General features: G+C 48.1%; 1 protein-coding gene across 1 annotated transcript; it reads right to left on the reverse strand.

Moving 5' to 3' along the window:
- Positions 1-7286: 7286 nt before the first annotated feature.
- On the reverse strand, positions 7287-112848 carry LGR6 (leucine rich repeat containing G protein-coupled receptor 6; the record flags this gene model as incomplete). Its single annotated transcript, XM_083878661.1, has 18 exons — positions 112123-112848; positions 83202-83273; positions 71803-71874; positions 63460-63531; positions 45584-45799; positions 36447-36518; positions 26021-26089; positions 24249-24320; positions 21884-21955; positions 20821-20889; positions 19968-20039; positions 17014-17079; positions 16259-16372; positions 15458-15529; positions 14925-15050; positions 11928-12088; positions 9219-9299; positions 7287-8527 (listed from the first exon to the last, which is right to left on the reverse strand). The coding sequence occupies exons 1-18, from the start codon at positions 112530-112532 to the stop codon at positions 7287-7289; spliced, it is 3129 nt and encodes a 1042-aa protein (XP_083734787.1). The 5' UTR covers positions 112533-112848.
- Between the last annotated feature and the right edge of the window lie 2343 nt (positions 112849-115191).

Below are 115191 nucleotides of genomic sequence, written 5' to 3' on the forward strand. Positions count from 1 at the left end.
GATGAGAATTCAGTGTTTTCAGCACGGAGGGCAGTTTACCACTGGCAGATGCTCTGCCACGGGGGATTTTTAAGTCGGCAGCACCTCATTTTCTGGATCCAACTGAAGCAGAAATGATTGTGCTGGAGGCAGGCACCAGGATGTGTGTCAGGCTGCATCAGCATCTGCTCCTCTGGGAGCTTGGAGTGGGGAGGGATGTGTGACCAGAGTGTCAAAGCAGAGTCAGTGCATGAGACACAGGCTGGAAGAGAGAGGAGAGGCAGCATATGCCTGTTTAATGCTCTCTGTGCTCCTCATTCCCAACACTCAGCCTCTGGATCCACCTGATGTGCCCACGAGACAGCAAGGAGAGCTTTAGCCTAAGTACAAGCAGGATCATTACAAACAATTCTAATTGATGAAAAAAAAATTATTATTTGAAATACTTTAGTTACAGATTTTTTTTTTTTAGATTCATGTACTTCTAGACACAAGACTGATGTGTTTTATTGTTCATTCACAGAGAAAATGTTTTCTGTTATTAGAAATTTCCTTTTTTCCCAGGATTTTCATTCCTTTGGTCCCACACTAGGCACATTCTCAGAGCTTACAGGGCATGCAGAATTGTGGTGCTGTGGGAGAAAGATGCTTTGGGGAAAGCAGAGGAAGAAATGTTGGAACTGAGTTGACTGTAAGTCTCTCATGTCAAAACTAACAAAAGCCACCACCGGATTTGGGAATATCCTCTTGAGAACATTCATCCTCTGGAGGATAATCCTTTACCAGCCACTGCCAGCTGCCTTTGGCTTCAGCTCCTGCTGAAGCTGCTCATCTGAGGAGTCTCAGTCTGTTCTCAGTTCCTCTGCTGCAGTTTCCAGGAGAAAAATTCAGTTGCTGCATTTCAGCTCCTGTAGCAAGCCCTGGGTTAAGAATTTTTTATTCTTTTCCAATCCAGCTTCCCAAATAGATGTTCTTCAGCTGAAAATAAGGAAGAGGTGATTTCTTATATCAGAGAAACTGATATTCCTGGAAAAACAGGCCAATGTGCACCCAAGCTCTCCTTCAAGTCTGAGCAGCACAGGGAGCTCCAGATTCTCCCTCAGCAGTGGTTTGTCAGTTTGGGATGGGCAAGGCTGTTGTGGCTGTGATCATGGAAGAAGCCAAACTCTTTGATCCCTGAAGGCTGTTCCACCTTTCCCTGAGATCAGGATAACTCTGATTGTCTCCACTTTGCTCTTCATGGCTTGTAGTGGGTCCAGTGAATGTAACTTAGATGGAAAAATAGAAATACAACATCCCTCAGACCTTTAAATCATATCTTTGATCCTTCCCAAAGACACCCTTACATAACCATTATGTAAACTGTCTCCAAAAAATCTAAGAAATGCCTCTTGTAAAAATACCCCACCTCCATCATGGAGCTATTGTGAAAACACACAGAGGAGACCAAAAATATTGCCAAGGAGCTATCAAGAGTAAGCCCCAATTCCCACAGAGGAGCCATTGTAAATATAACCATAAAAAATGGAGGGATCATTGTACAAATCCCTTCAAAAGGCCCCCGCGAGAATAATTCCAAATATCACACAAAAGATTTTTAATACTGGATGCTTTGTGGGATTTTTTGGTTGGTTTTCTTTTTTATGGGCTCTTTAATGAGGTGTTTATTGCTACGCTTTGACATTATAGATCACTTCCAAAATGGCTTCTATGTGATGTTATTGGGGCAATTTTAGACTCACCAAGATGTTCCCAGTAAATCCATATGGTTTTGACTCTAGGGCTGCTTTTCAATTGCCTTGATGATTTTCACAATTGTTTCATCAGTGATTGCCCTGAGGACATTTTCTAAATGTCCCTTCAATGGGATCTCTGAGACTTTTGATAAATTTCTTTGCTGGGACCTTAGATCTATGTATTTTCATAACTGCCTTTGGCTGTGGTTTCTGGTGTGCTCTGCCTGTAGATCAGAATTTTTTTCCAGCTTTTAGAGGAGTCACAGATGGTTGGTTCCTGGGCTGGGACTTCAGATAATTTTTCAAATTGTTCTGTTCTTTAGGTGAGAGCTTTGAGCCGATTTAAAATGACTTCGGGATATCGAGGCTCTGGAATTGGGGGATGCCTTCAGGAATACTCTGAGAGAAGTCTCACAAGGGTGGTCTGAGAAGTGCTTTTAAAACCTCCTGTGATAAACTCAGGTTCTTTTGGGGGCTTTGGGTGCATCTGTCATATGGGATCTGTCAGGGACGGTCTGTGAGTCCTGTGTGAACAGCACAGCCCCTTGTCCTGGGTGTGGGGACCCATGGGGACCCCGGGGCTGTGTCTGTGTGTCTGTCTGTGTCTGTGTGTTTGTGTGTGTCTGTGTGTGTGTCTGTGTCTTTGTGTTTCGGTGTTTGTGTCTGTGTGTGTGTCTGTGTCTATCTGTCTGTGTCTGTGTGTCTATGTGTCTGTCTATGTGTCTGTTTGTGTCTCTGTGTGTGTCTGTGTATCTGTGTGTCTGTGCATGTCTGTCTGTATCTCTGTGTGTCTGTCTGTATATCTGTCTGTCTGTCTGTCTGTGTGTGTCTCTCTGTGTCTGTGTGTCTGTGTGTGTCTCTGTGTCTGTGTATCTGTGTGTCTCTGTGTCTGTCTGTGTGTCTATCTGTCTGTCTGTGTCTGGCCGAGCCGCAGCAGTCCCTGCACACCGCTCAAGGGCAGGGGGAGCTCTGAGCCCGCCCGGGAGCGGCTCCTGCCGGCTCCTGCCAGCGCTGGGAGAGCTCCACCAGCTCTGCCTGTGTGTGCGTGTGTATGTGTGTGTGTGTGTGTGTGTGTGTGTGTGTGTGTGTGTGTGTGTGTGTGTCTGCCTCTGTGTGTGTGTGTGTGTGTGTGTGTGTGTGTGTGTGCCTGTGTGTGTGTCTGTGTCTGTGTCTGTGTGTGTGTGTGACAGCGGCTGGAAACCCTGCGATTCCTTCTGACACCCCCGAGCAGGAGATAAGGGTCCCTCTAAGCTTCCCAGGGCAATATTTGAGTGTTAGAGAACCACTGAATGCTTTGAGCTGGGATGGACCTTAAAGCTCGTCTTGTTCCAGCCCCTGCCATGGCCAGGGGCACCTTCCACTAGATGAGTTTGTTCCAAGTCCTGTCCAACCTGCCCTTGGACACTTCCAGGGATCCAGGGGCAGCCACAGCTTCTCTGGGCGACTTGTGGCAGAGCCTCCTCACCTCACAGCCAAGAATTCCTTCCCAATATCCCATCCATCCCTTCTCTCTGCCATTAGGAAGCCATTCCCCCTTGTCCTACTACTTCAGATCCTTGTCCAAATTCCCTCTCCAGCTCTCTTAGATTTCCTTAAGGTACTGGAAGGGGCTCCAAGAAGAGCCTTCTCCTCTCCAGGCTGAATATGCCCAGCTCTCCCAGCCTGTCTTCAGAGCAGAGGAGCTCCAGTCCTTGGAGCATCTCCATGGCCTCCTCTGGACTCTCTCCAGGAGCTCCATGTCCTTCCTGTGCTGGGGCCCTCAGAGCTGGAAGCAGCACTGCAGGTGGGCTCTCACCTGGGTGGAGCAGAATCCCCTCATTTTCTGCCCACCCCTCTTTTGATGCAGCCCAGGACACGGAGGGGTTTCCAGGCTGAAATGTGAATATTGCTGTGTGTTACATTAGGGCTCAGTGGCTGGAGACAGAAAGGACACAATCTCACTGAGCATCTTCAACAAACAGCCAAGAGTTTATTACTGCCGCTCTTTTCATAGAGGGTTTGAATCTCCTGGGTTTAGGCAGCTGATTGGTTGGAATCTCCTCCCAGATCTCTGGCCAGTGGTGTTTGTGCATCTAGGCTTGAACAGGGTGGGCTGAGGGTCCCTGTTTGAGTTCAAATCTGTCTTATCATTGTTCACCTAGGGCCTTTATATTCTGCTGTTGTTTGAAGACTGGAATTTTCAGATAAACCTGCAAGAGAAGGGGCTTTCCAAAAAAAAAATCCTAACCTGGGTGCACTCATTCCATGGAGATCTGGAGGACAGGTGGGGACTCTGCTGCCCACTGTGAGGTGGGAGTAGAATCCAAAGGAACCAGTGCTGCAGTTGAGCCTCAGGAGCAGCTGTGACAGGATGGGGCTGGTGGAGAATCCATTGTGCCCAGGGGGCAGCCACAGTGGAGCTGCAGGTTGAGCTCTGGGGGCCAGAGGTAAGAAGCTGTGAACTGCTGACCTTCTGCACAACAAAGGGCCCAGGGTCCTGTGGGCAGGCCAAGGACTTGGACACTCACAGGAAAAATATCTGTTTTCCTTTGACCTCCAAGGAGGCCAGTCCCAGACATTGCCATGCCCTGCACAGTTTGTTCCTCATCACTTACATCCCCATGGCCACAGCCGTGCTGCCACCCCAAGCATCCCCAACCATGGCTTGGTATTACAGAAATCACAATGTTGGTGGAAAAAAACAATGAGATTGAAAAAACAATACCGTAGGGTGCTTTGCTCTGCTGGCTTTGTTTCAGAGGAGCTGCACATCTCCAGCCAGGAGGGCTGGACGAGGGGAAAACTGACATCTGAGCGTGCCTACAAAACTGCCTCCACATTGTCCTGCTAGACAATGCTTCCGGGTCCCTCAGGGCCAAAATCCTCCTCAAACATGCCTTGTCTGCCCTTCAGGGTGTCCTGGCAGTGCCTTGCTGACGTGCAGGGGAAACCTCAAAGGTGCCCAGCCCTGACAATGGTTTCCAGAGCAGCTGTGCCTGTCACCCTGCCACCCCTGGGTCTCTGCCTCCAGTGCTGCTCCTCAGCCAAAATCAGCCCACAATGGCCTCAACCTCCTCCCTTTCAACTTGTCCCTCCACCTCGGTGCTCTCCTGCCCACTCAGGCTGTTGCAGTGTGTCCCCATCAGCTCAGAACTCACATTTGGGACAGTCCAGCTCCACTTAAAATCATTTAATCTGAATGATTTGGGTCAGAAAGTACTTTAAACCTCAACTTGTTCCACCCCCTGCCATGGGCAGGGACACCTTCCAGTATCTCAGGTTGCTCCAAGCCCCATCCAGCCTGGCCTTGGACACTTCCAGGGATCCAGGGGCAGCCACAGCTTCTCTGGGTACCCTGTGCTGGGGCCTCAACACCCTCACAGCCAAGAATTCCTTCCCAAAATCCCATCTAACTGCAGGGAGCCATTTCCCCCTTGTCCTGCTACTCCAGATCCTTGTCCAAAATCCCTCTCCAGCTCTCCTGAAGCCCCTTTATGCACTGGAAGGGGCTCTGAGCTCTCCCTGGAGCCTTCTCCTCTCCAGGCTGAACAATCTGAACCCTCTAAACCTTCCCCCATACTTCATCTCTATAATCATCTTTGTATCCCTCCTCTGGACTGGCTCCAGGAGGTTGGTACCACTTCCAAAGGGGCATTTTGTTTCTGGAAATTGGCCTAGAATGGGTCTTTCCCAGTCCTGTGCACTTGAGCAGCCCTAAGGACACGGAAGAAAATGGCTCTGTGTTTTTAATGAAAACAGATTTTGAGCATGTGTAGGATATCAGAAATCTGGATCAGGGTTCAAGTCTCACAACAGGTCATGTTTTCCACAGCTCCCACCTGAAGACTGTAGCAAAGCTTTGGACTTTGTCACTAAATTTGGGAGTCCCACCCTTTTCTCTAATCCTTGGATCTCGTTCCTCTGATTTCTTGCTATCTCTCAAGTTTTTCATCTTGAGATAAGACCAGAGGAGGGAAGCAAAGACTGGTGAGTCTGGGTTTGCATGGGAGACTCTGTTATATGAAGTCCTTTTACACTTTTATGCCACAGACTCTGTCCTGTTCACAAACTCACATCCCTGAGCAGCAGATCACTGGTACAGCTCACAAGAGTCTGGTCCCTGGGACCTGGAGAGGCAGCTGGTGCTAAATTCTCCTGCATAAAGGTGGGTGATTTGGCTTTTCCCTCCTGAGAGCAGAGGTGGGGAGGATGGTCCAGCTCACACAATTTCCCAGCTCTTACCTGGGCAGTGCAGACAACACCCAAGGCACAGCAGGTGCCAAGAAAATCACCAAGGTGCTCCTTGCACGAAAGAGGACAGAAACCAGCCACTGGTCAGCAATGGGGCTCATTTATTATCTCATGAAAATGAGTGACAAACAGCTGCAGTAACATCAGCAGAACCAAAGCTTTGCCCAGGGCTGAGCTCTGAGCACAGGGCTCCCTGCTGCACTGGGAGGGTTTGTGATGGAGTCAATGGATTTGGGAGATCCCTGAGCTGCAGGGAGTGGATTTGAGGCTGTTCCCAGTGTGTCCTCCTGATGCCACCATCCCACAATGCTGATTTTTTTTTTCTCCTTCGACACCAGCTGCCTTAAAATAGGAGAAGGCACATACAGTCCCCAAAACACTGTGTGGGACACGTACCCAAGAACCAAGAGCCTCTTCCAGGAGTGAGGTTTGGGGACAATGGGGCAGGAGCCAGACCCCATTTCCAGCATATCTGGTGACTACAGACAGGAGTGCCCCAGGTGTGCTGTGCTGCTTGAAGGGGGCTCATGGCAAAGGTGGAGGGGTCCCAGTGTGCCCTTGGGTGCCTTGGCCTGGTGCTGTGGGGTGAACTCACATGTGGGTTTTTCTGGGAACTCTTTGGGTTTGGCTGCTGTGGGTTTCAGAGGCCTCTTGTGAGACACTGAGGGTCAGATTGGAGGACTGAGCATCCCCAGCTCCTGGTCCTGGCTGGAAATGAGAGTTGTGTCCAACCAATGAATGAATGAACAACGAGAGGGGATTCCCAAAGCAGAGGTGGTCCAAAACTCAGGTGTACACACGGAGACGCTGCTTTTGGTGACATAAAACAGGCACCAGCCCATTTCCAGGGGTGTGTGGGACCTGCAGAGAGCCCTAGAGGACAAGGGTTCCTGTGGGTGGCCACGTCATTGCAGTTGGCCATTTCCAGGGGTTGGCTTTGGCCAAGAGGTCTCTGCCTTGAGAAGACGAGCTTGGCTTTGCTGCAGGCTCCTCCTGGCTGGTGATGCTGCAGGGTGAGCAGGAGGAAGGTTTCCCTGACCCACTTCCTGAGTCGGTGGGGCTCTCTTCCAGGCAGTTCCCAGCAGGAAGCAAGACTCACACAGGGATTGTCTCCTCCCATGGCCAGCCCTGAGTGTCTGGAGCTCAGTCAGAGCCCTCCTGGGCCAGTGGCAGCTGGCAGAGCAGTGCCTGTCGCCCAGGCAGGCACGATGGGGATGAGGGTAGACAGGTTGTACTGGTGCTTTTCAGGGAGCAGTTTGTGTCACCTTGCTGGCCCCTCGGCACTGGCACTGGCCCTCGGTGTGTGCTGTGGGGCCGTTCCTGTGGCTGCTCCCAGGAGGTTTATAAGTGAGACGTGTAGGGTGGTGTGGCTGGGGAGGGGAAGAAGGTTATCCGGAGGCTGCTGCCAGACAGATCTCTGCTCTCTGAAGTTATCAGCGCCTCGCTGTCAGTGAGACAGGGACAATGCTCAGAACAGCCCCTCTCCTTCCTCCCCCTGGTGCCCACCCTCTGCTGGCAGGGGATGAGGGTCATGGAGGGGAAGCTGTAGCTGTCAAGGATGGGCTGCACTGCCAGGGAATCGGGGCTGTCACACATGTGGTCGATGTCAGAGAAGTTCACCAGAGCTTGGGTGGAGTCGTAGGAGCTTTTCTCCATGTCGTCAGCCCTGCAGGACTGGGGGAGGCTGCCCTTGTCCTGCCCCTTCTGCCTCAGCAGGCGGAAGTCATCTCTGAAGTGGGGGTTGAAGAGCAGGTACAGCAAGGGGTTGAGGCAGGCGGGCAGGGGCAGCACCACAAGAAAAACAGATTTGATGACCTCCGGGGTGATGAGGAAGAGATTGAGGGTAGAGGAGAAGGTGAGGAAGGCCACTGGGCAGTAGAGGAGGCAGTTGGTGAAGATCAGCCAGGCGACGTGCTTGACCATGGCGCAGTCCCAGACAGCACTGAACTCCCCCTTCAGCAAATTGCAGTAGAGTCTGATGTAGGTGCCGGTGATAGTCAGGAAGCACAGCATGTTTGTCATCACCAAGGCCACAGTGAAGCCCAGGGTGGTGGGTTTCCCCTCTGGGATGGGGTATGGCAGGCAGAGAGGCGACGCTCCGTATTCCCCAATGGAGAAGAGAGGCAGAACTGCAGCCACAGCCGACAGCAACAGGCAGACACAGGCAGCAGCCTTCACCTTGCCTAGAGATGGGGACTTTCCATAGCCCCTGACGCAGGAGGCAGAGAGGCTGCACTGCACAGCAGCCAGGGTCAGCAGGAAGATGGCAGCCTGGGAGGCCAGCACGGACAGGAACCCTGTCACCCTGCAGCCAGCACCCGTCTCCCACCTGGCACCAAAGCGGGCAAAGTGGCCGTAGGTGAGGGTGTCCACGAGGGCCAACATGCTGCAGGAGATGCCCGTCAGCAGGTTGGCCCCAGCGATGGAGCCCACGAGGAACTTCACTGGGGACAGGTAACTGGGGGAGGCAAAGACTGCCAGGATGACCAGCCCGTTGCAGAGCACCGAGACCAGCACGATGAGCCAGACTCCCAGGCGGATGATCCAGCTCTCAAAGAGGTGATCGCAGGGCTTGAAGGGACCTGGAAGACAAACCCCAAAGTTACACCCAGCAGATGCTGCTTCTCTCCAGTGGGGCTGCTCAGAGTGGTGGTCAAGTCCCAGCCCTCTCATGGCCCCACCAGCCATGTAGGTGCTGGAAAGAAAAATATGACATTGTCCACCCTCTTCTGCATCTGCCTCTTGGCTCTCCCCTGTGCTCCTGTCCCCACACTGGAGTGCCTCTGGCATCCTCTCACATCTCATCTAGGCCAGAAAAAAGGTGCAGGGAGAGGTCAAAATGAAATGTAAGAAACAACAAACTGGTCAGTGCTCCTAAAATGTAAAAAAGGTTGTGATTCCAGACCAACCAACACTCCTGGTGTCAGCCTGGCATTTGTGTCCCTCTACCATTACTTGTTCCTTCTCATGTTCCCTCTGGGAACTGGTGGTGTGGGAGATCTGTCAGGATGTTGCATCCTGCTCTGGCATTTCCAGCCTCTCTCTGTACACCCAGGACCTTGGCTCAGAGGTGTCTGTTCCTGTATGAATGGCCTCTGCACAGAGGGGATTAGCACCATGAGGTGAAGTGTCTGGGTGTGAGGGAGAGAGGGAGGGAGGGGGCTGGTGTGGCAGGGAAGGGACAGAGGGGTCTGGGCAGACAGGACATGGAATGGTATCAGGAGAAGCTCAAAGGATCCCAACTCTGTTCCAAGGGTCTCCCTGGCTGCTCACCAGGGCTTGGTGTGCACTGGATACTGGGGTGCAGCTTCGACTCCTCCAGGTCCAGCTGAAGATCATCTGCATCCAGGTCATCTGGGGAGGAGAGAACAAGAAATGGTTCAGAGAAGAACAAGCAGAATCATCAGAGCTGACTGGGCCAGGAGCTTTTCCTGCTGCCTGTCCTCCACACAGACCTTCCCAGCCTGCAAGTTCAAAGCAGCTGCTGGTGTCCAGTTTATCCCCTGCAGTCACTGCTGTGGAGGGGAGAAGATCTTGTAAACGTTTGGTGGATTGCAGTGGAGCCAACCCCTCTGTTTTTAGGTTACTCCCAACATCTGAAGTGTGAGAGCCCCAGATCCCAGAGCTGAGTGACTGCGGTTCCCTCCTCCCAGCACTCTTTATTAAAAGTAAAGAAATTCTCCAGCCTGTGTGGTTACAGAACAACAAAGCCTTCAAATGCATCTTCTCCATGGGAGCTTTCTGGGCAGGCCTTGTCCAATGTTTGTTCATCAACAGGGATTTTGGGCCTTTGTTCAGAGGGAGCCATCAGCCTCTTCTTGCAGCACAAATTTTTCGTCAGCAGCCACCACCACCAAACAGCTCAGCAGCAAAGAGACGAGGGAACGCAACATTTATTGCTTTATTTTATGCCCTGTAAAATCTTTATGCCCTGTTTTCCATTGTGGATGTTCCCAGGGTTTTGCTGAGGGCAGACTGGTTGCCTGTGGCTGCAGATTCTGCATCCATGGAGTTTGTGCAGCCAGAGTCTCTGTCAGGCTGGGAGCTGCACCCTGAGCCAGGCTGGGGTTTGCTGAGGGTCAGGCAGAGACCTCCTGGATGAAGAAGAAGCTGCTGGAAGAGAACAGAGCCAAGCCCTCAGCTGTGTTTTCAGTGTAGGTCGTCACCAGGGTGGATGGCATCCTCTCAGCCTAATCCATGATGTGATTTCTTGCTTTGTTCCCTGTTCCTGCTCCCAAAGCCCTGCTGGAACTCAGTGAGAACAGCTGCTCTCCTGCTGCCCTGTCCCCACCCATGGCACCAGCACAGCTCCCACTGGAGATCCTGGGAGGGTTTTCTGCCAGCAGGAGGAAAGGGAAAGGATGTGGTTTTGTTCTTGCTACAGCCTGGTAGCCAGAGAGCTGCATCTGTGGCTGTGGGATGAACTCTTTTTTGGATGAATGGAGTAGTGCTGGAGCCCAGGTGTGCACCTGGCAGCTCAGACACTGCCCAGGAAGGCAAATTCCCACAGTGCTGAAGATAAAGCTGATCTGAGTGGGATTTCCATGTCTAATCTGTTTAGAAGTGCTGCCTCCTCATGAAGCCATGCTCCCTGCCTGTGTTTGAAAATGTGCCTGGGATTATTTGATTAAAGGATGATGACAAATAACGTGCTATCTTTAGTGCCTCCTGACAAGCTCCATGGCTTTCTCAGCTTCAGGGAGCTTTGGAAAAAAAGGTCATTTTTGAATTGAAAATCTGTCCGCGTAAGAATTGAAATATTACTGCTGCTTTGGAGGCTGGCAAGGAAACACTCGCAGTGGGATGGAAAAATATTTCATCTTTGTGTTTTATAGTCTTATAAATCTCCAGTGTCTTTTCCAGGCACAGTGGATTCACAGGCTGTGATGTGCAGTCACGATACCCAAATAAAACAGACACAGGCTCACTCTGCTGAGACCCAGCCCTTGGGAAAGTCCAACCTGTGCCATCCATTTTCTCCTCAAAGCCCAGTTTTAAGCCCAGGTTAAACATTTTCACCAAGTGATGGATGATCTTTTGTTTTGCCTGGACTACTGAGCCTGCTGGGAATTACAGAGCAATCCTTTGTCAGCACAGTGGGATTCAAAGTGAAAAATGTACCTCTCTCTGCTAGAAACCAGCCCCTCTTCAGCCTGGGAACTGTGGAGAAAGGAAAATGGCTGTTGTGTCCATTGGGCTGCATTGATTTTGAGGAAGCTGTTATTTATTTGAATTTTGCTGAGGTGCCTCCACTTTCTGAGCTCTTACAGGAAAAATCTCACTTTGCCAGTAGTGCCTTTTCCATGAGAAAGGAGCTACCAAAAGTCAAGTGGGAGGAACAGGAGCAGAAGAACAGAAAACACTGGGCTGGATGTTTTTTCCCCTCTGCTCGTTCCCTCAGTCCTGTCCCAGCCAGGGCAGTCCCTGGGGTTTGCAGGGACCTGTCCTCTCCCTGGTGTTTGGGCACAGGGGGCTGCAGGGGGCCTGGCAGCTCCTGGTTGGGGTCTTGAGTACCTTTCTTGAATGACAGAAGTAGAAGTGCATCTGTCAGGACCCAGCAGGGTTTGCCAGGTGGTTGCAGAAGTTCATCAATAACTTTACAAGCTGCTGGAGGTGCTGGGCTGGGCTGGGCAGTGTCCCAGCACCCAGGATAGCAGGACATGAGTGCTCCCCTCTCACCTGCCACAGCCCTGTTCCATCATTGCAAACACCTGTTTGTAGGTGAACACATCCCTTTCCACCCTCAAAGCAGAGTTCCCAAAGTGTGAAGGTTTGGATGTGCCAGATCTTCTTTCTCCCCCACAGTGTCACCAAATGAAGGCTGTTTAAATCAATGGGCCACCTGTGCTGGAGGAGGCCCAGCCTGCCCTCCCTGTGGCAGGTGTCACCTCTGGCAGTGTCACCACCCCTGCAAAGGCAGGATTGCACCCAAACTCACAGCCCTGCCCAGGCACCCAGCACCACCCAGCCCTGTTTACTCACAGTGGTTATCAGAGTGACCTGGGAACAATTCCAGGGTCCTCTTGTGGGGATCCTCCTCCTCAGGGCTCAAATCTTCTGCCTTCCACTGGCTGGACACCCTGAAGAAGCTGCTGCAGCTCCCATAGGCACAGCACTGGTAGGCATAGGGCACCTCCAGGACTCTGCAGAGAGGAAAACAGAATTTAAACTGTGTCCTCTCCATGACCTGACCCTCCATTGCTTTGCACTTTTTGCTCAGTGCCTTCAGTTGTTCAAAAATGAAGCTTATCTTATACAGAGTCACAAAATATTCTGAATTGGAAGGGACCCACAAGGATCAATGCCCAGTTTTGAAGTGAATGGCCCCTACAATGTACTTTAACCAGCTGAGGTAACCTCAGAGTCAAAAAAAACCCCATGAAACACTCCACAGTTTCCGTGATGTCCCTGCAGAAGCCACGCTGATCTTCTCTGTATCATTGTGGTTTTGGTATCCAGGGCAGCCCATGGTGTCTCTGCACTGATCCATTTTTGCTGCTTAAGACACTCTGTCAATAGAATAATGTCAAAAAACCAGGTTTGGAAACCACTCTAAAGTTCCCTTGTGCTGGTTCCAGCCAGAAGAGGGTTAATTTTTGCAGTAGGTGTGAGGGAGCATGGCCAGGACCCAGAGGTTATTCTGTACCAACTTACTCATTGCTGGGGGGAAAGGACAAAATGTGATGGGGGAACCATCTGGTATTCATTTCTTGTTGGGGGCTTTCCATGTAAATAACTTTCTTTTCTTATACTTTTTGTCATTAATATTGTTGCTGTTACTGTTTGTGTCGTATCTCGTCGCTGTTTCCAGTAAATTGTTCTTATCTCAGCCCATGAACTTGGCCTTTTTGTGCCTCCAGTTGGGGAGGAGTGAGTGGTGCATGGTTTTAGCAGGAATATTAAACTGGAGAATATAATTCCTAAACCACCACACTCCTAAAAACCCTTCTGCTGTTCTCCTGAGAATAAACTAGCCCTTCCCTCCAATTTTCAGTAGAGTCTTCAATTTTTTGCCTCAAAACCATGTTTTTCCAGCCATCCTTTTTTCCCTTCAAGGGGAGAAGCCACCCTAGAGCAAGGCTCCCCTTGCTTGTTGTTGAAAACACCTTCAAAACTCCAATTCCAGCAGTCCCAGCTCAGGCAGGGAATTCTCAGGCCTCCCAAGCAAAGCAAGTTATTTAAATATGTCTGAATTCTGCTTGAAAAGTTGAATTGCAAGTTGCTAATTACAGCGTGTATTACAAGGTTAATTCCACAGCATCATCTGGATGCAATACCAGGCTGTCTGTCAGCAGCTGCATTTTTTGGCTTTGCTGGGAGTCAGGGACACTGCTGATTGAAGGCAAAGGAACCCCAGGTTTTCCAGACAATTAAGGTCCTCTGACGAGATCAGTAAATATGGTAAAACTCTATATTCTAAAAATATGCTTTTTGTTTTATGTTCCCAAACATTTCTGGCCGAGCCCCGGGAGGGTCTGGAAAGTTGTATACAAGCTGGTTTCCTGTTAAAGGCTCCAAATTAGATCTTATTATTGAAAGGTGGTCGGGAGGTGCAGAAATCCCACAAGGCTGAGAGCTGCTCCCAGATGATTTCTCCAGACATTCCCCCAAAACTGAGGCTACTTAATGGCAGTACCCCAAAATTCAGGGAATCCTGATGGGTCCATTGCCCATTTGTGGTTCACTGCAGCACTGCAGGCTCAGTTTCTCTGGTACAAATCCAAACCAGTTCAATGGGACTGATTTAGAGGAGAAAACACCCTGGAGGTGCTGGACTTGACCCACCCTGCACAGGGGACTGACATTTTCCAACAGGGATGATTCTCTGATTCTGTGGTTCTGTGAAAAAAGCTGGAGAGGACCCTTGGACAAGGCTCTGGAGGGAGAGGACAAGGAATCCTCATTTGCTACTGGAAAGGGCAGGGTTTGATGGGATATTGGGGAGGAATTCTGCCCTGTGAGCCTGGGAGTGCCCAGAGAAGCTGCCCCTGGATCCCTGGGAGTGTCCAAGGCCAGGCTGGATGGAGCTTGGAGCACCCTGGGCTAGTGGAAGGTGTCCCTGCCCATGGCAGGGGCTGGCATGGGATGAGCTTTAATGTTTCTTCCCAATCCACACCATTCTATTGTTCTGTGATCTCGAGTGTAGAAAAAACTCTCCAAACACTTCTGGAATCCCCTCCCATCTGGAAACCAGTCATGCAGCAGATCCCAGCTATGAGTTAAAACAGCCAGAAGAGTTTTAAGAGCCCTGCAGGCCCCACTGCTGGGGCAGCCTGCAGGGAGAGCCCCACACTTTTCCTGAGCTCTGTGTTGGTGCAGTGACCTGTGACCCTGCCCTGGTGTAAACTGGAGGAGCTCCAGCTTTGGGACCCCATCCTGGATGAGTGGGAGCATCAGCTCAGGCATTCTTGGCTTCAAGGGACACCCAAGCAAGATGTGACTTCATCTGAGAGGAATTTGTGTTTTCTGGACTGTGGAGCCCCAGGGCAGGTGCCACTCTGAGCCCCAGGAGCCAAGGAGGGGCAGGAAAGTGTGAGCCTGCAGCACAGCACTCTGCTCTGAGCCTTTTGCAGCCTCTTCTTCATCACTGTGACCCCTTGAGGCTCCTCATTAATCCATAACAGACAAGACATGGCCACACAAGCAGAGTTTATGGAAGAAAACCTGGATGTCATTAGGTGGGATTGCTTCTGGGAATGTTTTCCATGGAGAGGAGCCCTGAGCTGGGCCTGCTCCACACTTTCCACTTGTGTGTTGTGTGTGTGTGTTTGGGGTGGGAGTGGTGGCCTGGGAGCACGTCACTGCTCTCCTGTGGAACATATTAAAGATGAGATGTGTCAGCAGCAGATGAATCTTCCTCTACTCATGGGGCTGGAAGGGTGGAGAAAACACGAGCTGGGCAAGGGGAGGCTGAGAGTGCTGTGAGCAAATCCAGGCTGTGCTCAACACCAGAGGTTAAAGAGCCAACAATCCCAGTACCTCATTTTGGGGAAGCTCTCCTTGGTGAAGGGCTCAGAGAGAGCTGGGTTGCCTTGGAGCTTCAGGTGGGTCAGTCCAGCCAGACCATCCAGGGGCAGAGTGACCAGCTGGTTGTCAGTCAAGTCCCTGGTGAGGGGAGAGCAGAGAGGGACACCACGGTCAGGGCTGTGCTGCCAGTGCAGTGCCAGAGAGGGAACTGCCTCAACTGACCCCTTGGTGAGGTGCTGAAATGGGGCTGGGGGCTGCACTGGGGCCAGGAGACTCTGGAGAGAAGGAGAGCAGTCCCTGGGAAATTGAGGTTTAAGTGTTCAGGGTGAGAGTGTCTTGAAGCTGGGCCCCTCCTGCCCTTCATCATCCCTTTTTTAATAGTATTAATTGGGATTTGTTCTGTCCACATCAGTCCTGAGGGACCTCAACACATCAGTCTCTCAACATCTCAATCCCAGGTGTCCTGACAGCCCAGGGGTCAGTCTGAGGTCCTCAGATAACTCCTACCCATGGTCCTCTGTGAAAAAAATATCCCTGCCACTTACAGCTTGGTGAGGGAGTGCAGGGTCACAAAGGCTTCTGGGTGAATAAACTGGATGTAATTCCAACTCAGGTCTCTGCAAGACAAGGACACAGCAGTGAGAGGAGAGCAGAGTGTGGCTATTCCATGGCACTCACATTGCTGTGCCATGGGAAAAAAAAGATTTGGTGTGATTTAATTCACTTTTTAACAGCAAATAAAGACTGTCAGGGCTCTCTCCAGGTGTCACAGAGCCAATGGTGCCCTCCAGGGCCTTGTCAGCTCTCCAAGGTGCCAAACACTTAGGAGGTCACTCTGTGTGTGTGGGAAGTGCATTTTTGGGTGCACTTGGTGACAGTGGAGCACTTTTGAGTTGTGGGGAGGAATTTTCAGACCAAGCAGGATGCTCTGCATGGGTGTTGCAGGAGTGCATGGCCCAGGAGGAGTCTTTGTGAGGACAGGGGCTGCTGGGGCTCAGGTAAATCCCTGCCCTGAGCTCCTGCTGCCCTTCAGGGCTGTCTGTGATGGGGCTCTGCCTTGGCACAGGGTGTGGGTGTGAGGGGGCAGGTAAAGAGGGGGTCTGGGGGCACAGGGGAACCCAAAAGAATCACAGAATGTGTAGGTTGGAAGACCTTCAAAATCATCAAGTCCAACCCAGCCCTGACACCTCAACTGGGTCATGGAACCAAGTGCCACATCCAGGGACGGTGACTCCACCACCTCCCCGGGCAGACCATCCCAGCGTGGCTTGTGCCTTTTCTACAGTGGAATGGAAGAGGGACTGAGCAGAAAACCCTGGGAACCCCCCCAGCCCACCTGGGCTCACAGTGCCCCCTCCCCAGCTGCTCCCCTGGCAGGCAATACTTGCATGGAGCGCAGGGCCATGAGCTGCACAAAGGTGTCTGCTCTGATCTCCTGGATCTTGTTGTGCTGGAGACCCCTGGGAAAAACAGAACCTGGTCTGAGAAGAGAGAGCTGGAAGCAGTGTTCCTGTGTTATGGAGATCTTTGTCCCAGTGCAGCAGACTGTCATAGTAGAAGTTGCTCTGCTCTTATTTTAAGAGTTAAAGAAGAGTTTGAGCAGCCAAACCTGCCAAAGCCATTTTCTCCTCTCAAAGCCATTTTCTCCTACAGGCAGCTCCAGGGCTCAGACATTTCCATGTAGTTTCACAGTGTTCTAATGTCCAGTTTGCCAAGGCTGGATGAGCTGCTCTGACTATCCAGGCTGGGCTGCTACAGATGGCAGGGACAGACTCTCCTGTGGGTTTTGTTGTTTTTTTTTTTTAATGCTCCCAGATATCTGTTCTTCCAGGCAGCAGAATTCCGTAAAAATACAATCATGGAGTTCTATCTTAATTTTTAAAAAAAGAGTTTTTCTTTTAAGTCTTTCTTTTCTTTAAAAAAGGGAATATATTTTTATTCTGTATGTGCACAGAGGCAGAGTGGAGCTCATTGCACTCCAAACAGTGAGTTATAATGCCCAATTTTCCCAGTGCTTTGGGAGTTCTGTGTGTGGTCCCTCTCCCCAAAACAGCCCTTTTCCCCCAGAGCAGAGCTCAGACAGGGACCTCTCCATACTCACAGCTCCTCCAGCTGCTGGCACCGATGGAAGCTGGGCAGCTCCTCGATTTGGTTGTGTGACAGCTCCCTGCAGGGAAAGGAAGGGACAGGAATGTTGGGACAGCAAAAACCAGAGCTCCTGAGCCTTCCCTTGGAGCTGCTGGAGAGTGAGGGGACCTCACTTCATCCTGCACAGCTCCACTTTTGGTGAGTGGGATGTGCATTGTGCACCTGATGGTGGCTCTGGGTGTCCCTGGGCAAGGCAAGGGTTGTCCCATGATTTATCTACCCCCAGAACAGGCTGTGGGTGATGGAGCTGCTCATCCAGCTGGGCTGGGATTGTCCTCCCCCTGTGAAACCCTCCTGTGCCACTTCTGCCCTGATTTCTGTGGGCACAGCACTGAGATATTCCTGCCAGGGCTCACAGAGCTGCAGATGTGCCTGCAGAGCCTGGGGAGGTTCTGACCAGCCAAATTCTCTCCTCCCTCCTGGCACAGCAACCCCACTGCCCATGGCCTGCTCCCCATTTAACCTTTCCTGCCTTTCCCCCAAGGTTAGGGAAGGGATTTGGTTCAGGACATGACAGACTTTGAAAACTTCTGGTCCTTGTTGTTTCAAGTGCTGTCACTGGAAAGCAGCTTGCAGCAAACTCCTTTTCCCACTGGTTCATGGCCCAGTGTCATGTCAGTATCTAGAGTAGAGTGGCTTGATAGTCAGAGGAAAACCCACCCTGGCACAGCTTAATGAGAATTTATTGAAGCTGAAACAGGCTGGGTAAGGAGCAACGTTTAAACCCAGCTCTTTCCCCCACCAGCAGAGACTGGATTTGTGGTTGTTCAAGGGAAATTTGCCCCAGGGTGAAGTTTTGTATGTGGTTTCTTTGCCGACTTTCCAAACTCGGTTTCCATCTTTCTGCCAATAGATTGCTCCTAAAATATTTCAATTATTTTTATTATTATTTTTTTTTGTTGTTGCCAACCCACTCACCACCAGTTTTCCATGGCGGGGAGGAGGAGGAGGAGGGAAAAGCAAGCAGGAGGTTTGTGCTTGGCTCTGGAGGTTGTCACCCAGGATGGAGAAAGAGCCTTATCAGTCACTTTTCCCTGGTCCCTGTGTCAATCCATTGACAAGGCTGCAGCTCAGATAACAGTGATGGGGCAGAACCAGCCCCAGGAGTTGTTTCTGGTCCCAGCCCAGAATCTACAAACGGAGTCACTCAAGCTCTGTTGGCACATACAGGATGAAGGTGCTGATGGCACCAAGGGACTTCAGCTCTGCTCAGCAGAATGTCACTATTTCTGCTTGAGAGGAAAGACAAACCTTCCAGAGCTCCAAGAGCACTTGGAAAGCTCTCTCAGGCCCAGGGTGGGATTGTGGGGTGTCTGTGCAGAGCCAGGAGCTGGACTCGATGCTCCTTGTGGGTCTCTTCCACCTCAGGGAAATGAAATCTGTGCCCTGGACAGGAGCTCTGGGTGGAAGCAACAGGATGATGCCCAAGGCTGCCCTGCCTGTGTGTGCTGGGTTCAGCACTGGGGGCACCCCAGGGTGGCCAGGACCCTCTGCCCCTGCAGTGGCTCTGCAGTCCCTGTGCAGGATCCTTGCAGAGAATCTATGAGGCCAGAAATGCAGCTTGGACTGTGTCATCTCTGGTCATCTGTGTCACAGTCACAGCTCCTCTGGCTGCCAGAGAACAACCCCTGGCTCTGTGGGGACAGGGGACCAAAGCATTTCAAAGGGAAGAGAGATGTAAACAGGCACAAACATTGGCCCACACACCCTGACAGCAATGCAATTAATGTCAGGAAAGGTCATTAAGGAAGAGGAGCGAGGAACAAGGTGGTGAGTCCCAATAAAACTCCACCACATGGAGAGGGGTGGGCACAAAGAACAGGCTCTGCTGGGAGGGTTTGCAAACTCTGATAACTTGCAAACATAAACAGAGGTTTGGGACCCAACAGCCTGGGCCAATCCAAAGGCTGCACTCCCATAGCAAGTCATCCATTGAATTGGTCCAGATGTCTGAAGATGAGAGATGTTCCCTACAGGGACATCTGGAACCAAAAGCCTGTAATCTCCTAAGTTACAAATTGTCTTATTTTATTTTTATGTTTTACTCTTGTTTCCAATTTCCGTGATCAAGAATTCACTCCTGTTGCTTTCCTGGAACAAACTTGTTTTCTTTTTCAGCTTGCTTGTATAAAGACTGATGAGAGGCAAGCCTGCTGTTGCCCTAAGGCTGCAAACTTGTATAAATCTGGCTCATGACTCATTTCCTGAGGATGTCTTTGACTGCAAACATAGTTGGGGATCTCAGGAACCATGGGTGTAATTCCTGAGATGATGCAAAACCTTCCTGAGATGTTGATGCACCGAGCTAAAGGAGTAAATGTGACCCCACCAGCATCACTGAGGGCCTGGCTAAAGGCAGAGCCAAAGAAATGCAGAAACTGAGTAAAATCCTGATCTGGCTGTGCTGCCCCATGAGGAAATGTGTCTCCATCAGGTCAGACCTGATCCCTCCTGGGATGTGAACAGGATCCTTCCTCCAGATGTTAGAACTTGCTGGAGCTCCAGCTGCAATAAGCCAAGGCTGGGGCAGAGAGTGAAGGTGATTTCCCGGTTAGTTTTGGGCTAAGAGCTCCAGCACAGCTGGAAGCTGTGAAATGCTTCTCACTCATCTCCTTTTGTACCCTCTCTACTCTCCTTTCCTGGGGGGTAGGGATATTTCCTACTGATGCAGAGCCAGGAGGATGTGCCTGAGTGCAGCCCTGAGACCAGAGCACCGTGCTGGGATGAAGCAGCCAGTTGAAGAACAAGCAAGAGCTCAAAGCAGTGATTAAGAAATTGGTGATTTCTGCATGGAAAAGAGGATGGAAACAAAAACCACAGGATGGTCTCCCACAGCTGGCCCTTTCCCTGAGCTGGACAAAAGGCAGGCCCTGTTCCTGAGGGCAGTTTTTTACACAGGTTACTCACAGGACTCGGAGGCTGGGCAGCTGCTGGCACATCCTTCTGGGGAGGAAATGGATTCCTGCCCGGGTCAAGGTCCTAGAGAGGTGGAGGAGAGAGAAGAAATGGTGTTGCTGACAGCCAGAACCCAGACTGTGACCCAAAAGCCCAGCTGCCCAGTCCCGGATAGCGGCAGGAGAGAAAATATCAGCAGGACAATAAAATACCATAGAGAGGATGAAAAACTGCCCAGGAGTTTTGGAAACAGGTAGAATGGATGGAGGGATGGATGGATGGATGGATGGATGGATGGATGGAAGGAGGGATGGATGGAGGGATGGAGGGATGGTGTGTCCCTGTGTCCCCGAGCATGGCGTGGCCAGGGGCTACTCCCACTTTGGGCTCAGCATGGGGACTGGAGAGAGGAGAGCTGTGTGTGCCCAGAGGCAGCGTGTCCTCCAAGGGCCTGGGGGGTGAGGAGGGGACCAGAGTGGATGCAGGAGCCTCAGTTCAGATATTCTTGAGCTGCACCACGGTGCTGGCCCCAGTATGGGCAAAAGCTCTGCACTCAGAGCTTCACTCCTTCACAGCAACAGAGAGAAGGAAGAAAAAAACCAACCAACCAAGAAAAAAAAAAAAAAAAAAAAAAAAAAAAAAAGACTGGAGCACACTCAAGACTACCCAGAGAGCCACTCACAGGGAAGAAAGCTGCGTTCAGGAGCCACAGGGGTGAAACGAAGCAGAAGGGTGAGCGACCAGGGAGAGGCAGAGCTGAACACTGCACAGCACTGGGAAAGTTGTCCTCACTGAAACAGCCTGGAGCGCCTTGCAGGAGGAAGAGCACAGCTAGCAGGGTAAAAGGGACAGAGGTGCCACTCACAAAACTTCAAGGCTGGTGGTGCCTTTGAGGTCTGGGAATTCCCTGATGTCTGTTGCCCCATTGAGTGACCTGCAGGAGAAATGAGGGTGAAGTGAGGTGGAGCTGGAGGCAGACCCAGAGCCATCAGCTGTGGTGGAAAATCTGCTTCCTGACACCCAGAATTGATCAAGGCCCAGCTCCAGCCTGTCCCTGTGGCTGGAGCAGACACCTCACACCGTGTGGATACAGAGAGATGGAGCTGGGCATTTCTGTGTATGGAGACCTGGCAAGCTCAAAGCCTCTCCCAGGCACTGACATTCTTGGCACAATCTCTACCCAAATTAAATAATAATAAAAAAAACCCAACCAAACAATTACCATGGGGAATGTAAGCAGGGCATCCCACCCAAGCCTCCCTGGGTCTATGCATTTGGATCTAAAGAATGCAGAGTTATTTGAATGATTTATTTTATGTGCTTGGGTGAGGCTTATAAATAGAGATTTACGAGGTTGCCTCATGCCTCAGTATTTTTAGTTCTGTGCCACAACAGGTTGGCTGAAAAGCCAAAGTGGGGCAGCTGTTGTGGTCCAGGTGGTGCCTGGGCCAAACCTGTGAGGGAAGCACTGCCACTGCTGCCTGCCCTGTAATATCATTTGTGCCGTGGTGCTGGGACATTTTCCTCCACTTCTCCAGCTTGAGGAGGAAGGGAAATGCCTCCAGTGTTCTCCTGTTTGGGCATTTACACAACAACAGCAAAAACTGTGGCACTTGTGTGTGAGGTCTTTGCTGCTCCTGGCACAGCTGTGGAGACCCTGGAAGGCTCAGTGCCTGTCTGGTGTGTGAGGAGGAGGAATTAGTGGTGCCTCCAAAATGCCCTTGTCAGAATTGTCTTTCTTCAGAAGAAAATATCTGCAGTGCCCACTCTTGGAGTGGCCGTTGGGGTTGGACAACAAAGAGACTTCATGGTCCTCTGTTGGCACAGGGATTGTTGAAAAAAGGGAGGGAGGAGGCCACAAAGGTGCCCAGCACACAGGGCTTGGAGCTTGGATGTTACCTCTGTAGGGATGTGCTTGGTGAACTTACAGAGTGTGGAGCTTTGGCAGGTACTGGAAGGCAGACTGTCCAACAAACTGGATGGGATTGTCATAAAAGTGGCTGCAATGGGAAAGAGGGACAGGTCAGAGTGTGCTGCACACGAAGAGGAGATGCTGGTTTAGGTCAGGAGCCTCAGAGCTCCCAGCCATGAGGAAGGTGCTCCTGTGCTGTGAGGGACTCTTGTTCCCAGACAAACACAGACTCTCCCATGGCCTGTTTTGGCTGGACATTGGCACAACTGAGGTCTCCTGCTGCTCTCAATGGGCCCCTTGGGGTCCTGCTGAACCAGAGGGGCCAGAAAGGTGTAAAGCCTGTCCTGGGCTGTGGTGTAGGATGTGCACACAGTATTTATTCCATCCCCATCCCCATGAGCTGTTGGAACCAGGTGGGGCAGTGTTTTCCCAGGCCCCTCCTTTGGGCTCTTCTGCTCATGGCCCATCAATGCCTTGCCCAGGACTCACAGGGAACTCCCTCCAGGAGCTCTCTCTGTTTAATGGGCCATCAAGGAGCCACTGCACGACTCCTCATCCCATTGGGAGATGCTGCCAATGCCCAGGGGGAGGAGCCAAGCATTCCCACCTGGAGAGAATCTGGGATTTGGGACAGGACAAGCAGCCCTGAGCCACTGGATTCCCAGAGGAGCAGAGCTGCCAGACCTTTCTGTGGGATCACTGCTTCAGGAAGAGCCCCTCACCTGGACTGCTCCCAGCACCCTGCTCAGGGTGTGTTCTGACTCTGTCAGTGCTCCTTTGTGTTATCGCATTTATTTTATTTTATTTTATTTTATTTTATTTTATTTTATTTTATTTTATTTATTTTATTTTACTTTATTTATTTTATTTTATTTTATTTTATTTTATTTTATTTTACTTTTTTACCTGTCTTTTTATTAAATTGTATTTCTGACTCAGAGCCTCTCACTCATTTTTCTTTCAAACCACGACAGTCACTTTCCAGCATTTTCAATATCTGTGTGGTTCAGAGGAATATCCAAAAAATCCCAGCTGTGCCTGGCTCAGAGCTGACAGCTCTGCCAGCTGGGTGTGTTTATCTGCAGAGCTTTGTGTCCCCAGGTCTGGGGCAGACACACAGAGATCAGGAATCCCAATTTCCTGACACGTTTATTCCTCGTGTTCAGAAAAGCTGCTGGAGCTGGTGGTTCCTTCTCTGAACACGAGGAATAAACATCAGCAGATGTCAGCCAGGGCTTGGGCTGTTTCCATGCAAACCACCTGTATTTTTGTTCCTTCTTTGTGTTATAAATGTATATTATAAAATTGGCTTTTGGCAAGATGTGTGCTGTGTGATTAATAACGTTGTGGTAAGGATATAGGATATAAGATTTTTATTTCTGCTGTTAGTAAAGAAAATGAGGCATAGTTGATATAAGTGTGCTTAAACTGTCTGTTTGGTCAGAATAACATCCAATGAACATATAAAAAAACCTCTACTACTGATACACCAACTGTCAGCATCTTCCATTTAAAAAAAAGTATGGACCAAAACCCAAATTAAAAGTAATAATAAAGACACAGTAACAAAACACACATACTCTAAAAAGGCAGACCCAAAATAATTATATATAATTATAATATATATAATAATATATAGAATATATAGAATATATAGAATAATATATATAATATAATTATATAATTATAAATATATATAAAAATACAATAATATTATATTTAATAATATATTTAATATATAATATATTATTATTATATATTTAATATATAATAATATATAATATAAAGCAAAATAGTTCCTAAAATATAAAAACTAATTTATGAAAAAATATGAATATTCATAAACTTATGCAATAAAAAATGTATTTAACAAATGTCTCTGAAATAGCAAAGTGTGGACTTAGCTGAGTGCCAAGTCACCTGGCTGGCCATACTTTGCTTTTTTATCTCCTAATTTTCTTATTTTTTTATTAAATTTAATTTTTTAAATCTTAAATTTATTTTTAATTTTTATAATTTTAATAATAATTATTTAATTATTATTTAATATATTTAATATTATTTAATTATTATTATTTAATTAATAATTATTTAATTGAAAATTATTATTTTTAATTTTTAAATTTTAAATTTATTAAATTTTAATTTTTTTATTGAACATATTTCTTAAAATTTACCAAAATGTGAACCTCGTTTTTCACAAACTCAGCTGCAGGGAAAGGAGAACCCACAGCAATTCTGAGAAGCAATTTCAGCCTCCTTTGGCACGTGGATAACAAATATCAGATTCTTATTTGTTCAGAAATCCCAACTAAAGACATCAGGAAATGCCCCTTTCTGGGCGATATAAATATAAATAAACATTATTTAATTTTCCTTACATTGTTTGCAGGAGGGGATTCCCAACGAACGCGTTCTCTGGAATAGCTTTGATGTTGTTGTTATGAAAACCGCTGTTGGGAAAAAAACAACTATCTCGATATTAATTAAATTAACCTTCTTTCCTTCAACGCTTTTAAAGCCAGAGAACCTTCCAAATATACATCAAATAAAGGAGATCCAGGCTCCTTCCAGGTGCAGCATCATCCCAGCAGGTGAACAAGGCCTGTGGTTTGGCAGGACAAAAATCTGCTGCATTTATTCTGCTCCATCTGTGACTCCACCAACCCCACCCAGGAAAATACAGAGAGTTATGGTTTAACGCTTTACAGGTCAGGAAACAGAAAAGAAGCCAAAATACAAAATTTTCTATCCTCCAGGAACGAGAATTTTTTTATGGATGGTTTTCCTTTACAGCTCCACAGCTGCCAACCAGAGTTTAATAACCAGAGTTTAATAATTCCTGCACCAGGAATTTATTGAATTAAACCCATGAATTAAAGGGTTTGTAGCTGTAGCTGGGATATTTTTGGTAGCTCTAGCTGGGATATTTTTGGTTTGAGAAATTATATATATATATATATAAAATTATATATATATATAATATTATATAATATATACATAATATATAATATATATAATATATATTATATATATATTATATATAATATATAATATTACATATTATGTATTATATTATATAAAATATATATAATTATATATATATTTGGGTTGAGAAATTATATATATTATATATATATATTTGGGTTGAGAAATTTTATATATATATATATAATTGGTTTGAGATTATGTAAAATTATATATATATATTTGGGTTGAAAAATTATTGAGAAAATTCCTATCAGCCAATTTTTGCAGCAGGAGAGATCTCTGTGGCCACAGTGTGTCCTCCTGCACAGCCAAATCAGCCACAGGTTCCCGTGTCCAGGAAAACAAGCTCTGGGTGATGCCCAAGTTCTTTATCCCAGAGAAGTCTGAGATGGTGATTAGTTGATGATTGTTTGGAATTTGCCTCTTTTTTAGTGACAAGCATTTCAAAAACCATCTCAAAGAGGAATTAAAGCTCTTATTCTCATTTCGAAGGTGAGAACAATGATGATATCTGGGCTGAACAAAGAAATTTCCTGAGGATTGTTCCAGTAAAGAAAAAAAATAGTGTCAGATTTTTTTCCTCCCAAGGCTGCCAGAAACAGAAACATGTTTTTGTGCCACCCCAGGCTGGCAGCAGCTGGAACTGTGGATCCACATCAACCCACCTCACCCTGGGGCTTCCACCTTCATGGGTGATAAATGGATTTTTTTTCTTATTTTTAGTGTCTCCCAGGCTGACCAGATAAGAGGAAGGAGGGGTCATCAACTTTGGGAATTCCCTATTATAAATTTCTATTATAAATTCCCTATTATAAATTTCTATTATAAATTCCCTATTATAAATTTATCCTCAGGGAGATATAAAACACTTTCTTCACATTAGAAGAGGTGGGCACAGGGCTCACAGCAACAAGGACAAGTCCAGGTTGTGGAATGGACATCAGATGGAATATTCCAGAGAACAGATGGAATTTGAGCCCCTGAGATGCCAGAGGAGAGTGAGGCTGGCAGAGACTCCCATGCCACCATGGGATGGGATAAAAACTGCTTTGATGCAGTGGATGGGAAGGAGAAGAAAGGCTTGGGTTGAGCACACGAGATGCTTTATAGGTCACTCTCCCACAGGCAGCAGTTTGGAAAAGGGAGAAATGGAAAATCTCACAGCTCCTGCAGCCGGCCCAGTGTCCTGATAGCCCCGGGGAATTCCAGCAGCTCGTTGTAGTTCAGATCCCTGAAAAGACAGAGAAGGGAAAAAAACATTCCATTAACATTTCTGTAGGAACCCAACCGTGTTTATCTGTGCTTTGAAGCCGCTGGAAACTTGGTTGTTAACATGGGACGCGGGTTTTTCCTACCACTGCCTGGAAATAGAATTTCACACAAATTCCTGCAGCAGGAATATTCCCTGTCACTCTCAGGTGAGAGTCAGCCCAAGCCATGGCTGTGGGGGCCCTGGTCCCTTCTCCCAGGAGCTCAGCCCTGGGGTTTTGGCTTTGAGTAATTTTTTCTGGCCTTTCCAAGTCAAAATGGGATTATTTGAAGGACAAGAAACATCTATGAGCCAAAGCTGGGAGTGATGTGCAAGAGGTACCGACATTATTGAGCATTAAGTCTAATTTGCTGTGTAGTAAAATAAATAAAATATACTGTGTTGGTTGTAATTACAAGTACAGAATTTACCCACCTCGACTTGGCAACTAAAAGAGACATCTGAGTCTGAACGAAATCTCAACAGTTGTGTTTGTTCTCCAAGGATGGGCTTAGGAAAAGGATTTATTTGACTTTTGGGGCACTGATGGAAACCTGGGAGGAGCAGCCCTTCAAAGGCACCAATCCTGCTGTTTGCTGGGGACACCCATTGGAGACTTGCTGGGTTTGGGGTGTGCAGCACTTCTCTGCCCAATTTTCTCCTTGCAAGGCAATTTCAGCTGTCACAGTAACATTGGCCATCCCACTTCTCCATCCACCAAAGCCTGAACACCATCCACTCCTTCCTACCTGCAGGACACTCCCCAAGGTGTGAGTGGTGGATCCTTTGGAACACCATTGCTGCCTCCTGGAGATTGCTGCATAATTGCACTTAATGAACCTCAAAGTAATTACCGTGTAACCTGGGTTGTGGTTTATGGAACAGAAATAACTGAGCATTTACACAGCCATGGGCTGCTGCCCAGTTACCCGGTAATTCTCATCCCCTGGTCATTATTTTATGATTTTTCTTGGCCTCATTGTCTGTTACATCTTCTCTCACTACCTGTGCCCCTGCTTGGGAACGACTCCACGGCACCACCTCAGCTTTGCCCTGAAGGTGTTTACATGGGAAATCAACCCAGAGTTTCTCTCCAAATCAGCCCTTCCAGGACTTCCAGCTTGTATGATTTATGGCTTGAGGAACGCTTATCACAGAATTACAAGACAGGGCACAAACCCAAGAGAAAAAAATATGGGATGAGGTTGTCGTGGGCGGATTTTGTCTCGTGGAGCTCTGACAGGGTCCACACCAGACGTTGTTGGTGGATTCCCTGAGGAGCCCAGGTGCTGTGACAGGTTCAGGGCACTTTTCCCTCCTCCAGTGACACCAGGATGTGGATGCTGGTGCTTTGTGCAGGGATTTGAACAAACAAATCCTGCACCTGTAGGACCCAGAGATGGTTCGTGTTGTCTCATTGCAGTGCTGGCAACCAGCAGGGAAGGAGCTCAGGGCTGGCAGTGGGACCATGAGCTCTGCCTGGTCAGATCCCAGCACACCTGAAGCTGCTGTGCCTGTCCCAGGAGTGGAACAGGAATGATGTGTCCCCTCCAAACTTGCCCTGACACACTCTGTTCTCATCTGGCTCCGAGCAGATCAGTGGTTTTCCTCACTCTTCTCTTCTCGAGCCCAAATCGAGCTGTTCAAGGGTAAATAGCCCAACACAGCCTCACTCTTTGCTTGTAGCTCCCTTTCAGCTGCCTGGATAATCTTGGCCAGTGTCTTGATTCCATAGAGGGCTCTCACTGTGCAGGCTTGGTTACCCACCATGGGCACAACTGTTCATGGCACATCCCTCCTCTGCTGCTCAGGAAGATGCAGGAGTGGATTTCCCAAGTGAACGAGCAATGGGAAGTGCAGGCAGGACCCCACTGGGCATTTTCAAAGCATCAGTCAATTCTGATTAGATTTTGAAATTAGAGGCATTAGCAGCCCAAGTCAACTGCCAGCCCCAAATTATGCACATAAGGTGTGTAATACCTTTAAAAATTTCACCCTGCAATGACTCCCTGAAGTTAAAGGAAGATTCCCTGGGGAGCAGGAGGCTGCAGAGGTCGTTCAAGGCTGTCTGTCTGTCTGTGCCACTTCCCTCTGCTGCACCACAAACTGGGGCTGGGATGAGCCTGTGTGGTGCCAAGGGACAGTCCCTGGGGTGAGGTGACATTCAGCCCATCACTGCCACTGTGGAGGCTTCCAGGGATGGCACAGGGCTGTTTCTGTGAGCTGCTGACAGATGGGAAATATTGCCCAACAACAGAGAGAGGAGGCTTGGCTCACCTCTGATTCACTAACGAGGGATCTCAGATCTCCAACCACTATTATTTACAAGAAATAATTCATTGTGCTGTAATATTTGCTCCTGCCTTTAAAAATGCATTTCCTTTCCAGCCTGCACCTCTTCCAGGCAAAGCTGGTCTTTCATCAGCAGATGAAGGTTCTGTTTGTACCTCCCCATGTGTGCAAGTATGTACAGGACCAGCTCTTCCTGAGAGAACACACACCGTTCCCAGCCCTGGCAGCGTCCTGGGGCCTCCCTCCCCTCTGCACTGGGATACAAAGAGCATTCATTGTGTTCAGCAGCAGCTCCCGCTGGGTAAAAGCCCATCTGGGAATCCTGGCTGACTCTGGGCTCGTTGGGGAGTGGAAATGCCACCAGGTGTAGTCACAGAATCACAGAATGTGTAGGTTGGAAGAGAACTTCAGGATCATCCAGTCCAACCCAGCCCTGACACCTCAACTGGATCATGATATAAGTTTTCTTTTAAACACACCCAGGGATGGTGACTCCACCACCTCCCTGGGCAGACCATTCCAGTATTTAATCACTCTTTCAGTGAAAAACTTCTTCCTGATATCCAACCTGTATTTCCCTTGGTGCAGCTCAAGGCTGTGTCCTGTCCTTCTGTCAGTGCTGCTGGAGAAAGAGACCAACCCCAGGTGTCCACAACAACCCTTCAGGGAGTTATAGAGTGATCAGGTCACCTCTGAGTCTCCTTTTCTCCGGGCTAAACACCCCCAGCTCCCTCAGTCGTTCTTCATCTGGTTTGTTTTCCAATTCCTTCACCAGATTTGTTGCCTCCTCTGGACACGTTCAAGTGTCTCAACGTCCTTCCTAAACTGAGGGGCCAGAGCTGGACACAGCACTCAATGTCCATCCCAAACTGGACACAGCACTCAATGTCCATCCTGTCCAAGAAGACTTTGAGACCCTTCCCAAAGTCCAGACCCAAACCACGATGTGAAATACAATTCCCTGTCCCTTCTGCTTTTCCCCCAGACCTGGAGCAGGGCTCTGGTCCAGGCAATGACCCAGCACTCAACCTCCACCAGGTGTTCCTGTCAGTGGGGAAACTTCTGCTCATTTAGTGAAATTCAGCCTCAGGTATTTCCAGAGGTGCTGCCAGGCTCCATCTGTCCCAGACACCTCCTCTCTGCCTGCTGTCCATGGAGAATTTGGCCCAGGCCATGTCCCTGCTGGTTCCTCTCTGGAGCTTTTCCTCCAGCACAGGGTCCAGGCAGATTGGAAATCAGCTGTTCTGCAGATATTCCCCATTTCCTCCTTCCTGCCTTCATTGCCCAAGGTGCACTTTATATTAATTTTCTTTTATTATTTTCTTTTTTTTTCGCTCGTAGAAAAATCATGGCTCAAGGATGATTTTGTTTTTTTGATTCCAGTGGCAAGAAAATTTCCTCTCCTGAGCGTGTCAGTGAACTGCCCATCAATCACAAACCCTCTCCAGGAGCTGGTGGATGTAGGGAAAACAATAGGGAAGCCTCACAACAACAACAACAAAATAATTAAAAATAATGAACATTATCAAGAGCTTTCGAAACCAAAATCAGTCAGGAAAAAGGTTCAGAACTGATGTGCAAGAGCAATGATCATGAATAATTCCTTATCTGGCTCAAAGTTCCCAGCTCTAACACGGCACTGGAGCATTGTCTGCTCCTCTACTTGAAATTAAAACCTCTGAAAGGTCACCCAGTGTGCCCAAGACACGGTGAACTGGCTGCTTTTCCATTGTTTTTATTGCTAGAGGGAGCCTATAGCTTCATATTTGGAAGATCCTAAACCAAGCCTGTTGTTTATTTAGAAATAAAAGTGAGTTGACATCAAAGGCCCAGTTATTTTGGGCTTTAACTGCCAGGGTGATTTGAAGCTGACAGCAAGCAGCCTGTAACTATTAATATCTTCAGTCAAAAAGGAGAGAAGGAGGGGAAAGAGTCTCAGGTCAATTTTCTGCCTGTTAGGGGCTATTAGTGGTTCCACACAGGAAGCCAAAAAAAATAAAATTATATAGTGCTATAAATTCTTCCATAAGCCACAAAACACCACAAATTTGCAGCTAATAAACCTGAAGATGAGGTGAGATTAGAAGTTGTGAGATGGGACCTTTGCTGAGTGTTTCAGGCCCAGTGGAGTTGCAGATGTCACCGTGGAGGGGACTTTGTGCAGCCTCCTCTGGGGACCTGCATTTCCACCTGTCCCTGTGCTGGCACCTCATCAAGCTGCCTGTAAATGTAATTATTACCTCTGTTAGTTGTGCTGGCTACTGTGGGCAAATCGAGCACTGGGAATGATTTAATTTGCAGTCTGGGAGCCCAAGGGGGGCCATGGTGACCATGGAGTTTGACTTTCTTGCCCAGCTTTACCCACACTCCATATATCCACTCATGGCTCATGGCTGAGATTAGTTCAAATATGAAAAATAAAAGCACAATCAGGTGCCACATTTAATGGGATCACAGATTTGGAGAAGCCAAGTGGGATGGCAAGAGGAGCATTGTCATGGCTCATGGCTGAGCTGCCAGATTGGCTCAAACATGGAAAAATAAAAGCACAATCAGGTGCTGTATTTAATGGGATCACAGATTCATTGAGGTTGGAGAAGCCAAGATCATTAATTCCATACCAAACCATGTCCCTAAAGCACCCTGAGGGTTTTTTGAATACACCAAGGTGGGATTCATCTGCACAGATTTGGGATGAACATCAAGAGGCTGCGCAAAAAGGCTTCAAAAATGAAACACTGAATTGATGCATTTGAAATGATGTTTCATTTGAATTGATTCATTGGGAATAATGTTTCATTTGAATTGTTTCATTTGAAATGATGTTTCATTTGAACTGATTCATTGGGAATGATGTTTCATTTGAATTGATTAATTTGGAATGATATTCCATTTGAATTGATGCATTTGGAATGATGTTTCATTTGAATTGATTAATTGGAAATTATGTTTTCCTCCCTGCTGGAGGGAAATCTACTTGAGGAGCACTTGCCAGAGAGAGTTTTTTGGAGAACAGCAAAGCCTTGCTGGCCCTTAAAGCGTTAAACAACCCTTGCATGAGCTGTCCTGCAGATATTCCCCATTTCCTCCTTCCTGCCTTCATTGCCCAAGGTGCACTTTATATTAATTTTCTTTTATTATTATTATTTTTTTTTTTTTTTTTTTTTTTTTTTTTTTTTTTCGCTCGTAGAAAAATCCAACTCTCCGGAGAGTTTGGAAGGTTCCAGCTCTGCTCTGCATTTACAGACTCGACTAATTACCCAGATAATGGGCCGGGTGCTGTGGTGAGGGCATTTCCTGTGAGGCAAGGTTAGGCAGATAAAAATGCCTGCAGCCAGAGGGGATTTGGATTTCTAATTTATTAGTGCTATTTTTTAAAAATGAATTAAAAGTGGTTTTTTTTTTTTTTTTTTTTTTTTTTTTTTTTTTTTTTTTTTTAATGAATGGAGATTTGCTGTTTCCAAGTGATTTATCTCCTTTGTGTGAAGGGTGGAGGAGCTGGCAGGGATGTGGATGGGGAGGGAATGCAGGGAGATAGGAAACAGCAGGGTCATCTCAGGTGGAGGGGATGGGCGAGGGCTCTGTGGCCTCTCTGAGCACCAGGGACAGGCTGGAGATTTCCCAGAGGAAAAAACTTCTGGGGCAGATTGTTGTTATTTTGGCTGCAGCCCCCAGGCCTCCTGCATTTTGATCCAGTCCTGGGGAGCAGCAATTCATTTCCCTGTGCCCCACCTGGGTCCTGCTGGGGCTGGGGAGGCAGGACATGGCCAGGACATTGCCAGGACATTGCCAGGACATTGCCAGGACATTGCCAGGACACTGGACACAGCAGGACACTGCCAGGACATTGCCAGGACACTGCCAGGACACTGCCAGGACATTGCCAGGACACTGCCAGGACACTGCCAGGACACTGCCAGGACACTGGACACTGCCAAGGCACTGCCAGGGCACTGGACACTGCCAGGACACTGGACACTGCCAGGACACTGGACACTGCCAGGACACTGCCAGGACACTGGACACTGCCAAGGCACTGCCAGGACACTGGACACTACCAGGACACCACCTGGTGTCCGTGCTGCTGTGAACATCTTGGTGTTCACACAGAGAATTGTAAGATAAGAATTAATAAACACGCGAGAAACCAGAGAAAAAACAAGACCTTGAGGCTCCAATTCATTCTCATGCCACACTCAAAGCCTTCAGAGGGCAGAGGGCAAAAAAGACTCTCCTTTTGCCAAAAAACCTTTTTTGCCAAAAAACCACCAGAACCACAACCTGACTCTGGTGTGAAGAGAAACCAAACCCAAGACTGCAGGAAGGATGTGTCACATCAGGATATTCACACTCCTATTTTACTCCATGACTTTGGGAAAGGGCTGAACAACACCAACCTTCTCCCACTCTGACAATCCAATCCCTGGTTTCACAGCTCAGCTTGGGGCTTCTCCCACTCTGACAATCCAATCCCTGGTTTCACAGCTCAGTTTTGGGGCCCTGGTGGGTTGTTCTGATGGGAACTGCAGAGGGAACCTCACTGGGCTGTTTCGAAAGCCCTTTGGGAACCTGGCCCAGGCTGCTCTGACTTGCTCCCAGCCTACCTGCCAGCTTTCCTTCCCAGCAAGGGAGCCCTTGGGGGTGGCTGGGGAGCAGCCAGATCCTGCCCTGACAGAGAAAATTTCTCTTGGAGCTGCTTTCTCCAGTTTCGTGCTGGTGTTTGGCTCGTTGAGAGCTGGTGGGTGCTGCACATCTGCCTGTCCCCCTTCAGTGGGGAGAACACAGAGCTCTGCTCTTGCTGTGCCCTTGGCAGAACTGATTTGTGCAGAGGAGCTGCAGGTCAGTGCAAGGGAAATGTGGAATCATTCATCTGGCTTCACCTCTCTCCAGATTTGCTGCCCTCCTGAAATATCAGGGCCAAGCCCCTCTCCAAGAACAAGGGATCTGTTTGTGCAGAACAAACAGACTTGGGGCAGGTGAGCAGGGTGGTTGTACTCATGTACCTCACACCTCCACAGGGCAGTGCCTGCTGCTTCTCTTGGGGTTTTGGCATCTAATAAAAATAGAAAGTTTTCCTGTCTAGCCAAATATAAGAAGAAATATTTTCCTTAAGGAGACAGAGGTTTTTGCACCTCAAACTTCCCAAGCTCTTCTGAAAAACCCCAAAATGATGTTTTCCTCTCGAGTTTTACAGCCCTTCAACTACTGTGCCTGGTTTATAATCAGCATCTGGCCACAAATACTCATTTTTAGGAACCCTGGAGAAATTTCTGTCTTCACCAACCTTTACCGTGGTGCTGCCTTCCAGGAGGTAACGCCCACGGGTAACTGAGAGCATGGCCTGGGCCTCCACAAGCCAAAAAAAAAAAATAAAAAATGTGCTAAGTGCTGTCAACAGAATGCAATCATCATTTGAGTTAAAAGGGTGAATGTGGAGACTGTGAAATCGTCTCCACCTGCACAGGAGCTGAGAGGTGCAGGTCTAGCAGCTTGGCTGGGATGGTGCAACCAAAATCTTGGCGGATTTTTTGCCCCAGAGCTTGGGGTGGGTGCTGGGGATTAACAGGAAGGGTGGCTCCACTTGAGGACACACGTTCCTCAAGGATCACTGGGATAGAGCGCTTGGATTGAGAAGGTGAGGATTGGATGTTCGGGATGAGAGGAGTGGAAGGTCTCTCATTGCTCTGGAGGATGTTCCTGCAGAGCAATTCAGATGTGGAGGAGAGTGTGGAGCTCTCTCCTTGCTGCAGGAGCTGTGGGAGCCTCACACCAGCCCATCCTGCAGGGCCTGCACACAGCCCTGCTTCAACAGCACCACCCTGGATCCTCCCAGGGCTGCCTGATCAGCCCCAGCAGAGACAGAACTTGCTGCAGAGTCCCCCCATTGCTGCACAGCCCTGTCCCTGCACTGGGAGCAAGGGCAGGGAACGTGGAGCTCCCCAGGTGCTGGTGCCACCTTGGATGAGCAGCAAAAGGCAAAGGAAGTGTGAGAGCAGGAGCAGAGTGGGAGAAGAAAAAATGAGCATTCAGCACAAATGGCTGTGGAAACAGAATTATCTCCCAGGGCTTGGAAAGCCTTTAGTCTTTCCCACAGCAAACAAGGGGAAATGTTTTCCTCTGCAGCTCCATCCTGCCTGGGATGGGCAGCAGCACCTCCAGCCACCCTGGCTGCAGAGAAGGGATGTCCAGACCTGGCTGGGATGTTGCTCCGTGTCTGCTACAGCTGGAGCCCAAACAAGGTTTTCCTCCATCAGCGACTTCTCTGCTTCCTCCTGCACTCCCTGCCTTTGTGCCTTTGCCTTTTCCACTGGGGAGGGAGCCAAGCTGGACCCTGGATCAGCAGAGGGGACCATCCATCAGCCTCTCACCCCTGGCACAGCTCAGCTCTCCCCAGCTGAGCCCTTCTGGGTGGCCCCAGGATCTGCCAGTCTGCCAGGGAGAGACAATGTGTGTCATGGTCCTGCCCTGGGGAGGGTGTCTGGGGACCAGGGCTCTGCCTGCTGCTGCCACTCTTGTCCTGTAGCTGCTGTTGGCACCACGCTGGGCACAGAGGGGCCCTGTCTCCTTGAGTGGCACTTGAATACTGGGAAGCAGCATCTCCTCCTGCCATGACCTGCACCCCCTGGTTGTCTTGGCAGGGAGAGAGGGCCAGACTCTGACCCCCCAAGCCAGTATTTGCAGGGACATGTTTTTTCTGCACAATTGAAGGCATCAAGCACCTCTTCCAGTCTTTCAGAGCCTCAATTTATTTGTTTGCTTGTTTGTGTTTCCTCCTGGGCCAGTGCAGAGGACACGAGGCACAGGCCATTCATGCAGCTGGCACTGCACAGGGAATGTGTGGCTGGGCTGTGGGATGAAATTCCCTGGGCTCAGGGTGAGCCCCCTGATGCTATTCACAGAATCACAGAATGGTTCAGACTGGAAGGGACCTCCAAGCCCATCTTGTTCCATCTCTTCCCTGGGCAGGGACACCTTCCATTATCCCATGTTGGTCCAACCTGGCCTTGTACATCTCCAGGGATGGGGCAGCCACAGCTTCTCTAGGGACCCTGTGCCAAGGTTCCATCACCCTCACAACCAAGAATTCCTTCCTGATGTGATCTCAATCTAACTTTCCTGAAGATGTGTCCTAGAGATGAGTTCATTGCTTTTCCCCATCCTCCCTGCAGTGTTCTCATGGGTTGTTTCCCAGCCACGCCAAGCACAAGGTGCACAGTGAAATCAGCTGCTAACAGACCTGAGATCAGGAAAGCCCAGGTTCTCCCTCCCCATTTAACATCCTGCCCTGGGAGGATCCACCCCTCCTGCTGCCCTCAGTGACACCTGTGGGGTGATGTTGGGAAAGATGGGACAGGAAGGGCTTGTGGATATGATTGTCTGGTAAGAAATACTGGAGATGTAAAAGCTGTGAGTGAAATAGAAATGAAATCCAGCTCTGAGATGTGATCATGGCAGGCAGGAAGACGGGGATGAGCTGGAGATGGGTGGAAGGACAGAAAACAAAAGGAGCCAAGGGTGCAGCCCCTCTCCACCCTGCCAAGGCATCAGGGAAAAGGGGGATAAGAAAAGTCTCTTTAGAGTTTAGAATACATGATGATGTGGTGATAGAGCAGTTCTCATGGGCTGCAGGCAAAGGCTGTAGGGTTTGTATCTCGTGCTGGTTGGTCACTGTAAATTAGAATATTCAACACAAAAGGAGATGGAATGGATTGGAACAAGGTCCTCACTCTCTTGCTCCTACCTCTTACTCTGACCTCTCTCTTACCCCTCTCAGCTCTTTTACCTCCCTCACCTCACACTCTCTCCCTCTCTCTTTGGGGTTCCCTCCAGCCCAGGCTGGTGGCTGAAGGCAAAGCCCTTTTTACCCACCACCCTTGCAATAAACCCATGTATTTCTAAAATATCTCAGCTCTGCAGAGTTCCCTCTCCCTGCCCTCCATGGATATTCCTACAGGGCTGACCCCCTTTCCTGCCTGCAGTGCTGGGGGATGATCACAGCCCGTGTCTTTAGGCCAGAACAAAAACAGCTCCATAAAATAAAACTCACAGGGTTTCCAGGCTGTGCAGCCCATCGAAGCCGTTGGCTCCCAGGCTTTGGATCCGGTTGTTGTGCAGGTGCCTGTGGGCAAAACACAAAGAGATGCTCAGTGGGGTGTGAGCTGACCTTTTCCTTTGGTCTGAACACCCTGTGAGCTGATTTCATCCCATTCCTGGGCTGGGCTGGGATGCCAGGGGCACTAATGGGGTTCCCTCTCTTACCCCATAAGACACACGTTGGGTGCAGAGATTTACAGAAATCCCATCCCTCCCAGGAATTCCAGGCTGATGTAGGAGTTCCCCTGAGCTCTCCACCCTCACAGCTGCCAGGGGGCTGTGGATGAACGTGCTGAAGCAAGAAGCTTCAAGAAACAACCCAGAGCTCCCTGCAGCCTGGGCTCAGCCCCCTGTGTGGCTGCACCAGCTGTTCACGGGCTGCTGTCTGAGGACACAATTCACATTTGGAGCTTTAATAGCAGCAAGAAGACTTTGAGTGCAAAAAAATCATCCTGTTAGTCACAGTTTATTATCTTTACATAAAGAAAAAAAAATCCAAATAAACCCCCCCAAACCCCATAAACACTGCCAGTTTCCTGGATCAGCTCCAGTTTGATCGCAATGAGAGTTTTCTTCAGCTCTTCAGAGTGCCTGGCTGAAGTGCTGGGGCCATGCCACAGGCTGATGCACATTCTCTGCACCACAGGAACAGTTTTTTTTTTTTTCCTGTTTCACTTCATCTTGCTGCTACATGCCATGAACACCCAGTGCTTACAGGCCTGGGAGCTCCCAGCATTAATGTTGGCACTGGGGGGGCCCTGCAAAGCCACCTGGGGTGATTTTGCCTTGGAAGCTCTGCAGGTGATGAGTTTCTGGAGTTCTGTGTCCTGTGTTTCCTCACTCCCCCGTCTCAGTTTTTTGGCAAACTCAAGGATTTAATCCCTGGATCCTCGTCTTGGATTATCAGAGACTCTTGTGGCTGTGGGCACATTTCAGTGTTTCCATGTCATTTCCTTTATAGCTGTGAGCTTGTGGCTAATTGTGCATCTCCCTCTGAAATTCCACTTAAAGGCACCTTTGAATCCATGGAGAGAGTTTTTGTGAGAAAAGTCTGTTGAAAACCAGGAGAAAACAACCCACTCCTGCCCAGCCTGCACTTCCAGCAGCCTGCACTCCACCTGTGTGATAAATGCCCACCAAGGAGGGGCAGCTGATCTCAGGGCAGGTTCTCCCATCAATTCAAATCCTCTTTTAATATTCCCACATTCACAAGTGGTGAATTGTTGCCACATCTCTCCCCTTGAGGGTCCTTCTGTTCCATCCCCATGATAACACCAACAAGGGGTTCACCAGCCTTTGTCCAACTCTGCTCCCTCCTGGCAGGTGGATCAATGATTTTTTTAAATTATTATTATTATTTTCTGCTTGATCTAAATGTGTCTCAGCTTGAAAAAAAAAAAAAAAATCTCTCACTCCACCTGGATCGGAGTGTGAGCTCTTTGGCTGAGCACAGGCAGCTCCCACTGCCAAATATTCCAGGGGAAAACAGGAGGGAGGTGGGAGTGGAGGAAGAGGAAGGCTCTGGGGCAGTTTGGTAGGGGCCTGAAAAATAAAAACCAGCCTGAGATGGATGTTTGTCACGGGGATGAGAACACACAAACATCTCAGAGGAAGAGGAAGGGAAGGATATCTGATAAAATATGTTATCAGATGAAAAAAGGATGTTGCTTGCGAGAAAACTTGGATTGTGACTTCTAGAGGAGAAAAAAAACCAACTGAGAATCTTGTGGGAGAAATTTCTCTTTGTCACAAGAAAAGAAATTTGTGCCCAGATGGTTTTTCCCATCAAACGTTGACAACTCCTGGTCGTGCTGATTCCCTTCAGCTGGTGGTGCCAACCCCTTTGAGCTCCTTTGGATCTTAAATTTGGCAAAGAGAGGAACTGGGCTCTGGAATTCCCATGGGATCCATGAAAAGGTATCACAAGAAACCCAAAGCCCTGTGTGCTGTGAGGGACAAAAAATTCCGAATTCCAGGGAAGATGTGAGTTCCCTGAGCTTTGTCAGGAACACCTTTGTCCAAGCTGGGAAAAGCAATCACCTGCTGCTGTGTTTATATTTGGCCCTGGAATGAAAATCATCTGAAGGAAGTTCTTTGTTGGTGAGAAAATTACGAACGTCCCAAAAAAACCAAAAAAACCAAAAAAACCCAAAAAAAACCAAAAAAAAAAAAAAAAGGGAGTTATAAAAAATTTTTTGCTGTCCAAGCTGAACTCTAGAGCCACCCAACCACATGGCAATAATAGAAACAAAGGTAAACACTTGAAAAGATGTTTCTGTCTCCCATCCTGCCTTTTTTATTTCTATTTATTTATTTTTTTTTTTTACTTCTATCCTGGTAAACAAATTTTAACAAGTTGGAATTGCAACATCTCCAGTGGTTGTCAATTTGAGCTCGGCCCACACAATGTTATATTTTACCCTGTAAATTACAGCTCAGGTGGTTTGAGAGCAGCTCGAGATTCTTAATTCTGGGCTGTAAACAACCCCGACAAGGCAAAAATATGAGAAATCTTTAAGCTTTTGCTGTTGGAGGGTAAAACACACCAGGTCTCCTTGGTCAGGGAAAAGGGCTCTGTCTAAGTTGTTCAGTTTTCATTTGATTTCCTTTTCCATTTCGTTTTTCGGTGAATTAAAAGAAAATTAATTTTTTTAATTAATAAAAGATTATTACACAGGATGGGGACAGAGGCTGCTGGTGCCTCAGGTGGTGAGGATTTAGAAACAAAGCACAAAAATAAAAAAATCAAACCCTACAAAATTCATCCTGACCCACAATAAGAAAGATTTTAGATTTTAGAAAGGTTTTCTCTCCTCGCCAACAATTTGTTATTGGAAATTAAGAATAAATGTGATTTTTTCCCCCATCAATCATGGAGCATCCTCAGAATAATTTCTTCAGTTTTCATTTGATTTCTTTTTCCATTTAGTTTTTCAGTGAATTAAAAAAATCCTGGGGAACAGGCCCCACACAGGATGGGGACAGAGGCTGCTGGTGCCTCAGGTGGTGAGAATTTAGAAACAAAGCAGAAAAAAAAAATAAATCAAACCCTCCAAGATTCATTTTTGTAGACCCACAATAAGAAATGTGCAATGTATTTTAGAAAGATTTTCTCTCCTTGTCAACAATTTCTTATTGGAAATTGAGAATGAATGCAATTTCCCCCCATCAATCATGGAGCATCCTCAGAATAATTTTTTCAGTTTTCATTTGATTTCCTTTTCCATTTAGTTTTTTCAATGAATTAAAAAATCCTGGGGAACAGCCTGAGAGGAAAATCCAGAGGCTGCAGCTTCAACTCTGGCAATGGCACCTCCAAGGGAACTGCACATTTGTGTTACACAGAAGGGAATCAGGTTAAACTGGAGCCTAAAAACTGCTTTAATTATTCATTAAAAAATTAATTAATGCTTGTCTATATGGGCAAGGAAAGGGAAAAGGACCAACGTGGTGCTGGATGTGGATGAATTGAAATGGGTGCAGAGAAAAGCAATAAAATGATCCAAAGATTGAAAAAAAAAATAATAAAATTAGGATGGAGACCTAGAGAGAACTCGTTCTGTTTAGTTTATTAAATAAAAGATCAAGGGGATGAGTGCATTGTAACGTATAGGAGCCTTCCTGGTTAGAAACTGGGTACTAAAAATGGTTCTGTGATTTAGGAGAGGAAAGAATAATAAAAATAAATGTCTGAAGTCAAAGCCAAAGAAAATTCAAATGGGAAATATGAGTGTTTTTATTTTTTTTTTTTAACACTAAGGATGATTAACCACTGGAACAGACTACAAAGAGAAGTGGTGGATTTGCCATTGCTTTCATTTTTAATGACTTCATTTTTTTTTTTTCTTCTTCTTCTTCTCAAAAAAGGACAAATGCAAACGTTTTCCATCAATTATTTGCATTAGATGATTTGAACTGAGCTCAAACCTGACGTCATCTGAATTCACCCCTGACCAGCCATTGCCACCGTGAGTTTCCATCTTTATTGTGGCAAAACTCTCCTTTTCCTCAACTTGGCCACAGGATAAATAGAGGAATCTAAACAAAAAATGGTGCAAATTCCATGGATTGTTTCCACCAGTGAAGGACCAGCATGAGACTTGTCTGGTGAAGAATAAAACTCGATCAGAAATGACATTCTCAGGGTACATTGGAGCACAATTTACTTCTTCCTCAAGTGCTGGAGAAGTAAATCCACTTTTTTTTGGGTCCTCTGAGAGAGAAAAGACATTTTTGCCAATTAAAAGGCTCATGGATGAGACCCAGATGTTCCTGGTGATAATGAACTGCACATTCCTGGCACTCCCTGCCAACACCAAAATTGCCAAGAGTTTCTCAGAGAGAAATTGGTGACTCCTTTGTGCAGGTGAGGGAAGGGATTTACAGGCTCATCCTGCACCAGGCTGGGATTTGTGGGGCTGGGAAACTCCAAAATCTCACAGATCTCAGCTGGAATGGCTGGTGATCACCTTCCCTGGAAAGCAGGGATGTGCTGACACTAAAAATCACTGATCCCTTCTGAAAATCTCAGCCAGAGTTACACCAGAACAAGGAAAAAAAATGGGAATTTTGCAAACAAACTTTGTCTTGTAGTCACTAAATTATTCCATTAGAGAGAAAGAGCTGCATCGTGTCCTTTAATGACAAAAACTCTAAGAAAGAGAAATTCTACTGAAGATTCAGCTGGAAGGTGCTGCTGAGCGACCACAAAAATAAATTATGAGCTGATATTCAGGTTGTGTGAATGTCAAGTGTACCAGAGTGGAAAACCAGTCTTTATATGAGCATTCACATTATCAAGCTTTTATTTATCTCCAGGAAAGAGGTTTTGGTGTTTAGTTGCTATGAAAAAAAAAAAAAAAAAGCAAATTAAATTATAGGGATAGCTAGAAGAGGAAAAATGGGCACAGAACAGCATTGTTATATAAAAATACATATATATTTATATATAACCATGATATAAACCAGAATTAATTTTTGTCTTTGATACACTGTACAGAGTTGGTTTTTCCATCTGAAGGTGTGAAGGAAAAAAGAAAAAAGTGATATATGAGAACTAACTTCTGATTTTAAATAGGACAAGGGGAAAAGAAGGTAGATTTTTTTTTTTTTTAGTGAGAGACGATAGATTTTGATCAAATGTTGGGAGAAAATTCTTCTTTGAGAGGGTTGAGGCCCTGGCACTGGTGCCCAGAGAAGCTGCGGCTGCCCCTGGATCCCTGGAAGTGTTTGAGGCCACTGGATGGGGCTTGGAGCAGCCTGGGACAGTGAAAGGTGTCCCTGCCCATGGCAGGGGTGGAACTGGAGTTTTGAATTCCCTTCCCACCCAAAACCATCCTGGGATTCCATATTGCAAACCAGGAAACTGGATGGGGACTGGAAGAGCTGAGACAGTAACAAACACAGGGGAGATGGACACAGAGAACAAGAATTAAAGGGTGTTCAGCAAAACTAACTGGAAATGGCACGAGAACAACTTTTCCCAGAGTCCATTTTCTCAACCAGGCAGGGCTGAGGGTCAGGTTAGAGGAATGGAGCTTCTCTTTTTGCTCCCATTTTGTGGCCAAATTGGCTCCTGGAGGTTTCCAGGCTCCCTGTGGACCCAAACAAGGAAGGACCTGGGTTTTGACTTTGTTTTCTCTAACTTAAGGGGTTCTCTGCCGTGTGATGAAAATAAAACTGCTTGAAGATTTTCTCCATCCAGGTTCCTCATTAAAAGGGATGCAGCACGAGGGATTTCTTGGCATTGTAAGATTTTATTTCAGTGGGACTGAAAGAGGTGCTGTGATTCCTGCCTTGAGATTTCTTGCTGAAGGGATGATACTGGGAACTGCTGTCGTGCACTTTGTTGGGCTGTCAGCACAGCAGCATCACGGGGGTTTCAGATGCTGAATGAAAAAATCTCTTATGCTCAAGAAAAATGATGATTTTTGTAAAATAACCTTTTAATTCATACAAACCATCAGCTGAAAAAGGATTCAGGATTATAAATATATTTGATCCTGAATAGCTCAGACTAGAAAGCAACCACTTATTGCCATGAACTATCCTGATCAAACATCCTCCTCTCCTCTGCCATCAAAGCACAGTGCCAGCACTTTGTTATTAAAGCTGGGAAAAGGACGGTGCCAACTGTGGGGATTGATGGATTTCATGATGAGTGATGTACACAAGGCTCTGCTCACTGAACAGCCTGCAGCCCTTAGCTGGGAGCCTGCAGCAGCAATAGATGGGAATAAGATCAGGGAATTCCTCAACAAAGGTGTAATTTATTAGCAGACACTGAGGCTTTGAAGTGTTGCAGGATTGAGGTTGGGATACTCTGATGTCAGTGCCTGTGGCAGTGCAGGGTGGTGAAAGGGTTCTGCTCGAGGTGTGGGGAGGAGGAACAGCACAGCTCTGCACCTGGGAGGGTGCTGGTCTCAGCTGGGGTCAGTCATGGTCAGTCATGGGGTCAGTTATGGTCAGCCATGGTCAGTCATGGTCAGCCATGGTCAGTGGTGGTCAGTCATGGTCAGCCATGGTCAGTCATGGTCAGTCATGGTCAGCCATGGTCAGTCATGGTCAGTAATGGTCAGCCATGGTCAGTCATGTCCTGAGTACTGACCAGGCTGTACAGGAGGAATTCCCTGTGCTCAGAAATGTCCCTGAGTAGTGACCAGGCTGTACAGGAGAGATTCCCTGTGCTCAGCCATGGTCAGTCATGGTCAGCCGTGGTCAGTGATGGTCAGTCACGTCCCTGAGTGCTGACCAGGCTGTACAGGAGGGTTTCCCTTGTGCTCAGCCATGGTCAGTCATGGTCAGTCATGTTCCTGGGTACTGACCAGGCTGTATAGGAGGAATTCCCCTGTGCTCAGCCATGTCCCCAGGCTGTACAGGAGAGATTCCCTGTGCTCAGAAATGTCTCTGAGCACTGACCAGGCTGTACAGGAGAGATTCTGTGTGCTCAGCCATGGTCAGTGGTGGTCAGCCATGGTCAGTCATGGTCAGTAATGGTCAGTCATGGTCAGCCATGGTCAGCCATGGTCAGTCATGGTCAGTCATGTCCTGAGCACTGACCAGGCTGTACAGGAGGGATTCCCTGTTCCCAGCCATGGTCAGTCATGGTCAGCCATGGTCAGTCATGGTCAGCCATGGTCAGTAATGGTCAGTCATGTCCTTGAGTGCTGACCAGGCTGTACAGGAGGGATTCCCTTGTGCTCAGCCATGTCCCCAGGCTGTACAGGAGAGATTCCCTGTGCTCAGAAATGTCCCTGAGCACTGACCAGGCTGTACAGGAGGGATTCCCTGTGCTCAGCCATGGTCAGCCATGGTCAGTGGTGGTCAGTCATGGTCAATAATGGTCAGTCATGTCCTGAGCACTGACCAGGCTGTGCAGGAGGGATCCCCTGTGCTCAGCCATGGTCAGCCATGGTCAGCCATGGTCAGTCATGGTCAGTCATGTCCCTGAGCACTGACCAGGCTGTACAGGAGGGATTTCCTGTGCTCAGCCATGTCTGCCCTTGCCTTTCTCCCCCTGGGGCTCATTTTAACCCCCTATATCTGTGAGTTCCCAAATGTTTATAGCATCAGCCAGATCCTCCATCCACCTGCAAACCCAAACATTTGCAGCTGAAGGCACAGGTATCCTCTGCACCCTGGTAGGGAATGCTTTATTTGGGAGCATTTTCCTGTCAGCTCAGTGGGTGAGTCTGGAGCAGGACATTCCCCTGCCTGGGACACGGGAGGGACAACTGGGTGAATTTCCACTGGTGATGTGTTGACAAGGCCTTGCATGGAAGCACGGCAGAGATTTATGGGGCCAGCCCTGCCAAACACTTGTGATCCCACAAAAATGCAGCATCGTGTCCCACAGAGCCTGGCAGGATCACACATGTGTTCCCTTCCAACTGTGTGTGGTGGGACACTATTCTCTCCCTTGTGACCCCACGGTCAATGACTTTTATTTCTCAAGCTCGCCTGCTTAATTAAGGAGTCGCTTCTTGCCCACAGTGTGGGATGAGCTGGATTGAAAGCAGCAGGCTCTGGGGGCTGGAATGAAACCCCAAATGTCAGCTCACCCGCTGAGGGAACTATTAAAGCTTCACTGAAGTGGTTGCGTTATGGTGGCCAGGGGTTGCCTTGCAGAACGAGCCCCATTGTGGGTGAAAACTGCTTTTTTTTTGATTTTTCTCAAGTTGCTTTTTTTGCTTTTTCTCCCTAAATAAGCCTTTATGCTTTGTCTAAACAGATGAATTTGATGCTTAATAAAACTCCGAGCTGTGCTTTGTCCAGGCACTTTCTACGCTGGACGGTCTCAGTAAACACTTTAAATTTTGAAAGGGAAAATAATTGCTGAACTTTCACTAAGGCACTACATGCTGAGGTTATTTAACACCCTGGTATCAGCACAAATTACCACACTGGAGATGGCATTTCATGCAGATGGAGGAGCTCTACAGCAGCTGGAATCAAACCCGAGCTTGCTAATCAACACCAAAGAAATAATCAGGATCTAATTTGCACATCTGAAATTCCTTTTAAAGAGAAGATAATCTGCAAGACTCTGTTGATATCAAGAATGCTCCTCCTGAGCAGCTGCTGGAGGGATCACTTTCCTTTCTGAGAGCGAGTTGTTATGTTTTCCAAGAAGAAAAAATATTACTTTTTTGACCTGACTGCAAATTGCTGCAATATCATTATTTTTTTTTCACATCGCTAGAAATTCCTGTAGTTTTAACACAGGGGGATTGGAGGGAGGGAAAGAAATGAGAAGGTTTTTGTTGCTTGAGTCTTTACGGAAAATAATCCGAGTTTTGTTTCTGAATAATTTTTTTTTTTTTAAATACAAGACATTTCTTGAATTATATCAGGGGAGCTTTGCAGCTCTTCACTGAAAAGTGGGGGAAATCTAATGACAAAAATCAAATGAAATCAATGAACAAAAATCAAAAGAGGTAATTTTAGCATTTCCTATCAAATAAAAGGGGGAATTCCTTGACCCTTTCAACAAAACCCAGGGGAGTGACCAGCAAGGATTCTCTCAGGAGGAGGAGCCCATGGACACCACCTTGTCCCAACTTGAGGAATAATAAACAGAGAAGTTCTTACAGCACCACGAGGCTGCTGAGGTTCTGGAAGGCGAAATCGGGGATGTGCCAGATCTGGTTGAGGGCCAAGGTCATGGCCTGGAGCGCCGGGAGGTGGTTCAGGGCTCGCACCGGGATCTCCGTCAGGGCGTTGTCATCCAGCCACAGGTGCCGCAGGGAGAGCAGCCCCTCGAAGCTCCTGTCGGGCACCACGGAGATGAGATTGGCATCCAGGCGTCTGTGGGGGGCACAAACAGGGTGGGGATCAGTGGGAGATGCCCGTGGGAGCGTGTAGATGCATCCGTGACTTACAGGGACAAGGGACTCTGCAGAGCTGAGATATTCTAGAATATGTGGGTTTATTGCAAGGGCCGTGGGTAGAAAGGGCTTTGCCTTCAGGCACCAGCCTGGGCTGGAGGGAAGTGCCAGAGAGAGAAGGAGAGAGAGCAAGAGGGTTTGGGCTGAGGAGAGGGGAGAGAGAGAGCAAGGGGCAGGGTCAGAGTGCAGGGGGAAGAGAGAAGAGGTGAGAGCAGGGAAAGGAGAGCGAGGTCCAGAGAGAGCGAGGTCCTGGTTCCAATCCATTCTATCTCCTTTTATGATGAATATTCTAATTTACAGTGACCAACCAACACAAGACACAAAATCCTATAGAATCTCCATACAGCCTATAAGAACTACTACATCACCATGTGTTATATTTTAAACTCTAAAAACTCCTCTTTAGACTTTTCTGTTTTGCTCCATTGACCTTTGGATCCCTCAGGCAGCAGAAGGGGATTGTTCAATCCAAAGGGATTCTCCTCCAGCTGCCCAGGCTCTTGTCTTCAGGTTATAGAGTGACTAAGACTTGGTGTCCTACAACTCAAATTAAGCTTCCATTTCTATCTCGACTACAGGTTTCACATTTTCAGAATCTTTTGCCAAGCAATCATATTTATAAGGTTTCCCTGATTCATCTTTCCCAACAGGAGCGGTATGGATTGATGGCCAGGGAGATTGGACTGGGATGTAAATAGTCATTAAGGTGTCGGTGAGGCTCCTGCCTGTGCTGGGAGATGTCCTGCAATCCCTTCAAACTGGGCTGGGATAGGGACAAGGCAGTGAGGTGGAGCCCGTGGCTGTCCAGCTTTGTGTTCCATCTTGCTCATGAACTGCTGGTTGAAACCTCAGAAGTGACCCATGAGGTTTGAGTGGGATGATGCCCCAGGAGTTTGGGGACCATCGATGGTCATTTGGTGCCCCAGGAGTTTGGGAAAGTGTCAGTGGTGATTTGGTGCCCCAGGAGTTTGGGAAACCTTTGATGGGCATTTGGTGCCCCAGGAGTTTGGGAATCATCAATGGTTATTTGGTGCCCCAGGAGTTTGGGGAACTGTCAATGGGCATTTGGTGCCCCAGGAGTTTGGGAAACCATCAATGAGCATTGATGGCAACTCCTGCAGCACCGTGGTTGGGCTGAGTGTGTTCCCCAGGAACTTGGAGCACCCGAAGCTGTATCTCCTGGGCTGGACCTGCCATGGATCTGCCCAAGGGATCCCTGTCACTATTAGGGACATGAAGAATCACACTCACCCATCAGGCTGAAGTGAGGAAAAGAAGGGGCAGTTCATTATGATTTAGGGTTTACATAGGATTTGGAATTTGGTCAAAGATTGATAGACGAGAGGAACACCTCTCTGACCTCAATGGTCAATTTGGAAGTCCATCACTGAGAGTAATGAAAACATTCTACATTATTTTGAGAGATTCCAAAGGAAATATGTAAACAATTATCAGAAGGCTGAGGATCAGGGCGACATTCCCAGCCTGGGCTGGACCTGCCATGGATCTGCCCTGGTGATCCCAGCCCAGGCTGGACCTGCCATGGATCTGCCCTGGTGATCCCAGCCCAGGCTGGACCTGCCATGGATCTGCCCCTGCCATGGATCTGCCCCACAGCGTGTGCAGAACAGCCAAACTGGGAACCACAGCCCCATCCCACAAGTAAAAGATCTGTCTGGAAATGGGAAATGTGTCCCAGCCCTGCCCAGGGTCCTGGGTGTGACCCCAGGGGTTCCTGGGCAGGAGTCCCAGGGCAGGAACTGCTCTTGGATCCCCCTTTGGCGTTTCCTCCCACTCCATCTGCCAATTGCTTCTTTTTAATCATCATTTAGAGCTTAAGGCGGTTGAATTGGAGGTTTAATTTGGTGAGAAACTTTAATTTTGAGCGCCGTGTTTTTGTTTCGAAATAGAACGACACGCCAAAAAAATAATAATGTTGTTATGAAAAAAAAAAGTTTAAAACTTAGATTTGGGAATCATCTCTCTAAAGAGCTTTTGTTGCAATGATGGTGAGCAGGATACAATGTGTTATCTGTAGATTTCGAAACCAAATTATAAGAGGAAAAATACTTCAGATTTGGATGAAATACCAGGAACCAATTATACAAAATTTTAATTTCCATCCGCAGCCAACAGAGCTTATTTTATTTTTCCAAGCTATCTCAGGCAGAGATCTCAGAATTCAAATTGCAAAGAGGAAGCACTTTGTCTCTTATCAAAGCACGAGAGGAGGAAGTTAACAGAGCCCAGCCCTCAAATCAGTGACCCTCCAGAAAGGAATGTGGAAAAGAAATCACTATTCTTGACTATATAAAGTAATATTTTTGCTGAAAGTTAAACACTTTCCCCTAGGCACAACCCTCCTGTAAAGAGAAGTGATGTTTCTGAATTCACAGGACGCTGCAATGGGCTGCAGGAGGAGGAGAACAAATGTCCCATCACAAATGGAGCAGGGAAGAGGCTGGGGGCAGGTCCTCTCTCTGCTGGGGAGTGTGGGAGGTGTTTCCTGAGTGAAATCCTCAGATAATCCTGGAAAACAGACCTTCCCTACATCACAGAAAGAGGCATTTCCTGCCCTGGATGGAGGATCTGGAGGTTTGTACCTGGTGAAGAAGTGCAGCCAAACCTTCCTGAGATCTCCTTCAGAAAAATGTCCTTTAAATGCAGAGTCCAAGCTCTGGTAGAGCATTGCCTTGGACTGGAATGATGACCCAGGGTGGGTTAAATCCCTATTCCATTACTCCCATTTTCCCCCAGTAATTTATTAATTAAATCAGAGGGTGATGAGATTCTGGAAAAGGGTTCCCCAAAGGAGACACTTCCCATCCCTGGGAATATCCAAGGCCAGGTTGGAGCACCCTGGGACAGTGGAAGGTGTCCCTGCCCAAGGAAGAGGTGGAAGATGATGGACTTCCAGTCCAAACCATCCTGGAATTCTGTGATTGATCCTGTAATTCTATTTTCCCCAAATTTCAATACTCTTGCCTTGCTGCAAAGGGACAGAACTTGGAGCACCCTGGGCTGGTGGAAGGTGTCCCTGTCCAGGGAAAGGGTGGAACAGGATGAGCTTTAAGGTCCCTTCCAGTCCAAACCATTCTGAGGTTCTGTGATTGATCCTGTAATTCTATTTCCCCCCGCAATTTCAATACCCTTGCATTGCTGCAAAGGGACATTTTCTGTTCAGCTGAGACGAGCCCAAAAAGCACATCCCACCCAAAGCTCTATTCCCACAGGTTTTGTGTTTTTGTTCAGAGCACAAGACAATGGATTTCCATTTTTTTTCCTGTTCAGAGAGTGGGCACCGCAAGTTCTGCCTCGATTGACTTGCTGCCCCCCAAACTACAAAAAAAAAAAATCAGAGAATAACATCATTCATCTTCTTGAGAATAAACATCAGAAAAGCAAACCCTGCAGCAGCTCAGAGTAAAGCTCAGGATTCTATTTGAAAATTTTGTCAAAACGTTTTGAGACAAACAAGAACTTTTTTTGAGCAAAATTAAAACTTCTGTGCAAAATGTTAATTTTTGCTTTTTTTTTTTTTCATTCCTTCCTCAACATAAGAATTCTGTTAGCTTTTGGCATCATAAACTGTTAAAATAAAATAAAAAAAAGCAGCATTGCTTATTTTTCCCAGAGATATTCTTTCATCCAAATCCCTGTAAATTTACTGAAAATAATTTTAAAGCTGCTGGATTTGCCCTGTGGCTGTTCAGCAGCTCAAAAAAGGCCCTTTTTATCCCTGGGGATGTCCATGGGGGTGAGAAATGCAGCACAAGTGGAGATTTGTCACAGTTAAAGACACAAAAACAACTAAACTCACCCATCAGGTAGAAGCAGGGAAAATAATAAAAAAAAAGTTTATTATTATTTAAGATTTATATAGTATTTAGGATTTAGTTAAAAATTAATTATTGGAAAGAACACCTCTCTAACTCCGGTGGTTAATACAAAAGTTTATCACTAAGAAAAATCAAAACAAAACAAAAAAAAAATCAAAACAATTGTTTTGAGAGATTTTGTAGGAAAGTATGTGAACTATCATCAGAAGGATTAGCATTATAGAAACAGAGGTTTTTGAGGTACTTTGGCTTTGTGGATCCCTGAGTGCAGGGGCAGGAATTTGGGGTTTGGGGACACTCCTGGGTGGTTTCTGGCTGGGGATTTCCACACCTTGGTGCCAGTGAAAAGTCCCCTCTGCAGGATTTGGATGAACCCCAACCCTCCTGCTCCTCAATTCTGCAGGAGGAAACAGGGCAAGGTGTGGATGTGTCCATCAAACACCCTCTGGGAGGTGTTGGGAAGCTCCAGCCACGTAATTATTGTCAGAGTGTGGAGATCAGAGCTCAGACAGGTCCCTCAGTGCAGCAAAAAATGAGATTTTTCTCCTGGTTGCAATGAGAAGCCTCAGAACCAGCACCACAGAATCAGCACCACAGCAAGATGCATCAATCTGGAGCCAAGATAAATTAAAATTAGGAAGAAAGAAGTGCCCAGTGAATTATTGTCGCTCTGCTCCTGTGGAGATCAGAGCTCAGACAGGTCCCTCAGTGCAGCAAAAAATGAGATTTTTCTGCTGGTTCCAATGAGAAACCTCAGAATCAGCAAGATGCATCAATCTGGAGCCAAGATAAATTAAAATTAGGAAGAAAGAAGTGCCCAGTGAAGGTATTTCACATTCAGCATGATGGGGAAGAATCCTTAGGTGCACCGATGAGGGGACAGGGGACATGGGCTCACTCCTGGCACCAAGGGAGGGTTAATTCCTCCCCAGGGAGCTGCTGGCTCTTTCTGGAATAGACTTACATTCTTTCTAATAAAAGCTGTGCATGTGGGGATTGCTAATTGCTATGGCTTTCAGACAGCTCTCTGCTCCCTTCTGGAAGCAGAAAAAGCTGAAGTTCTTGGCACGGAGTTGTCAGTAATTATATCAATTATACTAAACAAAAACCAACCCAACAGTTCTCTCCTTTCTTCAGTGTGTGACTCTGGCTCGCCGAGTGTTTTGTGTTATGATTTATACCTGAGGTAATTGGGCTGATTAGTGGGTAAATGAGACAGCACAGGCCAGGGCTGGCTCTCCTCACCTTCCACGGAGATGTTTTAATCTTTATTTCACCAAATCGCTCCGTTGGTTTTCCCTTGCAAGTTTAACCCTTTGCTTGCTGCCTCTCTCACAGAATTTTGGACAGGGGCTCATCCCATTCCTGCTGCCAGGGACTCCAGGTGTCACCAGGTGACTTCACAGGCTCAAGCAAAGCTCTGCAGAGCCTTGGCCTGGCTGTTGCATGCAGAGGGAGGTGATTTAAAGTGAGATATTCAAGAACAGCTCATGAAAACCAGCCACTGCTGAAAGTCTCAGCTTCTGGCTCCAGAGCTGCTGAGAGTTACAGGCTGTTTATGAGACTTCAACATGACCAATGGCTCAAAAAAGTCCTAAAAGTGCCTGCAGTCACCTCAGAGTTCACTCCATGTCCCCTTTTAGGGACTCCAGGGGTGGTGAGAGAGGGAAGAACACCCAAAGTCCACTGCTCTGAGGCAGCTTTTCCCCTGAGCAGATGTTCACATCTGTGCAGAGCCAAATGTGAGTGTGCCTGAACTGGCCAGTTCCTTCCTCTGCTGCTGCTGGGGGGTGGCAGCTCTGGGGAGGCAGGAGAACCTGGCTGGGAAAGGGAAGGGTTTGTTTCCTTGGGCAGGACATTTTCAGGTTGGCTTCACATAGGGCCTAACATGCCTTGGGAGAGCCCCTTCATTGCTTTGAATTGTCTGTGTTTGAGAAATGCTTGAGGAGAAATCAACTGCCCTCCTGCCAGGAGGAGCAGTCCAGAGAGGATGGTGGGGTCAGGAACAATTCTAGAAGGAACCAGGCATAGGGAAGTCCTTTTCTAAGGCCAAAAAAGTCAAGGCTGGGAAATTCCTCCTTTCCAATGAGCAGAGGACAAGCCAATGGCACCAGTGCAGCCACTGGGGAGCTCTGGGGTGTGTGCAGTGCTCGGTGCAGTCAGTGTGTCCTGAGGTTTGTGTTAATTTTGTATTTTCTGTGTCACAGGCCCAGCAGTTTCTAAGAACTGTTTTTTTTTTCCCAATAAATGCTTCCAGAGTGTTTCAGAGGATGTACAAGTGTGTTCCCGAGCTGGCAGAATAACCAGAATAACCAGGGGATAACCAGAACCAGTCTCTCTGTTCCCCAAGAGATGTGGTGCCAATCTCAGTCTGTGACTGGCAGAAGCAAATTCACCCTATGAAGGTTTTACAAGGGGAGCTGCAGCCTGGAAACGAACAGAACTGTTCAGTACCATGCTGGCAGGAGATATCCAAATTTCTGCTGCTGGTTTGTTTTTTTTCTATTCTCACACACATCAGAGCCAGTAAGATCTGTCTGCCTGCACATTTTACCCCACTCATGTGCAGTAACTGTCCTGCAGCACAGACTGGGATGGTCCCCACAGCTCAGACACCACTGGGACCTCAAACTGCAGCCCATCCTCACAGTAATTTTTTGCAACATATTTTTTTAATTTTTTTTATTATTTTATATTTTTATTTATTTTTATTTTACGCCTGTTGATAAAGCTGGAGGAGACTTGCCCCTGAAGATGACATGCAGCAGTGAGTGGGGCAGGGCTGGGTTTATTCTCTCTCCAGACCAGGGAGCTCCTCTGTGGTTCTCTGTCCACAGCAGAGCACAAGGACACAAAGAAAAGTCATTTTTTGCAGGGAGAGCTGTGGCCACTGAAGCTGTGAGTGCTGCTTTGCCCACTGAGACACAGAGAGGAGCTGTTTTCTCCCTGGCCCCAGTGTTAGTTGTGTGTCAGATGAACAGGGCTGAGCTCACCAGAAATGTCTAATTGGTGCCTCCAGGCAAACCGTGTCTCTCTCTTCCTGTCTGAGTTTATCTTGAAAGGCTCGATTGAGTTACCCATAACAGGATCTGAGTTCCTTGTAGTAACACAAGGAGGAGGTGATGTCACTGCAGCTCAGCTCCTCAGATAAGGCTCCAATGACTGGGGCCAACACCTCGGCTCCTTTCTCAGGCAAAGCTCCCAGGCTGAGTAAGAACCTGGCTGGGGAAGTGCTGTGTGAGGAGCTGAGGACACAGACAGGGAGGACAGGGGTTGGATGCTTTGGAGGAAAGTTGGAGGAGGACAGCTCCAGGGTCACCCTGTCCCCCCAAACCAGCTCCACACTTGGTGCTCTGTGTGTCCTGCTCAGCCCTTGCTGACACACAGGAGGTTCTGAGCCTGCAAAAAACCCAGGAGAGGAGCAGAGTTCTACCAGCTGGGATAGGACTGCAGGACTCAGCTGGAAAGGGGAAAACTGGGTTAAACTTCTGCCTGCCTGTGATGAGTTTGGTGCCATAATGTATTGGAGATTTGGAGGGAGAGTGGAGCTGTTGGAGGGGTCCCAGAGGAGACTGTGCTGAGGGCTGGAGTCTTTCTGCTCTGGGGACAGCCTGAGGGAGCTGGGGCACAGGGGAAGTGCTGTGTGAGGAGCTGAGGACACAGACAGGGAGGACAGGGGTTGGATGCTTTGGAGGAAAGTTGGAGGAGGACAGCTCCAGGGTCACCCTGTCCCCCCAAACCAGCTCCACACTTGTGTCCTGCTCAGCCCTTGCTGACACACAAAACCAGGAGGTTCTGGGTCCCTGAGGCTGCCCAAAAAACCCAGGAGAGGAGCAGAGTTCTTCTATCAGCTGAGATAGGACAAAGCACTGCAGGATACACCTGGAGAGGGGAAAACTGGGTTAAACTCCTGCCTGCCTGTGGTGTCTTTGGTGCCATAATGTATTGGAGATTTGGAGGGAGAGTGGAGCTGTTGGAGTGGTCCCAGAGGAGACCAGAGGGCTGGAGTCTTTCTGCTCTGGGGACAGCCTGAGGGAGCTGGGGCTGCTCAGTCTGGGGAAAAGATCTGGGGAAACCTCAGAGCTCCTTCTCCTGCCTAAAGGGGGCCTAGAAGAAAGATGGGGACAGAGTTTGCAGTGGGGTCTGTAGCAATAGGACGAGGGGTGGAGATGGGGAAGACAAGTGTAGTGGGGTCTGTAGCCATAGGACGAGGGGTGGAGATGGGGAAGACAAGTGTAGTGGGGTCTGTAGCCATAGGACGAGGGGTGGAGATGGGGAAGACAAGTGTAGTGGGGTCTGTAGCAATAGGACGAGGGGTGACGGAGGGAGGAGATCCAGATTTGATAAAAAGGAGGAATTTTTTACAGTAAGATAATGAAACACTAACAAGGCTGCTCAGAGAAGTGGTGGATGTCCCTTCCCTGGAAACATCCAGGGTTGGATGGGACTCTGGAGTAGTTGAAGGTGTCCCTGCTATTGGACTGGATGACCTTTAAAGGTCACCTCCAACCCAAAGCATCCTGTGGTTCTGTAAATGACACATTATTGCCCTGTAGACCAGCTCCCACACCTGGGCCCCTGCCGTGCCACAGGAAGGCTCCCAGCCCTCAAATAAAGCTCACAAATTCTACCTGGCTCCATTTCCAGCTGGAAACTTGTGCAAACCATCCCAGGCAGTGAATGGAGGCTGGAGACACAAACATGTTTGCAGTTGGCTGCGGAACAGGACCCGGTGAGAAAGTTTGGACTGCAATGAGTCCTCCCTCCTGACTCAATGGGGCAGGTTTCTGTGGGAAGCTCTCCACCAGGGATGCTCAGGAAATGAAATCAGAGCAATCCCCAGACTCGACACAAAGTGCCTTTGGTGCAGACAAGAGGGCTTTGTTATCCCTGCCCGCAAACACCTCCAAAACCCCTCGGGTCAGAACGGTACAAGGATTATTGCCAAAATCTCTGTGCAGCCATAGAAACTGCTGAAAGCTGGGCAGATGAGCCAGATCCCCGAGCAGCCTCTCCTGGCATTGCCCCCCTGGGCCTGGGGCCAGGCTCAGGGGAAAATTCAGAGTCACACACTAATGCAGTACAGTGATGCTTTAGGTTTTAGTTTCATATTTTTCAGATTCTGTGCTTCTTTTTGCACACTGTGAGCACATGAGGCATCTGCTGCAGTTGGGGCAGTTTCTCTATCTTGTATCATCCTTGGAGGAGATACCAATTCATGCATTTTCTGTATTATTTTCCATTTTTTGGCTGAAGTTTGCTGGACTTTTAGCCACTGGACACAACACTCTTGCCTTCTTGGGGGGTGAATCCTGGGATCCTTCACAGAATGACACTTACAGGCATTAAATACATGAGCCTTGCCTTTACATCAACTTCACAGCAACTCATTGCTGAAAAAACAGCAAGTAATGAATGAAAAACAAATGCAGCGAAGATTTGTTGTGGCACTGCTGAAGCCAATTGCTCCTTGTGTGTGGCCATTAAATCTTTTCTCAAAAATGCAATTGAGACCATTGTGCTGGGATAACCACAATACATTTAATTTTTTTTTTTTAATTTTTACTGCTGAGCAGAAAAGACTCTAATCTGAGCAGCTGAATTCCTCCTCCTGGCAGGAAAAAATCCACATTTGTGATGTACACACTATCCATGTCTCTTTTCTGACTTGCTCCTAGAACAACAAATTCAAATCCACTCCAGCTCTGGAGTTTAATAGAGAAATTCCTCCCTGTTTAGAGGGTGAGCTGCTCCTTGCATTTGTATTTTTGGGCAAGATGATAGAAAATCTGATAAATTTCCCTGAGGGCTGCACAAATGTGTGCAGGGGAGCAGAGATGCTCAGCCCCACTTTGGTTCCCCTGCTCTGCTTGGTTTTATCAGCTCATTTTGCTGGATAAAAAAGTGAGGGATGGGGACAGGGAAATTTTTTATTTTGCCTTCCAAAAGTAGGAAAAACCTCATCTCACCCAGTTGTATCCACACAGAACTTGAAAGCAGATATAGGGTCTTTCTGTAGCCAGAAGGGAAAAAGCAGATTCCTCCAGAGAGTGATTCATCCCCCAGAGAGGGCTCAGAGATAACAGAGATGATTCACCCTGTGCAGATGCTGAGCATTTTCCATGCTCCCTTTTGCTGCTGGGGTGAGGTAAAATCTACCCAGGCACTGTCAGAGCAGACAAACCCACCTGGGCTGCCTGGGGGGGACGTGGGCACAGCAGAAACTTCACCCAGAGTGAGGGAATGTGGTGTAAGTGAGGCCATGGGGGTGACTCAGAACAATTTGATTTCCTTCCTGGCAGCTTTTTAGGATCCAGCACCCCAATCACAGCAGAGGGATAAAGACACCAGGTCCCTGGTCCCAACCACAAACCCAGCCCAGTGTTTTTTGTAGCTGTTCCAAACCCCACCATGGCTGATCCCTCTGCTGTTACCTGTGGGGCTGTTCTTGGCTCCTGGCAAGAAAACAGTGACCAAGAGATTGTTTTTGCCCCAGTAAAAGATAGTTCTGCCAAGTGGATTTACCAATGGCTTTTGAAAAGATATTGTTGCTTTTCATTTTAGTAAAAATGGTTTTCAGAGGTACTGGGGACACTCTGAAGAGCACAGGGACATGAGCTGGATGGCAAAGAAAGCTGCTGGAATGGGAAATAAAATCCAGCCATGCACTTTGTGTCCCAGCCAGGGATGCTCTTGACCCCAGACCTGGGATTTGGATCAGGCTCATATGGACAGAGGAATGAGCCTCAAATCTGAACTGCATTTGTATTCCAATGCACCTTTTCCTCCTGAAACCTGCTCTGATCTTGCTGAGCTATTTTTGCCAGTCCTGGTGGCAAACATGGATCTCCAGTGGCAGCTCAGACTGGGTGGAGGGAAGAGCCAGGGCTTGGCAGGATGAATGACAGCCCTTGGCACACAGAACCAGAAAAATCTTCTTATCTATTCAAAGTCTGTGCAGAACAGCAGCAATTCCTCTAAATTTGCTTTATAACCGATGAACCAAATGATGAGAAGTGGCCTCAGGAGAAGACATCAGTCCCTTCCAGGGCCATCAGCCCACCTGAATTAGAATTTATCATCTTTTCCCTGTCTGTGCCCTGGCTCAGGATCCACTGTGCCATTTTTAGGTGATTCCCAGGCTGTGCAAACTGCACCTGGGAGGAAGGATGGTGGCAGAGCAGCCAAACTTCAGCAAAGGCTCACCCCACCTGAAAATTAAATTCAGTACATCTAGATGTGTGGCACATCTGCCTGCAGCATCCACTGGAGTGTGGTAAATGTCTGCTCTTGGACCCTCCCAGACTATGTTTTTTGTAGAAATACTATTAAAGCCTGGAGTGCCAAAATGGAGATGAGACTTCTGAAAACAGGAGTGGGGACAAAACTCCACTGACTCTGTTGTGCTGCTGGGAGGAGACTCAGGAAAAAGGGGAATTCAGAGGTGGGACTGGAAGGTTTGGGCAGCTTGTGTCCTCTCAAATGGAATGACAACATTCTGTTGACACTGTGATAGGGCTCCTATCTGTCCCTGGGCTCCTTTTCCTGCTGCAGGAATTCTTTCTGCTGTAGAAATATCCACAGAGGACAAATCCAAGGTCCTGTGTGCTCAGTAGCAGCATCAATCACCAGGGAAATATTTGCAGCTCCTTTGCTTCAGTCCATCTCCATATTCTCCATCTCACTGCTCTGCCCTGAGCCCCCTCTCCTTGTGCTCCAGGAAGATTCTGTAGCCAATAAATCAGAGCTGAGGTGGTCCTGCCACCAGAGCTCCTCTGCCAACAGACTGAGCTGTACTGACTTTATGGATATCTGGTTTATTGATAGCTTTTATCCTCTAAACAAGCAATGGAAACAACACCTTCCCAAACCCCCGTGTGTGATTTAGTGAGGAGAATATTGCTGTGAACAGCCAACTGTCAAATCTCAAAACAGATCAAAAGAAATGAAATGAGGAATGAACTGACTGAGCTCTTCAGGCCATGTCGATTCCAAAGGAATTTTTATTTTTTCTTCTTCCTTCTGTCATAAGAATTTATATGCTTGTGAGGATCTGATCTGGTGGGAAGAGCCCTTCCTCCTTTGCCTACATCAAAGTCCACGTTCTCAAATTGCTATAAGTCATTTTTATTTTTTTGCATTTTAATCTCTGGCCACATGTATGAAAATAATTACCTGCCTTAAGGGACAGGGGATGAAGCAGCTTTTATTGCACCTCCACAGGAGCCCAAATGGTGGTAAAACTAATGGGCTGGAGGGAGTGGATTGTTTTAGTTAAAGGCACAATTAACCTGAGCACAGGGAGTTACATCTCAGGCTGATTTAGCACTTATTGACCATGAGTTCTACAGCACTTCGAGCTAACAAACTAAAAATGGCCCCTATTTCTGTCTCTACGAGGCCTTTTAAGGATAAACTGTCCAATTAAGAAATGACACCTAAATTATTTTTACTTTTAACCCAATAACCAGCCACCCCTGGCCTGCAATGAGGACTTTTCTACTCAATTACAAAATAAGTAATTTTGTATTTACTTATACCCAGACCCATGAAGAAGAAGGTGAAAAAGAAGGACTCAACCTCCACTCTAAAATTTCCATCTTACTTTATATCTATATTACTATATTCTAAAACCTTAAACTCTAAATTTTCCACCCTGTAATATCACAGACTTCTATCCAAACTCCACCCCCACAATCCCAGTGTTGTCACTCAATTTTGGAATCCTTTTCCAAGACCTCAGGTCAGAAAAAATACAGGGTTTTCTTGGGGGTCAGTGCCTGTGAGCACAGAAAGCCTAAAATTCTCAGTGCCCAGAGTTCCAACAGCAGGAGAATTCTGCAAATATTCCAGAGGGATGCAGAGCCTGGGTGGCTGTAGGGGACTGACCACGCTGGCACAGAGGGAAGGAATTACTTTCTGCTCACAGGAGGAGTTGCCAAAAGACAGAAACTGGATGGACACACAGTCACAGGTTGTTTTCCTGGATACCATCAAGTCCAACAAGTAAAGAGTCAATCTTTGTGGGATACAGAGATGAGGAATGACACACAAGGCTTGCACCAAGTGTTTTCCAAGAGACAAGAGGATGGAGAAACAATCACAGGTTGTTTTCCCATATAACATCAAACCCAACAACTAAAGAGTCAATCTTTGTGGGACGCAGAGCTGGGGAATGACCCACAAGGCTTGAACCCAAGTGTTTTCCAAGAGACAGAAGGTGGATGGACACACAGTCGCTGGTTGTTTTCCCGGATGCCATCAAGGCCAACAGCAAGAGAGTCAATCCTTGTGGAATACAGAGTGAGGAAATGACCCACAAGGCTTGAACCCAAGTGTTTTCTAAGAGACAAGAGGATGGAGACACAGTCACTGGTTGTTTTCCTGAATGCTATCAAGCCCAACAAGTAAAGAGTCAATCTTTGTGGGATTCGGAGCCAGGGAATGACCCACAAGGCTTGTACCAAGTGTTTTCCAAGAGACAAGGGGATGGAGACACAGTTATAGATTGTTTTCCTGGATACCATCAAACCCAACAACTAAAGAGTCAATCCTTGTGGGCTACAGAGTGAGGGAATGACCCCAAGGCTTCCACCCAAGTATCCTGGAGCATCCTGCCTGGAACACGAGAGAAAACCCAAAGTGCAGTGTGGAAAAGGGGAAAGGAGAGTTTGATCTCATGGTGCAGGATCTTGACGCTTTAATTCTTCTGCCTGGCACTAAATCCTCCCTTCCTCCACTGAGATAGACAACACTCACCCTGAAGAGCCAGACACATGCTAAGCACCTTCCCAAAATGCTGACCTGCAAGAAACTCCCCCCCAGAAAAAACCCTTTCCACAGGCATTTCAAAAAAGAAAAACCAGGAGTTTATCTTGATCTCTTAATCCACCAGCTTTCTTTTCTCTCTGCCTTTCCCTACCTCGACAAAGCTTGGTAATTATAATTTATAGCACCTGCTCACTTTGAAATCCCTTGGACTCTTTTCTGCCTGGCAGAGGAACAGACACAGTGCCCATCTGCTTTAGGTGAGCGCTCACAAACCGCAAAGTCGTTAATTAGCCTGACACACGACTCTTTCCGTCCAGAATGCACACGGAGTGTTGTTAGTGCACCTCTAAAGCACCAGCAAGGCAGAGCCCGTGCCAGGGGATCACAAAGTGGATCCCAGCATGACGTAAAGCCTTGGCAGCCCCTGCAGGGCTCACAGCGTTGCCATCAGGGCTGCGTGTTCCTTCTAATCCTCCCCACTGGGCTGCCCAACACGCTCCCCAGATAAATCAGCCTCCAGACTCCTGGATTTTTCTTTTGAAATCTAAATTTTTTTCTTTGTGTTCATCTAGAGAGATCTGCCAAGGTCTCCTTCCTGACAGCTCCAGACGGTGATGGCTCCACATCCTGTAGGAGCAGGGCAGGTCTGGGTCTGGTCTGGGCATGGCTGGAGCTCTGGAGAACCTGGGGAGGGTTTTTTGTGAGCACAAGAGTGTCTGATGTGGGTGGGTTTGACACTTTCCCCCCCTCAGGCTGGCTGATATCCCTGGGCAGAGTGAACCATGGAAACCCCTTGAGGAGGGATGGTGCAGACCACAGCAGGGCCCTGCTGACCTGTAGTTGGTGATACCCCTGTTGTTTTAAATTTTCTTGCTTTCAAGTGTTTGAATCTTTGCAGCACGATTCTCACACAGCTTGATGTAAATTATATGAATTATATGTATTTTTAGAATTTATCAATAGTTCTCCTCTGGGAGGAGGAACTTGATTGATAATGATGGTGACCAATAAGGTCCAGGAAGTCACAACCGTCTTTAGCCAATCCTTGGCTTTTTTACAAAGTCTGTATAAGTTGATAGAGTCAGAAAATAAAAAAAAATCTGAGATCACACAGGGACTGGGGATATCCAAGAAAAGGAAAAGAATCCAAAGGGGAACCCTCTGAATCTCTGAATCTCTGAATCTCCCATCTCACTGAAACTTGCAACTTGCCTGAACCTTTTTTTTTTAATTATTATTTTATTTTATTTTTATTTTATTTTTATTTTCTGCCTTGCTGTCTGTCCAGTAACTTGGGCTCCCAGGGAGCCAGTGTGCCTCATCTAGAGCAGTTAAAAAGTTAAAATTAAACTGGGAGTGTTCTCCCAGTGCTGGTTCCACACTGGGGGACACCACACCTGCCATGAAAAATTCTGTACACCTGAAATTCGTGGTTTGGCAGCTTTGAGAAAGCTCCTTAGCTCCTTGTCAGAAGGCAAAGAAGAAGTGAATTGCTCCTTGTGTGTGGCCGTTACATCTTTTCTCAAAAATGCAATTGAGACCATTGTACTGGGGTAACCACAATGCATTTCATGGTTTTTTTTTTTTACTGCTGAGCAAAAAAGACTCTAATCTGAGCAGCTGAATTCTTCCTACTGACAGGAAAACTCCATGTGTGTGATGTGTCCTGTCTCATCCTCTCTAAATGCCCAGAAACCAAGACAGTGCCACGTTTGGACAGCTGGAGTTCACTAAAACAGGTTTTTGCTATATTTTAAATCTAACAGTGAATGCCAACCTCTGTCTGAAAATTTTCCTGATCTGAAAATTTTTCTGATCGAACTGAAAACAATTATTCTCAATCTCTACTTGGTTTTGCTGCTTCTGTTACAACCCTGAGAAAATTTTTGTGCATTGAGAAGCCTCCCTTTCCTCTCCTGGGCCACTTTATCCCTAAGGGACACACACTTTCCCTTCCTGAATCCCAGAAGGACAAACTTAACGTGGGCACCAAATGTAAATACGTGAAAGAGCAAGAAAATAACCAACACACAGTTCCCCTTCTGTCTGGGGCTGGTTCCACCCCAGCCCTGTTGGCTCCCAATTTCTCCCTGTTCCCATCTCTCCTGCTGGCTCAGGAGGTGTTGCCAAGGTGCAAACAGAGAGTTAATATTTCACCAGGTGCCACACAAGTCTGGTAACTCATGGACTGTCCTGATGGGCCATAGAATGGAAAAAAAGGAGTCTCAGAGCAGCACAAATACACTGGGCCTGACTGGTGATTCCTGAAAACTGCTGTGGGTGACCTGTAGGAGTTCCAGGTTGGCAATTTTTTTTTTTTGCCAATGGACACACAGGAGTCTCATAAACTTGTGGAAAATGACTCAGATATTTGAAAAAGAGGGGAAAAATAATAATAAAAAAATCACTCTAATGCAGAGCTGCATGGAGTCCCTTGGCCTGGGGTGAGCAGCTACATTTGGAGGAGGAAACCAATATTCCCCTTCAGACACAGTTTTGTCCATTCTATAAAAAGTGAATATAAGTGATGGAGTCAGAAAAATAAAAAAGCTTTCCATGTCCTGACCTGCTACTTCCATGACCTTCCATGTCATTCCTCCCTTGGAGAACAAACTCAGCTCAAAAATCCCTGGAGTGAGGAGGTCTTGACTCTGCCACTGATGATGATGATGTCAACACAATTTAATAAGAACCACAACCCCAGCGATGTTTCAACAACAAAATGTTTCAAATCTCCTCTGGCAGAAAGAACGTTCGTACCCTGCACAGCCAACTCCCCCATCGCAAATTAATATTTAAATTAATATTTACACAAACTCCTACTGGGAGGGCCACACATGGAGAATTGGGCTCAGATTTGGGATGCCCAGTGTGAGGAGGAGGAAGAGGAAGGAGACAGGTCCAGTGGAGGACCAGAGGCAAAGTCAAGGCATTTTCCCCATGGAAAAAGCAGAGTTTTTGTTTCACTCAGCAGAGAGAACCCACAACCAAAGATGATGCAGCCAAAACCTTCAGGGTGGTTCCAGGTGATCAAACAAAGAGTGATGGACACAAATTGCCTTCCAGGAGTTTTAGGTTTGACAAAAAAGCTTCTTCCCCAGGAAGAACAACCCCAAACTACTAGTGAGAGGGAAATCTCTGTGCTTGGACAGACAAAGCTGGAACTGCCCCCCCTGAGTATTTGGGATAATTCTGCCCCAAACCCCAGAAACTGCTCCCAGTCAACATTTCTATATAAAAGGGCTGTGTAAGAGTAGGACTGAAGTTAAGGATTAAGGGATAAGGTTAGATTTTCAGTGCTTCAGCCCGACTCAGGATGCTCTGACAGGCTTCAGTTGTGCTCCCTGCACCAAACACACCTTCCCTGAATTCACTGGCACTCCCAGGGTTTGGTCTCAGCTGTGCCCAAAAGAGCAAAACACAAAAATTGTGTGATTTTTAGGGAACACAGGAGCACAAACCTGCTGTGGGTACAGCTCCTTTAGAGGAAAAGCACAATCACAGCCTCAGCTTCTTCCCAGAGATGAATAACTAAAAGTTTTTAAAGCAGCTCTACCCTGACACAATTATCCTCCAATCTGGGGAAAACAGCCCAACTTGCACTTTGCCAGCCCAGAGTGTCCTCTGTGCTCCCTTCCCCACTCTGGTCCACAGAGCAGAGCACAGAGACTCTTTGGGTGGATTTTTTCCAATATTCCTTGAAATATGCATTGGCTCTGGTGGCCTTTTCATCACAATGCACACATGGGGAGCTGTAATTTCAACATCCTCTAGCAAGACACTGTTTCTTCCTTGAAAACTTCCCTCCCCTCCCTTCCCCTCTAAGTGACAGCAATCTTTGCATAAATTGGAAAAGAAAAGGAAGAAGGAACAGAACATCTTCGACAAAGGAATTAATGACTCAAATACTGGGAAGCCTGGGGTCCCCAAGGGACTGTGGAGCTCTCAGCATTGATTTTTAATGACTTACAGAGATTGGAGATTTGGAAGATCTCTCAGTGCCTCTGCAGGGATGCGGCTCAGCTGATTGTTCTGCAACATCCTATAATTAGAAAAAAAAAAAAAAAAAAGAAAACTTTGTTTAAAAAAAAACCAACAGCAACAGCCTGACGTGAAATGGAGGATGTTGCTGGAAAGCTGGAGGAGTTGGAAAGCACCAGGTTGACCAGCCAGGGGTGTTGAGCAAACCTCAGGTGGTTTCAGGGGAGGATCAGCCCAGCCTGGCCCAGGATGTGCAGCAGAAGGGCCAAGGGGGGAGTGGGGCTGCAGTGGGGGGTCCACAAATGTCACCACAAAGGGGCCTCTGCCCTGCCAAGGTGCATCTGGTGTAGGAGCATCTGTGGAGGGCAGGGAGAGGGAACTCTGCAGAGCTGAGATGTTCTAGAGACACGTGGGTTTATTGCAGGGTGGTGGGTAAAGAGGGATTTGCCTTCAGCCACCAGCCTGGGCTGGAGGGAACCCCAAAGAGAGAGGGAGAGAGAGAGGGGGTGAGGTGAGGGAGGGAAAAGAGCTGAGAGGGGTAAGAGAGAGGTAAGAGCAAGAGAGTGAGGACCTTGTCCCAATCCATTCCATCTCCTTTTGTGTTGAATATTCTAATTTACAGTGACCAACCGGCGCCAGATACAAACCCTACAGACTTTGCCTGCAGCCCATGAGAACTGCTCTATCCCCACATCATCCTGTATTCTAAACTCTAAAGAGACTTTTCTTGTCCACCTTTTCCCTGATGCCTTGGCAGGGTGGAGAGGGGCTGCACCCTTGGGGCCTTTTGTTTTCTGTCCTTCCACCCATCTCCAGCTCATCCCCGTCTTCCGGCCTGCCACGATCACATCTCAGAGCTGAAATTCATTTCTATTTCACTCACAGCTTTTACATCTCCAGTATTTCTTACCAGGCAATCACATCCACAAGCCCTTCCTGTCCCATCTTTCCCAACATCTGAGCCCAGTGCTCAGATAAACCCAGATAAAGATGCTCCCCATGTTTATCCTGGTTCAGGCAGCCTTTCCCTGTGTGTGTCAGTGGTTCCCTGCAGAGGGGATGGAGAGCAGCTCCCCTGTCCCACCCTGGGCAGCTGCCACAGCCTCTGCCTCTCCTGCTCCTGCACATGGATATTTTTTTCTGCAGCCCAGGTGGTGCTGGGGAGATAAAACCCTGGCTCCTGCAGCCCAGTGAGGTGGAATAATAATTCATGTCTGTTAAAAATCAAGAAGATGCAGAACCGAACACAGGGAGATACATAGTGGGGCCTTCAGAAAGTGCTGTCAGGGTTTTGGTGGGACAAACATTGAATCTCAGTGACTCTCTGACATCTGAGCCTGGTGTTTTGTGTTGATCATTGGAAATATCTGATTTCAGTACCAAAGCAGAGCCCATTGTCACACTTCTGCTGGATGCTGCTGCTGCCATTTATTACAAGTCCCTTCTCCAGTAAAACAGGCTGAGAGACTTTCCAGACCACCAGCAGCATGGACTGGCTCCAAAACGAAGCCGTTTTGGTGCAGACAAACAATATTTAAGGAAGATGCTTCAGAGACCTCAGAAACCACTGCAGTGGTGGACAATGCTGTTTTTCTCAGCAGCAGGGCAGCTTAGAGAAGATTTCAGATGCTGGGGCTGGGACAAGACCCAGAGCTTCCTCACATTGCACATAATGAATCCATAATGAAGCCTCACCATCAGAGCATGACTCAGAGAAGCCAAAAAAACCAACTCCAAACAGAGTCTGATAATATTCTAGGGACAGGGCCACCCCTGGCATGAGACAAGTTCTTCATTCAGCCTCAAGCTCAGCAAAGCTCCAGCCTTTTCTGACACAGAGCTCAGGTTTTGGCAGGAGAAGACATGCTGAATTTAGCCCTGGATGTTCCAGGATGGCTTTTTACCATTTTTTTGCCATTTTTACCATTTTTTTTACCATTTTTACCATGCTGAATTTAGCCCTGGATGGCTTTTTACCATTTTTACCATTTTTACCATTTTTACCATGCTGAATTTATCCCTGGATGTTCCAGAATGACTTTTTACCATTTTTTTACCATTTTACCTTACAGTCTGGTACCAAGGACAATCCCCATCAGCCCCTGGGGGCTATAAATTGTCTCCCCTTCCTTTGTTCTACCTCTTTCCCCCCTGGAATTTCAAAGAATAAACACCTGGGACAAAAGTCCTCTTCTGAGATCTCTCACCTCATCCTTGGTATAATTCTCTCCAAATCCTCCTGATAACTGAGCTGGCTAAAGCCCTTGGGAGAAGGGCAGGAGAGTGAATTTATGCAGCTGAGGACACTGAAAAACTGTTCAGACCATCAGGGACTCAAAGGCAGGTGTGGATGGAGCAGTGTCACCTTGCTGGGCACTGCCCAGGTGCCACCAGGACCTGGCAGACATGGACACACCACCTGCCACCCACAGCAGCCTGACTGCAACCAGAACAAATCCCAGCTCCCCAGAGGTCGGGTTTCATTTCCAGAAGCAGGAGGATTGTTTGCTGGCAGGGACCACGCCTGAGAGACCAGAAAAAATGTTGGGATCAGGTCCCATCACAGCAGGATCCTTGCACAAGAGAGTCTCAGCAGACACACAGAGAGGTGCAGGCCTGTGCATGATAAAATGTCCCCATGCTGGGAGGCTGAAGTGACTCAGCCAGCACAGTCAAAGGGCTGTTATTGCCTCAGGAAACTGTGCCTGGAGCTCATGCACGGGGATTAAAGACATTCCAACCCCTGCACGTTCCCCTTCCCTCCCAATGGGAGCGTCTCTGGGATGTGCCACCCCATTGCCTTTGTCTCAAAGCCATTTCTGTTCTGCACAGGGCTCAGGGCAGGGTCTGTCCAGGGATTTCTGAAGTGTCCCAGGCCACCTCCAAACCTGCCACCTCGGGGCAGTGTGGCTCTCCTGGTGATGGTTTTGGATGTGTGTTCTCAGCCCAGTGGAGTCGGCACCTGGCCTGGGCCACAGGAGGCTCTGTGCCCACTGCCCAGGAGGAGGAGAGGAGGGACTGCTGAGGTGGTCATTGGGTAGGGGGTGTGGTCACTCTTGTCAGGCTCAGCCCAGCCCACCCTGATGGAGGTGAACCATGGGCAGCTCTGGGGAGAGGCTTCAGGTGGTGCTGAGTCAACGTGACTGTGCTGGGCAGGGATGGGCAGTGCTGGACACTGCAGGACAGCACTGGGCAGTGCTGGGAAGAGCTGGGCAGTGCTGGACAGGGATGGACAAGGATGGGCAGTGCTGGGAAGAGATTTGCAGGGATGGGCAGGGATGGGCAGCACTGGGTAGTCCTGGGAAGAGCTGTGCAGGGATGGGCAGTGCTGGGACACTGCAGGACATCACTGGGCAGGGATGGGCAGGGATGGGCACTGCAGGACAGCACTGGGCAGTGCTGGGAAGAGCTGGGCAGTGCTGGACAGGGATGGGCAGTGTTGGGTGGGGATGGGCAGTGCTGGGCAGGGATGGACAGGGATGGACAAGGATGGGCAGTGCTGGGAAGAGCTGTGCAGGGATGGGCAGTGCAGGGCAGTGCTGGGCAATGCTGGGCAGGGATGGGCAGGGATGGGCAGTGCTGGGCAGTGCTGGGAAGAGATTTGCAGGGATGGGCAGTCCTCACACCCCAGGCTGTGCAGGCAGGTTGGGCAGTGCTGGGCACTGCAGGACAGCAAGGAGCAGTGCTGGGAAGAGCTGTGCAGGGCTGGGCAGTGCTCACAGCCCAGGCTGTGCAGGCAGGGTGGGCAGCACAGGGTCTGCACACTCCCACAGGCTGGTTGGGGCTTGCTGAGGAATGGAGTGGCAGGAGGTGGGGTCTGCTGTGGGTATGGGGTCTGCTGGGGGTGTGGGCTCTGCTGTGGATGTGGGCTCTGCTGTGGGTGTGGGGTGGGCTCTGCTGTGGGTGTGGGCTCTGCTGGGGGTGTGGGCTCTGCTGTGGGTGTGGGGTGGGCTCTGCTGTGGATGTGGGCTCTGCTGGGGGTGTGGGGTGGGCTCTGCTGTGGATGTGGGCTCTGCTGGGGGTGTGGGCTCTGCTGTGGGTGAGGGCTCTGCTGTGGGTGTGGGTGTAGACTCTGCTGGGGGTGTGGGCTCTGCAGCCAAGAGGATGCACCCAGCCATCTTTGGGGTGAGGCTGTGGTTGCACTTGGAGCCTTTCCCTGTGGAGTTTGGGGTGGGATTCCTCCTTGGCCAGCAGGCCCTGCCCTTGCTGCAGCACGTTCAGCCAGGAGTCAGAGCAGGGGCAATCCTGGCTGTGCAGGGCAGGGTTTGGTGGAGGATTCCTGGGCAAGGGTGGGATGTCTGGGGCAGCACAAGTCAGCCCCAGGGCCAGCTGGGATGGAAGCTTTCTGGCTGATGCAGCTCCAGCCAAGACATTTGTAGGTGAGAGGCATCCAGGCAGCTCATGAGGGGGTCTGGAAGGATGGATAATCTTCCAGTTTTCCAGATACTCTCATTAAGCAGCATATAGAAAGCTCCAAGGCTGGGAGAACACAGACCAAGGAGTTAATTTTGCAAGAGAAGGAGCTTGCAGAGGAATCAAAACTGCCCGTGGAGTGGCTCCCAATGATCCTGGCAATGAAGTTTGCACTGAGGAGCATCAGAGGGGAGGATGTGGGTGCCCCCTGGGAGAGATGCACCCCCAAAGCCTCTGCAAAGGGATGGATGTCGTTTTAATCTTTAGCCTTCTGATGATTGTTTACATCCTTTCTTCTGGAGTCTCTCAAAACAATGGAGATTGTTTTTATTCCTCTCTCTGTGACGGACTTCTGAATTGACCATTGAGGTCAGAGAGGTGTTCTTTCCACCTACCAATCCTCAACCAGGTTCCCAATCCTGCTTAAACCCTAAACCATAATAAACTGTCTTTTTTTTTCCTCACTTCAACCAAACGAATGAGTGTGGTCTTTTCGTGTCAGATGGACCTGCCAGGGGAGAATCCTTCTGCTGCTGAGCCTCCACCCTGCCAGCCTGCCCTTGTCTGAGGGGGCTGAGGAGACCACCCCTCACCTTTCCCTTGGCTGGTTCCAGGCTCCATGAAGGTCTCAGCCTGTCCCAGCATTTTTGTGGGATGATGTTTTGTTGTCGTGGGGCTGTTGGGCTCTTCCCCCTGCTCCATTCCAAATCTCCACACACCTGCTCCCCTGGCTGTACCCCTGCCTGGTTTCTGCACAGGCCTATCTCCATGGCCACTTTCCAGGTGGTTTTTTGTGCAGTGAAGGAGCCAGAGGAGGCAGAGCCAAGAATCTGGTCCAGGTTCCAGCACCTCTGGGATTCACTGCGAGGGCAGGGACAGGACCATCTGCACAGGCAGGTTTGTGGGGAGGAATTCCCAGGGTGTTTCCCATCCTTTTTTAAAACATAAACTAATTCTTTGGGAAGAGTGGGAAAGCACCAGGCCCCTTCAGAGCCCAGGAAACATGAGAGAGTTTACTTGTGGACCTGCAGATGATTGCAATCAGCCCTAGGGCTCTAAGACAATAAAATTAAACCAGGAAAATTGTTTCCATCCCCAGGTATCAGCAACATCCCTGTCACCAGAGGTAAGATTTTTGACCCTGCAGTGAGTCAGGTCCTGAATCCCCCCCTGGTGATGTTTGGGGCAGCCATTCCCAACTACAGCCTCACCTGGCACCTGTCAAACCTCACCTGAGCTGTGACACAACATCCACATCTATAAACACAACATCCTCAATATCCCTGTTACCATCTACCCCAAAACCTGCAATTCCTTGTCTCCTTCTATGGAGAACAAATATTTCCTTATTTACTGCAGCAGCAGCCTGTCCTGGAAGGTTTGTGTCCATCCTCATTCCCCAGTGTCACGCCAAATGTCACCCAGTGTCACTGGCACAGCCTGGCTGAGAGCAAAGCACCAGCTCTGGCTCTCACAGGACAGCCTGGAGCAAATCTCTCATTTCCCAGATGGAATCCCAGAATCACAGAATGTGTAGATTGGAAGAGACCTTCAAGATCATCGAGTCCAACCCAGCCCTGACACCTCAACTGGGTCATGGCATCGAGTGCCACATCCAGTTTCCTTTTAAACACACCCAGGGATGGTGACTCCACCACCTCCCTGGGCAGAGCATTCCAGTATTTAATCACTCTTTCTGTGAAAAACTTCTTCCTGATATCCAACCTGTATTTCCCTTGGTGCAGGTTAAGACTGTGTCCTCTTGTTCTGTCAGTGCTGCTGGAGAAAGAGACCAACCTGAGCACAGTCACCCTTCAGGGGGTTATAGAGTGATCAGGTCACCTCTGAGTCTCCTTTTCTCCAGCTAAACACCCCCAGCTCCCTCAGTCATTCTTCATCTGGTTTGTTTTCCAATCCCTTCACCAGCTTTGTTGCCTCCTCTGGACACGTTCAAGTGTCTCAATGTCCATCCTGAACTGAGGGGCCGGAACTGGACACAGCACTCAACGTCCTCCCTAAACTGGACACAGCACTTCAATGTCCATCCCAAACTGGACACAGCACTCAACGTCCTCCCTAAACTGGACACAGCACTCAATGTCCATCCCAAACTGAACACAGCACTCAATGTCCATCCCAAACTGGACACAGCACTCAATGTCCATTAAACTGAGGGCCCAGAACAAATGCCCTGATCCTCCAAGCCTCTCCTGCTCTGGGGTCACTGGTGAGCGTGTCCCTGTCGGTGTCACTGAGCCCTGCCCTGGGCCAGGAGGGCAGAGCACACACCCTCCCCGCCCTGCAGGCTCTGGGGTGGCTCTGGGAACTGCTGCATTAGTCCTCACCGGGGCCTGACACAAACAGAATTGATCAAAAGCACCTTTAAAAGCTCCCGAGTCCCCAGAGCAGAAGGCTCCTCTTGTTGAAGTTGGGTGGGAGAGCTGCGGTTTCTCCTCAGTTCCTTTGATTTGTTGCCTAATGCAGGGGATGGATAAATCTCTAAGCCCTGAGATTTAGGGCAGGATTCATACTTTACATCTTCAGAAGACGTAGTAAACAGCCTTATACTCTCTAATCCTGGGAGCAGGTTCGTACCTGCTCTCTCTGCACAAACTGGACCAGCTACAACAATTTCACATTGTGGCTGAGTTCAAAACATCCCCTTGGGGATGAAATGTTTATTGCAGAAGGGTTTTTTTTTTAAGATGGTTCCTTAGGGAGAAAAGGGACTCCCACTCAACATCCTGCACAGACCCTGGGGACTGTGACACAGATAAAAAAAGCAGAGTGGCTCCACGAGCAGTGGGACAGGTAGGAAGGTGTGAGTGTTGGTGCCACAGCAGAGCCAGCTCAGCTGAGTGTGGCTTCTAAAGCTTTTTTCTCTTAGACCTTCCCCTCTGGCCAGCAGGGGTGGGTGTCCTGCCTGCAATGCCTTTATTAATTAGGGTTTAGCAGATGCCAGGCACAGCCTGGTGGCTGCAGTGCTCCTGTCCCCATCACCTCTGGGGCAGGCTGAGATCCCTGAGGTCAGATGGATCCCTGGGGTCAGGCTGGGGTCCCTAAGGTCAGGCTGGGGTCCCCGAGGTCAGACTGGATCCCTGAGGTCAGACTGGATCCCTGAGGTCAGACTGGATCCCTGAGGTCAGGATGGGGTCCCTGAGGTCAGATGGATCCCTGAGGTCAGTTTGGCATCCCTGAGGTCAGGGTTGGACCCCTGAGGCAGACTGGGGTCCCTGGGGGCAGGCTGAGATCCCTGAGGTCAGGCTGGATCCCTGAGGTCAGGCTGAGATCCCTGAGGTCAGGCTGGATCCCTGAGGTCAGGGTGGATCCCTGAGGTCAGGCTGAGATCCCTGAGGTCAGGGTGGATCCCTGAGGTCAGGCTGGATCCCTGGGGTCAGGCTGGATCCCTGAGGTCAGGCTGGATCCCTAAGGTCAGGCTGGATCCCTGAGGTCAGGCTGGGGTCCCTGAGGTCAGTTTGGGGTCCCTGGGGCAGGCTGGGATCCCCGAGCTCAGGCTGCCCAAGGCTCTCAGCCTGCCCAGGTCACTCCAGAGCCCTGCAGAGACCTCCTGGGCTGTGAAGAGCTCTGTGGTGAGCACAATGAGCTGGACAGAGCACAGGACCTTTCCCCAGCACCTCCCTGACTGCAGAGCCCATGAGCTGCTCCAACCCAGCCCTGACACAGCAGCAGAGCAGGTGGGGGCCAATTTGGGCTCTGGACTCCACATCTGGGGAGCACTTTAGAGGGAGTTTGGTGAGTTTTGTGCAAAATGTGAAACCTCTGCAGACTCTCCCTGGGCACAGATGCCCATGGGGGACCTGCTCACAGTCTGTGGGGTGGGACACAGCTCAGCACAGGGCATGTTTGTCACTGTGGGGTTTAACCACTGCAGGGCCAGGGGTTGCTCACAGTTACTTACAGAATCTTCAGGCTGTAGAGGCCAGAGAAAGCTTCCCCTGGGATCCTGGAGATCTGGTTTCCAGAGAGGCGTCTGCAGGGGGAAAGAAGAGCCAGTGGTGTGTCAACAGCCTTGTGGTGACAGTCCCTTGTCTGCAGAGGATTAACAGCCCTTCCATCTGCCACTGTCCCCTGCAGAGGAGCTGCAGCACCTGCAGCTGAGCCACAGTCCTGAGCTCGGAGCAGCCTCTGCACATCATCCCCTCACCCAGCCTGAGGGACAGGCAAAGGAAATCACAGCTCCTGCCAGGCCTGAATTTTCATTTTCATTTTCATTTTCATTTTCATTTTCATTTTCATTTTCAATTTCATTTTCAGCATCCAGAGACACCCCATGGCTTAAAGACATTTCCTGGATGGACACAGAGGTCTCCCGTGCACAGAAATTACAGTGAGTGACCAGCCTGCAGCCCCTGCCCTGTGCCAGGCCCTGGCAGAGAGAGCAGAGAGATGGGAGAACTATTTCTGCTCATGGGAGAGCTGTCCCTAAGTCCTGATGGATGAGGATAAAGGGATGGGAGAGGAGGACAAAGCAAAGAGCAGCATCATGATGGAAAATGGGACATAGAGCAAAGAGAGGGGAGAACATTCTGAACTTACTGAAAGAAAGAATTTATCAAAGGAAACCCATGGGATTTGTCATTATCCAGCATTACCTGGTCTCAGAACTCAAATTTTAACACGGCCCAGACCAGGCTGGGGAATTAAAAGGTATTTATTTGTATTTTTCACCAACATTAGAAACTGCATCACTGTTATCACCAGGACTATGGTGAGGACTCCACTCCTGGTGGAGCCAGGAGTGAAATCCAGGACTCCTCAATCCAGCCTTGACTGAGAGAAGAGGTCAAGACCTTTCTCTTTCTCCTCCTTTTTCACTCATGGGGACAAACACGGATGAAGTCCCAGCACCCAACAGCCAGAAATTATGAAGACAGGTTCAACAACCTGATTAACACCCTAAATCTGGGGAAGAAACTTGTCTACTTGACTCAGAGTGAAAATTTGTGACCAGGCTCATCATCTTCACTCTCACAGAAAGTCCAAACCAGGTCCAAGAAGTTGGGCATAGATCTGCCAAAGGTATTCCTTAAACTTTGACAAAGATTTTGGAGTTTTTTAGGTATTTTATCCTGGAAGGACAGAGGTGTGGAGGCTGAGCGATGCAGTCCTGGCTCTGCAGAGTCACCGAGGGGAGATTTGGGAGTTTTTTAGGTATTTTATCCTGGAAGAACAGAGGTGTGGAGGCTGAGCAATGCAGCCAGGGCTCTGCAGAGTCACCAAGGGGAGATTTGGAGTTTTTTAGGTATTTTATCCTGGAAGGACACAGCTGTGGAGGCTGAGCAATGCAGCTAGGGCTGTGCAGAGTCACCGAGGGGAGATTTGGGATTTTTTTAGGTATTTTATCCTGGAAGGACACAGGTGTGGAGGCTGAGCAATGCAGTCCTGGCTCTGCAGAGCCACCGAGGGGACTGAGATGTTTTGGGCAGCCACTCTCACCTGTGGCAGGACAGGAGTGTGTGGGTGCCCTGGTGCTCTCCATCTCTCCCCTGGGGAATCTGGATTAAATTGCTCCCATAATGAACCCTCTGACAGCACAAACAGCACAGGGTCGTCTCTTTAATGTGTGCGAGCAGGTTGGGACCTGCCTCCTGCAGCTCCTGCAGCGCCTGCAGGGCCGGGCTATTTGTCACTTGGGGGCTGTGATTTGGGGTAATTGCACCTTTTGATTGCTGATTTCCACATGGGAGGGGAGTGTTGTGCAGGGTTTGCCTGGAGGGGAGATGTTTCCTCAGCCTGGTCCCTGTACCCATCTTTACCTGGGCTGTCTGTCCTCACCTCCCTGGAGCTCACACCTCCCCTGGGCTAATTGTGCCTCTCTTGTTCACTTTCCTGGGTGTGTTTGAGTGTTTGCCAGGTCCCTGCGTGGATCTGGAACCTCCAGGATTAGCAGGAGAGGAATGTGGGGCTGAAATGGAGCCCAAGATGGGCTCAGGATGGTGGTGAGGAGCTCCAGGTGCTGGTGGCACCTCAGGACTGTGGGTGACACGGAACAAAGGGAATACACTGGAGGGTGACACAGAATAAAAGGGAAAATAACACTGTGGTGGATCCTCTGGTTTCACTGGGTCCTGTCTCAGGTGAATTTAGAGGTCCCAAAGCAGCCCCCAGCCCCAGATAAGCCCCCAAGGCTCAGTGTTGCTGCACAAGTTTCTGTCCTTGGGATTTTACACTGAGTCTGTGCCTTGTCCCTGGGTCACTCCTGGTCTCTGGCTCTTCTCCATACTTTTACCTGTGATAACTACACTACTCTCAGTAACACATTTGTGACTTGCAATTCTTCTCTCTGATGGATGTTTTTCACATGGACCAAAATCAAAGCCTGTGTCCTCCTGGGCTCTGTGCCAGGCAAACCCCCCTGCACAGACCCCAGACCCTCTTTTTCAGGTCCCAGGCCTCTCTACCGAGGTCTGTGACTTTCCAGGGTGCCCAGAGGGATGCCCTGGACTCCAACACATCCCTGCCACTGAGGCAGCCCAGCTCCTCTCCCCAGGGTTAGAGGTCCATGCCAAGCCAGGAGCACAAAGGGAGGCAACAACCACAGCCACTTCTCTGAATTCACCTCCCAAGGTGAGTTAACAGTGTTATTGGGGTCCAGAGTGGGCTTTGTTCACTTCTCTGCAGAGACTGGGAGGTGGGACGTGCCTGTGTTTGTGCACACGGTGAGTTTTCACTTTCCTGGAGGGGTGTGTGGGTGGGATGTGCACACAGGGGTGGGAGCTGAGGGGTTTGGAGGTTTGCTGGACCTCCCAGGACAGGTGCTGCAGGATGCTGGGGGTGTAGCCAGGTGTCCCACCTGTCCAGGAGCAGCACAGGGATGGGTGAGGCTGTTGGGGTTCCCTGTCAGGCAGGGAGGGTGAGCACTGGAAGCCTGGCATAGAACCACAGAACAGTTTGAGCTGGAAGGGACCTTAAAGCTCATCCAGTTCCACCCCTGCCATGGGCAGGGACACCTTTCACTGTCCCAGGTGGCTCCAAGCCCCGTCCAGCCTGGCCTTGGACACTCCCAGGGATCCAGGAGCAGCCTCAGCTTCTCTGGGCACCCTGTGCCAGGGCCTCACCACCCTCACATGGAACAATTCCTTCCCAATCTCCCATCTGAGCCTGCCCTCAGCCATTCCCTGTGTCCTGTCACTCCAGGCCCTTGCCCAAAGTCCCACCCCATCCCCCCCTGGAGCCCCTTTAGGCATGGGAAGGGGCTCTGAGCTCTCCTTGGAGCTTCTCCCCTCCAGATGAGCACCCCCAGCTCTCCCAGCCTGGCTCCAGAGCAGAGGGGCTGCAGCTCTTGGAGCATCTTCCTGCCCATCCTTGGCTTTCACACCATTAACTCCCATGGCAGTTCATGTAGGAGACCCAAGACATAAAATCTTCCTCCCTCTGTCCAAGGTCACTTGGTAGTCTCCCAAGTGTTTGGTTCCCTCTGTCCCTGTCACTCCAATCTCCAGAAATCCCCCTGCTTGGCAGACAGGCCCCCATTGAATAGATGTGCAGAACTCAGATCCCACAGGAAACGCAGCGAAACGGTTCCTTCCTTTCCATTTAAAATGGAACAATAACATTTGAGCTGATGCTGCCAGAGTGACAATCCCCTGAGAACAGCTCCTAATTTACTCCTTCTGTGGAGGAGACTGGGGAGAATAACCCCATCAAGAAGGACAGGGGAGGCACTGCCTTTGCCCTGAGCACAGGGAAGAGGAGGATGAATTTCTGGTCCAGAGCACACGAGCTCAGCTCAGGGTTCTTTTTAGGATAGATTTGATTTAGTGATTTGTCCTGCTGTCCTGAGGTTTACACCATGGAATAGGGTTGGGAAAAAGAGAAAACTCTGGATTTAAAGTGACCTATAGAAGGAGGAGAGAAGGGGCAGGTAGAAGGGGAGGATGGGACCTGGATATATATATATATATATATATATATATATGGAGCAGGGCTGTATTTCTGGTCCACAGCACATGAACTCAGCTCTGTGCCTGCTCAAGCCTCTTTTTAGGATAAATTTAATTCAGTGATTTGTCCTGCTGTCCTGAGGTTTACACCATGGAATAGGGTTGGGAAAAAGAGAAAGCTCTGGATTTAAAGTGACTGATAAAAGAAAGAGAGAAGGGGCAGGTAGAAGCGGAGGGTGGCAGCTGGATGTGGCTGGCTCGTTTCAGAAACCTCCTGGTGGATTTTACATTCTGCCCCCTCCCCCTCTTCCACCACTCCCGTGATTTCTGGGAACATTCCTCCAGGCTTTGATCTGCATTCCCAATACACTCCAAGTTGGAACACACTCATGGCTTTACCACCATACGGTTCCTCCTGTTCGGTTACCACAGGGCTCAACCCTCCTGTATCTTTTGGGCTCCTTGGTCATGCTACAACTTCCATGGCACGCCCTGGGGCTGTGCTGGGCAAGATGGCTCATGCCAGCTGCTCAGGCAGCTCGGTGATGCTCTTATCGCTCCCATTAGGAGGCAGGAACGTTGCCCATTGGCAGGACAGGACAGACATGTGTGTCCAGATCCCCCAGTTGAAGTTTTCTCCTTGTGCCAAATTTTTATTGAGCGCGTCGGCCGCCCCACTTTGATCTGGGGGTTGGTTTCCCAGATCTCGAGGCAGAGTGCCCAGACACTTCCACGCTCCTGCCCCAAACTGTGTCATCACGCCAAGGCTGAGCCTTCCCCGGGGCACACGGCGGGGACCACAGGCCTGGTGAGTTTGTTCTCGTGCTGGTGCAAAGCAGGAATGAAGCCAATTAAGCCGACAAGTGAAAACACGGAGAGAAAAAAGGGCCAGGCCTGGACTCTTCCTTCTCACACAGGAATCTGCAGCTGGTCCTGGTCTGGTATCATCCTGGAGATGCCTCTAATGTGGTCTTTGCTGTCTCACTGCATCCCTGAGGAGAAGACTGTGCCTGTTTCTCTCTCTCTGCTCGCTGTACCCCCCCCTCGAATGCCTGTTCCAACTCGATAGATTGATCGCATTTGTTCTTTTGTTTATGGTCCTCAAGCCAGTTTTCAACCCACACAAATGTTCATAGGCAAGTTTGGGTTCACTTGCCAAGTATGATTAGTAAGACACAGCTCCTTAATGAACAGGACACTGAGGAGCTTCGCTCCATCTCTTTATATCATAAACTGCAAAGGTTTTCAGTGTGTTTTGAGCAGTTTTGATTTTTGACTCTACTTTTGGTGCCCCATTTGGGGTACCCCAGCACTGGAAAGCAGTTTTGAGGAAAACTAGGATTAGCTATCCTAACCAGCAAGGATTTTTTTCAGTTGCTGAACACTTTCCCTCGGTCTAAATGGAGTAGAAATAGAATGGAAATCTCTACATTTTCAACACATTTTGAATTTGATTTGGGAGCTGCAACACCTCGGCCTCATTGGTCAATATTCATGATAAATGACCCCTTAGAATCTCTTCTCTCCTGCCGGTGCTGAGGACAGTCCTCACACCACGCACAGGGACGACCTTTGGAAGGCATCATCATCAGAGGAATTATTCTCTAACTCTCCCTGTGCTTTTGCTGACCCACTGAATTGATGAGCAGCACCATCCTCTGCTGAGGACTGGACAGAAAGTCCTGGATGAACCAGAGCCGGTCTCCTCATTGCCAGCGAGTTGTCCCCTGGTGCCTTCTCTGCACAGGAGCTGTGCAGAGTCCTGGGGGAACCACAAAGGCCAACAATTCAGAGCTGCAGCTCTTTGGGTATCCTGGAAATGGAGGGCTGTGACTACCAAGGGAGCACTCAGTGATTCTGCCTCCAAATCCCAGCTTGGCAAAGCAAGGTCATGGCCCTACAGGTGTTTATGTCTCCATAAGGGGCCTCTCCAGCCTGATGTGTCATGGAAACCCACCAAAGCTGCTGTCTCGGGGGTCCCCTACTCCAGACACGTTATTGTTCTGCTCCAGCTCCTCACCACAGTGCCAGGAGCTGTGAGCACTGCCCAGAAATGCCATTCCCCCTTCCAGGGAGGAGCTGTGGCTGCCTAAGGAGTCGTGCCCCACTGTCAGCACTGCTGCAAGAGTGACATTGCCTTGGGGTGAGACCCAGAGTGGATGTTGCAGATCCCTGTGAGATGATGAGGGCCATGGGGGGCTCCAACAGCAGCCAAAGGAACCCCAAAAACAGCTCTGGTGCCCCATGAGCTGTGATGGCTCCATTGGGAAGAAGTGGCTCCATTGGTCTCTAGACCCACACAGGAAGAGGAGTGTTGGAGTCCAGGACATCCCTTTGGATGAGCTGGGACCCGAGAAAGAGAATTTGAGCCCTGGGCAGGGGGTGTGGAGCTGCTCCAGGGGGGTTGGAGACCTTGGCACAGCCCAGGAAAACACTGAGTTTGATCTCAGCCCATGGGAGAAACTTCCAGCACAAGGAGAGGAATTGCAAATCACCAGGAAGTGAAAATAGTAGTTTAGCACAGTAGAAGATGCAAAATTCAGTAGTTTTAAGGTTTTTAGAATAGAGGTAAATGGGGGACAAGATGGTGGGATTTGGGTGGTGCCTCGTGTCCCTCTCCTTCTCCCCCGCCCTCCATCCCCTGGGGTGGTGATGATACAAGATAGATAGAGTGGGTTGGGTCAAAGCAGAAGTGACCCTTTTAGTGTGAGCACTGGGCATTGGTGTGAAATAGTAAATAACCTACACGTAATTATCTGTAGAAATGTAATTATCTGTATAAATGTGAGGTGACCCCCATCGGGGGCAGTCCCCTCGTGTCCCAGCCCTGTCCAGACCTCAGCTGGGAGCAGAGAAAAACTCTGAGACATCAAATAATAAACAACTGGAGAAACCAGAAAACAAGGCCTTGAAGACTCCGCTTCTTTGTAGGGCCAAGGACTTTAAACAACCTGAATCTCGGGTGAGAAAACCAACCCGAGAGAAGAGTGGGAAGAGAGTTCCCTCACAGGTGCAAGGCTGGAGAAGAGAGGATTTCTGCATCCACATTCCCAGCACACATTTTTATTTCCTTGTGCTCTTGAGCAGCTCCTGGCTCCCCCAGCCTGGCGAAGACCAGAGCAGGCGCTGAGCGCTCCCCGTGACAGTGAGTCCCTCTGCCCTGGAGGCCCCAGAAGAGGCAGGTGAAAGAGCCAGTGGCTGGGAAGGGGTCTGATCTTGCCGCTGTGGCCCGAGGCAGGAGGTGAATGGCAATGAACACCTGCCTTTGGCTGCAGTTTCTCCTCTTGGCACCGGCGCTCGCGCTCGGATTCAAAGCGCGGTAACAAAGCCCTCGCCGGCGAACACATTTCAACATGTTATTATTCCCAGGCTGGCTTTCAAGATCTCTTTCTATTCCTTCTGTACTGATTGCTCTTGTTTCTCTTGGCTCCCAGCTCTGGCTTTTCAGGCTTCATTAACTGGAATTTATTAGCAACTTTAAACAATCTTCCCGCTGCCAAAAAAAGAGAGGGAAAGAAAAGAAGAAGGAAAAAAAAAAAAAAAAAAAAAGGAAAGAAACAAAGAGGAGAAATACTAAACTCTGGGCTGCTCCCTGCCTGTGTGAGGCCCAGCTCTGAACACCTCCATTCTCTGCAGGTTTTTGTTGGAGGGAAAGTCTGGTGAGTGACTGGGCTGGGGCTGTGCCTGCTCAGAAGCCTCTGGAGGCGGAGGAGCCAGAAGGGAGCAAAACCTGGGCATGGCCACTGATGGACCCTTTGCCATTGTCTCTTTGGAGTCTGGAGAATCTGGGCATCCCCTGAGCATGAGGACTGACTGCACTCACAACACCTGCCCTGAGCAGCTCTCAGTAAAAACAAACACCCAGCAGGGCACACTTGAGGACCTGCTCTCCTCGCTGGACAGATGAAAATAACTTCACTCAGACCACACAGGGAGGGAGTGAGCTGTGCCCTGATCTGTGCCCTAAGCTCAGCATCCCCTCTGAGCCCATTGGGGACACGTTTGGTGTCCAGTGCAGAGATGACCCATGAGACACAGCCTGGGGGTCATGGGTGCCTTGAGGCTCTGCTGTCCTCAGCACCCTCGGGTGCCACCCTGCTCTCACCTCCACCCAGTGTGAGTGTTTGCAGAGATTTAATGCACTCAGGGCTCCAGTGGGCCCAGCAATCTGGATTTCTGGATTGAAACCAGGCACATTTGTCCTCAGTGTCCACGGGACGCTGCCCCACTGATTTTTTCAGCCTTCTGATATTTACATTTTTGTATTGGAGTCCTCACACATCGTAACATAAACAAAGTGGATTGTTTTTCCTCTCTGTGATGGACTTCTAGTTTGACCAGTGGGGTCAGAGAGGTGTCAACCTCACAGCCCAATTGCTGATCAAACGTGACACTGGGATAGCTGGATTTGGGACACCTGGATTTGGGACATCTGGACTTGGGACACCTGGATTTGGGATACCTGGATCACCTGGATTTGGGACACCTGGATTTGGGACACCTGGATTTGGGATACCTGGATTTGGGATACCTGAATCACCTGGATTTGGGATACCTGGATTTGGGACACCTGGATTTGGGATACCTGGATTTGGGACACCTGGATTTGGGACACCTGGATTTGGGATACCTGGATTTGGGACACCTGGATTTGAGATACCTGGATTTGGGATACCTGGATTTGGGACACCTGGATTTGGGATACCTGGATTTGGGATACCTGGATCACCTGGATTTGGGACACCTGGATTTGGGACACCTGGATTTGGGATACCTGGATCACCTGGATTTGGGACACCTGGATTTGGGACACCTGGATTTGAGATACCTGGATTTGGGATACCTGGATTTGGGACACCTGGACAGTCCCTCACTGCCCAGAAAGGGTTTCTGCTCTTCACTCACTTGGCATGTCCCAGCATGGGCAGCTCTGCCATGGGGATAAAGACAAAAGGCCTGATCTCGTGTCACCCTGGCAATGTGTCCCAGGCGGATGAAATCAGCAGAGATCTGAGCTGTGAAACCTGAACAAACTTCCCTTGAGGATGCCTAAACAAGCAGGATTTGTTTGCTCGACTCTCATGCGTGTCCTGGCACAGAGGGTGATCCCAGGCTGAATGTCATGGTGCTGATGTAATGCTGTGGTGGGGATGGAAATTTGGTGGAGATACAAATGAAAAGAGCAGGGGAAATGCCAGGCAAGTTGCATTATTGGTCCATGACAGCCCTGTGAATGCTCTACAAACTGTCCCTGTCCAGCTGCTGTTGTTGAAACAATCACTTTTAATTTGCCATAATATATAAAATCCTTCTTTGCTTGATTTCATATAAACAAATTGATTTCCATAAATAGGATTATTATGTTACTGTTATCAAATTCAAACAGGCACTTTGCTATGCACAGATAAATGATGCTACAATTTCCATTTCTCCCTCTAACTCTGATATCAGACCTTTCCAAAGGAGGAGACTCATAACACCTCTATCAAAAATCTCATCCAACAACTCCCAATTATTATTTTTTTCCCCACATTTTCCTCTTTAAATTTTTTCCCCTTTCATTCATGATTATTTTTGGCTGTGGGGAAGCTGCCTCTTTTGGAAGCCATGAATATTTATTCGTTGCTGGTCGAGGCTGCTGTGTTTGTACATGATGTAACCTGGACACGGTTTCTTGCAGCAAGACAAGAGCTAATTGTACCCAGCAGAGTCTGCTCTGATTTGTGTAAAAAACCCCCAGTGAAGGTGCTGGGTGTCCACATTTCAACGTGGATTTTGATAAAATGAAAAGAGAAGGGTTTTTTTTTTTTGCAACATGGGAGCAAAGTGGTGAAAAGCTCACTTTCTGTGGGCAGCTCTGGCTCCAAACAGATCAAAAAAAAAAAAAAAACAAAAAAAACCAAAAAAACAACCAACCAACCAACCAAAAAAAACCAAACCAAACCAAAACAAAAACAACAAAAAAACACACACACAAAAAAAAAAAACCAACAAAAAAAAACCCCAAACCAAACCAAACCAAAACAAAAAAAAACCACAGATCAAAAAACCAAAAAAACACCAGATCAAAAAACCAAAAAAACACCAGATCAAAAAGCCAAAACAGGATCAAAAATGCCTCTTTGTCAACCTGTAAATTGCTGCTGGGGAGGGGGGTTTTGAGTGGTTGGGGTCCTTACAACTCTAATGAATTTAAAATACAGACAGATGATGGTCAGTTATGAGATCAAAAAAATCCTGCAATATAAAATCACAGAATCCTGCAATGATTTGGATTTGGAGGGACTTTAAAGCTCATTTCATTCCCATGGGGAGGGACACCTCCCACTATCCCAGGTTGCTCCAAATCCCATCCAGTGACACTCCCAGGGGATCCAGGGGCAGCCACAGCTTTTCTGGTCACCCTGTGCCTGGTCATCCTCATCCTCACAGGGTGACGTCTGTAATTCTGACATTTGGCAAAACACCATTTATGAAACGCCAGGGCTGTGCCTCGTGCTCTGATTCAGAGAAGTGAAAGTGTTTCATTTGGGCAGATTAGGTTGCAGTAACTGGTTATATACACAGTGAGTTTACAACACACATCAAATGCAGCGTTAATGTTAGTATTTCATGGATGCAATAACAGCGTTTTGAAGGAATTGTGTTTTTTTGGTTTTTTTGGTTTTTTGGTTTTTTTTTTCCAACAGGAGCTGTTGTGTTGAAAGTACCAACAGCATGAGAATAACACCTGGAGGTATTTCTCATGGTCAAGTGGAGTGAGACCATACAGGTGCAATTTACTCATGCAGGAATGGTCAAACCTCAACGTTCTGCCCCCTGGGCTCCCCGTTTTTGTTTTGTTTTTTTTTTGGGGCTCACAAAGGATTCCAGTGGTTTCTTGTGCTGCTGGTTAAATCTTTACACTTTCAGAAGTGGGGCCACTCCTTCAGTGACACACAGCCACATGCTGCTGCTGCTGCTGCCCAGGACTGGGATTTGCTGCTGTGCCTGGGAGTGTCTGCTCAGACCTGTGTGCTGGACATCTCAGCCCCTGGGGAAAACTTTTTGGGTTTCATTTCTCCAGGGTGGGTTCCCTGCAAAGTGCCCGGGGTTAATGTGTGTCTGGGCTGCAGGAGGTTCTGAAGGAGACTCTGCTGAAAAATGAATGAAGATCTCTGTTTGCTGGCTCTGTTTCAGTGTTGATTTTTCAATGGGAGATCAGGTCCTGTTTTATTTTGCCTTTTGGCACACGCATCACCTCAGCCTGGCAGTGACAACCCCAGTGCAACCCCCTAAGCTGGAACAGCAAATAAACCCTGTCCCAGCACTCAATCTGCTCCCTCCTCATCCTGCAGCTTGCAGGAACAGCACTGGAGCTGTGGGCAGTGCCACAGTGTCCTCAGAAATGTCCCCAAGCATCCCCTGTACTCACAGCTCCTCCAGGAATCGCAGGTGCCGGAGAGCCCCGGGCTGCAGCTGGCTGATGTTGTTCATGCTCAGGTCCCTGGCAGGAAAAAAAAAAAACAGACAGAGGATTCTGATCAGTCTTGGAGTTGGTTTGCATGGGATAAACCTCAGTGCCAGGCTCTGTGTCCCCTCTTTGTCTGTGCAAAGAGCATTTCAGTATTAATGGCTGGTCAGAGTCTGGGCTGTGCCTGCAGAGGGATGGAGAGGAGAGGAGAGGAGAGGAGAGGAGAGGAGAGGAGAGGAGAGGAGAGGAGAGGAGAGGAGAGGAGAGGAGAGGAGAGGAGAGGAGAGGAGAGGAGAGGAGAGGAGAGGAGAGGAGAGGAGAGGAGAGGAGAGGAGAGGAGAGGAGAGGAGAGGAGAGGAGAGGAGAGGAGAGGAGAGGAGAGGAGAGGAGAGGAGAGGAGAGGAGAGGAGAGGAGAGGAGAGGAGAGGAGAGGAGAGGAGAGGAGAGGAGAGGAGAGGAGAGGAGAGGAGAGGAGAGGAGAGGAGAGGAGAGGAGAGGAGAGGAGAGGAGAGGAGAGGAGAGGAGAGGAGAGGAGGCTCCTCCAGGGTGGCTCTGCCTGGGCTTCTCCGAGTGATGGAGCAAGTTGGGACATTTCCCAACAGCACAGGCACTATTGGTGTCTCCCAAACCCCTGTGACACTGGGATAGGACCAATGGGGAATAGATGGGGCATATCCCCCTTGAGCAAAGTAACCCTGGGCAGTGTCTGGGCCACTGGAGAGTCCTGTGTGAGCACAAGGAGCTGCTCTTTGTCACTGTGCACAGACAGGGCACAGCTCAGCTCCTGGGAGCTTGGATTAAACAGCAGAGACTGATGGGTGTGATGGGAAAACGAGCAGGAACAACAACAAAATAAAGGCAATTTATTTGCTCTTTCCTTCTGCAAACCTCAGGGATTTGTGAGCCCAAGGAAGGACGTTCCCTGTGCTCCCAGCGTCACTGGGAATGTCTTGGCACTGGAAGGAGGCTGGTGCCAGGGACAAGGACAGAGGCACGAAGGAGAAAAGACCCTCAGGAGAGCCCAGCAGTAAATGAGGGATCTCTCTGAGCTGTTCCATCTGCTCAGGGCACCTCAGATCCTGCAGGTCACATCTCAAACGACCTGGAGCATCTCAGCTGCCTTTGGGCTCTGGGTAGGGAATGAGTTTGAGTTCCTCAGTAAAAAAATCTCTGAGTTTTGCTGGTAAAGAGCAGAACACCTGGAGGGGGGACACATTGGCTTCCAAATTTTGACAATTTTCCACAAAAAAAACCCCAAATCCCCACGTTCTAACCAGCTCTGTTTGGCATTGGTGGGGGCAGGTGGCACATCAGGAAGGTTGGAAGGAGTTTTTGTGTGTCCTCTGACAAAACCACACATTTCCCTGAGCCCTTTAAAAAAAATCCTCCTGGAGAAATTGACTTTTTTCTTTATAACTTTCTCCTCTCCAAAGAAGCAGCAGAAAACTCCCCAAAAAATTTACGGAAATTCAAAAATTTTGTTTTCAGAGTGAATGCAAAAAAATAAAATTATTGCCTGCACTGCTCTGTGTTCTTTATTTTGCTGATCCCGGGATAAAAGGGTTAAAATATTATTTTGTGCTGCTTCTATTTTTATTTTTAAACCCCCCAAGGGCAATCGCTACTTAGCACCCATTAAAACATATTTTTTTTTTTTTTTTTTTTTTTTTTTTTTTTTTTTTCCTTACATCAAAGTGTCTCCTGTTTGTGCTGTAATGAATCTGTCTGATGTTTTGACATGTCGTGGAACAATGCGAAAATAACGAAAAATAATGTAAAGTGAAAGGCTGTGAAAGAAAACACAGATCTGAAACATCCACGATCTCCTAAAAACTGTGAGGCACCTTCCTAAAATTGCTTTCTGCTGGCAGGGTGGAGAATATCCCCTTGTTTGCTGCAGGAAACACTTTCCAAGATGCATAAAAGTGATTTTTTTGGGTGCCCAGGGGTGATGGGGACAGGGGGACAGCAGGGGGGGTGGTGGTGGCTGCAGAGCCCAGCACAGACAGTCAGACAGACAGACAGACAGACAGCGGGGCTGAGGTGGCTGAGGATATCAAAGGTCAAATAATCTTTTTAAATCCCAGGATGGTTTGGGTTGGAAAAGACCTCAAAGTTCATCTCGTTCCACCCCCTGTCATGGCTGGGACAATTTTCACCATCTCAGATTTTTTCCAAACCCCATCCAACCTGGCCTTGGACACTTCATTCCTACTGATCTGTACCTAAAAGGAACAAAATACTCTGATTTCTGAAAAAAATCCTCCAAAAGGCAGAGGAGAGACACCATTATCCATCACTGGCAGCCTCAGAGCTCCACAGCTTGTGGCTTTTCTTTCAAAGCCTCTTTTCCCTCCCTCCTTCCCTCCCATCCTCCTGCAGCCCTGGAGCTCCTGGCCATGGTCTGAGACAAGACCTGAGACAAGGGGCTCTGTCCCACCATCTCTTTGGGCACTGCAGAAAAGCCCAGCCTGTCTTTTCAAGGTCGTTACATAGAAAAAAAAATTTGAATAATTTTATTTAAAAGTCGCTGATGTTTTGGCCGTTTGAACACTCTGGTGGTTTGCAATCCTGCAGGACTCAAGGGTAACACCCTGAAAAGGGCATCCCAAAAGAGCAAATCCTGGCAGTGGTTTTGCCAACTAATGAACAGCAAGGCAAAAGCTCCAGGGATTCATTTTTTCCCATTAATTCTCCAGTGTGACACCCTGCAGGGACCCCCAGAGCAGGGGACACCACACCCAACCTGACCAGAGTGGAATGAGCACAGACAAGTGGTGTGAATGAAGAACAAATTCCTCCAAGGGCTGGAAATAAACTTTCCCCAGCACAACCCTGGACATGGTGATTTTTTTTGTAGCCACAAGAGTAGGAGATGTTTCTCCACAGGCTGTCCATGCTTGTGTGAAAGCTGAGGCACAGGATTCTTGCCTCAAGTGTTGTGGGAGTAAATATTTGACTTATTACTCACTTAAAGAGGTTGTTGACTTGTTGCTGTGTTTTGACCAAGCTCGTGCTTTTCCTCTTAGTAAAGTCTCTTATGTTTTGTACATCCCCAACACTTGCAAGGGTGGAAATGCTTCCTGTCAGAGCAATCAGAGCCTGTTTATCTCCCCAGTGTTGGGGGTGGTTACTTCACTCAGCCACATTGAGTTAATTCAAAAGGAACTCAGGGTGTTTGAACCTTGTTGGATTATTATTATTATTTTTTTTTCTGCAGCATCCAGCAGAAGAAATGGGGATCCATGGACTAAATGGGTTGGGGGCTCATTTAGTTAATTCAAAAGGAACTCAGGGTGTTTGAACATTGTAGAATTATTCTTATTTTTTTCTGCAGCATCCAGCAGAAGAAATAGGATTCCATGGATTAAATGGGTTTAGGGGCTCCTCTGAGCTTTCTCAACTGTGTGACTTTGATTTTCCAAGCTGGGGATCTCCTCTGAGTGACTGAGGATCCAGGGAAGCCAAACAAGTGCTGGGTCTCTCATGTCTGTGTGTGGCTCTTGTCATTTGCTCTGGACAAACCATCCCAAAGGTGAAGTGCAGAAAGAATATGATTCAAATCCCAAAGTCCCCCTTAAATCCTAAAGGAAATGAGAAAGGTAGAAGAAGAAATGGGGAGCTGCAGAGGAACTGTCCAGATTCTTGCCTTTGAATGGGACAAGCCATCCCTCTCCTGTCCCAGAGCTCCCCTGTTCCTCCTTCTCCAGTGTCTGTCCTGTCTGTTCTCTCTAAAAAATATCAAATAAAAGCAAGAATTCTCTTGCTGTCAGCTCATCCTTCCTGGCTGTGTTCTGGAATGCCGCCAGTGGAGCAGAACTACTCTACTGCTCCCCAAACTGAAACTCTGCTCTCGTGTATCACCCTGCAAAGAAGCAATTCCTTTTAATGCCTCTTGCATTAGGTGTAGAAAATAGCTGTGCTTTCAAATGGCCCTGCACCAAAGCCATCGTGGCTATAATTAGTGTGATTTAACCTTCCCCCCCTTCCCCAGCTAATTCTATCATAAGCATTTCTAACTTGTACCTGCAGGAAAAAAAAAAAAAAAAAAAACACAAAAAACTGAGACACAGTTCATGGAGACTGAGCTGCTGTGATTCAGCCCTCAGACCTTACACCTCCTCTGGGCCCTCCAGGGGTTCCTTCAATTATCTGCTTTGATGTCACCTTCTTTCATGAAGAACCTTTGATTATTCACTGATTTGCTGATCTTTCTTACCCCAAAAAAAAAAAAAAAAAAAAAAAAAAAAAAAAAAAAAAAAAAAGAATGAGGTGACACAAAGACTGCTCTGGTTCCCTGGTGGGATCCTGCCACACTCTCTATGACCACAGAGTTTTAGTTCAGGGATGAGATGAGCTTTGGAGATCAAAGGGGTTGTAGGAGCATCTGTGGAGGGCAGGGAGAAGGAACTCTGCAGAGCTGAGATATTCTAGAAATATGTGGGTTTATTGCAAGGGCCGTGGGTAAAAAGGGCTTTGCCTTCAGCCACCAGCCTGGGCTGGAGGGAACCCCAAAGAGAGAGGGAGAGAGAGAGGGTGAGGTGGGGGAGAGGTAGAAGAGGTAGAAGAGAGTAAGAGTAAGGTAGAAAAAGAGCTAAGAGAGGTAGGACCTTGTTCCAATCCATTCCATCTCCTTTTGTGTTGAATATTCTAATTTACAGTGACCAACCAGCACGAGATACAAACCCTACAGACTTTGCCTGCAGCCCATGAGAACTGCTCTATCACCACATCATCCTGTATTCTAAACTCTAAAGAGACTTTTCTTATCCACCTTTTCCCTGATGCCTTGGCAGGGTGGAGAGGGGCTGCACCCTTGGGCTCCTTTTGTTTTCTGTCCTTCCACCCATCTCCAGCTCATCCCCGTCCTCCTCCCTGCCATGCCTACATTTCAAAGCTGCCCTTCATTTCTATTTCCCTCACAGCTTTTACATCTCCAGTATTTCTCACCAGACAATCATATCCACAAGCCCTTCCTGTCCCATCTTTCCCAACCCCTGAAATCCCTGGGTGCTGAGCACTGTCTGTGCCTCTCTCCATCAGCACCCAGTAAAAATGCACAGTTACACCACCAGAAAAGAAGCCCCCAAGGGCAATAAATGATGGTTTCAGAAATACTTCAGATTGTATTTCAGTGATTCATAAAGCTTCTCACTATCTCTTTTCCTCTTTATCGTGAAATCTCCAAGGTCACCACAAAATGCCTGAATTCCCTGGGGGCAAAGCTGGGGCTGAGGAGAAAATGGGACCTGGAGCCAAAAAACCAGCTGAAAGTCTTCCTAAAAGCCTGCAGGTTGAAATCTACACTAAAGGCAGTCTCCATAAAGAGAAGGAGAAAGGAAAGATAAAGAGATCAAAGCAGTGAGATGCTTTATTTGCATCACACCATATCTGGAGGCACCAGCACTGCTCCAATCCCATTTGTGAGCAAGGGCAGAACGTGTTTCTACTCCCACCTCTCCACGTTTGAAAATAGATCAGTCATCTCAGCTCATCCCCCAGCCTGAGATCTCCACAATAATTCAATAATAAACTCTCAGCCAAGGGTGAGGTTGAGCCCCATTGCTGCACCAGGGGCTGGGTCTGTGCAGGGAGAGCACAGAGTGACCCTGGGCAAGCAGAGCTCTGATGACACCCCTGTCACTCTGCATTTTCTTGCTTTGAATCTTTGCAGCCTGATTCTCACATTGCTTTCATGTAAACTATATGTATTTTATAGAAATTATAAAATGTGTGTTTTGCATAGTTGTTCTCTGAGAGGAGAATTTGACTGATGGTCACAGTGACCAATGGAGTCAGAATGTTGTAACCTCCTTGGGCCAATCCTGACCCTCTGTAAAAATTGCATATAAATTGATAGAATCAGAAAAATAAAGAAGTTTTCCACGTCTGACCTGGTGCTGCCTGCTGTCCCCTGTGAGACTCTGCACCCACAATTTGTGACCCATTTGAATGATGGAACCACAACACTCTGGGTGCTCCTCCTGCCCCTTGTCCTGTGCCTGCCCTGGATTTTTTTGGTGTCAGGGCCCCTCCAGGGGCTGAGCAGGGCACTGATGATTTTCTGTCCCTGAAGTCAGTTCTAGGAACCCTCTGCCAGGTCAGGGCAGTCAGAGGATCCCATCCCACCCCAGGGGCTGCCAGGGAAGGGCAGAGGAGACAGGAGGGTGTGGGGTGCAAGGCCAGGGCACTTGGCAGAGGAGGAGACAGGGCTGAGGAGCAGCAGCCCCTGTGCCAGGGGCAGGAATGAGCCTTGGACCAGAACAAAATGACAATCTTTCCAAATAGGCAAAATTATGAATTTTATATAGTGTATCATAAAATCATAAAATATCCCTTTGTGGGATGGCACCCACAAAGATTGAGTTAATGCCTGGCCCTGCACAGGACAACCCCAACAATCTCACCAGGAGCCTCAGAGTGTTGTCCAAACGCTCCTTGAACTCATGGAGATGTTTTTTTCCCAGGCTTTATCTCCTGTCTGTAGCTGTCCTGCCTCCCCAGGGACGTGACAATCTTGGGAGTCAGCAAAATGTGGAAATGTCTCAAAGGGAACCAAATCTGATCAAATTTTGTAGTTGAAATTGTCTGAATGGCTGATTGAGATGCTTTATGGTCACATCAAAACATTTCATTCACTAAAAGCCGAGCCATGACAACGACAGGCAGCACCTGCACAAACTAACCCCGGGCCTGAATCTGGAAAAATCAAAAGTAAAATGAAACCCCAATTGAAACAAAATCCTTCACTGCAGACTCAAACTTATCTCCAACATGTTTTCATTCAAAAAAAAATTCTACCACTGCACGACTCCTCATCCCATTGGGAGATGCTCCCAATGCCCAGGGGGAGGAGCCAAGCATTCCCACCTGGAGAGAATCTGGGATTTGGGACAGGACAAGCAGCCCTGAGCCACTGGATTCCCAGAGGAGCAGAGCTCCCAGACCTTTCTGTGGGATCACTGCTTCAGGAAGAGCCCCTCACCTGGACTGCTCCCCCCACCCTGCTCAGGGTGTGTTCTGACTCTGGCAGTGCTCCTTTGTGTTATTGCATTGATTTTATTTTATTTTATTTTATTTTATTTTATTTTATATTTATATTTTATTTTATTTTGTATTTATTTTATTTTATTTTATTTTGTATTTATTTTATTTTATTTTATTTTGTATTTATTTTATTTTATACTATATTATATTTATTTTATTTTATTTTATTTTGTATTTATTTATTTTATTTTATTTTATTTTATTTTGTATTTATTTTATATTATATTATATTATATTATATTATATTATATTTTCTATTTATTTTATTTTTATTTTATATTTTATTTATTTTATATTATTTTATATTTATTTTATTTCATTTTATTTTATTTTTTATTTATTTTATTTATTTTATTTATTTTATTTTTATTTTTATTTTTTCTTCTTATTAAATTATATTTCTGATTTGGAGCCTCTCACTCACTTTGCTTTCAAAACCACAACAGGCAGTGACCTGAGTCCAGAGCCACAACCTCCAGGACTTGAACAACTCAGCGAGGCAGAACCATCAGGAAAGGCTGTGACAAAACTATATAAAATTGTGTTAAACCAACCATTCAGTAAAGACACAGCACCTGCCTGGAGCAGCCTGAAGTTTTTTGGAACTCAACAAAGTGGCCTTTTGCACCTGAAATGAAGATAAATCATTGGTGTGGCATTTCCTGCTCACAGCACAAAAGGAAAGGATTTCCAAAGCACCACAAGGGCAGTTGCAAGTTGCAAAAATGTTTTTTCTGGCTGAGAACAGCTCCCTCCTCACCCCACAGAGCCCACAAGAGCTCAGCTCCTGCAGTGACTTTCCCCAGGCACCCACACACTGGTGTGATCTGCTGCCTGTTGTGTCCCAATTCGCTATCAAAGACATCAGGGAGAAGTTTAATTCGCACTGATGAGGTAAAGGAAAAGAGGGTTGGGACATTTTTGTGCTCTGAATAAGGGACAGGGGGGTCACCGACCAGTCGTGGTTGGGAAATTTGGCAGAAGAAGTGTCAGAGCTGGTGAGGTGAGCTGCACCCAGGGGTAAAAAACCTTCCCAGGTCCATCTGTGAGTGGAGCTGGTGCCCAAAAACCAAACCTTGCCTGTCTCAAGCACCTTGTGCTCAGGACTCTCCCTTGCTGACAGGGCAGGACAAAGGAGGCAGCTCCGGAAAGCAAAGAAAAATTCAAATTCCTCCAACAAATTACCTCATGGCAGTAAATCTTCTACCTCTCCTTCCCAGTCACGGCGTGAAGCCTGTCTATTGTCTGGGGAGCCTGTCTGTCTGCCCTGGCACAAAAGGGAGAACAATCAGTGGGTTTCATCCACAGGGGAATAAACAGGGAAAGAGATGGAAAAAGGTGGGGAAGGGATCTCCAGGAGGCTGCTGTGATGCTCCCAGCCTGTTGGAGCAGGTGTATTCAGGCTAAATGTTGATCAGGGATGTGCTGGGATTCCCTCAGGGTTTTCAGAGAAGGAAAACTGCTGCTCACAGCATCATCCAAACCCTTTCCATGCATTCTTTCATTTCTCATGCACAGTGATAACTGCACCACTGTCTGTCACACCTTTGTGACTTGTAATTCTTCTCTCTGTTGGATGTTTTTCTTATGGACCAAAATCCAAGCCTGTGTCCTCCTGGGCTCTGTGCCAGGCAAACCCCCCTGCGCAGACCCCAAACCCCCCTGCACAGACCCCAGACCCTCTTTTTGGGTCCCAGGCCTCTCTACCAAGGTCTGTGACTTTCCAGGGTGCCCAGAGGGATGCCCTGGACTCCAACAGAGGGCAGGTTTGACAGGGCACATCCCCTGGGCTGTGCCTGGGGAGCCTCACTGTGGGCAGGAGGTGGAGGCTGAGCACTGGACTATGCACAGGACAGCACAAGATGGTTTTCTCATTTTTCTCCCAGCATTGCTGCACTCTGCTTTTTCTCATTTTTCTCCCAGCATTGCTGCACTCTGCTTTTTCTCATTTTTCTCCCAGCATTGCTGCACTCTGCTCTGCTCAGGGCATTGACAAGCATTGCCACCTCTCACCCTCTGCAGCCCCAGTGCACCTTTTGCTCTGTTTTCTCCAGGACACAGAATAACACCCAGTGATGCTGGCAGGTTCTTTCTGCACAGCCTGGGCTGGGAGAGGCTCACCTGGAGCCCAGAGGCAGCAGACAGGAGGTGGATCCTGCAGTGTGGAGGCACAGCAAGGCTCTGCCTGCATCCTCATCTCCAGAAAACTCCTCTGCTCTGTCTGAGTGGAGCTGACCTTGGACACACAGACTGAGGCATTTGTGTGGGGAATCCAGGGAATGCTTTGGGGTTTGTCTGCCTTCCCACTCAGGATGTGGCCACTCACCCTGGGATATGGGCAGACACCTTATCATGGTTGGAGCAGTTTCTGGCAGCCTCATTGTGCATCTTTAGACTCATGGTTTGACTCTACTTTTCTGTTTTTTTCTCATCCAACTCCACCTTGCTGTTTTTATCTCATCCAATTCCAGTTTTCTGTTTTTATCTCGTGCAGTTCGATTGTGCAAAATGTTTCTGGGGGGAAAACAGTGACTGTGTTATTTCTTCCCCACATTTTGGGCTCAGCTTTGGGATCAGAAGCATTTCATCGCCCCAACAGACCTCCATGGTTGGAGAGGAACATCTGCTGGGCAGCTCACAGACTGCATCCCTCCCCAAAAAAACATTTTCTTTTTTGCCACACTCACTAAATAAAATTCATGCAGCTTTTTCCACATTTATTGCAGAACTTCCAGCTCTGTCCATGCCCACCCATGCAAATGAGCCATTGCCCAGAGCAGAACCCTCCTGGATCCATCACTGGTCACCAGAGGCAGCTGCTGCTCTTGGGTTGCACAGTCAGCTTTAGGTATAGAGGAAAAAAAGGTCAAAAGAGGAGGAAAATAAAAGTGTCACCCTTGTCTTGCTGCTGAGGAGATCTGAGTAAAGACATGGACTGGTGTCTTAAGGAAAATTTGTGTCAAGTTACCCAGACTGACGCTGTCCTAGAATGGGAATCACAGGATGGTTTGGGTTGGAAAGAACCTGAAATCCCATCCCATTCCACCCTCCAGCCATGGGCAGAGACACCTTCCACCACCCCAGGCTGCTCCAAGCTCTGTCCAACCTGGCCTTGGACACTCCCAGGGATGGAACAGCCACAGCTTCTCTGGGTCCCCTATGCCAGAACCTCCCCACCCTCACAGGGAACAATTTCTTCAGTATATTTAATTTAAATTTCCCCATTTTCAGCCAGAACCCATCACTCCTTGTGCTATCACTACAGTTCCCTGTTCAGGGACTCCACCAGAGAATATTTGGGATATTTGGGCTGAGCTGGGCAGGCATTGATTCCCCCTGAGCTGTGCTGGCAGCCAGGAGAAGATGGAACAAATAAATGGAGCAATTGCAGAGACAGAGAAAAAAAGTTTTTTTGACTGATATTTTCTTTGTCAAATGTGCTTGTAGAATGACAATTCAAGACTTGGCAAATCAGCATCAGGTTTTTTAATTTGTGGAGGCTGGAGAGCTCTGAAAACACTAAAATGCTCTGTTTTGACAAAGACCCTTGGAATTCATTATTCTTCATGCAAGCTGACACAGCTAAATAAATTGAATTGCTTGAAATCAGTTCAGAGAAAACACTGTCTTCAACTGAGGACAAATGCTGCTGCTTTTCAGCTTGGGAGAACAATTGGAATATATTGTTCTGGGATATTGTTCTAGGATTTTATTTATTTTTTTCCTGTTTCCTGCAGTTTGTCCATCTCTATTTACAGGGACCACCAGCCAAGGATCAGAAAGACAGATAATCTGATCAAGGCTCACTGAAATATTCCCAATGTATTTTTCAGAACTGCAGCGAAGCTTGAAATGCAATATTTTCTCTCTGTTTTCTGCACAGAGAACAAATTCTTTCCAGCAGTAACGTCTTTATCACATCACAGACACTCTGAGGGTCCAATTAGGGAACCTGTTACCAGGATTATCTGAGCTACAAATCTCCCATTACACAATTCAGTGTCTTTGTGAAGTCAAACATGTTGTTTGACCCACCCAGGTGCTTTGACTGGGCATTGAAGGCCACTCAGTTCCTCATAATTCAATTTTCCCCAATGGAAACTCGAGACATTCTGGCAAACACCACTAAAGGAAATATTCAATTTGAGGACAAAAAGCCAGAACCTTCCCTCTCCCATTGAGCAGCTCCTTGTGCAGAATTTGCCTGCAGAAACAGAGCCAGGAGCTGCTTGTTTTGGAGGCAGATTTTCACAAGGGCTCAGCTTCCCTGTAGCCACTTCTTTATGAAATATAAAGAAGCGGCACCAGCAGTACCTGTTGCCATAATGACTCAATTTTTGAGCAGCCCAGCACCAAATAGACTGAGCATTTAAAATCCAGATGTCATGGGCTGGCCCTGGGGTAGATGTCAGGCACTCATTCACTCATTCCCCTTTGCAGCTGGACAGGGAGAGAGAATTTAATGAAATTAAATTGGGTTGAGATAAGGACTGGGAGAGGTCACTCATCCAAAATTGGGAGAGAACCCTGCACCCAACAAAAGGCTTGAAAACTTCTGAAATTGAATTTTTCGACACTGTGGGAACTTGCTCTGAGCAGCAAAGGCAGGAAAGGCCTGGCCAAATGAACATTTTCCTAAACTCCTGAGTCAAAAGCGTGTGAAACTGGCTGGGGCAGTAAAGCAGGACCTGCTGGAGTCAGCAATGGAGGAACTCATTCATGGAGATGATATAGAATCACATCTCTTTTTTTCCATCTCCTTTGTGATCTCTGCCCCCTGAGCCTGTGAGAATTGTATTTTTATTTTTATTTTTATTTTTATTTGTATTTGTATTTGTATTTGCATTTGTATTTATTTGTATTTGTATTTGTATTTGTATTTGTATGTATTTGTATTTTGTATTTATTTGTATTTGTATGTATTTGTATTTGTATTTATTTGTATTTGTATTTTGTATTTGTATTTGTATTTGTATGTATTTGTATTTGTATTTGTATTTATTTGTATTTGTATTTGTATTTGTATTTGTATGTATTTGTATTTGCATTTGTATTTGTATTTATTTGTATTTGTATGTATTTGTATTTGTATGTATTTGTATTTGTACTTGTATTTGTATGTATTTGTATTTGTATTTATTTGTATTTGTATTTGTATTTGTATTTTTTTGTATTTGTATTTGTATTTGTATTTGTATGTATTTGTATTTATTTGTATTTGTATTTGTATTTGTATTTATTTGTATTTGTATTTGTATGTATTTGTATTTGTATTTGTATTTAACTGCGGATCAGAACAAGGACAGGCACCACCTCTGGTCTCTCCTTTGGACTCCAGCAGAGCTGACACACAGTTTTACAAACCACAGACTGGACTTGTACATGTGGACAACATGAACATTATTTTTTTTCACAGGACATGAACCAACCTGAGCAGCTTGTAAAAATCAGAGTATCTGAGTTGTTACAAAAATCATAGGCCAAATTAAAGAGGTGAAAATTCTGAAAGGTTTTCCATGGAATTCCTGGGCTGCTGCAGCTCCCCAGAGGCAATGGAAATGAACTCTGAGAAATGAACTCTGAGAAATCACAGACGTGATTTGGCCACGCCAAAGACAGTTACCAGGTTTCGGTGCTTTCTGAGCTTCGTTAGCTTTTATCACCAATTAATTAAAGACTTCGCCAACTAATCTTCCCATTTCTGGGCTTTTATTAAAGAGGGGAAGGTTTGAATTTTCTCCACCTCAGTTTAGAAGCCTGGGATGAACATCTGAGCCAGGCTTTGGATTTTTTTTTCCAGTGGCATGAGGAGGAACCAGTCCTTTCCCTGTGTGATTCACTCTGCCTGTTTCAGATGTGCATTTTTTTAGGTGGAGATAAATCACGCCCTGTTTGCTGAGGAAATATGGGATAATTCTGAGCAGGTTTTTATAATTGTCCTGTTCATATAATGCCCACAGACCCTTCCTGTTGGGAAAGCAGCTCTTTCTCACTCTGTGCTGGAGGAGCAGCTCCAGTCAGGTAAAAAACACCTTTCAACCACAGTTTCCTCCCTACACGAAATGTTTTTAGTGATGAATTCAAGAGAATTTGCTGCAATTGAGGAGCTGCTGCAGCAGAGCCACTCCTGCCCAGCCAGGGTGGGAATGTTGAGAAATATAAAACACCAAACTCAACCACTATTAACCCACTCTGTCTCCTGATTATCATCATTTCTTTTCACCATCTTGGTGAAAAGATGCAGAAAGTGGGACTGGATTAAAGGCTGCAGTCCTGGAGGTCACATTTAAAACCACCTGGAGTTTGTCAGAGTGAACTGTTTAGCCACCCCAAAGAAGATTTGGCTGACTCAGAGTCTTCAGCCAAAGCCCAAAGGTGCCCATGCAAGACACCCTTCAATGTCTTCATAAAGGACTTGGATGCAGCAATTGGAGGGATAATAAATGAGTTTGATGGTGACACTAAACTGGGAGGACTGGGAGGGTCTGCAGGGAGAGCACAGGGTCTGTGGGGTCACAGGAACAGCAGATGGGGTCACTCAGTTTGTTTAGCTGGGGGAGAGGAGACTGAGGGGAGAGCTCAGCTCAGTCTGCAAGGGATGGAAGAGGGGCTGCTCCATTTCTGCTCCATCCCTGCTCCATCTCTGCTCCATCTCTGCTCCATCTCTGCTCCATCCCTGCTCCATCTCTGCTCCATCCCTGCTCCATCTCTGCTCCATCCCTGCTCCATCCCTGCTCCATCTCTGCTCCCTCTCTGCCTCCTGTGAGCAGGGACAGGACCCAGGGAAGGGCTGGAGCTGTTCTGGGGATGGGTTCAGGTTGGATATTAGACAAAGGCTCTTCCCCAGGGAATGGGCACAGCCCTGAGGCTGCCAGAGCTCCAGGAGGGTTTGGACAACACTCCCAGGGGTGCCCAGGGTGGGATTTTTGGGTGTTTGTGCAGGGACTGGGGTTGAATTGGATGATCCCTGAGGATCTTTCCCAGCTCAGGAGATTTCTGTGATTCTGCACACTGGGAGCCAGCTGGGAGCCCACAATGCAGTGTTTGGTTCCAGCCCCATTTCTGACACAGGAGGTTGTGCAGAGATCAGAAGCTTCTCCCCACATCCCTTTTTGACCAGCCCAACATGCCCGGGGACAGCCAGGAGTGTGTTTTATAGACCAAACCTGCAAATAGATCAAGGCTGAGGAACTGGAGATGCCTCTGTAATAACACCACTCTCTTTAGCTTATGTTTTGATGTAACATTTCCTACCTCCAGGGAATCAGAATGGCTTTTTTTGGGCTTTATTAATCAGCTTAATTAAGACAATGCACCTTTTACTGTGTATTTACCACCCTCCTACTATTAAGGAGCAGCTCAGCTTTTCTTAACTTTTAAATTTTGCTGGGATTTCTCACTGCAAGCCTCAGATTTAATCCATGTTTTGGAAAGAACTTTTTATTGTATTGGGAATAAAAAAATTATTCACTGCTATGTATCCAGTATAAGGTAATGGGGAAATATAGAAATTAAACTAAACTTGAAATATAGAAATTAAACTAAATTTATTAATCAGCCTAATTAAGACAATGCACCTTCTACTGTGTATTTACCACTCTCCTACTATTAAGGAGCAGCTCAGCTTTTCTTAGCTTTTAAATTTTGCTGGAATTTCTCACTGCAAACCTCAGATTTAATCCATGTTTTGGAAAGAATTTATATTGGGAATAAAAAAATTATTCATTTCTGTGTATCCACTTTAAGGTAATGGGGAAATATAGAAATTAAACTGAACTCTGGGATGATGTTTGATTGCCTGGGTGTATTTTATCCTGCTTCCCATGACATTCCTCCTTTCATTCATCTCTACAATTGTCTGGACGGGCAGGTTGAGGTCTATCAATTATTTCACTCTCTGTCACACTGAATTACAAAAGGGCAGATTTTCTCACCTGGGCCAGACTGTGCCTTCTGCACAGTCCCTTCTGAAAATATCAAAGGGAGCCTTTAAAGCCCAGCCAGATTCTCATTGTTGGGAGTCTCCAACTTGATCAAAAGGAGAGACAGTCTAGACAAAACACCTACAAACTTCGCTCTCATCTAAAAATGTAACTGTTGTTTTTGTGGGGAACCTTTCCCATTTTCTGCCCAGATCCACCCAATAAATTAAATAAATTATATCTTTGCTGCTTTGAGCTCCTCCTCTGTTTCATGAATCCCCATGAAGATTCATGGAAAAGCACTTCCCTCCCTCTCATCTACCTTGGGGACCCTCCAGGGTGGCAAATCCAGAAAAAAATACTGATTTTGAGGGAACTGATTATTTATACTAATTAATTATAAATATAAATTATTATTATAAATTATTATAAATCATCATTATAAATCATTATAAATAATTATTATAGATAGAAATTTTATAGATATAAATATTATAGATATAAATATTATAGATATATGATATATATATTATAATATATATTTATAATACTTATAGAGATAAATACTATAGAAATAAATATTATATATATATTATATTACATATAATATATAATATATATAATTTATATAATATATAATATTTATTTATATATTATATAAATGTATATTTATAGAAATATATAATATATATTTATATTATAGATATAGAATATAAATATATATTTATATTATATAAATTATATATTTATATAATATTTATTTATACATTATAAATTTATATAATATATATCTATAATATTTATAGATATAAATATTATACCAGTTAATTATAAATAAACGCTGAGGTGTTTCGTAAATCAAAAGGTTTAAAAATAAAACTATCAAAATAACAGAGGGAAGCTTTTGACAGCAGGACTCAGTTTGGAGTGCTCACACTTGGAGGGAGTTTGTAAACTCATGTTTTGCTGGTTGCTGTGGTGTCAACAGTAAGGGACCCTCAAGCAGAATATTTCTAATTCCTTTTTTTTTATTATAAATATGATTCAGTGCAAATCCAGTTGGCTGCATTACCTGGGAGCTGGTGGATGTGGAGGATTAAAAAGCAGTTAATTGCCGAAGACTGAGAGAGCAGGACTATGAAATCACCAAAGATGAGATGGGTTATCTGCTTAGATCAGTCCCCACGTTCCTGCAGAAGCAGCAGAGCCAGAGGAATGCAGAGCCTGCACACACCACTAATAACCAATTGTTCCATTGTGACTTGCAATGGGAAAGTTCACTAAATTAAAAGGAGTTTTTAAACTGCACGGGGTTACCCTGGCAATGGCCAAGATCTGTGGGCAGACCCAATAATTCCCTGGTGCTCTCCTGGATTGGGAAATGGTGAGCAGAACTTGTGCAAACTCCCCACCTCGGGCTGCCAGGGGCTGGAGCAACGCCTGGGTGCTCAGGATTGGTTTCACCCAACTCCTGCTGGGGCTGGGGGCCTGAGCTGCAGGTGGGACAAACTGGGTGGGGCAGCAAGGGGGGCAGAGCAGGGTGGGAGATAGAGATCTGGGGTGGGGACAGAGATCTGGGGTGGGGGGCAGAGATCTGGGGTGAGGGGCAGAGAGGGTGGGGACAGAGCTCTGGGGTGACACCTCCCTACTGCAGCATCAAGCTGCTCCTGCTGTTCATTCCTCCCACAGCTCCAGGAGATGACCCAGATGTTCCTCACAAATGAGACAGGACATCCCACCAGCCCCCTTTGCTCCAGGAGCTGACCTAGAAGCTCCTCATGAATGAGAAGAGGAACATCCCACCAGTCCTGTTTGCTCCAGGAGCTAATCCAGATGTTCCTCATGAATGAGACAGGACATCCCACCAGTCCTGTTTGCCCCCAGCTCCCTGGCAGCTGCAGAACGTGGGAACCTTTGCCTGCTGGCAGTGGGTGCTGCTCTGGTGGAAAGCCCTGGGTGCCAGCTCTGCTCCCTCCCTTCCACACACTGATGGTGAAATGAGGCCAGAACCTGTGGCCTGGTCTCCTGGGAGAAAGAAATCAGATGCCCTGTGGGGTGATTCATTGGCAATCCCTCTGCCCATGCACCAAAAGATCATCTGTCCTGTCCAGACAAGTTTCACCTGTGTAAGCACCAGCAAAAAGCCAAAAAATATTCCCAAATGACAATATCTGAGAGGCTGGAGCTGACAGGATCCACCTGTGGGAAACAGCCCACAGGTGTTCTCAGGGAACATCTGCTGGGGACTGTCTGAGGAATGTGAACAGTGAAACACCTTCCCTGGCACAGAGAAAGCCATCAAAGACCATGGATGAAGGTTGCACATTCTCCAGCCTCACCACTCCAAAGTCCACGGGGCAAACAGCTCTGTTCACATCCTGCTGAACTCCAGGTGGGGAAATTCTAGCAGCACCTGGGCAGGGGAAGGTGAAACACCCACCCCAAACCACCTTCCCCACTGCAGATGAGGAGGGAGGACACTCTGCTGTTCCCTGCACCTTCTGTCCCCACGAGCTCCTGCTGCACTGGCCACAGGACAAAGATTTCTCCTGATGTTGGGAAAGATGGGACAGGAAGGGCTTGTGGATATGATTGTCTGGTGAGAAATACTGGAGGTGTAAAAGCTGTGAGTGAAATAGAAATGAATTTCAGCTCTGAGATGTGATCATGGCAGGCAGGAAGACGGGGATGAGCTGGAGATGGGTGGAAGGACAGAAAACAAAAGGCCCCAAGGGTGCAGCCCCTCTTCACCCTGCCAAGGCATCAGGGAAAAGGTGGATACGAAAAGTCTCTTTAGAGTTTAGAATACAGGATGATATGGGGGACCAGGCAGTTTTGGGTGGGATCTGGGCTGCTGGTCAGGAGCAGCACAAGCTGCAGGGAAGGTCCCTGTGCTGATACAGTCAATACAGTCAGCCTTGGATTTGCTGCAGCTCATCCAGTGTCCTGCACTTTTCCCTGGATGGCAACACTGCAGCCAAGGGTGAGAACTGTGGGGTCCTGTTTGTTCATCACCTCTCCTGAGAAATGCCAACCCTCACCATCTCTTCTTTTCCTCGGACTGTACCACAATGACTGTACCACTCAACCATCCCAGCCCGCCTTCCTTCCCCATCAGTTCAGTCCCTAATCTTGGGCTGCCTGCAGAGAAGAGCCCAGGACACTGAGGGAGAGACTATGCTCCTCATCTGCTTCATCAGGCAAGATTTCCTGCTCTTACAGTCTCAGGAAATCTTGAGGTCTTCCTTGGTCTTCCCACCATATCTCTGCTGCAATGGTTTTATCAGCCAGCACCACCCCGAGCTGTGGCTCACCTTTCCTCCCTGAGCTGAACCTGAGTGTGGAGAGAAGCACAAGCCCAGCCAGTCCCATATTTAAAATATTATTTCCATCCACACACAGCTCAGACTCTGAGCCAGAGCAGCATTCTGCATCTCTTTGAAGGCAACAGAAATATTTCTGGGAGAAAGGACTATGCTGAGTGACAGAGATGGATAAATTGCTGGGATCCCAGGGAACAGCTTTATTTGACTCCTCTTGCAGGAAACTGGGAGCAAAAAAAACCTGTCGTTGACATTGTGAAATGGAGAACAGCGTTTTTATCAGAACTGAAAATTGCTGGTGGTTTTCAGTAATTTTTGGCTGATAATTATCTGTGCTCAGACCAAAGACTTCCCAAAAAGAAAACATTATGGCTGCAAACTTTTGAAAAAATGCCTTTTGGATTGCTGGCCTTCTCTCTCAAGAGGACATTTCAAAAGCAGCAGCAGCTGTGAAATCCAGCCAGAAGGAGCTGAGGATGCAACCCAAAGGAGCTGATGAGTTTTGGGGACACTGGGCAGACAAAACTGCGCCATTTCCCCTGTGACATGGGCCAGGCTTCCCTTGCTGTACCAGCACTGACAATCCTGACATTTCTGATCATTCCCAGGGAGCTGCTGCTCCTGCCTGTCACTTCTGATTTTCTTACTTTGAACCTTCACAGCACCATTCTCACGCTGCTTGATGTAAACTATATGTATTTTTAGAAATTATTTTGTATTTTGCATAGTTGTTCTCTGAGAGAGAATTTGACTGATGGTCACAGTGACCAATGGGGTCCATGAGGTTGTGACCTCCTTGAGCCAATCCTGGTGTAAAAAAGTGGATTTAAGTCAGTGCAGCCTTTTCCTGTGCAGACAAAACCCAAATCCCAAGCTGAAATTTCCTTTAGACACGTCTTGTATTTCAGGATCTCTTGGGTGCTACTTTCATCTCCAAATCCACATATTGCAGGCCTATAATAATAATAATGGCAATAATAATGGTAATAATAATAGTAATAATAGCAGCAATAATGATAATACCTTTTGTATGTACATAACACCTTTCATCCGAGGATCTAAGTCACAATTACAGCCCCACACATTCCTCTACATTACAGCCCTATAATTCTAAGACTGTTCAAATATCCAGACTTCAAAGGGAATTGTGGATTTCCCCTCCAGCCCAGTCATGATGCCCAACATGCTGGAGATGTTTCAAAGGTGTTTCAAAGGTGCCTTGGCAGTAGCCAGAGGTTGTCAGGAGAGCCAGGGGAGCTCTCTGAAGCTAAAAAAGAGTTTTCATGAATTTTTTCCTTCCCTTTCCCAGCCCCTCTTTAGTTCTCCCTGGGAACTGAGCACAGCCCTGGGATGAGGGTGATGCTCCCATGAGATCTTTGTGGGAGGTGATGAGGCAGAAATGGGGTTGAAAGGAAAAACAAGTGACAGCACAAGCTCATCTGGATGACTGCGACTTCCAGGCAAGGTACAACCCACTGTAGTTTAGTTAAAAGTAAAAATTATGTTCCACTAAAAAAACCCCAATGGGGCTGGGGGGGAAATGGTGGAATTTTTTATTGTAAGACTTTTTTTTTTTTTTTTTTTTTTTTTTTTTAAGGATTTAAAGATTTTTCAGGTGACTCAAAAAAGAGAAAGTACTTTATTTTGGTCAAAGTACTTTTATTTTGGGTCAAAGCAAAATGTTTTGGGCATAGTCAGAGAAAACATGTCATGGTTTTGGTTTAGTTTTAATTGCCTGGGAAACCTGAAGAGAGAGCACATCCCTATTTATTTAACCTGAGCCAGACTTTTCCCTCCTTTCCAGGTTTAACAAAGAGCTGGACTAACTCTAATCCACCCTAATTCAGGAAGAATTGTGCTGAAAACTAACCTGAGAGTTCAGTGGGAGCTTTTCTTCATGTGGTGGGTGAACAAATGGAAAGCTCAAGGACTTTTTAATAAACTTTTTTAAAAGGTGTTTTAGCTCGAGAGGTCCAGACATGTGGCTGGAAAAGTGCAGAGAGTCTCCAGCTCTTTGATTAATTTGGATCAATTGATCTCAAAGCATGTTGGGGAAGGGTTTATTAGTAGTGCTTTAAAGGTAGGGAAACTGAGGCACAGGAAAAGGGAAGGGAAGGGAAGGGAAGGGAAGGGAAGGGAAGGGAAGGGAAGGGAAGGGAAGGGAAGGGAAGGGAAGGGAAGGCTTTGGGGTCAGCCATAAGGTTGGGACAGAGCTAAAATCTGTTCCTGTGCTGCACTGTCTTTTGTGTCTCCCACCTGCACCACACAAAGGAGCCAAAGCCTGTGGGACACCTGTCTGTTCCCAAAATCTGAGCCCTTGTGTCCCTTCACCCAAGAGAAACCCTTTCCTCAGAGCACCTGTGGAATGGTCAGTGCCAGCTCACCCCTGGGGGAGGATTTGGTCCCCCCAGGGTCTCTCCAGGTGAGCCCAAGCTCTGGGTGGAGGAGCAGGGTGGTTCCCACAGCGTGTGCGAGCTCACCTCAGACACACCACACTAACCAGCATGGGCTGCAGCACATTTCCTCTCCCCCTTCTTCAATAAATCACAGCTTCCAGCACTCACGCTTTTGTCACTAATAAATCTCCTGCTGCCTTTACACCACATGAAAGCACAACAAGAGCTGAACTGGCAGGAACTTCCCTGCACAGGACGCAGCTGCAAACACAACCTGCAGCACAGGAACCTGCTGCCTGGCCCTCAGCTGGGGAGAACTGACACACAGTGTGCAGGGGAAGGCTGCTCCACGCTCTAGGAAACTCCACATGGTGTTTGCAGGGCACAGGACCTCATTAATTAATTCATGGAACACAGGAAATTAGTGCAGCACATAAACCTCACCTGGGATCAAGGTCCTGTCCTTGGTTTTGGTTCTGCCAACACCACACAGCTGAGCCTAAAGGCACATCTCTGACCTTTGGGATATGAGGAAAAGGCACATCTCTGTCCTTTGGGATATGAGGAGACCTTCCAGTTTTGGGACAGAGCCTTGGGACAACAGCTTGGGACAATATCTGATCACTGCCATGTCCCAAGGAGAAGAAAGGCAGAAAGTGCAGCTGGATGGAGCTGTACCTCACTCTTCCCTTGGGAGCAGCCAGTTCCCTGGGAGACCTGGGGCTGTTCACCTGGGGAAAGCTCCAGGGAGAGCTCAGAGCCCCTTTCAGGGCCTAAAGGAGATGGAGAGGGACTTTGGACATGGGGCTGGGGGAACAGGACATGGGGGAATGACTGCACTGCCAGAGATACTGGGAAATTCTTCCTTATTAAATTATATTTCTGACTTGGAGCCTCTCACTCATTTTGCTTTCAAACCACAACAAGGGCTCAGTGTCACAGCCCGTGTAGGGCAGTCCCCATCCCTGCAATGCCCCATCCTTGGCAGGGGAGGCCACATTTCTGCTCCCCTTCCACCCCTGCGGTTCCCACCGTGGCACATCTGATGGTGCTTGGGCTTCACCTTCCCTTTGAACCAAGAGAATGTTCCTAATTGGTGCCCCAGGGGGATGTTCAGGGCTGGAAACCATCCTGTCTCCCGGGCTCTCTTTGTAGTGGGACCTGTGGCTGCTCACAAGAAGAGACAGAATGTCCCTTGAGCTTGTCCTGCCCTTACAGGTGTGTTGGGCTCGCTCCACTCCCATCGGGACTTGCTTTTCATTTGCAAATCCTTCAAAGGGGTTGGAGCAGCTACAGGAAGGCCTGAAAACAAGGCAAAGGGAGACAGAGAGCTGTGGATAGCTGGAGAGACCTGTCCATCCATCCATCCATGGAGGGGAGCTGCCCTCCATCACTGCCAGCAAAGCCTGGCCTGCTGCACATGCAAATGGTTTCATATGAGCCCTTTTTGGGTCCTTGATGGATCCCTGCAGGATTGGAGACACCACCTGAGCTTCCCTGAATCCTCCCCCTGCTCTCCATTCTGGCACAGCTCCTGTCCCCACACGGGCTCTGTTTCCACTGGGCTGCAGCACGAGGTTTGTGCTTGGCCCTGCTGCTCCTCACAAAGACTTTTCTGCTCCTACTGAACTCCAGTCATTCTCCAAGACCCCAGACTCCTCCCAGCCCTGCCCTATCCCTTCCCACTGCTTTCCAGAGCGCTGCTTGGTGATCCCTGTCCTGACCTCTGCTCCTCTGCCTTTGGTCCTTGTCCCACTGACAGGACCCTCGTGCCTGAGACTGAGCCCACCCTGAGACTGAGCCCAACCTAAGACCCAACCCAGCCCCTCAGAGCTCCTGTTGCACAGGATGGAGATATTTGACATCCCGACTGTGTGTCTGGTCTTGCAGGTAGCAGACACTGCTGTGGGCAGAGGATGCTCCCCAGAGGGGTGACAGAGGGACAGGATAACAGGTAACAGAGTGACAGGTGACAAGGTGACAGGGTGATGGGGTGACAGGTGACAGGTTGATGTATGACAGGGTGATGGGTGATGGGGTGACAGGGTGACAGGGTGATGGGTGACAGTGGGACAGGTGACAGGGTGATGGGTGACAGGATGATGGGTGACAGTGGGACAGGTGACAGGTGACAGGTGACAATGTGACAGGTGACAGGGTGACAGGGTGACAGGGGTCCCTCAGCTCCCCTACAGACCCAGGGAAGCGCTGCCCTCCCCTTCCCTCCCCGCCCTGTGCGCTCCCTGACCCAGGCAGGTGCAGAGGGGGAGCACATCCACAGCCCCATCGCTGCCTTTTGGCACCGCAGCCCCTGCCAGAATCAAAGAGCTTTTCAAAGCAAACCTTCAACTCCTTTAATCGCCAGCGAGAGCTCCTCCCACACACATCTAAGGGCCATGAGCTCAGTGTTTTCATTGCCCCGGGCAGATTTATGAGTTTATTCTTTAAGAAAAGGGCGGGAGAGAGGGGAGGCTGTGGCAATATTGCTTAGCCCGGGGGGCGGGCAGGGAGCACAGGGGGAGCCAGGCTTGGGCGGTGGATATGAAACCTAGAATTGAAATAGAAATGGAAGCTTAATTTGAGTTGTAGGATACCGAGTCTTAGTCACTCTATAACCTGAAGACAACAGCCTGGGCAGCTGGAGGAGAATCCCTTTGGATTGAACAATCCCCTTCTGCTGCCTGAGGGATCCAAAGGTCAATGGAGCAAAATAGGAAAGTCTAAAGAGGAGTTTTTAGAGTTTAAAATATAACACATGGTGATGTAGTAGTTCTTATAGGCTGTATGGAGATTCTATAGGATTTTGTGTCCTGTGTTGGTTGGTCACTGTAAATTAGAATATTCATCACAAAAGGAGATAGAATGGATTGGAACCAGGACCTCGCTCTCCTTTCCCTGCTCTCACCTCTGCTCTCTTCCCCCTGCACTCTGACCCTGCCCCTTGCTCTCTCTCCTTCTCTTTCTGGCACTTCCCTCCAGCCCAGGCTGGTGGCTGAAGGCAAATCCCTTTTTACCCACAACCCTTGCAATAAAACCACATATTCTGGAATATCTCAGGTCTGCAGAGTTTTTGTCCCCTGTAAGTCACAGATGCTTCTACACCCAGCTCTGTGCACATCAGCCCTGTCCATCCCTGCCTCCCCTGGGCGCTCCTGGCCGTGCACCTGCCCCGCTCCTGCAGAGCTTTGGCTGCTGCTTCTCCTGCAGAGTGACTGACCTGGGCACCAGCTGGTGGCTTTGGGATGGGGCAGATCCTGCATCTCCCACCCTGCACCTCCCCTCGTGCAGGAGGCGAATTCAGCCGTTCTCTTTGGTCCCTTTCCACTCTGAAAATGCCCCGCCAAGAATCAGACATCTGCCCACATCCAGATACAGAATCACAGAGTCACAGGATCACAGAATCACAGAATCACAGGATCACAGGATCACAGAGTCACAGGATCACAGGATCACAGAATCACAGAATCACAGGATCACAGGATCACAGGATCACAGAATCACAGAATGTGTAGGTTGGAAGAGACCTTCAAGATCATCGAGTCCAACCCAGCCCTGACACCTCAACTGGGTCATGATATCAAGTGCCACATCCAGTTTCCTTTTAAACACACCCAGGGATGGTGACTCCACCACCTCCCCGGGCAGACTATTCCAGTATTTAATCACTCTTTCTGTGAAAAAACTTCTTCCTGATATCCAACCTGTATTTCCCTTAGTGCAGCTCAAGGCTGTGTCCTGTCCTTCTGTCAGTGCTGCTGGAGAAAGAGACCAACCCCAGCTGAGCACAGGCACCTTTCAGGGAGTTGTAGAGAGTGATCAGGTCACCTCTGAGTCTCCTTTTCTCCAGGCTAAACCTGTTCCCACTCCCCACCAGCCCTGCAAGAGTTGCCTCTTTCCTTTTGAACCTGGGCAGGTCTCAGGCGTGATGCAGGCACAGCTCTCTGCTCTGTCACCTGCAGCTCTGCCTCCTGTGGCTGGAAGGATTTGAGGGATGGAACCCTCAGTTCACTCCAGAGAGAGCAGCATCCCATAAATCCCATCAGCAGCCACGCCGGGAAAACAGCAGCCAAATGAAGTGAAAACTGCTGGACCCAAAGCTCTTTTACCTCATCATGAGCAGAGAAAGAGCAGAGCCTGTGGCAGAAAAGGGAGATGAAGCAGCAGGAGGAAATGGGAAGAGATGCCACGAAACTCATTGGAAATTCAGAGACTTCTGAACTTCCTTTCCCCTTAGAACAAAGAGCCAGCATGCCAATATTTAGTATAGAACAAAAAAATTAATAATTTTTGTTTTAAAAACAGCAAAGTGCTTTGCTTTGATAACCCTGAAGTCCTGCAATGTGAATATTAAATGGTTTATTGGGTAAATGTAACACCAGCAGGTGAAAATATGTAAATATGTAAATGGAAACTTTTTTTTTTTTAGAAGGACACCATGAAGTGAAAACATTGAAATAATTTCTCCTGATTGAACTTGTCACTACATTTCTACCATTGAGCATGTCCATTTTCATTCAGCTTTTCCTTTTCAATTCATTGAGATATTACTTGGAAAACCATCCTACCAAACATTGCTCTGGTGTCCCAGCTCCTGTGGCAGCCCTTGGGGTTCTCCCCACCTCAGGGGGGTTGTGGTGGCTCTCCTTACACTGGGGGTGCTGCAAGGGGCAGAATTTTCACCTGAGGAGGGATTTGGGCTGAGAGGAGCTGCCTCCAGCACTGCTGTTCGTGTTGTCCCAGTCACCAGGTATGCACTGAGCCTCCAAACCTTCCTGCAGCTCTGTGGGTCTTCAGAAAATACAAATATTGAGGAAAAGGCATCTTTCCCTCGCTCTGCCCTGTGCTGGATCCAGCACTGGGTGACCTGGGAAAGGTCTGCTCAGCTTTAAAGCATCCCTGGCCCCTGCACATCCCTGCCAGGGCTCTGTGAGGGCAGCTCAGAGGAGGAGAGTGGGTGATGCAGGACCCCCAGAACTCCCAGGGGGATGTTAAATTCCAGGAAGAGTCTCAAAATGTCTCTGCAAGGTGAAAACAGCCAGAGAGGTGCAGGGGTGAGCAAGGACAGGATTCCTGCAGGGACACGGGCACTGTGGGGGAGCAGCAGCCTCAGGACAGGACAGCAGCTCATTAGTGGTGAGGCAATGTCTAATCAAGGGTGATTAGGAGGCTCCTTTATTTTGCTCCGGAGGAAGTCCTGCTCTCTGCAGTGCCAGTGGCTTGCAGAGGAGACAGGCCACGGAGCAAAGAAGCTGGAAAGTTTTGCAAGGAGCCAGCTCCACGCTCCTGGTGCCATTCCAGGGCTCCTCTTCAGCCCTTGGAGCTCTCCAAAGCCATCCAGCACTTCTTTACATATTTCAATGTGGACTTTAAGCCTGTATTTCCACGAAGATCATAAATCTCACTCCAATATCCATACTTTCTATAAAATTTATGCTGATTTGTTTTGACAAACCAGCCCTGGCTGCACACTCGTACCTGGGAAGGTAAAATCATACAATTTGCTGACAGCAGTGACAGGAGCAGGGAGAACACCCAGAACTCCAGTTCTGCTCCAGTCATTCCCAGTTCATCCTGACTTTCTACCTCTGTTTGGTCCTCTCACTGGCAGGGTTTGATGGAGAAGCACTAAATGGGTTTGTTTTCGCCAAAAAAGGAGGGAGGAAAACTGAGCCTCCTCCAAAAACCCCCCAAGGGTCCCACAGCCAGGATGGGGAGGGGGATCTGCCCGGGCAAAGGGGGTCACTGTCATCACTGGAGTCACTGTGTGAGCCCATGGGGATCTGGTACAGACATGGGGATCCATCCCTGGTACAGACACCGGGATCCATCCCCGGTACAGACACTGGGATCCATCCCCGGTACAGACACCGGGATCCATCCCCGGTACAGACACCGGGATCCATCCCCAGTACAGACACCGAGATCCATCCCTGGTACAGACACCGGGATCCATCCCCGGTACAGACACTGGGATCCATCCCCGGTACAGACACCGGGATCCATCCCTGGTACAGACACCGGGATCCATCCCCGGTACAGACACCGGGATCCATCCCCGGTACAGACACCGGGATCCATCCCTGGTACAGACACTGGGAGCCATCCCTGGTACAGACACTGGGAGCCAGTTCCAAAGCAACCCCCAGGAGCAGCTCTGTGCAGTCACAGCTCATGGACAGAGTGATTCCCTCTCCCAGGGGAAATACAGCCTGCATTATACATTTTTCTCATCTTTCACGGTCTCCAGTGAGCATCATCCTTTTCCCGTCTCATTTCTGTCCCAGCTCACCCAGTGCAGCTCTGGCCATCCAGTGGCTGCCACAAGACTCTGCAGAGGAGCAGAGGAGCCCTGACCCAGGTGTGGCAGCTCCCCCCTGGCTGTGCAAAGCCCTTCCTGGGGCACCCTCTGCCTGCTCTGCTCCAACAGCTGAGCACCTGGGCCTCAGCACAGCCCAGGGAGGTCGGGAAACCAACACCTCGGTCTGTGGTGTCAGTCCTAGACTCGAGACAGTCTCAGCAGTGAGAACAGCATGAGCATCCCCAGCATGAGCATCCCCAGCATGAGCATCCCCAACATGAACACCCCCAGCATGAGCATCCCCAGCATGAACACTCAACATGAACATCCCCAGTATGAACATCCCCAGTATGAACACTCAACATGAACACCCAGCATGAACACCCAGCCCAAATACCCCCAGCATGAACACTCAGTACAAACATCCCCAGCATGAACATCCAGCATGAACACTCAACATGAACACTCAGTATGAACACCCAGCATAAACATCCCCAGCATGAGCATCCCCAGTATGAACACTCAACATGAACACTCAACATGAACACATCCAGCATGAACACCCCCACCATGAACATCCCCAGCATGAACACTCAACATGAACATCCCAACATCCCCAGCATGAACACCCCCAGCATGAACAGTGAGCATGAACACCCAGCATGAACACTCAACATGAACACTCAGTGTGAACATCCCCAGGATGAACATCCCCAGTATGAACACTCAGCATGAACATCCCCAGCATGAACATCCCCAGCATGAACACTCACTCAGCATGAACATCCCCAGCATGAACATCCCAACACCCCCAGCATGAACATCCCCAACATGAACATCCCAACACCCCCAGCATGAACATCCCCAACATGAACACTCAGCATGAACACTCAACATGAACATCCCCAGCCCTGTCTGAGGCTGCCAGTGCACTCTGGTGAGTGCAGCACACCCCTTCCCCTGGCAGTGCCCTGGCATTCTCAGCTGGGAACACCACAGTCCTTTTTCCCCAGCCTGCCTGCTTGTAAACCCAGGAAACATCTTTTTCAGGGATAACTTCTCTCCCTGAGAGGGATGTTTCCTCTCCCCATTAAAGCCTGGGATTTTTTCCACATTTCTTTATCAGGATGCTCAGTCATCACCAGTGTGATGGCACCGAGAGCACCTCTGGGGCTGGAAATAAGCAATGCCTATCAATTTAACTCTTTGGGGTGCTAACATCAGAAAGATAATCAAGAATTTTAAAATAAAATTTATACGTAAATAATCACAACACTTATCACCCCCCTAGACACCTTACGAGGCTTTAATACTCATTTTAAAATGACATTTTAAAAACCCAAACCCAGCCAAGCTCTGAGTTATTGCAGCTATTGAAACGCTTGACAGAAGGATCCCAGAGCAGTTTGTGCTAATTGCTGTATAAAAATACCCCATTATGTGCTCAGACAATCAAAATCCACCCGACAAATCAGTTCCCCTGGTCCTCTGAAATCACGGAGCAAGAGCAGAACATCCCAGTATAAATAATAACACTCACAGAGGGGAAGGGAGGAGGGGGAGTTTGGCAGGTCCTGCCCAAAGATCTGCCTTTTATTTTATTTTATTTGGTGATTGGTTTTTTTTTTTTTTTTTTTTTTTTTTTTTTTTTTTTTTTTTTGTGTGTGTGTGTGGTTTTTTTTGTGGGTGTTTTTTTTTTTTTTTTTTTTTTCTTTTTTTTTTTTTTTTTTCTTTTGTTTTGTTTTGTTGTTATTATTTTGCTTGGTTCCTAATTCCCACAGGAAAATTTAATTCCGGTGAATATACAGCACAAAACGCCCAACCCGCAGCTGTTTGAAGGGATCCAGGGAAAGAGAACATCACGAAAAAAAACCAGCAAAAAAGGGTTTTACTCACAGGTAAGCGGTGAGAGGGCTCAGCCTGGGGGGCACCTCCGACAGCCCCAGCTCAGAACAATCCACAGCCAGCACAATTCCATCCTGCTCACAGTGACACTGCGCCGGGCAGGAGGGCACAGCCCCGGGCTCCACAGGCAGAGCCTGGCACAGGGCACAGCACCACACAAAAATGCCCCAAAAAATGAACCAGCCCATCCCTCCAGCCCCAGCACAGGATCCCCGGCAGGTCCCGGTGCGCTCAGGATGCGGCCAGGCAAGAAAAAGCATCGCTGAATGATTTTGGTTATTGGGTTTCAAGGGCTGGGCAGGGGCGTGAGATGCTCCAATGGGAGGAGTTAAGCTTTCTACTCTTTTTCCTTCTCTCTCTCTCTCTCTCTCTCTCTCTCTTAGAGCTGGCAGGAATTTCATTCAAAGGGAAGAAAGGAAAAAAAAAAAAAAAAGGTGAAAGAAACCTCAACAAATAAAGACCTGTTCATAGCTCCAGGAGCCAGGCTTGTTTTGTAACTGTGGTTTTTTTTTGTTTGTTTGTTTTTTTTGTTTTTTTTTTTTTTTTTTTTTTTTGTGAGATGGCAGGGCAGGGGAAGGCAGGGCTGGCTCCAGCAGGGCAGAGGAGTGTGAGAAGTGAGGCAGGAGAGCCCAACAGGCACTTCAAGGGCTCCAGACTGAAACACAACCCCAGATAAAGGACTCTGTGTCTGTGCTGGCTGCTCAACTCACCTGGGACTGGAAAGGCAGGGTGCAGCTGGGGAGAAGGGACTGAGGAGCTCAGGAAAAGCCCTTTGCTGGGAACCCAGGGCTGTCTGTCTGTCTGTCTGTCCTGAGCTCCAGCCCTCACTCTCCTGCTCTCTCCTTGCACCAGGAAGGGGCTGAGGGGAGATTCAGGGGGATGGAGCTGGGGGAGATTCAGGGGGATGGAGCTCGGGGAGATTCAGGGGGATGGAGCTGGAGGATGGAGCTGAGGGGAGATTCAGGGGGATGGAGCTGCAGTGTCACAGTGTCCCACACTCCATGGTTCTCCTGTTAGTTTTGCCCAGATCAAGGGCAGGTGTTTGCTGTGTTTGCAGGAACTGCCCAGCACTGATGTCAGGAGCTGGGTTGCCTCAAGAGCTCTTTCTAACCCTGGATAGAGTGGCCAAAATAGAGAAATTGTCCACTGTCATGGTCTGGCTTAGCAGGGGGCACTGCCCAGCCCAGAGTGTCCTGGGACATGTGGGATGTGCATCACAACAGGATTCTGTACCAAGGAGCTGCTGAGCTCTGGGGCAGCAGAACCTGCTCAGCAAAGGCTGCTGGACCTGCAAAAGGAGAAAGCTGCAAAGGGACAGCTCTGTGTCCTCTCTCCTGACAGCCACTGGCTGCTCAGAGTCACTGATCCCTCAGATTGGGTGACTGCTGGGATCCCATGGCAGGGGTTTGGGGGATAGGGGTGAGCCTGGCCCCACAGCTTGAGCCACATCAAATCCCTGTAGAGAGACAAGATTCTCCTGTGTAACAGGGACAGCAGCTGGAAATGGGTCTCACATTGAAGACAGACAGCTCTCCATGGGGTTTTAGGTGGATCTGGATTCCTCTCCCTCCTTCACACCCAGGAATGGAGGGAGTGAATGAGGCAGAGAAAGAAAGGCCCAGGTTTGGGTGGCTGCAAAATACACCCCAAAAATCCCCTCTCCCCCTGTGAATGGCAAAGTGCCACATGGCACAGACTGAGAGAAGATTTCACAGCCCTGCTTCCTCTGAATGGGCCTTTCCTTCTGCCATAGGAGTTTTCTGATTGATGTCCCCGTTATCGCAGGATAAAAGAGGTGGGAGTGTTACCTGGGGTCAGTAACACAGTTCTGGTTCTGGGAGACTCAAACAGCTCCAGCTCACTGAGGCTGGGCTGCCTTGACACCTGTGAGGCAGAGCAGGTGCCTTGTCCCCAAAAATTGGCTCAGGATGGAGTTGAGGGTTTGGGGTTGATGCACAGACTCTGCCTGAGGGTTCCTGGCTGGGGTGATGCTGGGTCTGAAATTATTGCATTTGCAAAGTGCATTCAGATCCTGCAGTTCCAGGACTCCCTGTGACTGCTGCAGTCTTTGGAAACATCATCACCGAGTGCAGAGGAGAGAGAGGATTTCAGTCTGGGGGCAGGAACTGGTTTAATTGGAATTAAGACACTTCCATCATGACCAGTGCTGGGGATGTCAATATTTAAACATTTGCAATGTCTTTTATAAGGTCCAAATTAAAACATTGCTTGGTGGGGAGACAGGGAGCTCTCCTCAGAGAGATGAGTCCCTGGGGTTCCCCAGCACATTTTCCTCCAGCTCTGACAAGGGATGTTAGCAGGGTCTGGAATGGCTGGACATGCTCTGACAGCAGCTGGGGATTTGAAATCAGTCTGGAGAAAGAGTCAGGCTGCAGCAGCAGCTCTTATCTGTGATCCCTGTTCCTCTCCCTCAGCCCCAGCAGCCAAAGCCAACACCATCCCCACCTCCTGGCAATTCCTCACCCAGCAAATTGTCCTCAGGAGCCCAGGGCTCTGCCTGATCACATTATAAATACAGTTCTTGCAAAAAAATCCCACTGAAGGGGTTCCTATTGAAATCTGCCATTCAGCTGCAGGAGGGATATTTTCTCAGGAAGGTACTGACTGCAGTTTTCACTTTTTTTTTTTTTTTTTTTTTTTTTTTTTTTTTTTTTTTTTTTTTTTTTTTTTTTTTTTGAGCAGCATGTCCTGACATTGGAGAGCTTTTTCTCCATGTGCCTCACTCAGATTTCTCTGTTTGTTTTTTATCCCAGGCTGGCTGTGGTGGTTCATATCAGTGTCTTATTCCTCTGAGACCTTAAAACAGCTGCCAACATTCAACAACATTCAAAGCGTCCCTGACTCCAGGTTGTCACCAGGCTCCTGGCAACACTGAGAGTCTGGACACCAAGTTTCTTTGGTGCTGGAATTTCTGAGGAAGCCTCTCAGGGGTGGGAATGGCATTTCCAGCCCTCTCTGGGTGAAGCTGCAGCCCGGGGGGAGCAGTGGGAGCCCTGTGAGCCCCGTGAGCTGTGCCATTGCTGCACAGGAGTGCCCAGA

Source organism: Zosterops lateralis, assembly GCF_965231275.1.
Source record: "Zosterops lateralis genome assembly, chromosome: 26".
NCBI lineage: Eukaryota > Metazoa > Chordata > Aves > Passeriformes > Zosteropidae > Zosterops > Zosterops lateralis.